Here is a 143,065-nt window from a genome sequence, read left to right as displayed (position 1 = left end):
CTGGATGAGAAGTGCCTACCTAGAGCCTCTATAAGTACAATGCTTCAACCCATCATGCTTGCTTGTATTTCAGTTTTACAAAGCTTTTAAAAGAAGTATCATCACCCTTGGAAAATGTCTGGCCCCATTTTTCCTATGAGACTGATGTGATGAGAAGTCAGTGTCTGTTCTCACATTCTTCAATTAAGAAAAACTGAAGAGACATCAGTTAAACAGAGGGTTTAAGTCTATGTTGGTAACCATATAGGACTCAGATCTAGGCCTTGGAGGAAGGTCTAGATGGGAGATAATAAGTACTTGTGAGTCTTCTAGATACAGTTGGTCAATAAAGCCCTGGTGTGTGATTTGTACTGTGCTGAGTACAAGGAACACAGACATTAGAAAGTCAATGGATATTTGTAGATTTGCCCTATTGCATTCTATGACAGGTGGTCAAATGTTTAAGAACATTCTCTTATTTCTTTTTAAGATTTTATTTATTTATTCATGAGAAACACAGAGAGAGGGAGAGGCAGAGACGGGCAGAGGGAGAAGCAAGTTCCCCATGGGGAGCCCAATGTAGGATTCAATCCTGGAACCCCAGGATCACACCCTGAGCCCAAGCCAGACACTCAACCACTGAGCCATCCAGGGGTCCCAAGGGCATTCTCTTCAAATGCTTTGTAAATTACACAGAACTATACTAATGTTAATTTTCATTTGCAGTGATAAATGACAAAAATATATTTTTACATTACATAATTCCAAAAGAGAGTTTAATGGAGGGACTTAGGGAAGATAAAGTAGGTGATGTAGGAGAGGCTTTGCCCTCTTGAACATTTAACACATGGAGAGAGCGGGATAGGCAGAGTCTTCAGAGGGGGAGTGCTCTGAGATCTGGGACCTTAAATGGCCATGCTCTCTACTCTATTACTCTTCATAAAGCCCCCCAAAGGCTAAAAGTGTTATAAGTTTCACCAAAAGTAAAGTTTACTGTTTTATTCATTTGTTTGTTGAGCAAATATTTATTGATCACTGATAACCTACCAATTAGTCTGTTAAGCACTTGTGACAAACTAGACATAACTCCTTCTCTCAGGGGCTGAAGAAATCTAGCGAAAAGATATCCTACTTTAGACGTTAGACAGGGCACAGGGAGATGCCCGCCTGCGTGGGGTGGAAGCAGGTATTTGAACAGAAGTGAGTCTGGGTCATGCAGGAGTGTGATGGTGACAGTGGGAAAGAGGAAATGGAAACGGAGAGCCAGAAGGAACAGGAAATGTAAGCACCCTTGATGGGGGAGAGGGTGGATCTGGAGACTTCTTTGAACTGTCAAAAAGTAATTTTCAGAATGAGGAAGCAAGAGTACTCCCAAAGTACAAGGAGGCAGTGGCAGAAGGTAAAAGGTAAAAGCCCAGTAATGCAAGAAAATTGGATTTTGCATTTGTTTTCTATTGCCATGGAATAAAACAGCACTGATTTAATAGCTTAGAACAGGACCCATTTACTATTTCACAGTATCTGTGTGTCAGGAATCTGGGCACAGCAAGTGTCCACTGGATACTCTGCCCCAGGTCTCCCAAGAACAATCTCAAAGTGTCCATTGGCTGTGTACTTATGGGAGGTTCTGGGGAAGAATCTGCTTCCAAGCTCATTCTGGTTGATGGCAAAATTCAGTTCCTTGCTGTTAATGGACTGAGGTCCCATTTTCCTTGCTGGCTGTCAGCTGGCAAAGCCCTCAGCAGTGAGAGGCCTCTCTGGTTTCCGCATGTAGGCCCATATCTCAGATGCACACTTATGATCTCTCTGCCTTTCCCTTCTGCTCCATCTCTTTCTGCTTCCAGCTGGAGAAAGTTCTAGACTTCTAAGGGCTCCTGTGATCAGACTGGGTTATCTTGGATAATTCAGGATGATCTTCCTATTTTAAAATCCATAATCCTAATCACGCCAGCAAAATCCTTTTTGTCATGCAATACAGTCACAGATTCTAAGGATTGGATTATGAAAATGTTTGAAAGCTATTATTCTGCCTTTTTTCAGATTTCATTCAAAGCTAAAGAGATCAGTGAGAGAACTTTGTAGAAGTCGATTTTTTTTTCTTTACTGTGAATTAAATAAAACTTGACAAATTGCTGAATTTAGGCCTGTATCCTTCCATGCTGTGACTCTGGGAGTAGGTGTTCAGCAAAAAAGCCTGAAATACTGGGGAGGATGGCATCTCACTATCTTTCTGGCCATTGTGGACTCTATCCTCACCTGGGAAGTGACAGACATGGTAAATATCATCATCATGAAGTCCACTTGTCTAGATTCTTTTTTTTTTTTAAAGATTTTATTTATTTATTCATGAGAGAGAGAGAGAGTGGGAAAAAGAGAGAGAGAGACGGAGACACAGGCAGAGGGAGAAGCAGGTTCCATGCGGGGAGCGTGATGTGGGATTTGATCCCCAGGTCTCCAGGATCACACCCAGGTCTCCAGGCTGAAGGCGGTGCTAAACCGCTGAGCCACCCGGGCTGCCTCTTTTTAGATTCTTTTTTTTTTTTTTTAAGATTTTATTTATTTATTCAAAGTCCACTTGTCTAAAGAAGGGATAAGGAGGCAGATGGTGAGTAGTGAAGAATCTGAATAGAACATGGAACTCTTCATCTAGGGGTTGTAAGTTCAAGCGCCACCTTGAGTGTAGAAATTACCTAAAGATATAAATCTTTTAAAAATTGATTTGAAAAATAAATAGAGACATTTTCTATAGAAAGAGCTAAATTTGAAGCTCAACCAGTTCCCAGCACTGTCAGTTGGTGATTTTCTTTGATTTTCCTGATACACTTTGAAAGCAATTTGAAAATTATTTACCTCCTCTTATATTTGTAAGCTGACTCCTGCAATTTTTGATTATTAAATATTGAGGAGCTATATGGTTCTATCATATAATTAGCATTAATATTTTTAAATAAAATTGTTATATTATTTCTTAGATATAGCCAATGGAACCTCATCATAATTACTATGAACCCACAGTAATCTATTAAAAATAGATGAACAAGTTCTATTTTAGCATTTAATTTTATATCTTAACTATCTTTCAATTCATATTTCCATTACCATCTCCTCTGAAATTTTATCCTCTTGTATCTTTATGCATAAAAGTTTACTCAAACCATTAAATATGTATATCTAATATTTTAAAAGGTACTTTAAAAAATTCCTCTGACCATAGATTCTAAATATTAGAAATGTATTCTGTCTTAGGTATCATTACATTATGATTAATAAATATAGACTCCAAACACCATAGATATAATAATAAGTTTTACACATTTAAATAGTAAAAAAAAAAAAAACCAAAAACTGTTGGACATGCAGCTCTTAATAAACAAATGGGTATTTAAAATAATTTATTTTCTATATTCATTAACACATATACTTGAGTACTGAAATGACACAAGACTCCATATCATTTAAAAATGTATTTTATATTTTTATAGATAAAATCACTGAGTAATCTTGTTCCATTAATAAGTAGAGGGAAGGAAAAGATAATGTCCATCAAAAGCAAAAATAATTTGTTACTTTATATAAAAAGGCTCTCCTAAGATTTACAAATAACTATTTTATCTGTGAAGTTTTTACCTAGAAACTTTAACTTCACATACTATAATGAATTGGAAAACAAAATTTTATTATTCATATCTTTACATCTTTGCTAACACATTTTTTTTCTATTTTGTAAAATGCACTTATCTTGTAGGTATTTTTGAGGTGGACACAGAGATCCAGAACCACTGTAGGGAGAGAGAACTTGTCTAGTGGTGGGTAGTGTGGTCATCCCATCATTTTGGAGTGATGCTTAACAACATTGATGAGCACCTCTTGCTGCAGATTTCCCAAATGGGTTGACCTAGGCAATGTTGAGCCTGCATCACTTTTAGCTTCTTTGTAGTCTTGTTTCTGTTCCCGCAACCTCTCCTCTATGGGTATTGATTCCAGTGAAAACTTCTTTTATCCTAGTCTTCATCTGCTTCTGGACAGCCCCACCTGTGATGACTTCAAATATAATTTTGTTGAAATCTTGGGCTTCGAATTTAGCTCTTTTTATGGATAATGTCTATATTTATTTTTCAAATAAATTTAAAAAATATCTATATCTTTAAGTAATCTCTACACTCAACATGGCACTTGAACTTACAACCCCGAGATGAAGAGGCCCATGTTCTACTGACTGAGCTAGCTAGGCTCCCCAGATGTCCATTTTTTTTTTTTTTCCAGATGTCCATTTTTAACTAAAGAGGTTAGCCAAATCAGTTTGAAAAAACTTACTTGCATTCTGTCTGAAAAAGTCTCCTTTCATTTTATATTTCAAGAAAGCACGTTAAAACATTTGTTAAGAAGTATTATTTTTTATAAGCATAGAAATAAATTACAAAACAAATTTGATTTGATGTATTAATAATTAAGATAAAATGCTGAAGTTTTAATAAAATTTTTGTATCTATTTTTATAAAGGTATGAAACAAGATAATAGGCTTTTTACCATTAATTAAATGATAATACAATAAAATATATGATCAAAAGAGATTATCTAGGAACTAACAAGTAGAAAAGAAGGTATGGTTGCTCTGCATATTCATAGATTGAGCTCTTATTTTTATCATCTGAGAATGATTAAATGTAAATTAAAAATAAAAATATATATGTTTTAAAGAACGTGATAAATATGAATTTAATGGAAAGTATATGACACTAAATTGGTCTGAACATTTTCACATTTTACTTTTTGTTAGGAGGTTAATACATATTAAACATTTTATAGGAGAAAAAATATTTTTTAAAATTTTATTTATTTATTCATGAAAGACACAGAAACAGAGGCAGAGGCACAGAGGGAGAAGCAGTCCATCATCGAAGCATTCTGTTTACATTTAAAAGACTCAGCATTATAAACTTCTGTTACTTTGGCTGTTTGAAGGAGCTTTTCATTATAGCTAATAATAAGTTCTAATCATGATGACTGAATTAGTTGAAAAGAATTGCTTATGTTTAGTTTTGTAAACCCTGAAGTTCACACAAACTTTATGGGTGACTTTAAAAAGAAAAATGATAACAACAAGTATAGCTATAATTGAGAGTGAGCACAAAAGTATTTAGAATGAGGAAAGAAGCCATAACAGCTTACAAATTTTAAAAAGCTGACATACAGCACAAAAATCACAAAACAGATATGTCATGGTATTTTTCTTAATTAACGAAATGCCTGCCATATCTTTACAATTATTTTTTCTAAATTGTTGTCTGTAAACATTTTGATGACTTCATATAATTCCAATTTCTAGTATTCTCTCTATATAGAAAATAGAAAGATAATTCAATCTTTACTTTCATTGGTCAAAATTTATTTTTTTCTCAGAATAATTGGGATGCATAAGACGTGAGTTTACTTACAGACAGATGTGCTTATAGGAATACTGTTTGATGGTTGTGATTAACAAATGCAGGCTTCCTGATAAACTTTATTTTTTAGATTCTCATCAAAAAAGAAAAAAAAAAAACCTTGTAGTTTTGATTACTATTTATGCTGTGTTTTCTTGAAAGGAGAGATTTTGCGTATTGGCCATTCATGCATAAGAACTGATTCCTGGGTTTCTCATTTTTCAAGAATGATCGTTGGAGGAGTTTTCCTTAGACCAACTCTGGCTCTGTGCAGTTCAATCCTTCCTCTTCTTTTCCCACCTAATGTGTTTCCAGGTCCATTAGGCCAAGTTCACATCATGATCTTCAGGTGGACCAGGGTGACAGATAAGTCTGTACAGAGGATGGACAAAGATTTTCTAGAAGCCATTCCACCACCAGACTGCTGGCAAAAATGTAACTGTATGCTGATGTGACTGCAAACCACATAAATACTTCCCTCTAGTGCTGAAATGAACCCATTCGCAGCCTCCGCTGTCCTTGGATAGATCCTAAAAATGTTCACAGCCCATCTAATGCTACCCCACATCAGGAGAAGCTTAACTGAAGGCAGGTTTGTATAGACATGAAAAATGACTTTACCAGATTAATTTAGTAAGTTTTACAGAAGCCCATGACTCTGTGAACACACTGCTAGTGCCACTTCCAGGGCTTCAGGAGGGTCCCTTGCCAGCGAGGATCCTTAAAGCTTAAGCTTCAGTAGCTTTAAGGTAAATCCACATCTGTTTATGTTTAAATAAATGAAAATATTTATTTTAAAGTCCAGTATTTCCCGTCTATGATTTGTGCTTTGTTCTCAAGGGGTTGCTCTCTAGGGAGATGCATTATTTCACAATAGTGGTTTTGGTGGGTTTTGTTTTGTTTCTGTTTCTGGTGAGAAGGAGGATGGGAGAACTCAAGCTGTGAAATAAGAATTGTGATTATTCCCACCATCTTACTTTATTATCCATTTATCTCAGTTCAGAATATTCTGAATCCAAAATGCCCGCGTGAAAAGAAGTTCTGCTTCTAACAGCAATGCTGTGAGTCTCTAGAAGGTTGGAAGAATTTTGGAATATTTTGATTAACCTTTGCTTTGTCCACTTTGGAGAAAAGTGTGTTTCTGTTTCCTTTTCTTTCTTTCTCTCTTTCCTTCCTTCCTTCCTTCCTTCCTTCCTTCCTTCCTTCCTTCCTTCCTTCCTTCCTATCCCTCTTTCTTCCCTTTCCCACCTTCACTCCTTCCTTTTCTCTATCCGCTTCACTGGAAGTACTAGAGTGAGGCTTTCTCAATGTGGCCTTTAGGAAAGTCCATGAGAATTTGGAAAGCAATTTTCGGAAAACTTTCAGAGTATTTGTAGACTTTGAAGAGGCTGCACCTACTTTATTTTGAATCATTTTTGCTGTGGACCAGAGATTGGGCAAGCTTTTTCTGTAAAGGGTCAGATAGCAAATATTTTAGATTTTGAGGGCCACAGGTTTCTGTTGCAACCACTCAACTCTGCCATTGTAATGTGAAAGAAGCCATAGGCAATATGTAAGTGAATAGGCATGGCTGTGTTTCATAAGGTTTTCTTTATCAAGAAAAAGAATAGTCTGGATTTGGCCTGGTCTCTGGTGTGCTGACACAGCCTTGACTGCTAACAGGTCTGATGACAAGTGGAATCATAGACCAATATTTCCAGAGAAACCACTGTAAGTTCCTCAGAATTTCAAAGCACTAACTCTTGATACCTGGAGAGCCTACAGCCTATTGGTTAGTTAGTGATTCCCAAAATAAACATCCCCTATAAGTAACTCTGCAATGTCTTGTCAGAGATAAGAACATATATGATTATTAGATAGAAAATGCTATATTCTAATTCTTTTCCAGAACATATATGATATTAGATAGAAAATATATTCTAATTCTTTTCCAGAATCTAGGTTTAACAGAGCTCAATTAGAAGAAATGTATTTAAAGAGAACTTGGCAAAGCTTGTAAAAGTTGCATGGAGTTCCAAGTCAGACGAAAAGTACTACAAATCAGCAGTGCTCACTCAATACGTTTTGTAGAGGTCATACAGGCACCATCAATATCCATTTCGTCTTGCACATGGTTTCATCACTGCCCCCCAGGACACCTATTTACCATCAAATGACAGGCAAAGGTCACTTAGAAGGTAGTCCTGGAGAATTCCCCAACCACCAAATGAGGGCTCTGTTTATTGTAACAAAAATGCATGAACTAGAATAGGATCACCATAAAAAGCCTGCTAAAGGAAGCTGAAATGGGATAATTGCAAGCACAGAAGAAGAGAGATTCTGGTAAAAATAAGAGAACCATGACAATGATGACTGTGACCCAAGAAGATCTTTATACTTTGAAATTGTGCCAGATGTCCCAGCATGGCTATGCACGGGGAAGGCCATCTGTATTCCATGGATCAGGCTGGCAGGCCACTTGAATCAGGGCTTTAATCCAACTTCAAGCCAAGGAAGCTGGATTACAAATAGCCATAGGCTCTTGGGGTGATGGGCAGAAATGGTTTATATGTTTGCCGTGGGAAGAATTATCAATTCAATTTTAACTTTTTTTCTTAGCCAACATAGGCAAATCATAATTTATTGTGAAAAATTTTCCCATCATGTTATGGGGTTTCTAATACTTAAAAGAAGTAATTTATTCTCTCTGAGATAACTGCCTACACTAGTGTTTCAGTAGTATTTCATGATCTGAAATCAGATTTCCATTGGAGTGGGTTAGCAAGAAAGGGTAGAAAAGGAGTGGCTATCTACTATGCTTTCTTTTCTTTATACGATTTTTATTTGTATGGATAGAATTTTTAAAATATTTTATTTATTTATTCATGAGAGAGAGAGAGAGAGAGAGAGGCAGAGACACAGGCAGAGGGAGAAGCAGGCTCCATGCAGGGAGCCCGATGTGGGACTCCAGGATCATGCCCTGGGCCAAAGGCGCTGCTAAACCGCTGAGCCACCCAGGGATCCCTGGTTAGAATTATTTTTAAAACAGACATAAGTGTTAATAAATCCTATTAACCAAATTAAAGAATGTACCAAACTAATATTGGTCTTCAAAATAGAAACCTTCCAATTCCATTGAAGTTTTGTTTTCTAAATCTAAACTATTAATAGTCACTGCTGAACCAAATCCTGAGGCTCTGTTCAGATCCAAGAAATAGCTAACATTTATTGAGCACTTACTATATCCCTGGTACCATTCTAAGCACATTATAGTAATTTCTGATTTAATGCTCACAGCAGCTTTATAGGTGGCTACCATTACTGTGTTCAGTTCATAGATGAATCTCAGAGAGTTATGCAACTTGCCAAAGGCCACACAGCTGGCCATGAAGAGTCAGGCTTGGAATCCAGGCAGGATAAGCCCGAAGTGTGCTGTCTTAGCCAGTATGTTCCCATTTACTATGGGTATTTTGCTTTTGAATCAATAACCTTGTAGATCCAACATCTTTAGCTGACTACACAATCCTTCTGTTCATTCAGAAATTAATTAGAAAACAAATGTTACTTGCCTTCTTCGTGTTATCATCAGATACATACGTCCTAAATCTCTCTAGCAAATAAGTAGCCAAAGAGAAATCTGAAGGACGGAGAGAAGGAGAAATGGATGGGGGTAGAGGAGTGCTGGAAAGTGAGAGAGAGACAAAGACACAAAGAGAGAGAGAGAGAGAGAACAAACTAAATTCATGTGTGTGCTAGCATGAAACCTCCCAGGGATTGTCTTTTTCCAATTAGAAGCAACTTCCACAGCTGCCAGGCCACCTCTGTTAACCTCAGCTCAACTGCTCTTTGAAACCCAGTCTTTTTTTATCCTTAATCTCCATCAAATAGTCGGTCAGCTCCCCTAACACGTACAGGACCAACTTCAGGGCTGTGTCCTGATACAGCTGCTTGCTGTTAAAAGTTACTTAAAGCAAGTTTACTCCATCATAAGTTTTACAAATGCATTTAACTTAACAAGGTTCTAAAACAGTCACAAAGTCATTCACAACAGTTATTGAGAAAGACCATCTCTGGAACAAAGAAAGGCTCTTTTTTCTTTATCCTATACCTGAGGAGAATGCCTTAGTGCTCTCATCTGCTACCTTCTGCAAGGCAGGGGTTGGGGAGAGTTTTCGAATTTTTCACCTTTATCTACCAACAGTTAGCTGGAGAATGGCCATGAAAGCTTTTGTAACTTGTTAATCTTTTCTATCTCCTTCCCTGGACTACGCTGACGCGTAGAATAGGGAAGGCCACAGAGTCTGGCACCAGAAAGCCCAGACTGGGAATGATTCTTCATTCTTGAAGCCTCATGAGACAGATGAACATTCGAATCAGAAAAAAGGAAGCCATAGTGAGTGTATGTATCTTCGTGTGTTTTAGAGTTAAATATATTCGTTTCCTACTGTTACCACAACAAATTGCCACAAACTTGGTGACTTACAGCCATAAAAATTTATTCACTCAGAGTCCTAGATGTGAGAAGTTGGAAGTTAGAGTACGCAGGGGTACCCCCCTTCCTCCCAGGGCTGGTGGGGATGGGGGAGAGTCTTTCTTGCCTCTCCTCAGCTCCTGGTGCTTGGGCACAATCCTTGGCAGTGCTTGGCTTCTGGTTTCATCACTGTGATCTCTGCTTCACCTTCATGTGGCCTTCTTTCCTCTTGTTTCTCCTTTTGTGTCATTTCTAAGGTCCCTACCATTGCATCCAGGGGCTACTCGAATCCAGGACTACATCTCCAGATCCTTACCTTAATACATTTGAAAAGACCTTTATTCTAAATGAGGTCATTTTCTGAGGTTCTGGATTTAGGACTTAAACGTCTTTTTGAAACACAGTTTGGTTTATTATAAATGTGTTCTTGTTAGTAGGTTACATTTTTCTTTCCCTGAATACTACTATTTCTAATAGTTATGGAGTTAGACTGTCCTTTCTTTTGTGAAATGACAGTAAGTGGCTGTGTTTATGTGTGTGTGTGTGTGTGTGTGTGTGTGTGTGTATCATAATTACTTTTTTTTTTCAAAATAAGAAGTTGGCAATCCAACTTCCTGTAAATGAGGTGGTCTCTGATTTTATATATTTGACTTTCAAATAATTTTCACTTTGATAAGTAATACGTGGGTACCTCTAAACTCCTTTTCAAAAACCCAAATCAGACTTTCTCATACCAAAAAAGCCAGCTAGTTATTTCAAGCAATTCCACAGTGACACTGCCTGCTAACCAGATGTCAGATATGACATTTTGTCATCTTTTTCTATATTTTGGCTTGTGAAATTATGTGAACATTTTATTGTGTGTTGATTTAACAATTTTGTTTTTGAAATAAGAAAGTGATAACATGAAAATAAGAATTGGTCTCAAACGTAATACAACCGAGACACAGGCAAAAAAATTAGGTGGGCTCATATGGTGACTTCTTAACCTCAATTGGACACATCCCAGTCTTAAGGTGAGTAGATATGAGTTAAATTTGAAGGAAAATGACAGTTAGAGACTATGTATAAGTGGTGGAAAAATAGCACCAATTTGTTATGTCTTCATTATGTTATGTCTTCAAAGAAGTCATGATGGTAGTAGGTTTATCATGCATTTGAGTACATTTATTTTCTTCCCTATAACTTCCATTTCTATTATCTGACCTGTCTTTGGACTATATTATGGTAGGAAAATAGGGGACTTTCTGTAGTTGTAGTCATAATTGTAGGAATAGGATTAGTAGTAGCAATAGCAGTTCTATATTAGTAGACATAGTTAAAAGCAATATGTTAGCAGTAAAGTAAAATAATTTTACTGTATTTATTAAATGTGATGATGCATATACTATTCTATACCTATTAAGCTCTAGACAAATGTTATTTTCTGCATTGTGTTACAGTTTTCATTTTGCAGTAAAGACTCTGTCATGCACTGGTTAAATGGGAAGTCTTATCGACCTGCTTGGCCACTTGGCTCTTATTCATAGTTTTACTTTACTAATCTAAAAGTTAAGTGCTTTAATCCAAGGTCAAGCCTCATGAAGAGGTGAACGAGAGTCAAATATAACCCACAGATAGTTAATGATTGTTTTGCTTTTGAATCTAAAATTTTCAGGCCTGACATATGGTCGTTTCCCCATCATTACCACTTCCTTATAGCTCCCTGCCGGAATGTTTGTCATGTGACCCTTGAAGCCATTTATGCTTAAAACTCTGGACAAGTGGAGAGGAAATGGTGAGCCCGGCAGGAGAAGAGCTGGAGTGAGTTTTATTTCCTTGATTAACAGAAATTGAGGACTATCTAGTGATCTACCCTGGCTTCTCCTTGCTCCAGACTCTGCCACAATGAGGTAGCCAGTGGACGACTCAAGGGGAAGACACTTTGCTAAATCTCGGGTGACTGGCGCCTGCCTGCTGAGATCCCTAACTCAACACCACACATACTCTTCTCTCCCAGGAGCCCTTTTTCATCTACTATTGCTTTTTTTCTCTCTTCAAGAAAAAATTTAATTTATTTATTTATGAGAGACACAGAAAGAGAGAGGCAGAGACATAGGCAGAGGGAGAAGCAGGCTCCATGCAGAGAGCCCAATGTGGGACTCCATCCCAGAACCCCCGGATCATACCCTGAGCTGAAGGCAGACGCTTAACCACTGAGACACCCAGGCATCCCTGTTTGTTTGTTTAAAAGATTTTATTTATTTTAGAGAGATACAGAGAGAAAGAACTCAAGTGATGGAGAGAGTAGAGAGAGAGGGAGAGAGAGAATCCCAAGCATATTCCCTGCTGAGCATGGAGCCTGAGGCAGGGCTTGATCTCACATTCCCAAGATGACCTGATCCAAAAATCAAGAATCTGACTGAGACACCCAGGCACCTCCTCTTCAAATGTTTAATTAAGTTGATTATAAGATTTTTTTTGAAGCTGGACATATAAAGGTAAATATACAAAAATTATAGATCCATCACTAAGAGACATCTAGTATAACATTTGTTTCTAAATCAAGGTTTTCTTTCTTCTTTAAAAAATTATTTATTTATTCATGAGAGACACTGAGAGAGAGGCAAAGACATAGGCAGAGGAAGACAGAAGCAGGCTCCTTGCAGGAAGGCTAATGTAATCAAGAATGACTTGATCCCCAGACCCCAGGATCATGCCCTGAGTCAAAGGCAGATGCTCAACCACTGAGCCACCCAGGTGCCCCTCAATGTTTTCTTTCCATTATATTTATATGTGAGTATTCTAAAAGACCACAATTAAGCCCAATGTAAACTAGCAAGAGTCATTCCACTAGATTTATTCCTCCTGCTGAATGACATTATTCCCTGCAGTGGAAGAGAAAGGATTTTTTTCTTTGTCCTGTTTTTACTTGTTGTTAGAAGAGGCTTTCTTTCAAACATAAACCGATTGACATATTTTTGACATATATCAATTGGAGTTTCTTTTATATAGATGTAACAAATGAATGATTTGTTACATTTTGGCCATTTAGTTATTATTATTTCTTGTGTGAGGTGATGGGGACATGACATTATATCTTAGCAAGAGTACTGGACTGAATAATAAATTTTATTGAGTAAATCCCAAAACCAACTAATAATTCTATGATAATTATATTGATATAATATTTAAGACAATGATTTACTCTTATTTCTTTTTCTTTTCCTTATTTCATTTTTACAAAGAATAAACAACCAGTGCATATATTATAGTGAATTAAAGAACCTAATCAAGACATTGGAGATAAATCATGATTTAAAATAATCTTACAAGTGTTGTTTGTAAGAGTATTAATTTTATTTTAGCTAAACTAGAACCAAAGGCTACGGATGGTTCCAGGAAGTCAGAAATTCAATGAATTATTTGGGAAATGATGCTTACCTTGGCTTATTCAAAATTTTCCCCAATTAATAGAGATTGGCTTATGTAAGTATAATTTTCAAAAAGTTAAAGAGCATGGACCATGTCTAAATAAAAAAACCCATTTAAATGATTCCTGTGAAGTTCATTTAGAATGAGCACATGTCAAAAGTTTAACTCATTAGTGAAAGAACCAAAAGAATGGCAAATATGGAGAGTATTTGAGTAGGGATTTAAATAGTGGGTCATGAAAGGCAGGCAGAAATAGTTGGCTGATTAAGTCTTGGAGGGCATGATGTTTGGCATTATCTCCTCTATAGGACTGACATTATCTGTATCTCTACAAGATGAAAACTTAAGTTAACATGTAACCCCATGTAGTCTGGATCCTAATTAATAGTTCATTTCAAATTAAATAAGAGTAAAATCCACCAGAGAATTAGGTACTCTTTAGAAATCTCTACTGACCAATGATGCAATGTGACATTAGAATATTTAGTCTTTTTTTTTTTTTGACTATTTTCAAATTTGGAATAGTTTTTTAACAGTCCCTCTCATGATCATAAATAATTTTGAAAGATTATTTTTATAATAAAAAATGTTCATCTCATTGTGTTTTTAATGGATTAATTTATTGAGGAGCAAGAGGTGCTAATTAACCATGTAAGCCTCCTTGTCAATCATCTAATTCAGAGATTCACAGGGTTGAATAACAACTAAGGCCAGAGAATTAACTTTTGCCTGGAAAATTCATAAAGATTCTCATATTGCATTTTCAATAACATCTATTATTGTTGAGTTTTGATTTTTTTTTCTTTGAATTGTTCCTGCTGGTCATCCTACACAATGGCAAGGAAAGGAAAGCAAATGCAAACCTGAAATATCCACATCCATGGTTTGTCCCTGCAGTTACTATACATTGGGAAGAATTGCTCCCTGCTCAAAAATCTACCAAATCTAAGTGGGTTCTGTCTGCCAATATAAGAGTCTATAAGACACAGAGCAGGTCTTGTCCCAGATTCCTGGAAGAACTTTGTGGGAATCAGTTCTACATATGAAATACAATTCCTGTGCCTTATTGATGGGTTTGTCATATACTATTATATTAAGATTTATCCCCAACTATGTTACTGCAAATATGGACTTGATTATAGGATCAATTTGTCCAATTATATCCTGATTAAAAAGGAGGCCAAATTCTGGCAAATAACTACATTTCTAAGAAAAGTAATGAGACTCAGGAATAGCGTCTGTGCGTATGCATGTGTGTTTTTGAATTTAGGGACCAGGGTGGAGAAGATATCATTTACAAGTTCAGGACTTCAGACATATTCAAAAAGAAGAGAAAGAGCCTCTTTTACCAACAAGAAAGGGGAACACAAAACTAATACCAAAATATTTTAAAACAAATAACTACAATTAGATTTCTCTTATCCATTCATTTTATACTGTGTGAATTAAGCTTTAATCTTTTGGATTTGGGGTAAGTAGTTAGCTTCCATGAAGTCGGCTTCTGAATGACAGACACTTCTGGAAATTCTGGGTCAATTTAGAGTTAACTCGGACAATCTCAGAGTTACCTAAGTGATGCCATCTCAAGCTTCAAAGCCTGTTCTCACGAATTGAAAAACTAATAGTTAAAAGCACCTGATAGAGTCCTTTTTACTGAGGCACTGAGACTATCCTTCTTTGTTAAAAGCCCAATTTCAAGCCTGTAGCTTATAACAAAACTTTCAAGCATCTGCTGACGAAAGGCTCAATGGCCATGGTTAATTTATTGTAGTAGCCAACAATATGAGAACAGAAGAGAGTGAAATTCTCCATTGAGTTGTAAGAATCTGATCCGTTTCTCTTTTGAAGATAAAGACATGCCAAGGGTGGCAAGGGGGTTGACACATCTATGAAATTTATGATCTCTGATATATTTACAATTATTGTATTTTACCTCCCAAATTTTCCTTTGATTTCAGAAATTCCTTCCATGCAGCTCTTATGAAAGTTGTTGGAATAATAAAGAAATACGGATACATCAACCAAATGAAGTTACTTTTAGCATCTCTCTTTATATAGAGTGAAAGAAGAAATCTGTGTGCTTACCTACCACATTCTAGTTCTATGTGCAAAAGATATTTAATATAGACATAGTTATTAAATATAGACTCTAATTTTGACAAGGCAAAATCAATGGACTTATCAAAAAATATTCTGTCTTTTGACTAAGATAGGATCACAGGTCCTGAGAACATTAGGTTGATTTCCGGCTCATCAAAGTGACAATGCAATGTTTTAAATAAACTAAACTATAAAGAAGTTAGAAGGAAACTTAACTTGTTCAAGAGTGATGAACTTTGCTCTTCCCTTTACTTTTCAGATTATAGACATAAAAGTTTGCTATAGCACAGAAAATGATTCTAGTGAGACAGAGAATCTGCTATCTGGGTAGATTAAACAGAAGGTAGAGACTAATATTTACGATGTCTTAGAGATTACTAAATACTGGAGGATCATTTGTCATTTTAACATAGAGAAAAAAATCCTAGTTTGCATCAATTTAATATTTGGCAGTAAATGATCAATAATCTATAAATATACCCATTAAAATGAGTCAACTCTGCAGAATTTTGACATTTTTCAAATGTCAAAATGACATTTTTTATGATAATTTGCAGTTTTTAGAAACCAAAACAAATAGGATTCACTGTACTCAAACCTTCTGCAACTTGCTGTAAATGCTCATTTTGTCCTTTATGATAATTTTGTATTGGAACAATCTGATACTTTAAGACAAAACTACTCTCTTAATCCTTAAAAAACAAAAATACATCCACATCTTGTATACACAGTTGTAATAATGGCAGCATTTCAGTATTCCATCTTACTTAAATTTTATCCAGGTATCTGAAGATTTTGCATTAATTAATTCAATTTAATATTGGATTAAAAGTTTAAGTTAATTAAGGATCTTGAGGATGATGTTTAATCAGATGGGCATTAAATATAAGCACTGTAAATGTAAAATATTTGTCAAGGTTATAATTTAAGCACATAATTTTAATTTTCTTAATTTTAAATATTTAATGGAAATACTATTAACTTATCTGAGCAATATGTAAATATGAGAACTCAGAGACATTCATATTTGTAGTCTTTTGATGGGAAAACCCAATCTTATAAAGTCATAAAAATCCTGTAAAATAACAAAATGCACTTGTATTATGTACATGTTGATAAGGGATAATACAATAGCTGTTTTTAAACCAATATTATAAACCAATCCAAGGATTCGTCTTGATTAAATATACTCTAAAAAAAAGCTCTGGCTTTTTTTCTATAAGAAGAATTTTCTTTTCTCTTAAAAGTTTGGTATACTTATTTTAACTTCAGCTTCCTTATTCTTTGGGATTCTGGGAGTGTTATATTCATGCAAGCACTTATCCAGAGTAGACCTCCTTGTAGATAGAGTCTTTGTTTCTCATGAACAAATAACATCTTAAAAAAAAAAAAAAAAAAAAGGCTCTTGTCTGAAGCTGTAACATTGTGTGAATCAGCAGACGCAAGTGTTCTTCCCTTCTCCACAACCTCTGCACCACCTTGGCCAGAGCCTCCGGACCTCTGCGCTTCTCTTTCCACCACACCATTGTCTCTGTTAGTGCGTTACCCACACAGTGGCCAGAGAGGGCTTTGTACACACGAAAGCCTTCTGTCCTTCCTGGTTGAAGCTGCTTGCGGGTTCCCAAAGCTCGTACAATAGCCTTCCAATATAGAAACACAGCTTTCATGCATGGTTTCTGATATCAATGTATTGGAAATGAAGATGCCCAAGGATGTTTGTGAGTAACTGGGTTATTTATACCATTACCTTACAGGTATTACATGTCTTCGCACCTCCTGACAGTGTTAAGGCGCTGGAAGGTCCACTTGAGCCATGTGGCAGTTTATACCAAGTTCCAAAGGAATAAGCTCACGCCTCCCAGTCCTAGCTGGTTTGCTCCCTGGAGAATCAAGGATCATCCCATGTGTATCTTTCCAACTTCATCCTATGGGATTGTTCTTCTTCAAAAATGCTTTGCGTTGGGATCAACGCTTTGCTTTCAAGATTTCTCATCCATTCTGGACAAGTGCTTGTAGTAGACCTCCTTTATTTTGAGAGCATTTAAATTTTAATTTGTCAATGTTCTTCAGATTAGGGTATATTTCACATTTACATGAGGAGAGGTACAGAGTCTTCTCAATTACAAACACACAGACACATAAAAGCATTCAGCTTCCATTGCACCACATCTACAAGAGGTTAGATGTACTCTAGAAACCAAAACCCACAAGTACAAATCTAAAGGGCAGTCCTGCTTTCCAGTGGTTATGCAATATTTTAAAAAAATTTTAAGAGAGAAAGAGATAATGTGTACATATGGTGGGGGGCAGGCAGAAAGAGAGAGAGAGGGAGAGAGAGAGAGAGACAGCAAATCTTAAGCAGACTCCACACCCAGTGGAGACCCCAAAGTGGGGCTTGATCTCATGACCTGACCTGAAATCAAGAGTCTGTCACTTAACTGACTGAGCCACCCAGGTACCCCTCCAATGGGTATGCAATATTTTACAATGTATTTGCTGTCAGTTCACAGATAGACAAACAGGTAGGTAAAAAATGACTGACAAAGGTATGGACAGACCAACAGACCTGACCAGGAACCAGAAACAGAAAATTAGAAGAGGGATGGGAAGGTGACAGCAAGAAACAGAATCAGCAAAGGTAAAGCCCTAGCGTCACTTGGGATTCACTTCTGCGACAGTATCTCCTCAGGTTTGAGGACCCCAAGAGGTGCTCTTCTCAGAAAATGTAATTGGCAGTTCTGTCCACTTGGACATGTCAGTGGAACATCCATTAAAACGGTCAACGTATAATTAAAAAAAATAAAAAGATGAATATTAAGTTGAGTAAATATATGCCAAAATGTATTTGACTTATTTTATCAAGTAAACCCACAGAATAGAAAAATTGATTGGAAAAAAACCTTTGAGAATCAGGGAATATGTAAGTCTATCAGGAAAAGTGTACTGAAGGTATTTGCTAAGTTAGAGGCAAAATTGTTTAATGCCTTACAGGGCATCAAAACTATATAATTTAGGATTCTCTTCTCTACCCAACCAAATTATTAGCATCTTTGTAGATAAAAATCAATAAGTTATCCTGCAACTTCACAGACTCTAGGCCCTAATCAATAGTAAATAACAGAAAAGCAAATCCCTTAGAGACATAAATAATCCTGGGTGCGCAGTTAAAGCCTATTCCAGTGTGATATTAGGAGTCAGGCAATCATCCTCTTTCCTATTTCCACGTTTTAGATAATTTTTCTTAATGCTGAACAACTAGCAGGAAAGAAGCTAGTGCCAAATGTTTCTAGGGCAGACCGGTATCTTTTGATTGTTGAGGATTGAAATTTGGGGTTGCTCTGAATTTAATATTTTGCTCATTCTCCATAGTTCATATTAAGAAGGTGGACATTTTTCTTGCACACCATACAAAATTGGATGAAGACCTGGGAGTGGGAATAATTTCATCCTCAACAATATCTTATCTTTTTATAGCAAGAACTCTAGAGAGCAATTGGAAAGCAGCCAGGGCAAATATCCCTGGCTTCCATTTCCCTTTTGCCATTGTAGCTGTTTCTAATTACCCCCCTCTGGAAATTTTGTACCAACTTCAATTCCATGCTAAAATGCTCATTACTTCCATGTAATAAAACTGGCCCAAGTGCATTTAGTTGCAGAAAATAAAGTTTCTGCCATAAACACAGATACTTTTAATACACACTGTAATGGAATGATATTTTCTTCAAAAACAACTTGGAAGTGTCTTGTTAGAAACCTCATTAATCCACACACTTACTCCTGCACCACCACACATGCATATCCACCCACATAAACCAACTAAACTTTTTTTAAAATTATGATGGCTATTTTTATTTGGTTTTATTTGTGTGTATCTTTCCACCCCCAGATTTTCCAGTGAACATCTGTCATTTGTTTAATTGGATGCAATATTAGCCAACTGCTAGGCTTTTACTCCCTGTTTCATTTTCATCTCCTTCCATTCCTGACCTGGTTTGACATATTATAGAGAAATGTCAAAAATTCCCCAGTAAAGTCCCTAAAACACCTGCAGCCTGTTTGAGCTTGATTGCACAGCAGCTGATGCTGATTGCAATGGGAGCAATGGTGGTTTTTCTCAGGCTTTCTAACTAACTCATAGAAATGAGAGCAGAAGATGACAATTGGGGCATTCTTCAATTGTCTCATGTTGTTCCCACAAATACATTTACAGGTTACACAATTCTAAAGATGAAACATTAATATTTGTGGGACAGGATGCATATCTAATGCAAGAGGTTTCCAAACAAAGGAGATTCTCTTTAATTACACTTTTCCATACCTTAAAAATGTATTCCAGCCATTGAAATGATTTTGTGACTCACTCAAAGCTTGAAATAAGTATTGAGTCAGAAAAATTGGGACTGTTTTGAAGCCCTTTAGAAACTGTAGAGTGAAGGCTTATGGGTGGACAGTTTCATGCCCAAATGACTTTAATTTTTTATGTTCTTTCCTGGGAGGGACCTTCCTCCTGTGTTACATGGCATGGATAATGTAGGAATATGTGATTCTTCTGACAAAGTCATGACATTAGTCATTTTTCTGTTTGACTATTCCATTGATTTTACACTGATACTTTTCAGATTAATGAGACCTCTATTATGAATAATGAAACGTTTTGAGGATGCCTTCAAATGTCTGTGAATTATATCTGTGGCTTAATTTTTGTCTTGTCTGAAGTGATCAGGGACTTTTTGGCTTCCCAACAAACTCAGCATGGAAACCTTTCTGAAAGCTCTGTGTGGAGGTGTTAAGCTGCCCTGAAATAGACTTCTTAGAGGAAGAAACCAGAACAGAATGTTCACATAAAAGTGCTAGGTTGGATAATAATCATATTTAGCACTTATACAGTGGTTTTCATTTCCCAAACACTTTACAAACAGCAACTAAATAAACCTTTCAACATCCCCATTAAATAGATAAATAAGGATTATTATCTTAGCATTCTGTTTGGTGGAGAAAAAAAATCTTTACTGGTTTGTAACTGCAGGAGGAGACTATTTCAGAATAATGATTCCAACTCCTGCATCTGGAAGCCAGTCTCCAGCTCTACCTGTTCCAATTTTCTTTTTGAGGGAACTGATTAATCGGTGCTAGAGTTAACCATTGTGAAAGTTCAGTCAATGCCATTTCTCTCCGGTGTTGTAAGTTCAAAGAGATACTAAGAGATGAGTGCCTGGGAAGGTTCCATTATAGTCTCAACTTGATAAAGAAAAAATGAAAAAAAAAAATCTGAAATCTGTGAAGGAAGTGAACTGCCTGGGTCTCTCTCAGTTAGCGAGTTCCCCTGGTTAGCATTAATGATGCTTTGCAAGCCACACAATTAAACCCTCACCAAGACCTGGTTGAAGACAGCATACTGCTTATATTTAGCAAGCTTCTGAGATTGCAACTCTTTCAACAGCTGGGAGTACATTTATTTCCTCTCCTATTATTTTCTCAAGGGCACAGAGAGTCATTACCTACCTATTCCAGCCTCAGGGAAGATCTTTCACATATATTTTCTGTTTGTTCCACTTTCTGCTGAAACTTTTTTTTTTCTCTGAAAAAAAGAAATTAATAGCCTCTTTGTGTTTATAGAAGGCATGTGGACATACTTTTCTGCAACTGAAGTACAATTGGTTTACAAATGTTGGTGTGACACAGATAAGCCCTCATGTACCATCTTGTGTCATTTGATGGCTTTGTTCTTAAAAACTTCAAAGTGCAAAATCAATTCTCATTTATGTTCTTCTGTTCCAAATGAAAGACTTCTTAAGATGTATGGAACAGTAGTTGAGAGTGCGGGTTCTGGCATAAGTCTGCCTCATCAACTTATTTAATCACACCAAGACTCAGTTTCTTAATGGTAAAATAGTATCATTGACAATATTTGCCTGAGTAGATTGTTTTGAGGATTAATGATACAAAGTATTTAAAGTAGGAGCACAGGGAGGGACCTATGGAAGGACTCAATAGATGTTAGAAATCACCTTTACCATCATCATCGTCACCATCATCCTCACTGTCATCAATGTTATAATTTAAGAACAGAAAATAAGATTTGTACTTAGAGAACCAGTAACTATAACCTGAAATTAATTGGAGTCTATACAATTCATCTTTGTTTTACTTGATCCCTGGAGAACTGATTCAGCCATAGTGACAATAGAATCATGGATTTCTAGAGTTTAGAAGGAACTCGAAGACACAAGGTCAAGTTAAGTAAGCTTGTAGCTAGAAAACTCAAAGAAAGCTTCGATTCATTCATATCAATAGTCGAGTAGAAGAAGGGAATGATTTCCTGAATGTCTGGAAAGTTGTAAAGCCCAGAAGCAGGGAGTGAGAAATTTCAAACAGTGGCAGCCGAGAAAACAGATGACTTACTCCCCTTAAATTTCAGAAGGTCAGGAGCCATCTGCAAGTACAAGATACTAGAAACCCAGAGGAAGATGGTCAAGCCAAGGGCACAAGCAGCCTGTGGGTAGGGCATAAGGTAGCAGTATGAAGCCTTCATCTAGATGGCTGCCCAGGAGGGACCCTGGCTCTGTGGAGAAGCCACGACACACAGTATGGACAGGAACAGCCCATAGCTGTGCTGATTAAATGAGTGATGCCCCTCTTCTCCCTTGTGGTCTACCAGAGAGCCACAAATAGGGGAAGTGGTTCACACTCAGTGAGACTCAGTGAGGTAACACAAAGCAAAGGAGCTGGGGGCCATTCAGGTTGTCCAAAGTATCCTCTTAGTAATTTTAAGAATTTTGGAATTTGAGGTTGTGGATGAAATTTATTAGGATGTAAATTTCTTAGTAAGCTAGTAGACACTTGGAAGTACAGATATTTAGGATTTTTAAAAAAAATATATTTATTTCTTCATTTGAGAGAAAGAGAGGTTGCACATGTACATGAGCCATGAGCAGGGGTAGGGGCAGAGGGAGAGGGAGAGAAATAGAGAGAAGCAGACTCCCCACTGACCATGGAACCTGATGAGGGGCTTGATTCCACAACCCCAAGATCATGACCTCAACCAAAACCAAAAGTCAGACACTCAACCGACTGAGCCACCCAGACGCCCCAGATATTTAGGTTTTATCCACTTCTTTCTTTCTTTATTTGGATGTTCCCTTCAAAAATATCTATTGAATGAAACAAATATGAGCATGAATGAGACATTTACATTACAATTCCATGTACAAAGAGTTATATATTCTGTATTATGTATTCATGGACTCAAATAAACCAAAATACATATAAGAAATGAGATAGGGGAATTTAAAATATTCTTAATATTTAGTTTTCCTTCCTTGTCATATTCCAGAGTGGTGAAACACTTATTTTTAAACTATATTACATATGTAATATAGACATACTTTCTCATTATACATGATTAAAAATGTAGAGAAGTGATTAGAATGTAGCATAAAAATTCCCTTTGAATTTTCCCATCCTCCTACCCCATGGCTGTCAATGATTCTGTGTACTCTCAATTTTCCAATGTATGCATGTGCACATAAATATATAGCTTAATTAAGATCATATTATGCAATTATTAAGGGACATACTTTGATAACAGTATGTCTTGAAGATTTTTTCATGTCAGTTTTTTTAGGTCTCCAGAGTGTTCCATAAAATGTGTGTGCAATAACTTATTTATTGGTGAGCATGCATTTTCTCCTTTCCTTCTGCTACTGAAACAAATTATACAAAGAGCATTTCCATGCACACATCTTTGGGCACATGTAAAGTAGCATTGCTGGATCATAAGCTAAATATAGTTATAATTTTGATATATATCGCCAAATTAGCTCCTAAAAGACTTCACCAATTTAAAATTCCACTCGCAGTGTTTGAGACCAGGGAGGGAGTGAATATTATTGGTATTCTGTGAAAATGTGTTTGTGAACTTGTTACCTGAAAGATATTGTAATTGGAATGCCAATTTTCTGAGCTAAAAAAATATTGTAAAGACTTACTAATGATGTTTCCCCAAAGTACTTTCAAGGTTGGTTTAGGATCTGCATTGCTATTGATGAAAGGATTTTTTGTGGAATCAATGTTATATAGGCTCCTACAATGCTTTCCTCTGTCTCTTTTAAATAAAATTTTATTATTTTATAAACATAGTTCGAATATCTTTTCATTTTCATTTTCCACCTCCTTTGAAGGGAAAACTGAGAGGGACTAGGTGAGAGTACCCATGTCATTATGGAAGCCAGAAGTAATCCCACCAAATTCCATCAAGGGTCCGACAATTTAAAGCCATGCTTGTGATTGAGCATGCCGTTCCTTTTGTGGTTTGAGGATTCTATGTAAAATGTTCAAATCAGGGATGACAACTGAGGCAGAGTGAAAGGGATATTGAAATAAGAATAGGCCATTGAAATATAGCAAATAGAAAGAAGGAGTATAGCTTATCAGTTGGATAAGGGACTCCAAGATATATGAAATAGACTCAAGAAAATGAAATTAAATATAGTTCTTCAACAATTGAAATGCAGTCTACAAGTACCACATGGCATAATTGACCTTGATATGGACCTAAACCAGTGATGGGGTAGGAGTGATAATGCCAGAATCAATGCCGGCTCATTAAGATTCCCAAAGCACCAGGAGCAATTCTCTTGTTTCCAAGAAACTGAGAGGACGAATGGAAACTGATAAAGATGATCACATGTAAAATCCAAAATAAATACAGTAATAAGAAATCCACAATGCTTATAATAACGTAAGGTCTGTTACCTACATTTTTTTCCCTGTTTAGCATTACAGGAACTCTGTAATGTGCATAAGCAGTAGTAAAGGTATATTCCATTGACAGCTGAGAAAGTTGAGATACAGAAGAGATCATCACTTAGACCAATCTTTAATCAGCAGAAGACACAACCACCTAAGTTTAGGAGTTTTGATTTCATATGCTGTGTTCTTTCCAATAGTAATACCCTACCTACTAGCCCAAAGCTAGAGTTTTGAGTCCATCAATCAGTTTAAATATTCCATAACCCTATGGCATGACCCTATTTCTTATAGAGTTGAGTAGAATATAACGTGGGTCATCTATGCTCCTCATCCATCTGGTTATTGAAGTTCAAACAGGACATTGTCAACGAGTAGTGTGCCTGGGAGATGATCTAACAGTATAGGTCATGGGAGACCTCATGGAGAAAGGGCTCCTGGAGAGAGAAAAGGCCCCATGGTGCCTGAAAACAGATGGCATGTCTCCTTTACCTCAATGGGTCGTGCTGACAGATGTGCTAAATTGTTTGATTCTGTATTTTGTCCTTGAGACTTGCCCAAATATTTTCTTTCCAGAAGCAATAATATATTGGTTTTTTCTTTGGGAAGAATGGGTATTTTATGTACCTCATCTTGTTTGTTCTGAGATTTTTAAGGATTTTTTTTATCAGGTTTTTTGAAATTCATGGTGTGTAATCTCTGACCACTTATTCTCAGCCTTTTGAAATAGACAATTTCACAGAATCCTCTTGGAAAGGAGGAGTGAATTTCTGCCTTTCTAAGTGTGATTTGTTTTAGAAATGTTGGGAACAAGGGACGCCTGGTTGCTCAGCAGTTGAATGTCTGCCTTTGGCTCAGGGTGTGATCTCAGGAGTCCCTGGATTGAGTCCCACATTGGGTTTCCCGCATGGAGCCTGCTTCTCCCTCTGCCTATGTCTCTGCCTCTCTCTCTCTCTCTCTCTCTCTATCTCTCAGGAATAGATAATTACAAAATCTTAAAAAAAAAAGAAAGAAAAAGAAATGTTGAGGATGCAAAGGGATGCCATCACTCCCTATCTATGAATACACTAATTCCTCTATGCTGTGGAAAGATGCTGAGATGACCCTATAACCTTATAGTGTGTCAGTAGAAAACTAAATCCCTAAGTGCCCTCTGCTATAAAACTGAGATTTCACTGGGTACTGTCTATGGTTCTTTTGATTCCCTTTTTCCATGTGTCCTTTTTAATCATAGTACCAAGCACTGTGTACAGCAAAGAGAACAGCTCAATAACTCTTAATGGATGAGTCTTTGTTAAAAAAAAATAATAATGTTTTAAAATAGTTTCCTTATTTTCTCCTTCCCTACCTCCTTCCCTCTCTTCCTTTTTCCTTCCTTCCTTCCTTCCTTCCTTCCTTCCTTCCTTCCTTCCTTCCTTCCTTCCTTCCTTCTTCCCTCCCTCCCTCCCTCCTAGCCTCCCTCCCTTACTCCCTGCCTCCCTCCTTCCTTCCTTCTCCCTCCCTCTCTCACTTCCCCCTCTCTCTTGCTTCCTTTTTCTTCCATAATTCTTGCTATATGCTTTCAATAAATATTTATCGAGCCCCTGCACTACACCATTTGTTTCTCCAGTTGCTGAAATTCCAGGAACTGGTGAAATATCCTAAAAGATAGCCATAATAATTGCTACTAAAATTTTACAGCTTACAAAACTCCTTTAATCATACTCTTTTATTTAATCCCCATAGGAAATATTTACATAGATATTATTAATTTCATCCAGCAAATTAAAAAAAAAAAGTGAAAATTAAGTGACATGTTCAGGGCCTCCAGGGAGTAGGAGCAAAGCCAGGGCCATTTTTAGAATGCCGGCAGTCTAAATCCAGGACTCTTCTATGTCACATTGTCTCTTCAAAGATGAAAATAGCCTGCGTTATCATCAAATCAATGTTGCCAGCAATTTTCTAGAGAGGACCACACAAGCTGTGGCTTATCAAGAAATGCATGTTGTGTCTTCTCCGTTAAACTTTTATTGAAAAGAGGACTGTATATTGTTCTCATGTGTAGAGTAGTTTAGTCATTTCAAGATCAAAGTGGTTGGTTTTCACTGTCCTTGCTGGCAGATGCCAGTTTTCCTTTCCTTTCTTGGACCACATTTACCTGGTGATCCCATCCTCTGTCCAACCACATGCCTCAGATTGACACATTTAGCTCAGAGTTCCCCCTCCAAGTTTTTAGTTTTTAATAACTTTCCTACTCATCATGCTACAATTGTTCATATAAACCACTCTTTAAAGAGTTTTCCTTTCCAGACATGCTATTCCTCTAAACTTAACTCATCCTGCAAGGGCCACAGAGTGACTCTGGCTTTGTATTGTCCTCACTGCTGAGCACACATGTACACATCCCTGCAGGGGTGAAGACAATACACACCATCTTCGTGTGTGAAAAGAAGAGGTACTATTGGTACTAATTAATTCTATATCAATAGTATTACAAAATCAAATGACCTTTTAATCTTTTCCTTTTATTTCCTCAATATTCTAGTAACTAACATCTGTAAAAAAAAAATCTTTCTGGGTTTTCCTTTATAAATCAAAGAAGGCATTTGTTTTAAAATGTGAGGCACTCTTGTTGGAATGATATAACTAGGATAACTCTATGAATTCCCATGAAAATTCAAGGTCAGCTCTTTTATCACGTGAATATATCCATCATAACCCTGCATTTTAAAGACTTTTTGCTGGTCCTCAACCCTAACCACACATTAGGATCACTCAAGGAGTTTTTTTTCTTTAAACATCAATGCCCAGTTGTCTTTTCCAGAGACTCAGATTTAACTGGTGTGAAGGGCCCAGCCGTTAATGTATTTTGAATGTCCCATGATTGCTTCCAGCAGGAGGAGGACTGTGGTGAATGAACAGCTCAGTAGATGGCAGGTCTTCTGCTGATGGTGGCCTGTCTCTACCATGAGCACCAGAATCCCACAAAACCTCTTATGTGGACCTGGGAATCTATGCGAGAAATAGCCAGGAGAGCACTTGTTTGAAATTTAAATATACCTTCCAGTGTCTCTCAAAGTGGAGGCTAAAGGCACACTCTCTCACTATCAATTCCATCGGTTGTTACTGAATCAGAGTACATCAGAGTGGTGGTGTTCTTAACATGTTATACATTTTACTTATTTGTTTGACTCTTTGTGATGTCAATGAGGGCTAGGATTTTCATCAGTTTGGCTTATAGATTTATTCCTAGAATCTAGAAGAATTCCTGGTACATAGGATCAATAACTATTTGCTGGATGAATGATGAAGTGAATAGTGATATCCAGAGGGGTTGAATAGCATTACCAGCATTGCCCATCAAATTAATAATGAGAAGGAGAAGCATAGCCTTGACAGCTGTCAGTGGGAACTGGCTTGCGTGAGCAGCTAGGTCTTGGTGTTCTGTTGCATATAAACAATTTCACAGAACACGATTATCAGGCAAGTTCACTCTGAGACCATGATGGAGTGAGACAAAAACCAGACCCTTCCATAATCACATTTAAGCACAGACAAAACATATACACTATGCAAAGCATAAAAGTGTCCAAACATGTCCTCTCCTAGCTAGCAGTTGTCACTGCTGTGCTGAACCTTGCAGTGTTAGTTATGCTCCTCAAGATACCTGTATCATAAGAGTTCTATGGCTGTGATAACAAATTGCCACAAACTGGGTGGCTGAAACAAAAGAAATTTATTGTTTCACATTTCTCAAGACCAGAAGTTTGAAATCAAGGTGTTGTCAGGGCCATGTTCTAAAGTCCACAAAGAACACTTCCTTGTTTCTTCCAGCTTCTGGGTACTAATGACACTCCCTGTCTTCTGACTGACTTACTCAAGTCTCTTCCTCCATATCATATTGCCTTCTCCTATTACATTTGTGGTCAAATCCCCCTCTGCTTTACTCTTTCTAGCATACTCAGGATAGCATTAAGCCTCAGCTGTATAACGCAGGATATTGTTTGGATCTTAAGATCCTTAACTGAATCACATCTGCAAAGATTTTGCTTGTTTATTTATTTTTAAATAAAAAGTAACATTCCCAGGCTCCAGGGATTGGTACCTTGTGGCCTTTGGGGAAGGATGTTGTTTAGCTAATGTCTACTAAATGTTCTACTAAACTTCTATGTCGGACCCAAATTGAGCAAAGCACTTCTTCCTTGAACCCCTTCACCCCCACCCAAAGCTACCTACCCCAAACCAAAATTCTGCAACAAACTCCTCTTAGCTTATTTTTAATGACATATCTCATGGTTTCCCTGGTGATTTGAACTCCCTTGTTACAACAAGTAATAAAACCAGTTTTATGTGACACAGATGGGCTCCTCCTGGTTGTCCCTGGCTCATGGGTATGACCACAACTTGTCTTGCTTATACCTATCTGATACTAGACCTCAGGATTTCAATTGTCCCAAGGTTTCCTTTTTCCCTAAAATATCTTGTTATCAGTGAGAGATCTAAATCAGTGATTTCTATAAGGCACAGGAGGTTATCAGTTCTTTAAAAATCTTTGAAATTTATGTACAATTGCAAAATATTTTAAGGCATTTTATTCTCTTAAAGAAGTGTAAAGAATCACCCTGATTTTTTGCTATTAGATATAATTTAAGTTGTCACTACACCCTTAGCTCAGAAGTATAAAATATTAAACTATTTTTAAACTTATTCTGGAAGTTAAATATATTTTTAAATGTATTGCGTTGGATAAGGGGCAGAGGTTATCATTCTAAATGACACTTTGTATGAAGTTACATATTATTTCTGGTACCTGTGGTTTTTTCTTTCAAAATATTGTCACCTGAAGTGACCTCTCAGTAAAGGTTTTTGCAAACTAGAAATCTCTGATGTGTGTATGTTAAATTCGATTATAGAAATATACCTTAAAGAAAAGGCACAGGTACAAATATTTAAAAACAGTGCATCAGTATGAAAGTGGAGATAATGGTACATGAAAAGAACAGCCCTGACAAAAATTATGTTCAGTCAACTATACAGTTGTATAGTGTATGAAAGGGAGAGCAGCAACAGATTATAGCAGGGACTAGACTCAGAAGTCCCCTTTTCTCAGTCATTACATATTAGAAGTAAACAATGATTTGGGGATAGTGTAGGTAGCTTCTCTGCTTTTCTCCATGATGGAGTGGTAGTGTTCTTTACCAGCTTTCTCTTGCCATATCGTTTGTGGAGTCCTTGCCTTAAAAATAATTAGAGATAACCAGTGTCATGAATATATCCTGTAGACACCTGAATCTATGACTTAAATTATTAGCATTCAGAGAACTTAAATTCTTTAAATATTGTTATCAAAATCTACACCAAAGTGTTTGTCCATTAGGACATGAACTATGAAAGATAAGAAGCATGTGTATTTGTGGTTGGCTAGAAATCGTGCTAGACTCATAGCAGAGATATGAGTGCACACAAAACCTAGCATTCACTGAACTCTTCAAGTATCAAAGTCCTCCATTCAGACTTCCAGGTAGAACTACCTATGGGATTTTTAAACCATATGAATGGTTAGGCATTTTCCAGAACAGTTTACTCTGAGTCACCAGTGAGGAGGACTAGATATTGAGGTTAGGATACTGAGCTTCTCATCACATCTCTGCCTAAAAGTGTGTGCTGCATAAGAGGAAATATTGAGCTGTTTAAACCCAGATCCATTGTACTTTATGGTAGACAAACTAAAAGAATAGTGGGAAGCAGCCAGCTGGTCTGACATTTAGGGGGAACTGATCACCTTGACTGCTAAATATACACTTTTGCTTAAATATGAGATAAAAAGAGTAAAAAGAAAGTGCTGCCATGTTTTCAAATACAGTAAAGGGAGGAAAAAAAGGTATGAGGAGAAAAGAGGGTCTCTAAAAATGCTGATGATAAGCAGCTAGAAGGATGATATCCTTTTAATACTCAGCTAGCAGATCCATTGCCCAGGGTTTTTGACAGTGCCAGCTGTCCAAGAGAACACTTTCTATGGAGAATACAGAAAACTAGTTGGGAGATGCCACATGATCCAGAGAAGTGAAACTTCAGAGTGAGGAAGAAGTCTCAGACCAGACTACAGTGCCAAACCACAGGGAAAGAATATAGTCAGGGGGAAAAGGAAAGGAAACACATTCCTTGTTCAGAATGGACAGTAAAAATGATGGTAAACTAACACATCACCTAGGCTCCACGATGAGAGAGAAGGATGAGAACTGACAACTTATTTATGGAGCTCCCTAGCAAGCTAGAAACCATACTACTGAAGTGGATACTTGTGGTGGACCAAAAGGGCTTTCCCTTAGTTAATCCAGCGCTTCAACAGGCAAGTGGTGGGGAAATATTGTAGAAGTCAAGGAAATGTAAAGAAGCAAGTCAGAATTGCAGAGGCATATCAAGGAGTGGAGACTCTTCTTAAAATTTGAATAATGGGACACTATTTGGGAAATCACGTGTGTGTGTGTGTGTGTGTGTGTGTGTGTGTGTGAGAGAGAGAGAGAGAGAGAGAGAGAGAGAGAGAGAGAGAGGAATTAAACTTACATTGCTTCTAGCAGTGTCTCAGTTTGAGATGAGGCCCCAATGAACATATTAAGGGGCACAGATATAATCCAGGCTGTGATAGAAGCCATGTAATTAGATTGCTTGGGGAAATCAGGTTAGCCTGAGCCATCCATAGGGTTGACTCAGTCAGGAAGAATTAGAAAACAAGGTATTGAAAAATACATGAAGAGCAGAAAGTAATCCTAGATTCAGAGAGAAAATTTCTTGAGCAGGATACCTCAGAGATAGCAATATTATTACATAAGCCCAGGAACCTCTACCACCCATATATCAAAACGAAGATTAGCACAAGATACCTCAGGACACAAGCTCCTGGAATGTACTGATTTGCTGAATTTTACTTAGGGAGCTGAAGCCTTTTAAATTAGTAAGGACATACCCAGAAAATTGCCCATACAAAATCCAAAAGATGCACTGAGATTCAAAATATAGGCAGTCAGAAATAGCATTTAGTGATACTGGGACCCATGGGATGATTTCTCTGGTAGGTACAAAGTTCTTTAAAGTTGTGTAAAGGAGTAGAAAAATAAAACCAGATATTTTGGTGAAACAGTAAAACAGCAGGGACTAGCATGGTACATGAAACCTAAGAGAACTAAGGTTAAATTGGAAAGAACTAGTAGTTGGTTAGGGATTTTGAAGTGGCATCCCATAAGCTGAATTCGTAATCAAGTGAATATTTTTTGGGGGGGATACTTTTTGAATTGGATAAAAACAAATTGATTACCTATATAATCATGCAAGAGGCTAAAGAGAAGGCTTTCTTCAAAGCCTGGAACTAACATCCTGAAGCTCATACACAAAAGAGAAGTGGAAATCTCCAAAAACATAAATAGGAAGAGAAATAGTAAGTTTAAGAAAATAGGTGCAAGACTTGTACACTGCAAACTACACAACTTTGCTGTGAGAAATTAAAGATTTTTTTTTTTTTTTAAGATTCTACTCATTTACTTGACACAGAGATAGAGAGAAAAGAGAACACAATCAGGGGGAACTGCAGGCAAAGGGAGAGGAAGAAGCAGGCTCCCAGCTCAGCGAGGCTTGACTGCAGGACCCTGGGCTCATGACTTGAGCTGAAGGCAGACTCCATACCCACTGCACCGAGAAATTAAAGATCTAAATAAATGGAGATACATACCATGTGCATGATTGGAAGACTATGTTAAGATGTCAGTTTTTCTCTAATTGATCCATAAAAAAGTTGAAATTCCAGGAGTTTTTCTTTTTTTAGTAGAAATTAATGAAGTGATTCTCAATTTGATGCGGAGATGCAAAGAACCTACATTAGCAAAACAATTTTTTTTTAAACTTCTACAAAAATGGGATGGCTTTTCCTACCTAATTTGAAGATCTATCTTAAAGCAACAATTTTTTTAAAAAGCAACAATTTAAAAACCTTTGAGTAAACAGAGATATAAGAATTCCCAACAAGCATGTGGAAAGATATTTGACATTGTTAATCATCCAGGAAATGCAAATTAAATACCAATTAGCATGACAGAAATTTAAAAAGACTAACAATACCCAGAGTTGGCAGGGATATGGAGCAACTGGAACAACATTGCTGGTAGGAATGTAAAATAAGACAACCTCTTTGGAAAACATTCTGGAAGTTTCTTATAAATTTAAACACACACCTTTCATATAACTCAGCAATTCCATTCCTAAGTATTTACGTAAGAGAAATAAAAACTTAAAATTACACAACTCCATGACCAAGAGTTTTATAGCATATAAACTATCCCCAGACTAGAAGTGACTTGAGTGTCCATGGTGAATGGATAAACAAATCAGATATATCCATACAATGGATGCTAATTGCTAATAAATTGGAAATGCACTACTGATAACAGCAGCCACATAGATGAATCTGGAAAACATAAAGCTCAGCAAAAGATAAAATAGTATATACTGTTGTATACCATTTGTATGAAATCTTAAAACAGATAAAATGGATCTATATTGGCACAAATCAAATGAGTGGGGAGCGTATGAAGTAATTGCAAAGGGAAGCAAGGTAACTCTTGGAGTTTACAAAAATGTTCTATGTTTTCATTGTGATGGTGCTTAATTGTCAAAATTCATCAACCTTTGCACCTAAGATGGGTGCAGTATACTCTGTATAAACTCTGCCTCCGTGGGTTTCATAGAGATAATATTGAATCTACAGATTAATTTGGGGAGTATTGCCATGTCAATAATATTAAATCTTTCAATTTATGGGGCACTTGACTGGCTCAGTCAGTTAAGGGTCCGCCTTTGGCTCAGGTCATGACCCCTGAGTTAAGGGTCCGCCTTTAGCTCAGGTTATGACCCCTGAGTCCTGGGATGGAGCCTCACATTGGGCTTCCTGCTCAGTGGACAGCCTGTTTCTCCCTCTCAACCACTTGTGTTCTCTCGCACATTATCTCTCTCTCTCTCTCTTTCTCTCACTCTTTCTCTCTCTCTCAAATAAATAAATGAAATATTAAAAAAAATCTTTCAGTTATGAGCCTGAGATATCTTTCTATTTATTTAGACCTTTAATTTTTTTCAACAAACTTTTACAGTTTTAGATGTACAAATCTTGGACTTCTATTATTAAATGTATTCCTAAGTATTTTATCTTTTTTAAAAAAACAACTATAAAAACCCAGTAAACTTGATTTGAAAAGAAAAAAAAAAGATGATGATCTCAATTTATGAGATGAAAATATTTCTAAGATAGACGTTGACTAAAGATGTAGGGGTATAGGAAGATTATATCTGTGTGTGCCTACTTATGAGTGTGTGTGAGTGTATGTGAATGTATTTGCAAAGGGGACACACAAATTCTGGCTTACAAAAGGCAGTGTCCTTACTACCAGTCAGGAGTTAATCGGGAGGGTCACACTTTTAGCTATAACATTAAAAAGTCCTAGGTAAGAAAAAGACCAGTCAACCAGTACAATATAAATGTTTTATATAATCATAAAATAAACAAAACCCAAGTTGAAGAAAAATCTTTCTCTCAAAATTGAATGCAGAGTAAAAAAAAAAAAAAAGGGAATCTAATTATGTATTCAATTGGTTCCTCAACCAGAAACAAAGAATTCTTTCCATGAACAGATGCAGTTTATTCTAATTTTTAAAATATCACAAATTGGTATTGAGTACCATCCAGCATTTTACTGTTTTAGCAGCTGTAACATTTTTGAAGATTTTTAAAAGAGTCATGAGTTGATTTTTTTAACTGTCAAGTCTTGCTGAATCAAGGAAGGTGAATTTGATACTTTTTTTTTTTTTTTGTCCTTCAAGAATTAACTAAATTTTCTGGGACAGGGATAATGAAAAAAGCAACACCTGGCTTTGAACTCTGTAGATATATTTTCCACATAAGATACTTTGGCTTTTACAGTGTTTCTTTCTCTCTAGAATAGTGATATTAATGGGAAACTGAGAGCACACCTATCTCATCTTGCAATAGAAGCCCTATATAATATCCTTGATCATGTTCTGTACATAACTACAGATCATGCAAACTGTAGATAGTTCTTTTTATTCCCCTTAACATTTGCCAACCCAGAGCTTCATCTTTTTATTTCCAAAGAGACTTAGCTCTCCATTGAGTGATTGAATTCTCTCCACAGGTTTTCTAGGGACCATCACAATAACTGTATGCCCATTTAGACTTGTTTAAGAATTGTTTTTGTTCTCACAGTAGGTATGGCAGAGAGAGAAGAACCATTATAAGTGACTTTATAGAGAATTTTATGTATCTAGTGGGATATAGTTTAAGGAAAACAGAGCTGAAAACAAAGCTTAAAATATCCTTGGGAATGATTGTGTTAATAATAATGATTGTGGTGTTGCTTTGAAAATATTATTTATGTAGAATGATGAAAATTATCAACTTAAATATTTGGTATAAAAGGAAATAGATGTGAACATAAGATTCATAATTGGAACCTCATTGTCTTTTTCATCTGTGTTTCTGTTTTTATTTCCTGCTGTTTCTTTTGTTGTTGTTGCTTTGGTTACATTATTTGATCTCCTTGTATGTCCAGTTATTTTTGATTGACTGTAAAGCATTTAATATAATATAAAATGTTATAGATGTAATCTAAGCTTGATATGTATGTGTGTGTATATGTGTGTGTGTGTACTTATATATCACATATATTTACATATTTATAGGTTTTCTATTTTATTTTATTTACAGGTTTTCTATTTGTTCTCTGTGGTCAAGTTTACATAATCTATTTCCAGAAGACAAATTACACCTTTGTAATGTTTTTCACTGGAACACTGATAAGGAATTTAGAGATAATCTTCTTTCACTCAGCAAGAAATACAATATACTTTTGCCTGAATACTCTGGGTTACATCCACAGTCTGATTATGTTGATAAGATGTAAGGCTCACTATGCTCTTCCAGGACATTTATGACGTTTTATATTGATGACATTCTGGTTAAAGGGAAGAAATATGAGAAGGCGTGGTAGCCAGCCTCCAAAATTACCCTTAACGAACTCCTTATGTTGAGGCTCCTGTCTGGTCCCCTTCCATATTGAATCAGTTCTCACCTATGTGACCAATACAATGCAGTAGAAGAACAGTGGTGTGACTTCCAAGAACAAGTCATAAAGGTGTTGATCTCTGGGTTTGTTTGCTTTGAGGGAAGCAGCTGCTGTGTTATGAAGACACTCAAGGAACACTGAGAGGTGCATATGATATGGAACAAACTTGCCGACATTCATATTCCCACCATGTGAGTGACACTTTGGAAGTCCTCTAGTCCCAGTAAGTCTTAGTGGCTGTAAACCAGAGCTGCCCAACCAAGCCATTCCTGAGTTCCTGATATACAGAGATGGTAGGAAATAATAAGTGACTATAGTTCCTTTTAGTCATTAAGTTTTGCAGTAAGAAGGAGGAAGTGGAGGTAAGGGAAGAAGAAGGGGGGAAAGAAAGCCAAAATAAGTGCCTGGTTTGCAGGAATTTTCAGTTATGGGAAAAAAACACATTCCCCATTTGGGGATATCACTTGTACCAATTTACAAGGTAATATAAAAAAGAGGTAAGTATTTTTTTTAAGGTGGCCAAATGAGTCCAACTAAATAAGAATAACAATATAACAGACCATACTTTTGGTATCAGTTTCAGCAGAACTTTAATTCACTTTAGAAGTGTTAGTCATTAGAGACTTTGCATTGGTTTTATAGGTGGCCTCTACATGATCAAGTATGGCAATCAATGGGATTTATATACAAATTCCAGGTGAAACAAACCAATTAAACACTCCTAACCAAACAACTGTTTCCAAAATAATTGGGCATCATTGAAACGAAGGCCTAATACAACATGTACCTATGGTCACATGAATAGAACTTCCAATAGCAAGATGGGAATAGCAGAGTTAAAATTCTGAACTATTTAAAGAGGTTGCTCAGACTTTGCCTCAATCAAATGAAATACAATTGTACCTCCAGAAAGGACACAAACTCAGGATGGGTCAACATTACTCGAGGGGACAACCGACAAACCACTGGTTCCTCTCCTGTTTAAGCAGCATAGTTTACACCATAAAGTAAAGCTTTAAGGAGATCCTCTGGTTAATTCAGACATCCCTGAGATAATTTACAAAATGAACACAAAAACTCTGGCTTACAGAATGCAACATTCTTACAACAGTAAGGGGGTGAATTAGGAAGCCCCTGCTTTTAGCCTAATCCTGGAAAATCCTACGTAAAGACAGAACTAGGCCAGTTAGTACAATATCCTTGAATTCCAGGCACTCTGGATGGTCGTAGCAAGCAGAGATATTTAATTTCTCATAAGTTTATAGTTTTCCAGATTTTGCATGATGGCTAAGAGATTGTCTATATGGTCAAGTCTTTGGAAAAAGTTTCTAATTAATAGAAAAACAGTCTTGGAGGAAGCATTAAGGTGCTAAGTAATTCATCAATATCAATTTAAATATGTGGTCTATCAAAATTGTGGAAAAACTTCCAAAAGAACAAATGGAGCAGGTGCATTTGCTGGAGGCATAAAACCTATTTAAAATTGCCTGGGATGGGCGCGATCCTGGAGACCTGGGATCGAATCCCACGTCGGGCTCCCGGTGCATGGAGCCTGCTTCTCCTTCTGCCTATGTCTCTGCCTCTCTCTCTCTCTCCCTCTCTCTCTCTGTGACTATCATAAATAAAAAAATAAAATAAAAAAAAATTAAAAAATTGCCTGGGATAATTCGAGATAGTGTCCAATAAGGCCCTTTTTCAGATGCGTGAGGAAGAAAACAGGATATGTCTGGTTTTTCAGGAATTTTTCTTCAAAGTGAGTGAAAGTCAAGAAAGAGGATGTCACTTGTGAATGTGAAATTTTAGAAATACAGTTGTAAAGAGTCCAGATTGATAATTGAATAAATCTGAAGATTAAGTTCCTAGATGGTTGATTCTTGGGAAACAGTGATGGGTGGCTTATATAGGACCTTTATCAAAAGCAGGAAAATCTGTGTTCTCACTGTCACTGTCAACGAGAGAAGGGAGCTGCACTTGTGGCTGTGCAGATCAGCAGAGCTTCAACTGTGGCTGATCAAAATACAATCAGCAGAGCTGGAAAAAACTGTGTACAAGATACAAAACATCTGACATTGGAATTCAGGTATGCGAAATTACTGTAGGGCAAAAATTATGCTGGAATGGGCAAGTGACATGGGTAGACTGTGGATTTTTCAGATCCCATATGAAGTAGCCTGGATGTCAGAAAAGTAGAATAACCTATTAAAAAGGAGTTAAAAAAATACCTAGATCCAGAATTTAACAGGAAGTGGGCAACATGCTTCAATTCCATGTTAGAGATTCAAATAAAAAAGTCATCAAAAGGGTACCATCTACTGCCACAAATAATGATGCCCATAGCAGTGGTCAAAGAACATTAACCACACATGTATAGAGTAAAAATTTCACTAAAGGCCAAAAGACCTATAAAGTTGCAAAGAAAAATGATTTTGTCTCCAGCCAATATATCCCAATAGAATTTCTCCAAGCTACAGATAAAGTATTTTGAAGAATTAATCTTCCAACAATAAAATTAACTGGCCCAGGAAAGTAAGACTTTTTGAGATATCTTCAATACTGTCCATTAGAGCAAGAACAACCAGAGGAACTCTCTAACTCTGTTGGCACATGGCGTGCAAACTCAATCTTTTTTCCAAGGAAACTGAAGTTGGAGGTGGAAACAGGACTAATATGTACAACTAGACTAGACAATTTTCACATGATGAAGATTAACAAGCCAAGGATAAATGGATGTTAAGATTGAATGGATGAAATTGACATTGCCTTTTGGAATAATTTGGGTGCTACCTTGGAGCATGGTTGTGATATTAATAGTTATATTAATATATGTTGTATATTAATATAGTGATATTAATTGCTGACAACCTTCATGACCCATTGGGAGATTCTCCTTTATTTGTGATGAATGAGTCTAAGGAAAGAATGACTGTGTGGGCTCTATTCCTGTGTTTGTGGGTACTTCAGGATGGTTGCTTTTCCTGTGGCTGCTTATGTTAACAGGTGGTCTTTTTTTTTTTTTTTTTAATGTAACAGGTGTTGAAGTTGTGCACAGAAATACCTCCTGTGTGCTATGGTGACCCAGATCCACTTTAATGACATTGGAACCCTAATTCTTCCCATCTTCATCAACAAATAAACCACACACAGCATCAATAACCCAGGTATTTGTATATGCACGAGAGCTAGTTGTCTTTTTATACCGGACAAAATCCAGTATGTTAGAGAAGTACAGAAGAGGCTGTGTTCTGAAGGGTGTCAAAGACACTCCAGTAATTAGTTCCTTATGAAAAACAAGTCTCATCTCATAACACAGTGTAATCATTTGATGCTTTTTTCAGGAAGCAAAATATCATTTGCTTCTGACATTAATTGGTCAGCCAATTTCATACATTTTGCAATCCTAAGGTTTGCTCTGTTTGAGATGTTAGCCCTGTTTCAAAACAATCAATCAGGAGTTCACTTTTTTATTGTATTTGGAATGACCAGGACCTTTAACAATTCAGAAGTGAAAATTACCTCATGATTTAAGAGAAATGCTAAAGAAAACTCACAGCTCCATCACTGTTTTTAAAACTGTCTTTATTATGAAAATAGACAATAAAATGGAAACTACCTTGTGTTTGTATTAAGGGGATTTCAGAAGCAGATATGTTAAAACTCCACCTCATTTTAGTAAAAATGTGATGTCCTATACTCAGTTTATTTATTCATTTTTATTTATCTAACAAATAATCCCTTCTGAACTAGACTAGCACCCTTCTAGTCACTAGGAATGATGTAAGGCAGAGGAAGACAAGAGTCCTTGACCTCAAGGAAGTTACTTTCTAGTAAGTAGGAAAGACAGACAATACACATATATATAGTCATGTGAAATGCATGATCCTTAAGTGTTAAGTGCTAGAGATGATGAATTGGGGATGGAAATTTGAGATAACTGGCCCCAGAAGGCCTCCTTGAGGAAAAGATTGAACAAAGATAGGAAGAAAATAGTTTTTTTTTTATATATAGCAGAATCAGATTCAGAAACATGTCCTCTAGATACTCCTAGTAGAATCCTGAAAGACAATAGTCCCTTTTAACCCCAGTCCCTACTTTGATACTGCCACTTGTAATGAGAATAAATTCAAAAGACAAAAGTAAAACACTACCATTTTGATGTCACTCAACATGGATGTGAAAGTCATTCTGGAAAGTAGAAGGAAATGTTAATCCCTAGGCATACCTGTTTGTTCACCAGACAAAAATTTTACTGGACTACATTAAGGATATATGATCTTGGGGACTGACTCAGCATAAAGGCCTCATTCTGCATTAAAACACATACGTGGATGGGATTGCTTCAGCTAAGATTTGCAGTTATATAATTTTAGTTCAGGAACAAAGTAATGGGTCTTTCATTTCATTTACAGGTCTCTGAGTCTCCTAGCAATCAAAGACGTAATCAGACATCTAATCCACATTTTATAGGCGGTGTTTAATGGCATCATGACATGTGCATAGTGGGGTGGACTATGATGTTCTCGAGACTTCCTAGAAATCCCAGTGCCCTGGGAAGTTCCATACTTGGTATCCAGGGTACCAGCAATAGAGATTTGTTGACTTATAGAGAATTTGTAATAATTTTCTTACACTCACTTCCAGCCTATCACATCACAGTCTGTCTCAAGTGTTATGTTAGTTTAAGAAGGGGAATCATATTATTTAGGTTTTCAACAACAACAGCAAAATGACAAGAGCCTTCCAAAAAAGAGAGAAATTATCAATTTTAGGGCAATTTTATAACAGATCATCCTACAGTTTTATGGGGATGGTTTCTTGGCAGGTATGCTGTATCACTGGTGCTCATACTTTAATGAATATTATTTTTGAGGCCATACAGAAGAGCATGAATTGGTTGGTCCAGATGTTCAGGGAAGACACTATGAGTGATAGAACAAGTTGGAGCTGCATATTAGGATTAGACTGTTATAAATATGTGGGAATTAAAAAAATATGTGGGAATTGATCCAATATCCAATAAATGATATAACTGAAAGTTTGAAGACACAGCTTGGGGATACGATGGCAGAAAGGAGGCATTAAATGAGCTGAGTACATTGTTACACTGGGCCGTATGGGATTTGGTAAGAAAAGTGACTGGAGAATATAGATATTAGGAGGATTTCAATAACAACATGAGACAAATAAGAGAAGTGATCAAACATAATTGTTTTCTCAGAAAGTTATCACAAAACAGACACAGTGAGACAGTGTTAATTGGAGATGTGCAGTCAGACTTCAGGAAACTGAATATTGAAATCTAAGTTTTGAGTTAATTAAAAAAAATATGAACTGGACAGTTTTCCTGCCTTTCTTATGGGTGCTATATTTCTGGGTAACTGAGTAGCTCTTGTCAAGAAGGGAAGCTCACATTCTGGTTGAAGGGGGGAAACATTATGTTACCATAAAAAAATTAGGCTGCCGTTACTTTTATCCAGCAATAAATCTTACCTCCGGTACTAGTGGGATGATTATATATTTATTCCAGGTATTGTGCAACATAAGATATAGAACATCACCCTTCACATGTTCATATTAAAAATATTTATCATCTATCTAAGTAAGTTTCTATATTTTTCTATCATTTCTAGGAATAACAGAGGATACAGGAACAAGCTCTCAATATCCCCACTTCCCTGGTATTCATATCTTGTTTCATATCCCTTTGAATGTGGCCTGGGCTTAGTGACTCACTTCTGATGAATAGAAATCAACAGTGGTGATGGGCTGTCACTTCTGAGGCTGGGCTACAGAAACAGCCTAGCTTCGTTATTTCTTGCCCTTGATTGTTCACTCTTTCACTCTCTCTGATGGAAATACCTGCTATGTGGTGAGTTGCCCTGGAAAGAAACCTACACAAGGAATTGAGGGCAATCCCCTGCCAATAGTCACCCAGGACCTGAGCCCAACATGGGAGTGAACTTGGAAGAAGATCTTCCCTCAGACCAGCCTTGACTTAACTGAAGTCCCTGCTGATAATTTTATTGATTACTCTGATAATGCTGAATCACAAGCAAAACAACTGCAAGGTAATAAATGTTTTTTGTTTGTTTGTTTCAGATGCTAAGTTTTAGGATAATTTGTTACACAGCAACAGATAACTATCACATAAAGCAAATAGCACCATGAGGAAGCATTTAGGCCAATTTGGAAGGTGGGTATTCTTCATCAAAGCAGAGTGTTGTCATCACAGGGACTGTTGAATATTGGAAGAAACATGAAATGTAATTTCTATTTGTGTCTTGTTTTGCACACAGTTGAGGCAAAAGACATTCCTGGGACTCTCAGAAAAATCTGACTATTGATTGGGTATTGAAGTATATTGAGGAATATATTCAATATACTTATTGATTGGGTATTGAAGTATATTAAGGAATCAGTAATCATGTTAGGATACTATTATTTTGGCTCTGTAAGAAGATATTATTAGAAATACGTATAAGTATTTAAAAGTGAAATATTTCTGTATAGGACTTTATACGTCAGTATAACAGGTGGAATGCATGTGGTTGCATTTCCGTTTATTTGATTCTCCTTCTTGGAGGTGATCTGTTAGCATTTAAAGCATCCTAATTATGAATCTTCATTTATGTGGGAGCCACAAATATTCTTATAGAATTCTACAGAAGAAGGCTTATATTTAACTAAGGGGTACTTAAAAATAATTTTATTTATGAAGTAAAGTGATATGAAAGATGGGGCTTTGACTAGGACATCGTTGCAGTTCACAGTCCCTGCATGAAAATGAAGTACAGGTATGCAAGTGGCTCAGCTGCAACGTATCCTCAGAACAGCACTAGGATCCAGACCCCCATGGTTCGAATGGCCTTCTGTTCAGCTGGACCCAACAACAGAGGGTCTGTTGATTACTTTTCTAGTGGACACATCATAGCATCTGTCTTGGAGTGCAATTTTCATTCCAGGTGCTTGCTTTTCAGAATGTCTGAAGCTGGAGAACGGGAATTTCTCAAACTTATAATGAAAAGTCTTTTTGACAGTTTGGGAGCCTGTTTTCTAATAAGTGTCATTTGGCAGAATCCGGTCAAAAACCTCTTTTTACTGAAATATACCCCCTGGTAGCCAGGGTCTGGAAGAGGAGATATGTGGTTTTCGCCTTGCTGTAATTGCTAGAAGATAACCAATTGTGAAAAGCAACATGTGTCACTATCTGCCCCATATTGGGCTCTCTCTTCTGCTGGGAAAAGTCTACTTGCCCAGCTTGCAGAACGTGGCAGGGCCTTATCACTTGCTATAGCACATGAAATGAATGGGAATTGAAGTGTCACTTCCATGCAGAAGCTTTCAGAGCCAGTGAGTGATTCACATGACATTTTTTTCCTCCTCCTCTTCAAGCTTGGAAGCATGTGATACAGCAGATGTTTCTATCTGTCTTGGGTCAGTACCCGGCATTTGGTACTCAATAAACATGTGATGAATGAATAAATGGATTTAGAAATGCATAGACTTAGTTAACTTCAACTATTTTCCCACCAACAGGTTATGTTTTAGGCTGCCCGACTAGAAAGAATAATCAATAATTTAAAATAGGACGAAATAATATGGCACTCTCTAGGAAGGGAAGCAAAGCATAGAGCGCCTCTATGGTCCGTGCTAGCATTTTTCTAGGAAGAATTAAAGGGGCAATTTTAAGCGCCCCACATGATTGAGTTATCGCTGAGATGCGAAATGTCACCACTTGCTCTAGTAGTTCCTGGAGAATAGTTTCTAGAAGTAATAGTTTTTGTAGTCATCCTGGAGTTTCAGTTCATGGCCTGTTTCCTACTTGGTAAACTTCTGGTTAGACGACTTGTTCCCCAATCTTTGTTCCTAGGCCCTTTTTTTGCGAGTTACATGAAACCCACCATGACACTCTGGAACGAACCAGCAGTAAACTGGTCTGTGATGCAGCACCTCCTGGCGGTGGTCTGGAGGACAGCTGATCCCACTGACCCCGGGGCAGAAATGGAAAGGCTTCCTCCTGCCTAGTAGACTTCTGTGAGTGCACACGGCAGGTTCTGGCCACCTCCTGCTCCCTCTTTAGCTGACAGTAGAATGAAAGCAGGCCAACTGCATGACCGCTTGAAATTTATTTTTGCCCTTACATTCCAAACACTTTACTAGCCTGTGTCAGAAGAAGGTAGCTATCCAATAAAAATTTATGCATCTTTGCACCGTGTAGAATTGTTGCCAGACAGACTCTATATTTTCCCAGACTCCTGTTCAGCCAAGGTAGGGCCATATGACTGGTCCATGCCAGTAGAGGATGAATGAAAGTGATGTGTGTCCCTTCTGGGCTGAAGAGAGTAATAAGGAGTCAGTTGATGATTTGCAGATACTGGGATGTTCTAGGAAGCCATGTGTTTGAGATGGCAGTGTCTTCTTCAGCCTGGGTCTTTGAACAACTCCTCAACTGCACGGAGTATACAAAGCCAACACTACGCTTATCAATGATGAATATTCATGTTTGCCTGTGACAGCAGAAATTAGCCATCATGCTGGCTAAATGGGATTGGGAGGGGGATTGTCTGTTCTAGCAACTGTTCCCTTTACTTTAATACAGCACAGTCTACTACTTATGTCACCAGCATAAAATACTCAGTCTCAAAGAGTCCTTTAAACCAGCGACTTGATTGTTCATATAGCCAGCCTTGGGTTGACTAGTAGACAAAATGTTTTGTTGGAGTCATTTGGACTAGTATTTGAATTTGACCTTTCCTAATTCTTTACTCTGAAGCTGTGCTAGTTAGGGTAGGTAATTCTAGTTTCTATGATAAATGACCCCAAATCTCAGTGATTTAACTCCAAAAAAAAAGAAGAGAGGGGAATTTTCTCAGGAAAGTATAACTAACTTTAAGCTAAAGCCAATAACTATCATTTCCCCTAAATCTTTAAAAATGATAAAAACTAATTTTCAAAATCTCTTAAAATTCTAATCTTATTAGATTAATAATAAACTACACAATAGAATGGCATCAGATTGCCCTATGGATCTTAGCCTGACAGTTTGTTTCCTCTTAGAACGCTTTGGCAAAGGCTGTTTGCAGTTACCATTATCTTGAACATCTGAAACACAGTTTATTTACTTGTTTATTTGTTTTCTTGCTTATTTTATGACTTCTGCCTGTCTCAGAGGGGCACCTTGAAGTCTTTTCTGTCAATGTGGAAAAAAAGGAACAGAGAAGGAGATAGAAGTTTTGAAAAGATTCTACAGTCACATGCGAGACAAGTCCTAAAACGACACATACTAAACATGAGCAGGGCTTTTGCTGGTACTACCTGGGTAGAACAAACTCCAAAAGCAGATATCCAAAAGTTACATTAGCCTATTTTACCAATGAGAAGGGATCACACGAAAGGGGTAATGTTAACAACAGTCATCGTCGATTATTTTTGCTACCCACTTTGTGCATTTCCTTACTTACCGCCCCCCCCCCCCACTAACTGCTTCGTATGACTCCAATATCTCATGTAAATGGCAAGCAAACTAAGCAGTTAACTCTTTTGCTGGGATCATATCACTAGTAAGTAGCAAAGGTTGATTGTATCTTCAGTTCTTTCTCCAGAGCCCATGCCCTTGACTGACAATATTGTTGGAAATTAGCTGATCTGGGCAAGAAGGGTAAAGGGCAGTTAATTAGGAATTGCATCTTTTACCCACTATGCCATCTGCAGCTGCATCCTTGGTGTCAAACCTAGGTTAAACTAAGATGGACAAATGCCTAAGCTTCAAACATTTCCTCAACCCTATTTCAAAAATGGCAGATATGGAATGAATGACAAAGCCTATCTTATCTCACAAACTCTTCTTTAACATGTATAGCATGAAAATACATAAAATAGCTCTGTTTCTACTTGGAGCAGTTTACACCACTTTTCTTTTCTTTCTTTTTTTTAAGATTCTATTTATTTATTCATGAGAGACACAGAGAAAGAGAGAGAGGCAGAGACACAGGCAGAAGGAGAAGCAGGGCTCTATGCAGGGAGCCCAACTGTGACTCTCCCGGGTCTCCAGGGTCAGGCCCTGGGCTGAAGGCAGCGCTAAACCGCCAAGCCACCCGGGGTTCCCCTACACCATGTTTCAAGTATTGTCTGCTCCAGGTAATTTATGGAATCTCCAAAACTGAGCTCATCGGCTCTTGAAGAAATGGTGGGTTTTGAAGGTGTTCATACTTAGGAGTTTTGTTGTTGTTTAGACACTAAGCTAATGGTGCTAGGTAGGGTTAAATCACACAAAAGATCAACTAAATAAATTTAAGATCTGATTGGCTTTATTAAATGATTCATGAATCTGACAGTATCCCATCTAGCAAATAGAAAGGAGCTGCATAGAGCTATGGAAAAGGAAAGGGTTTTTTATAGGCAAAGAGGAGTGAAAAAAAAAGAAAATTATTAGCACAGAATGCATTGTTTTAGGAAAGGCCACCTTTCCAAGGGGAATGGAAGAGGTCTATCAGCAAATTTTCTAGTGCTGACCAGGAAATGCCATGTTGACTAGTTAAATTCCTTGGTGGTGGTGGTGGTGGTGGTGGTGAAGGGGGTTGAAACTGAAGTTAGGTTAGATATTAAGTCTTGGTTTGCTAATGTGGGGCCATAACATTAGTGACTCCATTTTAAGTCTATGGTCTTTTTTTTTTTTTTAACGGTAGTGTCTCATTTCATTTGCAATATGCTGCACATGTTACTTCTTTTATATTCTTCATTTTAAGGTTAAAAAAATCTGCTCATCTGTCTATAATCACATTTAACCCCTTTGCTAGCCTACATAAAAAATAAGCATTGCTTTTAAAAAGGTAGACTTCCGTGGACCTATAACTTTTAGTTCCTTTTAAAGCCTATCGTAGTACACATAATCATCTAGTTTAAGAAAGTGAGGAAGATCTCCTCTCATGATGAAGTAACCCTTGGGAACTTGTGAGGTATGTTAAACTAGGAACATACAAATTTTTTCAAAGAACTAGATGGGAATGGATAGAAAACAATTTTATTCTATGAAAAAGTATATAATTGGTTCAAATTTTGTCAGAGAGAAGGAGAATCTTCTGACTTTAGAGCCTTTAGACAAAATTGATAATTCATTGAGAATTTTTTTTTTTTTAAATTATGATAGTCACAGAGAGAGAGAGAGAGAGGCAGAGACATAGGCAGAGGGAGAAGCAGGCTCCATGCACCGGGAGCCCGATGTGAGATTCGATCCCGGGTCTCCAGGATCGCGCCCTGGGCCAAAGGCAGGCGCCAAACCGCTGCGCCACCCAGGGATCCCCATTGAGAATTCTTGAAAAATAGTTTTCAAGAGTGGCTGTACCATTTCACATTCCCACCAACAGTGTAAGAGGGTTCACTTTTCTCCACATCCTCTCCAACATTTGTGGTTTCCTGCCTTGTTAAATTTTCCCCATTCTCACTGGTGTGCGGTGGTATCTCATTGTGGTTTTAATTTGATTTTTTATAATTGAGGAACCCAAAGTAAGTGGAATTAAGAAATACGTCAAATTGCCTGTAAGAAGCAGAATTGGAATTGAACTTTATATCTCTTTGTCTCCAAGCCCAGCCATTGAAGCGCTGTTCTATACAAAGTAGCTTCATCTTTTAGGTTCAAAGTGTATCTGGAATTGTTTTGGTTTATTTGTTGTTTGTTCTTCGCTTTTTTCTGTATGAGAAATATTTCCAAGGACCTTTCTTTCTTTCTTTTTAAAAAATATTTTATTTATTTATTCATGATAGACACACAGAGAGAGGCAGAAACACAGGCAGAGGGAGAAGCAGGCTCCTCACAGGGAGCCTGATGTGGGACTCGATCCCAGGATCCTGGGATCACAACCTGAGCGAAAGACAGACGATCAGCTGCTGAGCCACCCAGGCGCCCCTTCCGAGGACCTTTCATCTCCTTTCTGCTCTTTGTTTCTCTCCACCCTCCCAAAAATAATTTTCAAAGAGAACGAGAAAGGAAAAGTATAACTTACATTTGATCACGATGAAGTTTCTTTTCATTTATTCAGTTTGATTTCTTGGGTCATGCTGTATCAATCATTTGCATTTTATTTTCAAGTAAGGAAAACCAAGTTTGTAACTACATGTTTGCATTCATCCGAGGACCTGGAAGAGGGCTTGTCCCAGACTGTTGGTGAATTTCTTCTACCAAGGTTTTTCTCACTTTGATGAGAAGAATATATGTAAATTCAACTCTATGAGTCTCTGCAATTAAGTGGTTGTCTTAATGTCTACACAATACTGCTAAGCCTATAACTGAAAACTAGTCATATAAAATATGGGGAAAAATTTAAAAGTTCATTGAACACAATTCCTCAGGACATGAAATTATAATTATAAATAAATGGAATTAAAACATTAAAATGTATTTTCCCCTGAGAAAGGAGACTTGATAAATGAGAGTTTTACATATCAGTGGGTTTTGTTAGAAAATTTGAATTGCTGGAATGACATTCAGCTTTTTCTCCCCCCAAATATGAAATGAAAACTGATATATTGAAATTTCTCTATTACTCTAGCCACTGACCTGTCAAAAATATTATGGGTTGGTTTACCTTGGAAATTGGCATTAATAGGAAAATGACATGAAACTTGCTGCCCAAATGCTACTATTTCCAGAATTGTAAAAGTTGCATAGACGTTTATTTCAATTTCTCATTTAGAGTGGCATGGGAGAGTGGATCGAAATCAAATGCAACCTCTGAAATGGAAATGCACTCATGCTGATTGGTTCTGGGAGAGGTGTGTGAATACAGGAGTGCCCATTTCAAGCCTAAATTATTTCCGTGGCTTAATTCTGGTTTGAGCTTCAGGTCTGATTGGAGATATACTCTTAATAAGGGAATGCTTCAGGTGACCTTCAGACTTTCTCAAATAACCATCACAATAAAAGTCAGAATTGCACAATTATTACATCTTCTAGTTTCCTAGCCCTTCTGCAGCCTCATATTCAATTAGTAAAGGCCAGTGGGCACTCAAAAGCCATAGCATTTTTCTTTTAGCAAATGAAAGAACAGAGAAGAAGAAAAAGGAGGAGAAAGAGAAAGAAAGAAAGAAAGAAAGAAAGAAAGAAAGAAGAAGAAAGAAAGAAAGAAAGAAAGAAAGAAAGAAAGAAAGAAAGAAAGAGAGAAGAAAGATAGGAAGAAAGAAAGATAGGAAGAAGGAAGGAAGAAAAAGAAGAAAGAATGATCAAAAGAAAAGAGTATGAAAAAAAGGTCAATTTTCATTTTACAAATAAACAAAGAGTACTCTCCCTTTTATGAAGGACTCTTGTGTCTTTTATTCCAGTTTTCACATGAATTCTCCCAATATCCTCATGAAGTTGATGATAACATTAATATTTATAGAGGGTCCTTATTTTTACAACTAAAAATATTATGATGTACATTGTTTTTTAATGAGAGAGAAAGAGAGAGAGAGAGAATGCAGGGGGAGAGGGGCAGAGGGAGAGAGAGAATGAGAGAGAGAGAGAGAGAATCGTAAGCTGGTTCCACACTCAGCATGGAAGCCAGTCTCCGGGCTTGATCCCATGACCCTGAGATCATGACCATCGCTGAAATTGAGAGTCAGATGCTCAACAGATCGAGCCACCCAGGTGCCCCAATGTACATTGTTTTTTTCAATGAGTTTTAACAAGTAGTGGTAATAAGCCAATTTTCCAGGAAAGGAAACAGTTCTTCAGAAGAAACAAGACTTACATAAGTACGTGTCCCCCGTTGTGCAATGGGGAAAATATAGTGATGGGATTGAATGAAGGTCTTCTGATTCCTCATGTCCTGGGGGATGAGAAGGTGTTTCCATGTTACATGCAAATCATGCCTCTTGGTGTATAAAATACTCCTGTGGACACTGTCCTTTTGGGGCCTACCACCAGCCTGGTGATTTTCATGTCTTCAGGTGTTCCTGAAATACTGCCCTTTAGTCCTCAATTCTGAATGTCCATGCCACCTTCAGTCCACACCACACAGGTTCTATATCATTATTTGAGATACTTACTCAGATTTATCCTTCCCCAGAATGGCTCCTCTGGCTTTGTCATGTCCCTTCTAGTAGGCTGCGCTGTCAGACATCCAAAGTGTATCTCACACCTCTGCCTTCTCCCCTGGTAGAGAGGAAAGGGGGAGCAACATAATCCATACAAAAATATGTGTGCTTTAGTCCACATGCCAACAATGTGGCATGTTAGCTTACTGAAATCAAGTCACTTTATCTTAGGACAAAAGCTTTAAATACTTTCAAAGGAAGAAAAATTGTGAAGGTTTCCCCACTATTATTCCAAAGGTACTAGTAGTGTTCATAGCATCATGTCCTAATTATTTTAAATACCATAACTGAAAATACCTACTAAAGGGTAATCCAGGCTAATGAAAACGCAACATAAATGTCTAACAGAAATGAAGGCTGTTCTAAAATGCAAACAATGCCATTTCCAGCACAATTTAATCAGAATATAATTTATATTAGTATTTGCAGTGAAATGCTGGATTTTAGTATCTCTTTGTTGTCACTGCTCAATCTCTAGGAGTATAGGAACATGTGTCTACCCACGTGTTTAAATAGCATCTTAATATATTTTAAGTAAAAAAATTAAGATTAAAGAAAATAACATCTTACGTGGATTTCTTTGATCCACCCTGTTTACCTCTGAGCAAACACAGATTGCTGTTGATGTTCATCAGACTCTACCCAGCAGACAGGTTCACTCAAGAGGCACTCCCCTTGGCTTCCCATCCATGCCCCCCTTTTCTCTTGAATTTGGGGTTCCTCTTCATCACACAAAGGGTACATTCTTAGAGGGCAACACTTGCATTTCTCACTTCCACGTTTTTATTATCTATTTCTTTTTGAACACTACCTTCAGTCATGCCTCTCCCAATAACAAGCAGACAAGATTGAAGATTCCCCTCAGCCCACCTCTATCTCAGGGGTTCAAAAAGGAGCAAAGGGTTTATATGTCTTTATGACCTTTATGAACAACACAAATTCAAGGAAAAAAATTGTAAGATCCGCTCATTGAGATGACCCAGCTCTGAGCTGCTAACTATACCAGAGACTCTCCAGATTAAAGCGGGCTGATACACATGCATGTAAGTAGCTGTGCATGTGGGTGTGCATGTGTGCAGGCATGCAGACGTGCATATATGCATTATATGCATATTTAAATTTTCAGGATTGATAAAACCAAGTAATAGCTTGACCTTTCATGATGTCACAAAATTGATATTAGATCGATGCATTAATAAAAAAAACGCACTAACGCTCTGAACCACAGCTAGAAGGACACAGACAAACATTTTATCTGACATGGGATCAAAGAAACCCCCAAAAGCAACAGATGAAATGACACGTGGCCTATTTGTCAATATAATTTTTTTCAGCACAGAAGGGATATTATAAACAATTACCAACTAGAAACTTGGACAATGATTTGGGCTAAAGAATATGTCTAAAATGAATAAATGGGCCCATTTTTACAAGTTGGGCCCATTATAGGAGGCAGGAGTGGAACACAAAAGTTGGACAACCATGATCCTCCCAGGAAGAAGGCAGTGGATTCTGTTCCCAAAATAAAATAGGGAACTATACCTATTAGCCTCCTTCTATTTTTAAAGGTCATTTACAATCTTCCGGCAGGTATGACTTTCATTTGCAGACGAGGAAAACTAAGGGTCAGAGAGGCCAGCTGGCATCCCCTGAGTAGGAGACCCCACAGCCCTCATTCTTTCTGTCACCTGGTCCTGCCTAGGGATCCATCACTGCCTCAATTGTACCGGTGGCATTTTATTTGTAATAAATCTAACCGTGCTCCAGCAAACATTTTATTGCTTTTAGAAAGTTCTGTCTCTTCAGTTATTTTTGTCGATAGAAGTGTAGGCAGGATAGACTCCCAACTGCTATTTTCCATCAACTTTTTGGGTCCTTTTGGTGAACAAATCAGTTCAACAAGCCAGCTGGCAGAATGGAGCCCCTACCAGGTTCATTCTTGTCTGTAAGCATGGGCCACCCAGATGCATGTATGGAGTTATTTTTAACAACTCAGATTTGGGGGCAGTAGAAAGAAGGGTCAGAGTGGTCTTCCCTCAAGTGAGGTCACCTCACTGCTGACCCATTCCACAGAACCCAGACTTTCTGCTCCTTCTAGGAAATGTAACCAGGATTACAAAACCCCCTGGCCTAAGAGATGAGAAACTCGAGGTTTTTGTATTGCTACAAGACTCTCATTTTACAGATGAGGATCTGAGGCCATGATTAGGAGGAAACCACAGGAACAGGATTTGTTTGGAGGTAGGACGCTATGCAACAACTGCCTGGGGGGGTCGTACTTCCCTGACGGCTGGACAGTCTTCTGGGGGCCTCAGAATCTCCTGAAAGCTTGAAAAAGTGCAGATTTCTACAAGTCTTAACTCCTAGAGAGTTTAAGCCCATATCATTGTCTAAGTTTCTGGTTGATATTTGTTTATAATATCCTTTATGTGCTGAAAATAATATACCAACCAATAGGCCACATGTGATTTCATCTGTTGCTTTTGGGGGTTTTTTGATCCCGTGTCAGATAAAATATTTATCTGTGTCCTCCTAGCTGTGGTTCAGAGCATTAGTTTTACTTTTTCCTTTTTTCTTTTTCTTTTCTTTTTTTTAAGATTTTATTTATTTATCCATGAAAGACACAGAGAGAGAGAGAGAGAGTCAGAGACACAGGCAGAGGGAGAAGCAGGCTCCATGGAGGGAGCCTGATGTGGGACTCAATGCCAGGTCTCCAGAATCATGCCCTGGGCTGAAGGTGGCGCTAAACCGCTGAGCCACCTGGGCTGTTCAGTTTTTTGTTTTTGTTTGTTTGTTTGTTTTCATTAACACATCATCTAATATCAATTTTGTGACATCATGAAAGGTCGGGCAATTCCTTTTTTTTTTTAAGATTTAAAAAAAAAATTATTCATGAGAGACACAGAGAAAGAGAGGCGGAGACATAGGCAGAGGGAGAAGTGGGTTCTCTGTGGGAACCTGATGTGGGACTCCCCCAGGACACTGGGATCATGACCTGAGCCGAAGGCAGATGCTCAAACATTGAGTCACCCAGGTGCCCCATTACTTGGTTTTATCAATTCTGAAAATTTAAATATGCATATAATGCATATATGCACATTTGCATGCCTGCACACATATGCACACCCACACGCAGAGCTACTTACATGCATGTGTATCTCCGCTTTAACCTGGAGAGTTTCTGGTATTACTTAGCAGCCCAGAGTTGGGTCATCTCAATGAGTGGATCTTACAATTTTTTCCTTGAATTTGTGTTGTTTATAAAGGTCACAAAGACATATAAACCCTTTGCTTCTTTCTGTACCCCTGAGATAGAGGTGGGCTGAGGGGAATCTTCAATCTTGTCTGCTTGTTATTGGGAGAGGCATGACTGAAGGTAGTGTTCAGAAAGAAACAGACAATAAAAACGTGGAAGTGAAAAATGAGAGTGTTTCCCTCCAGGAATGTACCCTTTGGGTGATGAGGAGGAACCCCAAATTCAAAAGCAAAGTGGGGCACAGGAAGGCTTCAAAAGGGTGCCATTTGAGTAAGGCTGTCTGCTGGGTAGAGTCTGAAGAACATCAACAGCAGCCTGTGTTTGCTCAGAGGTGTGAACAGAATGGATTAAAGAAATCCATGTAAGATGTTATTTTTTAATTTTAATTTTTTAAATTCAAAAATATTAAGATGTTAAACATGTGGATATATGCTCCTATGCTCCTAGAGGTTGAATATTTCAAGCACAATTTAATCAGAACATAATTTATATTAGTATTTGCAGTGAAAAGCTGGATTTTAGCATCTCTTTGTTGGCACTGCTCAATCTCTAGGTGTCTTGGGATCTGTTTTGAAAATACCCTAAACAAAACCAAAACAAATCTCCACGTGACTGATTGCTTGCACATGGTGAACTGAGTTCTCTGGATAACATAGCTCATTTGCCTAAAAATCGTGACCAGAACCAGCATTTGCCCACTTGGGCCCTTACCTTGAAGTCCTCCAGGAGGAAATGATGCATTGGACTCTGGTCCACCTGAGACAGCCCAAGGGGTGAGAAACTGGTCTACATCAGGGTTAGGGACCTAGAAGCTGAGAGCTTGGAGCCTCCTGCTGGCTGCATGGCTTTGTGTGCTCAAAAACGTTGCGCCCTGGTCTCCTCATCTGTAATATACTGCAGGCAATAATAGTACCTTGATCAGATTATTGTTATGAGGGTTAGCTTTTTTTTTATAAACTACAACACTACTTAGCATATTGTAGGTACTACAGGAGTACAAAGAATTCCAGATTGTTCAATCCTCAACTGTCCTAATACAAGTCTCCTTTCTCTGCATTTCACTTAAAACATTTTTCTCTGTATCTGACACCAAGAATGTGTAGTGGCTAACTAAAGGCTTCATTCTTTCTCAAAAGGAATAAGACTGCTTTCTCCTTCTTTATTTATGTGGATCTTGGTCCAGACAGGTTTGTGACCTGCTTTGTCTCATCTCCATTAAGCAGATGAACACGGAGGTACAGCAACACTTGCTTCATCCTATTACATTGCATCCATTAAGCCAAGGCCACATTAGTGCCCAGATGTCCCCACTCACCGGTTGGAGACTTTCTGCTGTCTTATTAAGGCCAGCTTCATGATGCACTGGGAGCCTGAATCAACCGAATGCAACCACATCAGAAGTTCTGAACACAGGAGGTCCTTAATACCCTTGTCCCAATTTAATAAGACACTAAGGCTCAGAGAGGATTTGGCTGCATTTTTGAAGAGCCCCAAATGTTTTCTCATTGATTCTCCATCAGTGACACACATAAAGCCTCCCAAAAACGTGAGCTGGTAGGCTGAGCCCACCCCACGGGCAGACAGCTGTGTGCATCTTGCATTGTACTTCACTGAGCTGTGAGGGTTGTTTGGATGCAATCCACTCACATAGATTCAATGAGAAGAAATTAAAACTCAAAAATAAAATCAATACTTATCTCTTTGTGCCTACTCAGTGACTGTAGACTCTGGCTTTCATGGGTAATAGATTCAGGCACCACTGCTACAGAATGCTGAAATGTATGGACTTCTCCATAGTCACTAATTAATAGTGTGCACACACAGAAAAATAACCAGGCGGAACACTTAGAAATGAAATTATTGCCAAAGCACTGACTACATAGTTTTTAAGTGGTCAGTCAAGTGAATAAAATGAATAATTGAATACGCTTTACAAGCAGGCAGTAAGGACAAGCAACCCAACAGGTTTTTATTTCTCTCTGAAGAACCCACATCTTATAGGGGGGTCTGGATTGATTTCACTCTTCGTTACTCGCCACAGCCTTTTTGTAGTTGTGTTTTCTCTGTGAGGGCTCAGAACAGCCCTTGCATCATTGAGCACAATCTCAAGGACGTTTTGGGGAGTCCTTTGCAGTAGCTGAAGACTTCATTTTGGTCTGGGAACCTGCATACAAGACAAAAAGAGTATAGGTTTAGCCTTAATCGAGGTTGCAACTTATCTCAGCCCTCCCTCTGCGTGATGCCAAATAATATCCATGGAGAAATTTTCTTAGAAAATGCATGTCAGTTGGACCCTCGTTGATGTCGGAGTCTAATTCTTGAGAGTATTTTGCTCCACATCTGCAAATCTGGGGAAAAAAAAATGATTCTGACTGGATGAACGGGAACTGAAATTATATTGCATCTTGACACCAGATTTATCTTTGATTTTCTTTTGTCTTTCTCTTTCCTCTCTTGGCAACCTTTTCTTGTAAAGATCTAGGTAATAAGTATTTTAGGCTTTACAAACTATCCAGTCTCAGTTTCAACTACTCAACTGTGCCACTTGGTGGTTGGAAGGGAAGGGAGCCATAGAAGATCCATAAACAAATGGGGGAGGCTGTGCTCCAGAAACTTCATTTACAAAAACATGTTGTGGGCTGCATTCGGCCCCTGGACTACAGTGTGCTGACCCCTGACCTACCTGCACCACAGCCTTGGTGGTGCATCAGCAAAGGCTTGGAACAGTTGACATCTCAGGGTTAGCACAGACGTGGGGACCTGGGGAGGAAGATGGAGAGTGAGCCAACTTTTCTTTTTTCCTTGTAGGACTCACTTTTCTCCAATGGCGGGGAATTCAGCTTCAGTGCTGTAGGCCTTGTGGTGCCCAAGGGGAGGCACTAGAGAGTTATTTTGCAAGGCTTTCATCTGAAATGTGAAGTCTTTTCCCAGTTGAAGGTCTAGAGAGGAACCCCCAGGGGAGAGAATTGAGACCAGAGCTCACAAACCCCATTGTTTCAATGGTGTTGTATCTCTTTTACCTCCCTTAAAGTTTGCAATCATTAACCTCAAGACCCTACACTTGGGGAGAAAAAGATTTAGTTGGCTAACTGATTTTTGTCCCTACTCAAAGGAGAGAGACGGAAGAGGAGGAGAAGGATTGATATTCCCCAGGCAGAACAAGAACAGAAGAAAATATTTTCTTCAGATGATGATCCAAGGATGTGGTGAGCCCAGATGTGAGGGTAGTTGAGAAAGCGTGCCAGGGGCCTCGGCTGAATGCCTTTGGACTGCGCAGGTTTGCCAGACCCCAGGGCTAATTAGGACCAGGCAGAAAGAAGCTCAGCATTCCACAGCCTGGCTAGGCCCCTTAAGGTAATGCTTCTTTGAAGTCTGAGAATATCTCATTGTTTATTCAAGCTTCAGCTCTCAGCTTTCTCCAAAGGGATTTGAAGGAGCTTAAACATTAATCAAAATACAAACTGAGACTATTAGTAATGAATTTAAAGCCAAACCTATCCAGATAAGTAAAATTGGAGTCGATGTGGCTAGAGGTGGGAGATAAGCTGATTGCTTCATTAAGTACCAAATTTGGCACAAGTGTAAGACTCTTACCTGGGATGTCTCTAGGGAAGGACAGAACGCAGCAAATGCATCCACTGCAAGATGCCCAGCCAAATCACAGGCTTGACTACCCCCTCCCTGGGGAGTGTTTTTTTATTTTAGGGAGGATTTGACTTCAATAATCATCACTTTCAGGGGCTGGTGATGATGGGAAAACCAGACATGACCCCTGATGGTGATTATGGAAGAGGAGGGGCAATCTTAATTCACTTGCATTAATGCTAGCAATTTGGGACAGATGGATATGTGCCTGCGTGAGCCTTAGCACCTCCTTTTTCACCCAGAACCAGCAATTGAAGCAGACTATCTTGTCTCCTGAGGGCTGTCTCCCTTAATCAGTGCCTGCCCAAATGGCCACATACCCGTTCTACCTCCTTTCTTCCTCTACTCCACTTTGACCCTGTATAATAGGTGAGGCACTTAGCTTTTCCCACTCCATTGCAGGGATAGGTAAGCAGATCCTAGAGCAGCATTATGTAAGACAGAAGAAAAACTGTGCTAAAATGTGTGTGTGTGTGTGTGTGTGTGTGTGTGTGAGAGTGAGTGTGTTGTGTTGAATGTCTGCAGATATTTCTAAACTGTGGGGCTAGGTTTGGGTAATTTCTCACAACAGTTTTTCCTGTATTGTAGCCTCCAGTGGAAATTTGATGGGTCTGGCAAATATATTCAAGAATGCTATATCTGAGATAGGAGGGAGCTCATTCTTTGATGCTGGCCAGATCACAAGAGTGAGCCAGGTTTTTAGATTGTTATAAATGGCAACTCTGACTTGTTTGTTACCAAATCACAAAAGAATAGTCACAGGATCAAGGATACATGTGAGAGATTGAACTCTGAAATGTCTCAGAAGACTTTAGAAAAAGTCAGCTCTGTGGTCTGCTGTGTGGCCACTCCCTCCATCCTTAACTCTCCAACCGGATGGCTTAAATTTAGTTTGACTGGTGCATCTCTGAGCCCACTGGGGTGTTTGGCTGATGTGGCCTGGGTTCCATCTACCTTGGATTCTAGGCTGAAGATTAAGGTCAGGTTCTCTTGTTCTTTAGTAACTAAGTGGTGACATGGGAAGTTTCTCCCATGGTGAAAGCAAAAGGGCAAGAAAATAAAGCTGATCCAGCACATACATTTCACACCTCTATCCATTTCAGTTTTACTGACTTCTTATTATCGAAAACAGTCACGTGGCCAATCCAATGTTGGGGCCAGGAGAACACATTCTGTCATGGCAACAATATGGATGAATTATAAAAGGATGGATAAACAAGGAAGTGAAAGACTGGAACCAATGATTCAGGCCATCACAGAGGCATACCTGCAAGGCTGGGTTCTGTAGCCCAGGTGGTGTGAGCAAACTGTCTGGTCAGAAAAGCCCCAAACTAGAGACCAATAGTTCTCTATAAAGTTTTAGGCCAGTAGATGAAGTAAGGTAAGAAATTGGGTCACCATGTAAGGATCTACCCTACTGTCATATAAAAAATGGTCTTATTATAGTACATTTACATCCTTTCACTTAGAAAAAAAAGCCTTATTTATCTATTTCAGAGACAGAGAAAGAATGAGTGGGAGGAGCAGAGGGAGAGGGAGAGAGAATCTTAAGTAGACTCAGTGCTCAGTGCAGAGCCACACACAAAGCTCTGTCCCATGACCCTGAGATCAGGACCTGAGACAAAAGAATCAGACACTTAACCAATTGCACCACTCAGGTGCCCCCATCCTTCCACGTTATATTTTTAATTGAGTCTTTGGGGTTACCTGAGGTTTCAGTATATTCGTGAGTTCTGAGGTCTTCCACATGCATGTATTTATTCAAAATCTTTATTTCTCTCCAGCATGTTTTGCTCCACAAAGCTAAGGAGCAGGGATTTTTTTTCCTAATAATTAAATAAATATGTATCTTTATATATATATATATATATATATATATATATTTTTTTTTTTTTTTTTTTGCTGTGTCAATATCTTATTCACCTCTTTGTTTGGACTTTCCGGGTGCTCATGGAAAGATCTGACACTAATTGCTGTAGCCTTTCTCAGCCATGACTATCTTATTAGAATTCCTCTTTTGTCTTTGTGACGTTTGTGTTGGACTAGATGGTTTTTAGTTTTACTATGATAACTTTCTTGGGAGGCTGCCTTGATCTGTTTTTAAAAGTAAATGAGCAAAGAAGGAAGGAAGAGAAGAAAGGAAAGGAAAATGTATTTTAAAAAAGAAAGAAAAAGAAAGAAGGAAGGAAAGAGAAAATGGACTCAAACATAATTCTGATACCATCGAGATGGGGCATATTTTTTGTTTCTTAATATTAATGTGTACTGACACCAAGCAAGAATAACTCAGTTCCTGGAAGATATTTGTTCTTGGAAGGTAATACTATCAACCAACTAAAACAGCTTGCTTATCAAGGCTAATACCTAGCTTGTCAAAACTTGCTTCCAGACTTTCACATTCTTAATCCCACCAATCCAAAGGTATGATGCCATAAGTTCTCCCTCACCTTAAAATCACCCAGTCTGAGGCTTTTATAAAATCTTCTTTTCTTTTTCCCCTTTCACTTTATCAAGGTGGTGTTTTTCCTTATTGCAACATATCTCTAGTTTTGATTAGTCAATAGCTCTGAGGTCTTTAAGTAATTCATTTCTCAACAGAAAAAAAATGTCATTATTTGTAAAACCAGCCAGTGTATTGAATATTTATATACCCATATAAGCAACAGAACACACTCCAGAAAAACTTAAAATTCTACCAGTTTCAAGTCTGTCAAACACTTTAGTCATCTCTGGTTTTTGATAAAAACAGAAAAAAAAATATAACTACTAAAATTTAATTAAAATATGTGTCATTAAGAAAAGTTATTCTGGGGCAGCCCAGGTGGCTCAGTGGTTTAGCTCTGCCTTCAGCCCAAGGTGTGTGGTCCTGGAGACCTGGGATTGAGTCCCACGTCAGGCTCTCTGCATGGAATGAAGCCTGCTTCTCCCTCTGTCTCTATCTCTCTGTCTCTCTCTGTCTCTCGTGAATAAATAAATTAAATCTTAAAAAAAAAGGTACTCTGTTATATCTATATAACTAGCTACTCAGTTTGAAATATTTTGACCTACAAAATTATGATTAATAAATCCTAAGTGAAGGTTTCTTCTTTAACGCTTTTAGCCAGAGCAAGGAATCAGCTATATATGTGACTGACTTCCTTCTTCCCTCCAAGGGGGGAGATATTCCATAAGCTTACATCCATAAGCTACACTCTTATCTAATGCCTGTTTACACCCATTTGTCCCCATGCACTGAATTCAGCAGTAGAGCCTGCGGCAGGCTACATGACTAATTATCTGAATTCCCTGACCCTGTTTGGGCTAGAAAGATTACCAATGTATTGATATCTGCATACCATCACTGTATTTGGGAAGAGGGTGGCTTTAGGTAGGACTACAGCCAGGTGAGCTAGTGAGCAAGTGACTAGAATATCCAAGGCCTCTCACCCTCTTTTTTCAACTTTACTTTTCAGAGGCATGGCATGGTTGATTCTAACCTTGGTTTTTGGTTTAAAAATGGCTCTACATTGCTATTTCCTAAATTAATATTCCACATTTATCATTTCAACACGGTGTGCTGTGAGAGATCCTTCCTGCATATGCTCATTATTAATGATGGTTTTGTGTGCAGTTTCCATCTTCCCATCAATCTAATGTCCAACTGTCAAGGGTCTGTCATGGCTTCCAAATGTTTAACCCTATTGTGATGTTTGGAACCAACTGACTTGGAAAAATGTCCCTAAAGAAAATTAAAGTGCTCCAATTTTAAAATGGAGAAAGAATTAAAGTCTACAGACCCAAATATATAATAATTTTTGTCATTAATGCATTTTTTTAAAAAAAGTAGTAGCAAGCCATCGCTACTCAAGATAATGCTTGGATACTGAAAGTCTCTTTAAAAATTAATAATTAGTGAAGAGTGTGAAGGAGAGTGGGAGATAGAGGCATAATTCACAGGGATGAAAGGCAAAGCATAAGGAATAGAGTCAATGATATTGTAATAGTATTGTGTGGTGACAGATGGTAGCTATACTTGTCTGGAGCATACCATAATGTATAAACTTGTTAAATCAGGGATCCCTGGTGGCGCAGAGGTTTGGCGCCTGCCTTTGGCCCAGGGCGTGATCCTGGAGACCCGGGATCGAATCCCACGTCGGGCTCCCTGCATGGAGCCTGCTTCTCCCTCTGCCTGTGTCTCTGCCTCTCTCTCTCTGTGTGACTATCATAAATAAATAAATAAATAAATAAATAAATAAATAAATCTTAAAAAAAATAAATAATAAACTTGTTAAATCATTAAGTGACACACCCAAAACTAATGGACCATTGTGTGTCAACTATACTAAAAAAAAATAATAATAATTAAAATTCAGTGGGCAGCAGAGGGAAAGGTTTACCACTTGATCTTAAGGGAAAAACAACACAGATTCCTCTTTTATAATAAAAGCCCATTATTCAATAAGGAAGTCTCTGTGCCTAGCACCGGGAAGGTTATTAGGATGTTCCATTCTCTCAATGTTCCTGCCATTTCTATAACAGAAAAAATATCAGAAGCAACTTTATGGAGAACATGGGTTGAATGATTTTATGGTCAAGATAGAGTTCGCCATCCACCCTCCAAACAAATATGAAGAGTGGAAATGGGGGTGCCTCAGTGGTTCAGTTATTTAAGTGTCTCTTTTTTTTTAAGACTTTATTTGTTAACGAGAGAAATGGAGAGAGAGATAGAGGCGGAGACATAGGCTGAGAGAGAAACAGGCTCCATGCAGGGAGCCCGATGTGGGACTCGATCCTGGGACCCCAGGATCACGCCCAGAGCCAAAGGCAGAAGCTCAACCCCTGAGCCACCCAGGCTTCCCAAGTGTCTGACTCTTGATTTCTGCTCAGGTTGTGACCTCAGAGTCATATGGTTGAGCCCCACATAAGGCTCTGTGCTCAGCGGAGAGTCTCTTGTCCTTCCCCCTCCTCCTCCACTCCTCCTGTCACTTACACACTCCTCCTGCACTCAATCTCTCATTCTCTAAAATAAATAAATAAAATCTTAAAAAAATAAAAAGAGCAGAGATGAATCTAATTGGTCCTATTTCCACCCTCCGTCCTCTGAATGGTTCATATCATAAACACTACTGGATACTCACTGCAAAGCATGGATGAAATTATACACATTATACAAATTATACAAATATGGATAATACGAAGTCATTGCCCTCAAAGTGTAAATGAGTTAATAGAGGGGAAAAAGCATGGATCTGCAAGATATTGAATAGTTGGCTGTAAAAAATTCCACTAATTTTTTACAGTATAGTGTGCAGAATTAGGCAGTGGCCTCGAGGGGGTCATCCAAATGGTATAGGGAAGCTGAGAAGTCAGAGGGAAAAAAAAAGATCAAGGACTGGGAAAATTTATGGATCATTCAAGAACTATGTGTTCATAGATGACTTTATTATCTCATTTTGGGTGGTATCAATCATCAGAACATCCATGTATTTTATTGGTGGTTATATTTGTGTACTGTGGCTACCAGTGCCTTCACTTTTCTTCCATTAGTTCCCTATATCCACTGGTGTCTGTGCATAGAATATTCTGCCTTTAGTAGACCGTGATCTTTTTCATGGCAACAGTAATGTCAGCAATGAGTCTCAGATGCTTTGTGAAGCTAAAAGGGGAGAGCTGGACCACCAAAGAAGCAGAATGGGAGGGTCTTTAGGAAGTGATTAAGCCAGCAGGGTGGGAAAGTCTTCAAGGAGGGATCTCTGGCCCAAGAGCCAGCTCTCCCCCATAATGATGTTCTTTCCTCTGTATCATCTCCATCAGCCCTTCAACATATTTCTATATCAAAGTCTGCACAAACAATACAACTTTAAATGTGCACTAACGTGCTTTCCATTTCCCTGATATGATGTGTTATGTGTGTTCAATTTTTTGGAATGAATTTAAGTTGAAGCTTTTATTAGCTATTTTATAGAAATCCTTAGTGGACCTTATAGCTGTTATTTCTGTGCAATAAACAGACGAACACATAGAAGACAGCAGAGCTCACAAGTCATTTCAAGGGGAGAATAAAGCAGGAGGCTGGTTCATTCAACAACATCATTTAACTTGCTTGTATTTAATAAAAGTGTGTGTGTGTGTGTGTGTGTGTGTGTGAGAGAGAGAGAGAGAGAAAGCATGCATACATTTGACCATGAGAAGTGGAGATTGTCAGTGTGTAGTGCAGTTGTGATACCGGCGTACTTGCTGTAGTACTTTGCGAGTACTGCCCTAACAAAGTAGTACAGAATGGGTGCTTTAAAAACAACAGAAATTATGTCAGCTTCCATACTTCCATGAAAAATTCTTAAAAATGTATTTAAAAAAATCCAAACCCAGAAATTTATTATCTCACGGTTGTGAGGTCTATAAGTCAGGCATCTAGATGCCAGGAGATCCATGCTGACAGCTCTACGGGATGATCTTTGCTTACCTTTTCCAGCTTTGGGCACTTGCCTGTAAGCCTTAGCATTCCTTGGATTGTACATGCATCACTCCAGCCACATGACCATCTTTGCCCTGCATATCTTCACATTGCCCCCCTCACAGTGTGACTGTGCCTCTGTCCCAATTTTCCTTTTTGTAACAGCAGTCAGATTAGATTGGAGTCCACTCTAATGACCTCATTTCTACTCAGTTGTGTTTCCTAAAGACCATTATTCCAAATAAGGCCACATTCTGAGGTGTTGTTGGTTGGGATTTTAGCATTTCTTCCTTGGGGGATGCAGTTTACCCCATAATGCTTGCATATTGCCCTTTAAAAAGAAGTCTAGTCCAGAGATTAACTCCCACGTTCTGCTGGTTTTACCATTCATAGTCATTTCTTTAAAGCCAAGTGGTCTCTACATTCACATTATTTCTGTTTTATTTCTCTGTTGGCTGGCTATAACAAGTCATATTTTGAGAAAGGTAATATGTGGTGGGATTATAGCCACATTCTTTTCTTGTTTGAATTTTGTAATTTTCCACAGAAAAGACAGATTATTTTGAGGAATAAATTAGGACGTCGGTGTGATATCCACCAAAATCACAGCAGAAGAAATTTTTCCTTCCAAACAGAAAACAGCCCTGAGGAAGCAGCAATAGAATTTTCTTTCATGTGATGAAATGATTGATTTTCCATTAGGTTAAGTGACGAGACCAAGGTTACATATTTAAAGTCAGGGACAGAAAGAAAACCCAAATGATCAACATAGATGAAGCAAATGCCATTGCTTGCAGCCTATATATTCAGTTCAATGCTAAGATTCAGGCTCACTTTTAGAAGCTTGTTTCAATACGACACTCAAAAGTCCTGAGTTTAGAAGTCAAGCCCTCCTCCATCCCCACTCTCATTGATCAAAGACTCTTCCACTGTCCTTGCTGATACTGTGTGCTTTCCATGCTAAAAAACAAAACCAAAAACAGTACAGTCTTCTTATCAGGATCAAGAAATTGGAGTATCAAAACAGTTTGAGAATATTGCTGCTCTAACATAAAGAATATTTTTTGGCAGATTTTTGCCTGGGGTTTCCATTAAAACTGGGAGAATTGAGTGAATGCATGTGAATTATATTTGGGTGTGACGTGGAGATATCAGAAGCAAAATGGAAACCCCTACATTTGGGTCACCCTCAAGCTATTTATCTGATTTTAGAAATGCCACTGAGTGTCAGTTTCTTACTAGGTAACATCAAGGAAAAAAATAATCATCCTTAATTAATAGTGTTGGTGTCATGACAATAACTTGACATCCAGCAAGCATTCCATAAATGTTTATGTGTTCATTCATGTTTCTGGAAATACCCCAAGAAATAATTATTTCATCTTCATGCTTCACTATGTAGATGGTTTAATATAGCTCTCAGAGAGAGCTATGTTAGATTTCAGTTCTGATAATTATTAGCTCTGTGAGTTTTCCTAATCTTTTGGTTCCTTCCTGCCTGAAAAAAAAAAGAAAGGGCATAATAATAATAATAATCCCTACCTTGCAAGGATATTGTGAGGGTTACATGCAATAATCCATAGAAGGCGCTTCATGTGCAATCCTAGCCTTTATTGAGTCTTTCATTTGTGACAATTACTAATGTCATTATTATTATTTACTAATAGCACTATACTTAAGACTTGATTACATACATTTTTATTTTATTTAAGGCATTAGTTCTCAAAAATGTAAATGATTCTAGTCATTTTCTTTTAGAAATTATTTCTCTTGGAATCATTAGCAAAAGATGAAAAGTGGTTTCTCAAGAAGTTTTGTGATTAAAACCCCAAATCCCTTCTGATTAGTTTGAGAAAATCTAAATGTGGTTAAACATGACCTTGCTTTCATTATCCACCTTACTTAATTTATATTATTAGGTGTTGAACAGAAATTGACTGAAGAATGGATTGTCTAACAAATAAACAATGTGGAAGGTTATATGTCCTGTATATTACTACTCTTGATTTGAGGTATATCTTTTTGGATTTCTATACTCAAAATTCTCATCACCTCTATTTTTCATCTTTAAAATGATAATGATAAAAAATGATGATGATAATTACTACTATTATTGTAAGATATTTAATGCTATTCATGATAATGAAAATGTTTACAAGCTATAAACATGTAACACCTAGTTGCCTATAAACTAACTACCAAAAATAGATATCTCCCGGAGTAGAAGGATATCACAAGGGGGATAGAGAAGTAAAAAAAAATTAAGAGAAGAAAAAAAAGGATGTGTATATATACAGGACATTTTATGTTTCAAACACAGTGCTTATGTGGGGCTGTAAAATATGTGCTTATTTAGTCTTCATAACAAATTGAGTGTTTAATTACTAACATCCGTGGCCTAGGAAAAGTGTAGCACAAAGAAGGGAAAACCACTGAAGGTTACATGCTGGTCCATAGAGACTTGAGTTCTGACTACCTTTTTCAAGATGGCAGACTGACTGCAAAAGTACATACTGTTTCACTTTCCTGATGTCCCAAATGCAAATTAAAAATACAATAGTTATTGTGCTATTTTTTTAAAGATTTTATATATTTATTGATGAGAGACACAGAGAGAAAGAGGCAGGAAGAGGGAGGAGATGCAGGCTCCATGCAGAGAGCCCGATGTGGGACTCAATCCCAGGACTCAGGGATCATGCCCTGGGCCAAAGACAGACGCTCAACCGCTGAGCCACCCGAGTGTCCCTAGATACTGTTTTTTTCTTATATTGCTTGGCAAATGTGTATGTTTAGATGGTAAATATGTATGTTTAGATGGGCAATTTGGCAATCTTTATTAGAATTAAAATATGTAAGCTGTTTGATCCAATAACCTTATCTTTAAGAATATCTATTTTAAAAATAATATTTATGAGTATACATTTATTTTGCCATAACAAATTTCAGTTTGTCTGACTCAGTTGTCTCTACTTTTCCTATAAACTATGTTGTTTATCCTTTTGATTATGGTCTCCCCTGTGTCTCTCCATAAGTCCTATGAATGAACTATTTGAGCTTAGTAGTGAACCAATTATAATATAATTTTCTCCATTTTTTAAAGATTTATTTATTTATTTGGGAGAGAGAGATTGTCGCTGGGAGGAGCAGAGAGAAAAAGAGAGAATCTCAAGTTGACTCCCCACTGAGTGTGGAGCCTCACTCAGGGCTCAATTCTATGACCCTGAGATCATGACCTGAGCCAAAACCAAGAGTCAGACACTTAACCAACTGAGTCACCCAGGTGGCCCATAACTTTCTCCATTTTTATCAAAGAAGGGAAATCTTACTGATTATCCAGGGATCTTGCAAATTTAATTATCCCTTCAGGTCCTTTTGTCTACCTGAGGCAATAATATAGTTTGCTCCTAAGTTAACTGCACTTTGAATCCTTGGACTTGGACTCATGGACTCTCAAATTATGGCTGACAGATTTAGAAAATAAAAACAGAGGATGCCAGTTGAATTTGAATTTCAGATTAATACTAAGTAATTTTTTAGTGCACCTTCCCTGCACTATTTGTGACATATGTTTTAAACATGTATTTATTTGTTTTTATTTGAAATTCCAATTTAACCAGTCATTCTGTATTTTATATGGAAACTTTATCAAATACATATCAGGGTTGGTAGTGTCAGTGATAATGATTACCTCATCCAGAAATGTCAGCAAAAGCAAACTTGGGTATATCACTTCTCTGAAAATCCCTACCTTTACTTAACCAAAAGGTCGTATTACTTCCTAGTTCTTTTAAGACATCATAAACTACAGAATACATCTCAAGTCTCATTGTGTCCCGTCCTTGAAGCCATCCTTGTGGTGGTTGGGAAGGTTGTCTATATTTATCTATAAAGAGATGGAGTGAGCAGTATTATTATTGGGTGCTTCACTCTTTGTTGCATGTGCACTTGATAGGCTAAAAGTCTAAGTCTTGCTTTGGTCTTCTGCCTTCTACATTAAAACTCTATTTTTAAGGAGGAGATGCAAACCCTTGTGGAAAGAAGGACCTTCACACGTCATAAATAAAAGTGTGTTATGAAGGGTTCTTGCTTGCACTCAACCACAATCTCCACCTTAGATACAAGATGATTTCCTGAAAGGTTACTGGGCATTCATGGAACTGACAGACCAGACTTGGGAATGGAAAGCATCCAGTGACTCTCGATATGCAAAGAACTGAGGATCAGGAAGTACTGCAGAGTCTTGTATCTAAAATATCCTGATTGGATTCCACAGCCATTCCTACCTCCGCCGGCCCTGTGGATGACGCTGAACACTGTGCCTTGCAACAGAAAGTCAGGATTCAAATGCTCCCATAAGACTGCCCACTTAGCCAGGATTAGATCACATTCCCACTCCCAACCTGTACAAGGAAGAGGAGTGAAAGGTTCTGAACTTGTCAGCTTCCTAAACTGGAATTGTCATCTCTCGTGTTTGTAGAGGATACGGTGAGAGTATTCTGTGATAGAAATCAGACCAGGAAAATGGATGCTCAGTGGCAAAAAACTCAACAGTTGGCCACCAAATATTGAAGCATATAAGTTCCCTCAATTGATTTCCAATTTTCTTATCAATCAGAGGTAACCCCCTGCAGATGGAGGAAGCAATCACAGCCTTGAGAAAACAAGCACTATTTCTAGCCTGGAGAAGTCATCCTTAATATTAGAATTCGCTCTCTTTGGTTTATTCGTTGCCTTAAAAAACTTAACCTCCCTTCCATCTCCTCGCTAAAAGCACCGTTTCAATCAATTGGGGGCTGAAACTATTCAAAGCTTGTGTGTGTTATCTCAGTCTGAGCTTTTCTGAGTAACGGCTTTCTGCCTTTTTTCTATAAATTTATAATCATGATCACTTAGATGAGGAATTTGTAACTTGGAATGCATGAGTTATAAGGAGTCAGAAAAATCCCTATAATTTATCACATTTTTTTTCAGTAAGATTGTGGCTGCATATTCCTATAGAAAGGATTCACAGTTCCAAAAATGTATATTCTCAAAGGGGTCTATTAAGGAAAACAGGGTTCAATGATATAAGTGAAACCAGGAATATTAAATGACTTCACCAGTTTTGAAGAACTTGTTAGTAGAAGAATCAAGGCACCCAGTTCCCAATTATTTCATTTTTGTGCCAGTTATGCATGTGTTTTTAAAAGCAAAAGACAAGCTACATCTTTTACCAAATATGTGCTTCATTCTGGCCATCCCAGAATGACACTTTTAGTTTAACCTCACTCTCCATGTTCTGGTGATCCTGACAGAGAACCACCTGGCCCAGCAGATAACTGGGGCCAACCATTCCCCAAATGCACTCTATATGGAGAGAATCTCACACATATCCTTTCTAATGGGTTCATAGCAGGTTGACTGAAATGCTTCAAGGATTTAATGACTTTTATCTTTTGAAAAACTTGTAGATTTAAAACATTACTCAAAATATACCTTGAAGTCTAATTAGCAGTGACTTTAACAGGGATTCTCTAGAAAATAAAACCGGAGGCAAGGCCTAATGGGATAATGCTTTATTAAGGAAATGAAAATAGAGGGCAGTGAGGTTTAAAAGGAAAAGAAGGGAGCAAAATAAAGATGTCAGGTACTGCAAAGTGATGGGTTATCAAGTTGGCTACTACTTGGTGACAAGCCATGATGAAACATAGCAGGTCCTTCAGCAGATGCACTTGCTGTCAGATGGAATGTCTCCAACTAGACTGCATGTACAAACCATGGGATAGTCTATGGGAGAGAGAAAATGAGGTACTGTATTTGCCCAGATCTGTCCTATCTCCTGCATCTCATGGATCAAAGGATACCCTAGGAGGAGTTACTGCCCCTCACTGTCATCTGGCCCCTTCAGCAGCTGTTCTCAGATGCCATACCTATGCCCTATAAAGAAACTTTCTTTTAGGTGTAAAGGTGATAGGAGGGAACCAAATATGTGGTGTTGGCTGAGTCTTGGCCATGCAACACAGGCCAACAGGAGGTCAGGGCACTCTCATGGCAAGGCTAGAAGACTCATCCAGGCAGAGAAGTGGCTGAGTAAGTCCAGAAAGTGGTCAGGGCCAAGGGAATCTAAGGAGGCGTACATAGTTTTTGTTGAATACAAGCAGAGTTTGAAGGTTTATTTCAGCTGTGAACTGCCTGTGGGATGTTGGGGGAAAATATTTATTCCCTCTGGGTCTCAGAATCTTCTCAGAATGATTGAAGTCTAAATTTTTAAGATTGCATACACCAACAGTGAAACACTTTGAATTTTGGATTTATTCTCCACAATAAACAAGTTCCAGGGTGGCTCTGGGGGCAATATCTACTCAAATCTCTGCCGGATTAGACATTTTTCTTTAATCCTGAATATCTTCCAGCTCATTATTAATGGTATGTTTTCACAACTCCAATATATAGTAAAGCAGAGAAAAGCACTAACAGAACTACAACAGTTGAAAACAATATGAATACAGCTATTTCAGTTCATCAAAATATTCTATTCAGTTAAATAATTAAAATTATTAATTTTTAGAGTACGTACATAGCAATCAGGTACTGTTGTATGGATTTTGATGTGCTAGCAGAAATTGACCTCCCTGTGACTTGACATAATACATTCATACCAAAGAGGATTGGGGCATGACATGGCTGATTTTTACAAAGGTGATTGTTCTTACTTTTTGGTTTTGTTAAATACACATATTTATTGCAAATTCAAACTGGGGAAGGGTCTTCTACGTTAAATTGTCTCCATTCCTCTCATGGAGGAAAAAGTTTAAAGTGAAACATAGGTGAAAAGGGAGTGCCTCTTTCCTTCCTTCCTTCCTTCCTTCCTTCCTTCCTTCCTTCCTTCCTTCCTTCTTCTTTCTTCTTTCTTTTTTTAGATTTATTTATTTGAGAGAGAGGGAGAGAGAGAATTCCAAGCAGGCCCCCTGCTGAGTGTGGAGCTTGATGTGGGGCCAGATCCCAATATCCTGAGATCATGACCTGAGCCAAAACCAAGAGTCATATGCTTGACCACTGCACAACCCAGGAGCCCCAGGAATGCCTGTTTGCAATAGATTCTTGCACATAACTGATTTCTCATGAGTTTGGGGGAACACAGCCTGCAGAACTGTGTTACTTCTGTTTTTCACTTTCCCATTGCTAGCCTCTTTCACAGACGTATTTCCCTTTAATTGGGCTTCGTCTGTTGCTATATACCTGTCAGGTCTCAAATGTTGTCCCATAATTCTTGGATACCGATTAAATGGTCACCAATTCATCATTATCTCAGGGGCAATTTAAAGCCTTACAAGTTGGATTTTCACTCACATAGACCTGGGGGAAGGGGATTGTTTATAATGAAGGGTCTCCCTCAGAGAGGCTGTACAATATTATGGTAAAGGGCATAGGCTCTGGAGCCAGGGGAAGTCTAATCCATTCATTCACTCATTTATTCAACAAATATTGAGTTGCTACTATATTCTAGGCACTATTCTAGGTACTGGTATGTAACAAAAAAAAATGCCCTATTTATTTACCTTTGCAATGGAGGAGTTAGCAAAAACAAGGTACATGAATAAATTATATACTATTTTAGATTGTGTTAAGTGCTAAGGAGGAAAAAAAGTGTAAATGAGAGGTAGGTTGAAATTTTAGAGAAGCTTAGGGATATCTCACAGAGAAGATATTTGATCAGGAGGAGACATATATACTATGTTGCCTAAAGTTTATATAGTATTTTTGCAAAATTTACAATTATGTATTTCCATGGGATCTCTTTGCTGGGGCCTCAGCCAACTTTCGTTGGGGAGCCTTATTAAAGAGGGGGATCCTAAGCTTTATTGACTTCATGGTAAATGCACACCTGCATCTAACACTTATGCCCTGGATGATTTTTGTCAAGCAACTTAATCTAGGAGGTTTTCCCAACTGCAAAATGGAGATGATAGAAGAATTGGTCTATTTTATTGGACTATTAAAACTTCGGACAAGATAATGAACTTAAAACATTTATTATTGTGTTAAGCACATGATCAATGCCAAATTCCTAAAATTTTAAACATACTATTACATGTTCTGTTGGTTTTGCTCACTTGCTTATTTTATTTGCATGTCAAGGTTATTTGAGTTCCCCATCATTTTTTTTTTTTTAAAGCAACATGCTGGTTAGATTAAAACATCTTGGTTTAACTTAACTTTTTAACATGCTTAAGACTGGGAAGGAAGAAAGAGATGACATCAATTGGACACCTACCTTTCCTAAGTATTTTGTATGTATGTATTTATTTAAACTCCTAACAAGCTGTAAGCATGTGAGGTATACATTATTAGACTCATCTTTTATATAGAGACATAGAAGAAGCTTAGAAAGATTAAGCAAATTATCCAAAGTCACTCACTTTATAGGGAAAAGTGGGATACAGTCACAGATATGTGAATTCAAAACTTTTTACATCCATGAAGTCTGAATGAATAAAGATCTTCTTCAGAAATGAATTATTCATAAAGTGAAGGTAGCATTCTTATCACTCAGTCTTGACCTTAAGGAAATTAATTACCAACACAAGGCATGATATTTACATATTTGTACCTGGCCCATTAAGGACTCCAGAGCCAGAGGAAATTGGCAAAGATAAGGCAGGAGCTGAATTTGATTTTCAGCCTGAATTATTGTTAGTAGTTTTAATAAGTACAAATAAGCTAAGAGCACTTGCTGAAGAACACTTAGGAAAGAAAGCCATATAATGCCACCCAAGGCCCTTTACAAAATCACTATGCTTCCTGAGTCAACTCATCAGTCTGACAGATTTCCCCCAAGGGCAGGTGCCTGCAAACCTGGTGACAAGACTCTACTCACAAGATCAGCCTGCCCATTGCAAAAAGAGCTTCCTATAGCAGCTGGTCGAATTCTCTTAATTCCCACTGGGGATCCATCTGTTTTCTAATCACTAATGCCAGCCTTGTCCTGTGGGAGCCACTAGAGCTGGCAGTGACCTTGCTGAATATACCTGGCCCTGATCTTACTAATGCAGTGATTAGGCTTGACGTGGAAAGTTGCTCTACTGAAGTTGAGCTGGAGAGCACAAGTACAAAATAAGCATTTCTGACATGGATATTGTGACCACACTTTTGTCTGTCTGGCAAAGATGTCAGCTCATCTGAATTGGGGCCAAAGTGTAAGAGAGTATTTGGCTGAGTTTTGGGTGGGGCACAGGGTGGTAGCTGGCAATTACTAAGATACTGGTTTTATAAACTAACAAAAATATTTTTTTCAATAAGATTATGAAAAAAAAATAACTTTTTAAAACTCAACTCATCCCATAATTTGCCTTTATGACTTCCTATCTCTCAAACCCCCACAGCTAACCTAGAACCTGAAATAAATGAATTAAAACAAATTTAACCGTGTGGGAATATAATTATTAGAAAGATCATGAACTCTATCAATAAATGTCCATGTACTTAAGTAGATGGAAGAGGTCACTTACAAAAACTTGTTTTTAAATACAGGGACAAAATTAGAATCATTCAATACATTGCCAGCAGGGAGAAGTGAAAATTGTGATTTCTCTAGTCAAAAGAAGGAGAAACAAAGAAAATCTAAAAGGCAAACTATAGGCTTTGTAAAGTAGACCTACATATATCAAGCTATCTTTGTTTATCATCATATTAAAACATAAAATAATTTATGTTAATAATAATCATCGTGAGTCATTAGTAAGAACTTTGAATATAGATTCAGGTTTGTGGGGATAAGAAAATGATATATTGTATTATAAAAATACTTCAGTTAAAAAAAAAAAGGGAAATATCATTGGTTAATTAGAAAACATTCTGTGGCTACCCAAAGAACCTATTTTTCCTCCAGAAAGTATGGGTTGACTGGTAATGAGCATAAACTGTGGAGTCAGCATGTAGAGGTGTGAATCCCAGCTCACAGAGCTATGGAATATTGAGTAATGGTGGACATTATTATTGTTGTTACTACCTTTTGAGGGATCCATGTGTTTATATAAATAGGAATTGCCCATTTATAGAGGTGGAGGCGAGAGGAGTTTACCTAGGGAAAGAGATAATCACACTAAAAAAAAAAAAAAAAAAAAGGCAAAGCAATCTGTTTTGGTTTTACCAATTATAAAATGAGAACAAAAATGTCCTTACAATATTGAAATAATCAAACAGGTATTATTTCGTGTGTAGTAAAGGCACGGCCTGCTAATTCCTATCTTCTCCCCATTTCCTCTAGTGCTCTGGTTATTGGGATTATTTCATTCAAATCCTGACTCTTTGGTAGACAATGGCAGTGCCCTCTCCCTTTCAGTCTAGTGATCACAAGTTGGCATACCCTGACCTGTTTTCATGATTCTACTGGAACAGCTTTTTTGATTATCTTTTTCAGGGGGAGGAACGAGGGGTTTGTCTTGTTTGTTTGTTTTCATGCAATATCCCACCACTTGTGTTGGTCCACAGCTGTCAGCTAATCAATTCTAGATTCCACTCCTTTGCCCTGATATGTCTTTTGGGTAAATGACATGCTTAGAACATTAATAATGGACACATAAGTATTTGAGTTGGGGAAAATTAGCCTGCCATTTACCATTTAAAGCAAACCCGATCTGGCAGTAGTGCCTGGTGGTTGAGAGGTTGGGATACTGGCCAGTTAACTAAAATTTAATTCAGAAAATGATCAATTTATAAAGTGACCAATTAACCAAATGAGAGATGTTCTCCAATGTTTGATTTCATTGGGGTTTTGCTGCTGCCAAGGCTTTTTTTCAGACTAGCATGGTTGCCTTTTCCAATGTGCATAATTTTACTTAGGAATGGATGAGCTAACTCTTAATGCTGTCCACCCTCTTGCAGATTTACACCCGGCCCAAAAGCTGTGTCTCCACACTAGTCCTAAACATACACCTCCTTTGTTTGTGAGTTTTGGCCAATTTATCATACCTTGAGTTAATATTTGCCAAACTGGCCTTCAGTGAATTAGGTTTTGATCCAAGAATTGGAATTTGACATTGACTTCTGGGTTCTGTTCTCTTTTCCCCACTTGCCAGCAGGGTAACCTTGGCAAGTCAACATTCCTGACCTTCAATCTTCACATCCATAAAATGGAAATTATGAAAGTATCTTTACATAAGGTTGTGTGGGTCAATGAAATAACCCACACCATGGGTTGAACACAGTGAAATATATATTAAGGGCTAAAACAGTATAAATTATTATCTTGTAAGTTTCAGATCACCATGACTGGCTCTTTGGGAACAAAGGAGGGCATGGGAGTTAGACTCATTTTTTGTGTGTGTGCCTGTTGTGTGCAGGATATTGTGTTTAGAGTTATAAGTACATTACCTCACATAGTTTTTAAAAAATACTTAGCATGATACAGCAACAAAAATAAGAAAGCTCAGTCTAAGTCTACAAAATTGGTCAAGCTTTCACAGATAATTCATGTAGAAGCTTAGATTGGAACCCATGTTTATCTGACACCAAAGTTCCATTAATACGATATGCTCTGACTACCATGTATCAGCTCTTATTTGTTTGGTTTTAAATAGTAAACCTGCCCCCTGCCTCCTACCAATTATCTCTCTTTTTTTTTTTAAGATTTTATTTATTTATTTGACTGAGATATAGAAAGAGAGAGCACAAGAAGAGGAGGGGCAGAGGGAGAGGAAGAAGCAGACTCCCTGCTGAGCAGGGAGCCTAACATACTGACACAGAGCTTGATCCCAGGAACCTGGAATCACGGCCTACACTGAAGACTGACACTTAACTGACTGAGCCACGCGGGTGCCCCTATCTTTGATTTTTAAAACACTGAACCAGGTGCCTGGGTGGCTTAGTGGGCTAAATGTCTGCTTTTTGGCTCAGTGCATGATCTCAAGGTGGGCGGGGAGGAGGTCCTGGAGTCTAACCTCACCAGGTGTCCTGGGATGGAGCCCCATGCTCCTAGTTGGGCTCCCTGCTCAGTAGGGAGTCTGCTTCTCCCTCTGACCCTCCCCCTGCTCATATGCTCTCTCCCTCTCTCTCTCTCTCTCTCTCTCTCACACACACACACACACACACAGGCAAATAGATAAATAAATAATAAATAATCTTAAATAAATAAAATAAATAATAAAACACTGATGTCTATTTTTTTTTAAATTTTTATTTATTTATGATAGTCACACAGAGAGAGCGAGAGAGGCAGAGACACAGGCCGAGGGAGAAACAGGCTCCATGCACCGGGAGCCCGATGTGGGATTCGATCCCGGGTCTCCAGGATCGCGCCCTGGGCCAAAGGCAGGCGCTAAACCGCTGCGCCACCCAGGGATCCCAAAACACTGATGTCTATTGACCACATAATGATTTCTTAAATCAGGGTAAGTATAACAAGTGATGTGAATATTTAATGCTTTGATTATTCCTTCCTTATAATCTCTGAAAATCTGTTATTAATATGATAGTACTTTGGGGTTAAATAAATACATACTTGGATAAAAGTATCATTCATGGATTTGTATGTGCATACTGAAAGGAAGGTGCATGGGTAGGGGATATACTATGATAACAGAGACAACTGGAAAGATGACGTTGGTGGCATCATCCCATAGTTGTAGGGGGTGATCATTGATAGTTTGTGGGGGCCTTTCACATACATTTATCTAATTAAATCATTTGAGGATGAAAGAGGAGACAATATTAGCCTCATTTTAGAGATGAGCAAACTACATCTCCAAGAGGTTAAGTGATTTAACCAAGGTCATATATTTATTTAGTACATCATAGAGCTGAGAACAGAGCTTAGATCTTCTCAGGGCAATTTTGTAACACTGGAAATAAATGAGATTAAGTGCTAAGGAGAAAGATTGCTCTTATAGGTGTCTCCCAATATCAATCCTCTCCTTTTCTCTTAAAGAGAGAACTTCCTTTGCCAAAGCACACGACCTTTTAGAATAGTGAAAATATCATCCTGCCTCCACTCAGCTGTGATCAATTAGTTTCTGAGAGCCTTCCTTATAATGTAGCTGACCCTCACCCAGCCTTGCTCCTCATTTCCTTGTCCTTTTCTATTCTTTCTGAAACAGAAATGTGATGATGACAGTATCTCCATCTTGGGTCATGCCCTTGAAGGTCACATTCTAGGGGTGGTTAAAGAGAACACCTGAGTTCCAGACAATTGGTGAGGCTCCACACCAGACCCAGACTTCCCAATTCTAAATTTCTCTGTGAGAAAACAAACAACAACAACAAAAAAGCCCCACAAAAGTCTTTGATCAAATTTATGCTGCCATTGTGTTGGTGACTCAAATGTAACTGAATCCTACTCTAGGCAATTTAGCACCTACTGGAGATTTTGTTCCTGAGGTAACAAAATTTGAATCTGAAGATCAGAGTGGCTGGCCAAACAGGATCAAGACCAGATGGCTAACTGGACTTCCTTGGTAAAGAAGCACATTCAGATAACTTACCAAATTCAGGGGTGCCTGAGAGCCATCAAACCTGGGCCTGTGTGAAGGCACTGTGGTCAAATGTTGGTCAAGTATGTATGTTTCTCACTCTGGGGAGATACTTGGAGATTCATAAAGACATACCCATATTAACCATAGGACCCTTTTTCCATAGGATGCTATGGCTCTACCTATGTTGGGTAAAGAAGCTATAGAGAAAATTAGAGAGGTTTGGGGAAAATTCATTGTCCATTAGTTTTTGTTTCCTTCTTATTCCCAAGTTGCTTATCTCATTTAAAGAGGGCTTTAATATCAGGCATATTGGTCCTGTAGGTTCTACAATGATACTGAGCTTTGATTCCATGTCATCTCTGAAACAACTTTCTGAAGTGACTTAGTCATAGAGTATGTACTGTCAGGAAACGTCACCTGTCCCCTACTTACACCAGTCACACAGCCACGCAGATACACAGGAGGTATCTTTTTCTTGTACTTAGTAGTGTGCAAAACTATAGCGTACATGCTATCTCAGTCATTCCACATCTCCAGTCATTAATTTTTTTTTTATTTTTATAAATGTTTAAATTTTAGAATAGTTTTAGATTTATAAACAATTTTTGTAGTTCCCATATACCCCAGACGCAGTTTCTCCTATCATTAATTATCACCATAACTGAGAATACTTACTGAACTTTGTCATAATTAACAAACTACTATTGATTAATTTTGCTTACTGTCCTTTATCTGTTCCAGAACCCCATCCAGAATACCACATTATATTTAGTTATTGAGTCTCTTTAGGCTTCTCTTGGCTGTAACAATTTCTCAGACTATCTTTGTTTCTAATGTCCTTAACAGTTTTGAGAGATGCTGATGAAGTATTTTATAGAATGTTCTTCGATTGGGATTTGCTTGATTTTTTTCATGATTAGACTGGGATGATGGGTTTTGAGAAAGATGACCACAGCAAGATGCCATTCTCTTTACATCATAACAAGGGAACAGGATTTATCACTGATGGTATTACCTTAATCACCTGGCTAGCTAGCCCTTGTCATGTTTCTCCATTGTAAAGTTACTCAGACATTGATTTTTAATGATTAATTTTATAAATTCCTCAAATAAACTGAAGTACACTTACATAAATATGTGCAGTATGTGCAGTACAATAGGACAAAAGTAGGCAAGGCAAGTAGGTGGAATGAGAATATGAGGACAAGGAAGTAAGATGAAGCAGAGGCAAAGTAAGTGTACAGAAATGCCCACCAGAACATGCTGTACCATCACTAGAGATAGATTGCAAATTAGCTCTAAATTTCTTTGGAGCCAAAGCACAGAAATGGAAATACGATGTGTTAGGAGACTTGTTTTTGTTCATAAGTTTTGTCTTTGTGCTTGCCTGCCAAAATTTCTTATATTGGTCCTATAAGAAGGATGATACGATGTAGTGGCCCACATTTTAACATATTTCTATCTATCTATCATCTATCTATCTATCTATCTATCTATCTATCTATCTATCATCTATCTATCTATCATCTATCTATATATTATTTATTTAACTTCCTATCTAAATTCTTTCCTATAATTTAAATGTATAATAACTAAGCAGAATTCAATATACAAAATTGAGTCCACTCCTGTAGCTCTTTAAATTTGGCTTATCAAATGTGAAAATTTATGATGCTTTTATTAGAGAGAGGAAAAAAACAAAACAAGACAAAATCAGAGAAGGAGACAAACCATAAGAAACTCTTAATCATAGGAAACAAACCAAGGGTCACTGGAGAGGAGAGGATTGGGGGGTAGGGTAACTGGGTGATGAACAGCAAGGAAGGTGTGTGATGTAATGAGCACTGGGTATTATGTGACACTGATGAATCACTGACCTTTACCTCTGAAACCAAGAATACATGATATGTTAATTAATCTAATTTAAATACAATCTAAAAATAAAAAAAATAAAATTAAAAATAAAATTAAAAATGTTAATTAATGATGGTTAGAATTTAGAAATCAATAAATGTTAGCTCTTATTACTATATTTCAAAGCAAGGAAGTATTAGCATTTAAATAAAAAATACAGACGCTATTATCTTTGCTTTTATTTTTAGCTATTAAAGAGTAATATGTATACATTGAAAAAATAGACTGCTTATGTTTCAGAAAATGCACATCAATATCATTCCTTATAATGAAATTTGATAATAATTACTGAAGTTGAGGTTGTATTTTCTTGTGACACAAAACCAAAAATATAAAGTGAAGATATTTCTATGATGCTATGGCATTCTCAAAAGGAAGAGAGAGCTTATACTATCTTATGAAAAATAGTGAACTTCACTAAAACACCTGGCCATGGGAGTATTTTACAGAAAGGGATACAATCTTAGAAAGGTACATTAATATACTCAACGTTTGGTAGTCGATAAAAGGCACGGTTAGGGGCACGTGGTGGCTCAGTGGTTGAGCATCAGCCTTTGGCACAGGTCGTAATCCCAGGGTCCTGGCAGCCTGCAGGAAGCCTGCTTCTCCCTCTGCCTATGTCTCTGCTTCTCTCTCTCTGGGTCTTTCATGAATACATAAATAAAATCTTAAAAAAAGGCAAGGTAGGACTCAAAAATAGATTGTCTTCAGAATTCTGATTGGGGGATGTTTGTATATCAGATCAGGTCAGCAGATATTATCCTGCAAATTATTTCAGTGGTGGATATCTCAGCCACAGCAGCTATATACCTTCCTTTTAGGTTGCTTCCTAAAGGTAGCATGGCTTCAGAGCCCACGTTTTTAGTCAATTCAATGTAATTTGAATCTGTGACCCACATTACTAACCATTCTCTCCATAGAACTCAGTATAGTGGTTGGCCTAGAATGAGTACTCACGACATTTATGTTTTATCATTGTCATTATCATTGCTATTTATATTGCAGGTGCTCAAAACAAGTGTTGACTGACTACATTAATAAATGAATAGTGAATGAATGAATGAATGAATGAATGAATGATGAATTCAAACTTTAACATTCCCCAGCACTGTGATATTCAGACAAATGAGAAAAATAATACCCAATGATCCATTTGTGTGGAAGATTGTTGAGATTGGATATGAAGGCATGTGGTACCTCAGTTAACATGTAATAAGGCTTGTAAGGACTAGAACAAACTAACCATCTCATTACATAAGCTTCCTGTAGTTGAGATACTATCTTTCTTTATCTCTGTGATTAATCCATTAGCTTTTTAAACATACATTTGCAAGGGCTAGAAAAGAAAACTGTAAGGGGCATTCCAATTTCAGAATTATTTAAATATGAAAAAAACCACCCTGGTTCAACACAAACCAGTATGGCATTTTTATTTATGAATTATTAAGTTGAATTTTAAGCCTTATATGAGCTGAGATGCTACAAAGCAATTTTCTCAGGGACAAATTATCCTTGAACAAACAGACCTTGTGGTTTTATCTCTGAGGTGAAAAACTTAATTTCTGCTCTCCAGAGAAGTAGCAGTGCCCTTAAGACCTTGCACAGTTGTCAGCCCATCCCTGCCTACAGCATCCAGCACAAGAGGCACAGACATGGAGAGCCTCTGAAGCTTCTTATGACAATCACTCCCAAGGGCATATACCCACAACATGGTCTATTTGTGCTAAGCGTATGCAAAAGTCAGTGCCAAATCTGCAGTTTGCTTAATGATGGAATAAAGACCACTTAAATTAATGGATATTTGAAATCCATTCTTCCAATACAATTATTGGAGCAAGAGATGTTAATTATTCCCATTACTTTGCTCCAAACCTCCCAACAGGCTGCTCCTTTGACTCCTGAATGCAACTATCTGCTTTGTTCCTGAGTGAACTTAATTCATCAGGTGGGTCTGTTTCCAAGCTCTTAGCGCCTCACATATAACACTTCAATTAAATTGAGAAGAGTAATTACTTAAAGTGACAAACAGAAGAATGCTAATTAACTAAAAAGTTCATTTCAGGGCACTTAAACTAGAGTAGTGCAAAGTAAAGAGGTCATGATTTAATGTATTTGCTTGACTTCCTTTTGTAAAATACTGTTCTTCATTATAATAATGCCAAAAGAGCAAAAGTGTGTTGCATTAACAAAGAATTAATGACTCTTGGTTACTGAGGAGATCTGATTTCTGTGCTTTTTATTCACAAAGTATATAAGATTCATGATAGAGGATAAAGTTAATAATCTCAGATTTTCACCTTGTTATAAATATTTCAAGTATATCTTAATGTTACTAATGTTCAGGCTTGAAGATCAAGCTGACCACATTGAAAAATTCCCTCAAATCTAACTGGTTAAAACTGAATTATATAACTATTTAGAAAATTTTCATTAAGGTTTGATATTTGGTGCGAATGTATAGCCTTAGGAATAAAGCTGCTATAAACATCTGTATGTGGGTTTTCGCATGGACATAAATTCTCAAAGCCTTTGAATAAACACTGAGGAGTGCAATAGCAGGTTGATTTTTGTTAAGAGTATGTTTAGCTTTAGAAAAAAACCAGCATTTTGCCTTCCAAAGAGACTATATCATTTTGCATTTCCACCAGCAATGTATGATAGCTCCTGTTGCCCCACGTACTTGCAGGCATTTAATGTTGTCTGCATTCTAGATTTTGGTCATTCTAATGGATGTGTAGTGGTACCTTGTTGTTGTTTTAATTTGCACTTTCCTGATGACATATGACATAGAACATTTTTTTCATATGCTTATTTGGCATTTGTATATCTCCTTTGGTAAAGTGTCTGTTAAGGTCTTTGGTCCATTTTTAAATTGTGTTTCTTTTCTTGTTGAGTTTTAAGCAGTTCTTGTTTAACAGTTCTTTATCAGATATGTCTTTTGCAAATATCTTCTCTCAGTCTATGCTTTGTCTTCCCATTATTTTGTCATTCTATTTCACAGAATGAAATATTTTAAAATTTGTATAACTTAACAATGATTTCTGTCATGGAGTGTGCCTTTGGTATTGTATCTAAAAGTCATCACCATACCGAAGGTCATTTAGGGTTTTTTCTCATTTTATTTTCTGGTTTTGTAGTTTTGAATTTTCCATTTAGGTCCATGGTCTTCTTTGAGTTAAGTTTTGTGAAAAGTGTAAGGTCTATGTCTTAATTAAGTTCTTTTTTTTTTTTTGTTTTTGTTTTTGTTTTTTTTTTTTTTGGGGGGGGGGTTTGGGTTTTGGGTTTGTGTGTGTGTGTGTTTTTTTTTTTTTTTTGGTTTGGTTTGGTTTTTTTGCATGTGGATGTTCAGTTGTTCTGGCACCATTTGTGGAAAAGATTGTCATTGTTTGTTGTATTGCCTTTGTTACTTTGTCAAAGATCAGTTGAATATATTTACATGGCTTTGTTTCTGGGCTCTGCATTCTATTCTATTGGTTTTTCTATCCTTTTGCCTATAACACACTGTCTTGATTACCCCAGCTGAATGTAAGTCATGAAATCAAATAGTGTTAGAAAGGAACTTTCTTTTCCTTTAATATTATTTTGGTTAATCTGCTCTTTTTTTTCTTCATATAAGTTTTAGAATTATTTTATTGATATTCACAAAAGAATTTTCTGGGATTTTGATTGGGATTACAAAGAATCTATAGATCAAGTTTGGATGAATTGCAATCTTGACAATAGTCAATCTTCCTATCCATGAACATGGAATATCTCTCCATTTATTTGGTTCTTCTTTAATTTTGTTTATCAGAATTTTGTAATTTGCTTTATGTATGTTGTTGGATTTATATCTAAGTATTTAATCTTTTTTGGGTGCTAATGTAAATGATACTGCTTTTAATTACAAATTCCCCTGGTTCATTGCTGATATAATAAGGAACTGATTGACTTTGGTATATTAACCTTGTACCTTGCAACCTTGCCTTAATTACTTATTAGTTCTAGGAGTTTTTTTGTTGATTATTTTGGATTTTCTATGTAGAAAATCAGTCATCTGTGAAGAAAGACAATTTTATTTCTTCCTTTCCAATATCTATATCTTTTTCCTGTCCCTGTCTTATTTCATTAGCTAGAATTTCCACGATGAAGTTGAAAAGGAGATGTAAGAGCAGACATCTTTGCCTATACATGATCTCAATAACAAAGCTTCAAGATTATCTCCATTAAGTATGATGTTAGCTGTAGGATTATTTGGCAGGTATTTGTTATCAGGTTGAAAAAAATCCCAGCCATTAGTTCACTGAGAGTTTTTATAATAAATGGGTGTCCAATCATTTTTCTGCATCTATTGATATGGTTGTGTGATTTTTTTTTTATCCTACTGATAAAATGGATTGAATTAATTGATTTTTTAATGTTGAACCAGCCTTATATACCTGGGATAAATCACACTTGGTCATGGTGTATAATTCTTGTTTTTAAAGATTATTTATTTATTTCAAAGGGAGGGGGCGGGGAGAAACAGAGGGAAAAGCAGATTCCCCGCTGAATGGGGAGCCTGATGCAGGGTTTGATCCCAGCACCCTGAAATCATGACCTGAACCAAAGATAGACCCTCAACCTACTGAGCCACCCAGGTGCCCCTATAATTTTTATATATAATTTAAATTCAATTAACCAACATATAGTACATCATTAGTTTCAGATGTAGAGTTCAGTAATTCATAATTCTTTTTATACATTGTTAGTGTCCACTTGCTGATGTTTTAATGAGGGCTTTTGTATTTATATTCATTCTGGTGTGTAGTTTTGTTTTCTTATAATATCTTTGTCTGGTTTTGTTGTTAAGACAATGCTGGTTGCATTGAATGAGTTCTCTTTGCTTCTATCCTCTAATACATATTGAAAAAATTGGTGTAATTCTTTAAAGGTTTGGTATAATTCACTAGAGAATTTACCTACGCCTGCTGCTTTTTGTTTGGGGAGATTATTAATTATTGAATCAATTTCTTAAGAAAGATATAGCCCTATTCATATCAACTATTTATTTTTGTGTGAGTTTTAGCAGCTTGTGTCTTTCAAAGAATTGGTTCATTTCATCTAGCTTTTAAATTTATGGGTATAGACTTGTTTATAGTATTTTAAAATTATTTATTTAATGTAGAATACAGAATCTGTAGTGATGTTCCCCATTTCATTTTGGATATTAGCAACATACTTTTGGTTTTGTTTTCTCTATTGATTTCCTGGTTTAAATTTCACTGATTTCTGCTCTAATTCTTATTTCTCTTCTTCTTCTTACACTGAGAAGAATTTTTTCAAAGAATTTACTATTCTTTTTCTAGTTTCCTACAGTGGAAACTCAGATTATTGATTTTAGATATTTCTTCTTTTGTAATATTTCAATGTTATAATTTTCCCTTGAAGTACTTTTGCTGTACTACACAAATTTTCATAAGTTTTGTTTTCATTTTCTTTTACTTCAAACTATTATAAAATTCCTCTTGAATTCTATTCTTTTTTCTCATGTGTTACAGATGTGTTATTTATCTCCATGTATTTAGAGATTTTTCTGTTTTTCTTTATGTTGCTGATTTCTTTATTCATTCTATTGTAACATATACTTTATTTTTCATTTATTTCAGTATTTTCACACTAACATATAAGTATCAAGATGATTAGAGTAGAACAACAGAGTAAATTAGAGGTTGAATCAATTAAAGCCAGAAAGTTTAGTTAAATGACATGCTTTTGATTTCAAAAAATAAATCGAGATTCTATTTCCATAAAAAGCATGGTGCTTGGCACTAAGATAGTTGCCCAACAATATTTTTTGACTGAAGCAAAGAATAATTTTTTAGAGAATCATAGCATAGGAGTGAAAAGACTTTAGAATATGTTACAGAATGGAAAAAAAAAACTTTTAGATATATATGTTTGCAGTATTAGATGGAGTATGTTCTGTTGGAATGGTAGGAGGTCCAAGTGATTGTTTCTATTATCGTTACCAGCCACCGACTATTGTTGACAATATAAGAAGCTAAATCTGAACAGTGCCTCCCTTTCCCCACAACTCCATCCTAGCACTCTCTCCATGAGTATTATAGGTTAATTTGTGTGCCCTCCCCTCAATTCATATGTTGAAATCTTAACCTTTAGTACCTCAAAACGTGACTATATTTGGAGATAGAGCCAACAGGTGATTAAATTAAGATGAAGTTTTGTTTTGTTTGTTTTAGGCTGGGTGCTTATCCAGCAGCCCTAGAAAACTAATACAATCAATTACCCTTCTCTCATTTCTGACTATTCTGCTTTCCTGTCCACTTACGGATTTTCCCCAACTTATACATTTGGTTTTTTACTCTACCCTAAAAATAAAACAATTGTGCATAAATATGTACATATAAAACATGACCCGCTCCTTAACTTTGTACCCTTCCCTAACTATCACCCTATCTTTTTCTGACCCTTCTTAATCAAATGTTTGTCTGACAGACTACACTTGATGTCCTCATTTACCCAATCCTGATTTGTCTACAATGCTTTGCAGTCATGATTGTGGCTATACCACTTCCTTAAAATCACACAAAGGCAAGTAGTGACTCTAAATGACAAATTCAATAAACAATTCTTAGTTTTCATCTTACATGACTTTTATACAAACTTTGGTTTGTTTATTTTTCTCTAGATCCTGAAACTCTCTCTCTTTTGGTTTTCATAATACTATTCTTTTCTAGTTCACTTTTACCTCTTGCCACTTTTTCCTGGTTTCCTTTTTCTGGTGGCCTTCTGCCACACTTTAAAATGCTGGTATTACCTAAGGTTTTATCTTGAGTTTTCTTCTCTCCAGACCTTACAATATATCTCTGGGTGATCTTGCCCTTTCCTTTAATTTTACAACTATTTTTACCTTGAAAAGAACAATCTACATAGCTGTAGGCCAAGACTGTTCCTGAACTTCTCACTGTCTTCTACATTTCATCCTTTCTTTCTGGCCATTTAAAAAATATTTAAGAAAAGCACAGATTTCCTTCCCCAAGCCCATTTTTCTTGAATCTTGTCATACTGCAATGGGCTTATGACCCAGCCTGGATATCGGACCTACTTCTTTTTCTTCAGGCAAATGTAAATAATATTTTTCTGACCATGAGTGATAAAAAAATGACAAAAGCAATAATTCTAGTCACCTTCCATATAAATAAAGGAACACAAAATAATGCTTTACAAAAAGTTGCCACTGCTTAGACCAGGGTCAAGGAGTGACATCCCAGTAATTCAACCAACCATATGGGTTTAGCAACTTTCTCCTCTCATGCCTGCATAGTGCCTCTTCAGACTGAACGTATAGCTTGCAGAAGGGATTAGAGGCTGTGGCCTTGCTGGCCAAATAGTGTGAATAGAATTTCCTGCTTTGGTGACTTCAAAAGAAAAAAAAAAAAAAATTTGTCAACTTATTTTTCTAGTTTTTATAGAATTCGGAGCTCTTACGCAAAGTGATAGTACACATTTGGACAGGGTTTAGGATAGGTGTTTATGGTCAATTCTTCGGCTGCTAGTGAATGGAAAGAGTTTGTTATTAGCTAAGGAGTAGATTTCAGATGATCCTAGGAAGTGTGTAAAAATCTAAGACTTACTCCTGGGAATAAGAAAAGTGAGAAAAATTTAGAACACGTACACATACACACAAGCTCACAAAAGAGGCAGTCATGTCAATCAATCATGTCCCCCAATTTTCTGGGATCATACAGCTATGGAAATGTTGGGAAACCAGACTGCATGTTAGCCAGGAGAGAGTTTTGGAGAGAAATAACCTATTCTGGGTCTTAATTTTTCCAATTGACAGTTTCTCATAACAAGGTACTTACTATGAGGTGAAATCAATGGATGTCTGCAAATCAGAACAAAAGATGCATGTGTGAAGACAGAGATTGCTTCATTTACTGTCATTACATTTTTCACAATCAACATAGATGGATCCTGATCTTTCCCTTCAATTTTCTTCTTCCAAATGGATTTCCTTCTTGTGGAAATCTACTTCTCTATTACCTCAGGTACCCATGCTGGAAGCCTAGAATTCAAACTCAACATCTTTCTCTCCTTTATCCCCACATGCTGAGTCTAACTTCTAAATATCTCTTGAATTTGTATTCTTTTCTTCATTCTCACTACTTGAGTTATGGTTCTCATCGTATCTCTCTAGTGAACTATCTTCCTCCAATCTCTCCCCTTTGATCAGCCCTCTAGGAGCCACCAGAATACTGATTTAAATATTTAATTACTATTATGGAGCTTTTGCTTTATTTAAAAGATTTTCATGGCCAATAAAATAAAATAAAATAAAATAAAATAAAATAAAATAAGGCAAACGATAAAATAGTTGACTGGACAATTTTAAATACTCTTCCATTGTAGTGTTTGGAAATACACATCCTTGTTGGGAACAAGAAAATGACAACATAACCATAAGGTAATCATGGGTTCCCTACAGTGCCTTACTTCAGCTCATATAGTCACACATATATCCTTCTCTTTGGGTTTTTCATACCTCTACAGAAACCTTGTGAGACATTAGAATGTAATGTTATCATCAAGTTATTAAACAAGAATCTGTAATTCTTATGTGGGAGGCATTGTGCTGGACCCTATTGGGCATATGTGCATCTGTCTAAAATGGTTCCAGTCTAAAAGAGCCATATTCTGGTAGAACTTGAGTCATCTCCACCCCTTATTTGCAATAATAACAGTATTCTTGTGATATTTCAAAGAGGTATCATAGAGCTATGCATTAACAATGCCTCCCCTGTTTTTAGAATATGTCCATAATGCATTCCTCCTACAAGAGTGGGAGGTTTTGATGTGCTTATTATATAACTGAAAGGATTATGCAAGTTTTCTTTGTTAAATGGACTGTTGTTTTTTTTTAAGTCAAATATTTTTTAATCCCTTGCTTGGTATCTAAGTATCTATGAGCATTTAAGTAATATACTAGGCAATCCCTCATATCTAGCATATAATAGATCTAGAATTGTATAATTAGTTAATAAATACTGCACCTAGATCTTTGGGAGTAACTATCTTTTTCTAGATTTCTAAATATATTTTGTGTGAAGGGAGTACATACCTTGAAGCCTAGCATTCTACAAACCAATGAAGCTGAAAAAAAATATTAGTTGCAATTAATGATATTCAGTTCTATACAGAAAATCACGTGTGTGTGGATACATATTGTGTATGTATGTATATACATATACATGTGCTTGTGTGTATAAATGTATATATATCATCTTTGGGAGAAATTTTGTGTCTTAAAATATGTTTTCATCTGCTCTGCATGGAGCAAATTTGTTAGTGAACCTCTTCTGTAGGAGAATCATTCAGCATGGCTGCATTTTGTGCTTTTTCTAGAAAGGCCACCTCTGTGCTTTCAGATAGGCCAGCTAATAGCGTGGTAGTTATTATGTCTGTAATTTACTTTAGAACATTTTAACGTGGAAAGTGTTATAAAATGTGTGTGTACTGGTTTCAATCTACACCCTGAGGTTAGTCAGCTGTCCTTATGCAGCATTCATATCCCATGAAAGGCCCTCTCTCCTGTTAATGAGAATGGATGTACTCAGAAGCAGCGACTCTGATGGAGCTTTTTGGAACTCCTTTACTGGATCCCTAGAGACTTTAATAATCAGTACAATGAATGTTGAAAGAGGTCACATAATTGAAATTAGCTGTATTAAAAATATGTTGATTGTCAAAAATATCTTAGAGAAATTTCTGCTTTGCATTAACAGGGAAGGTATAAAATCTAGTAGACCTTTTGCCCTTTGTCCTTGAAAATGGTCCCTTGGCCTTAACCCCTGAATAGTCCTGTGTCCTACCAAAGGTGTGGAAGAGTCTTAGTTGCCTGACTCTGAGAATGGTTTAGCTTATTCTGGTATTGTGATTCTTGGGCAATTTGGGGAACTATAGAGACAAGAGATCTGGGACTCCATGGAGTTTACAAAAGTAATAGGTACAGGTTATATAGAGAGGTAACTAACCTATAATTATTGGCAACTACTAAAGTCCACCAAATGGGGCCTGATAGATGTGTGTGACCAAATTGGCTTAAAATAGCTCATGATAAATTCTTTTCAGGGACAGTTATGTGACATTCTTTCAATAGCATGCTTGGCCCAATTAATATTTGTTAAATACTTAATTAAATAATAGTTCAAACTAAATTAAAATCAATCATATACAGATATACGCAGATGTCAACAATTGAAATAGAATCTTCTTAGTTCATTTTAGCTCAGAAAATGTCAGAGAGATATTCTTTTGGTATGACTAAGTGGAAATCGTACCTCAATGGACATTTGTGAAGTTGACCCCTAAGAGGACTCATGTGAAACAGTGAAGGGAAAGAAAATTGAATTTTGAGTCAAGTCTAAGTTCTTATGCAGGTTGTATCTCTGAAAAGCTGGATGGCAATGAGAATGTTATTGAAACTTGCTGGCTTTTAATTTACTGTTCTGTAAAACTAGTCTTACTGATTGACTCATTCATTTTTTTTCCTCATTTTCGTAAATTTCATCATTGATTTGATAATTCATAATAATATTAATAATGGTAAACACTATTCACCAGGCACTTGTTTTAAATATCTTCTATTCCTTAACATATTTAATCGTTAAAGCGATCTATGAAGCACATACTTTTATTATCCCAAGAGGATACTGAGGCATAGAGACAGAAAGTAGATTTTCTAAGGACTGTGAAATGACTGATGCCAGTTTAGACATGCATATCTCTTAGGTTGTTTTTGGTAAATCACAGTAGTGGCCAAAAATTTGGAGTACTGAAAATTACCTACTTTTCGAGCCTCCTGCTACTTTGTAATGAAAATAAGTCATTACAGGCTGAGTTATGTTCCTCAAAACTCCTATGTTGATGTTCTAACTCCTAGTACATCAGTAAGTGACTGTATTTTGAGATAGGAACTTTAAAGAGGTACTTTAGTTAAAATGGGGTCAATAGGATGGGGTCCTAATCCAATCTAACCAGTGTCCTTATAAAAAAGGGAAATTTGGACACAGACTTGCACAAAAAGAAAATGATGTAAGAACACAATAAAAGACAGGCATCTACATACAAGCCAAAGAGAGAAGCTTCAGAAGAATCCAAACCTGCCAACACGTGATTTCAGATTTCTGGACTCCACAGTTGTGAGAAAATACATTCCTGTAACCCACTCAGTCTGTGAATACTTTGTTAGGGCAGCCCTCTCCAATGAAGGCACAAGTCTAAGATCAAATGTTGATACACATATGTCACATATTAATTCAACAATTATTCACATGCACTAAAAAAAAGTCAATTCATAGGATCTGTTCTGTTGACTAAAAGATATCTCAACTCTCTGTCCTTCTGCATGATCCAATTCTGACTTTGCAGGAAAGGTTTCCTGAAGCAGATTCCAAGAGCCCACGCATATAGCTCACAATTCCAGAGTTTGTTGCTGGACACCAGACAGTTGAGGGATTCAGCCTAATGTGCTATTTCTAAGTGTGCAAGTTGCACTAGACTTCAGTATCTTGACAATCAAGAGTAAGGAGTATTCCTAAATTACTTTAGACAGTTCAACTATCTTATATGCATTTAATTCCACCAAGGAATTATTGATTGACATGCCATTATTTTTGATAATTTTAAAAAGTTATATATTTTGACCATCAGTAGAGTAATCAGCAAATCATCAGGTATAGGGATGTTTGTAGTGGTACCAGGAATGTGTCTTTTCTGAAGGATAGCTGGCTGCCTTCTGGACTGTGCATTCACATATTGGCTGATCATTTCTCAAATGCACTTTTGAGGGTAGCACCTGGGCACTGTACTAACTTAAGTGACATGCATGTGTTATCTCAATGTACAGACTGGTATATTCTAAAGTAAATGGCAAGTATCATGTTCTCAAGTCTCTCTCGCAAGCAAGAAACAAAGTTGGGACTGGAACTCAAGAAGTCAGGCTGTGCTCCAAACTATTGGCACATTAAGCATTTGTTATGGATGATTATTCACAACCGATGCAGCAAGTTACAAACATTATTCGATTTAACCCTACAAGAAAATTGTGATAGAAGTCTTATAGACGGAGGCACAGGGAGTATTTTCTCCCTGAGAGTAGACAGTATTGAAAGTGAAGAGGCAAGGCTATCTTGTGTGCAATTAGGACAGTCCCACAGGACCTTCTGCTCTGCAGTTGCCATCTTGAACCCCGTCATAATTTTCTATTTGAAGTTCTATTTTGTAAATTTAGTCTGATGGGACAATGCAGGGGGCTTGGAACTTGTGTTCATATGTGATTCCCCATCCTGCCTCCTCGTCACCTCTCTAGGATTGGATTTCAGCTTTCTGTTTCCCTTCTCCCCAACCCAATAGTCCCTGGAGTCTTGGCCCGCTAGCAGGGCTCTGGGCATTGGTACTGGGGAGGGTCAGGATTGGGTGTGTGTCAGTAGTGCTGAACTGTGGAGCCGAGATATCTGTAAGATTCTGCAGTCATTCGGGGAGCGGCCTCACATCTGAGGTAGTGCAGCATTAAATAGATCTATCCCATAGATCTATTAGAGAATGAAAAACAGGGATCCCTGGGTGGCGCAGCAGTTTGGCGCCTGCCTTTGGCCCAGGGCACGATCCTGGAGACCCGGGATCGAATCCCACGTTGGGCTCCCGGTGCATGGAGCCTGCTTCTCCCTCTGCCTATGTCTCTCTCTCTCTCTGTGTGTGACTATCATAAATAAATAAAAATTAAAAAAAAAAACAAAAAAAAAACCCAAAAAACAGAGAGACCACTGAAAAAAGGAACAGCTTTTTTCCCCCTGTGTTTTGATCAAAGAATGAAAAAATTTTCATTTTTATTTTGGATTGGATCCTGAAAATTATGTAGCTGGTTCTGTAAAGAGGAATGAAATCAGGTGTTCTAAAAGCAAGGTCAATATTTTTCTCTGGTATCTTATGCTGTAAAATTGTCCAACAAAGAAAAAGTAGATATAGTGTTTACTCAGGTCCTATTGCCCCATTTGGAAAAGGAAAAAAAAAAAAAAGGGTAGACCAGAGCAGGTTGTAAGGTTACTGCTCAAATACAACATCTAGGCAAGAGAATGAACTACAGGACAAAGGAAATGCTTGGTTGTTGTTAACAGAACTAATAAACTTTGAAAGGTTTTAAAATGTGAAAACATCAAATATTTTGAAAGTAGGAGCAGAATAATTTTGTTTTTAGAAATTAAATTGGGAAAGAAAGAGGGTCAGTGGTTTAGAGCCATTTTTATTCATTAATTTAATATATAATCATGGAAAATCTATGATATGGAGGTTTTTTTTTAAGATTTTGTTTATTGATTCATGAGAGACACAGAGAGAGGCAGAGACATAGGCAGAGGGAGAAGCAGGCTCCATGCTGGGAGCCCGACGTGGGACTCGATTCCGGATCTCCAGGACCGCGCCCCGGGCCAAAGGCAGGCGCTAAACCACTGAGCCACCCAGGGATCCCCTGATATGGAGTTTTAAAAAGACTTATTTGAGTCTTACTTTGACTTTGAGCATCCAGTGAGAAAAGAGCATGACTGGAATTAAGGTATCATCTGTATCTATAGTAACTTCTGGGCACTGTAAGCAGCAGAAGCTAATGGTGGATGGCAGGTCCATTCATTCAACAAACACTAATTATTTTGTGCCAGTCCTTTTCAAACTAATCACACTGACAGAGGGGGAAAATTTTGCCCTGTGACTTTGCATGGAGGGCAGTCTCAGAGATAAAGAATTAAAATTCAAGTGCTGAGATGGAGACACATTGCCTTCTAGAGAAATAAAGGAGACAATGGCTAACTGCTTGAGGGTTATGAGTTAACAGGTTAAGAAGCAACCAGATCTTTAAGCAGCTGGAAGCTGCAGGTGTCTGAGGGGGAAAAATGAGCACAAGATAGAAAAGCAGCTGAGGGCTTTGCTAGGGTTGTCTGGTGCCCAGTGATTAGTTCCTGATCTGTGAGCATGTCATTTATTCCTGATTGATGGAACTTTCATGCTCTCTTAGTGTGGGTTCTAAGGTAAGCAGCTGGACCTGGCAATGGGGAATCTTCAGAAGTGTTTTAAGAAAAAGAGTGATGTGACTATAATATCCAGTGACTATAATTTAGAAAGACTTAAAGTATTAGAGGATCAGAGAGAGAGAGAACCCAGGAGGGACTATCACAAGAGTCAGCACAAAGGATAATGAGGTCTAATGCTGGCGGTGGCTTTCTACTCAAAGAAGGACTTTATGTGAAAGATCCTTAGCCATCATGGCAGCTTTGCTCCTCAATAAAATATCAACTTCATCAATAGTGGCTTTACTCCATAATTGTATAGCACATTATTCTTTCCTAAGTTTCCTAAGTTAACCATTATCATTGTTATTGAATCCAGGGGATGAGTCTGAGGTCATGTAGTCTGTTGTGGGTCAGAACCCTAGACCTCCTGATTTTTATGAGGCTTTCCAACCTAACACTTCACATTTTGTAGATATTCTAACAATCTGTGCACTCTGTACTCTTTCGCATTCTGTGTATATATTAAAAGCTTAATATATTTCCATACAACCTTCCCCAATTTCTCCAAAGCCCATGTCTAAGGAAGCATTTGGCAATTCCAGCTTTTAGTTTCAGTAATAAAAGTTCAGAGATATGAAGATGCATTCCAAAGGTCATGGACTGGACACTTAACTGGATTTTAAATCAAGGTTGGAATTTGTCCTCATTGTAGCTGTGGTAACTTTTCCATAGGTGAAACTTTTATTTTATTTCCTTTCTGGCTGAATGGAATTTCTCAAGACCCTATTTTAACTTGATCAGTATTTTGAGCACTCTTAGTCTGTATGAACTCAGAAATAGTGCAAGCCTACAAAGGGAAAATAACATTGCCCAAAGTAGTTCTGTTTGTGAGCAAAACTCAGAGCTGTGTGGAAAGAAGATTGAGATTGAGCCACAAATACTTGTTCAGAATCTAAATTGTCTTCCCTATAACATCAGCTTAAATGCATTTGGACAAGTTAAATGGTTCTCCATTTTTTTCTTCCTTAAGGAAGTTCATTTCTTTATGTAGTTATCAGAAGGCACTGCACACTGAATTACTGCACTCCTCACTCTGCCAATTGTTGGTGTGTATAATGATGCACCTGTTAGTCAAGAAATCCCCAAGAAAGAAACTGTTCAGCAAAGCTCAGACAGACGGAGGGCCTTCAGAATACTCTCGCTGAATTATGCAAGATTTTCTGGTTTATGGTCATTAAAGGCAGTGATAAAGCAGCTGTTGCCGAGAAGGATGTTGTCAAATATCAGTGCAAAGAATAGTGATGATTACCCAAAGCCATTCACCCATTGCAGGGAGCTTTGTGCTAGTATTTCTCTTATAAATCCTTCTTTTGATAAGATTACCATTTGCCTGGCTAAATATTTGCTCCAGGCATCACCTTGACGTTCAGGGTCTAAAACTAGATAAATGTGCAATATGTGTCTATGCTACTCTGTTTTTTTTTTTTTTTTTTTTTTTTTTCATGGAGTTTCAGAAGGAAAGGCCGGAAAGAAATGCTGCAATAGCAGGGTTGACTTTTCAATTTGAAAAAAAAAAAATGGAATTAAGCTGCTTCACATATAGGACTCTATTCCCCTTTTATTTACTCAACTTAACAAACTTAAATGGTTTTGAACTGGTTCACATGAGATGGAAGAAAAAATTGGAAAAAAAAATTATTGAAAAGATGTCCATCTTTTCTATTTCAATAATGACACTAGCCTCGGATTTCAAAGATTATTTGTGTTGTCCAATGTATGAGTATTGAAAGAAGGAAACAAATAAGATTGCATTGAGAGATACATTGCCCAGCTGTGAGGCATGCCTGGAACTAGGGGACACCGCAGGGACAGGGTGATGTGCTCAATAAATAATGACTAAGAGCGATAATGATGGAGCAAATATTTGAACACCTCTGAGGTGAGAGCCATACAGAGAGGTGAATGTTTATTGATGCAAAAAAAGAAAAATCAAATCCAAAGAATAGGTTTTAGCACCATAGAAAACTTGGTGGGGAGATGGAGAGGAGACTAAATATGATAGCCTCAGAGAGTGATCATCACCTCTAACAGATGCCAAGTAATGGATTTGACTAATCTTTTTTAGGGGGTCAAATGGAGTTTTAATTTTGTCCTTAAGAACATTCATGAAATATGTCATATAAGGAGATAATTCAAAAATATTCTAGAGAGAAATTTGACCATGAACAATTTGTCTTTTCAGATATAAAGGATTTTCCATTGTCAACAGAGTCTAACTTCAGATTCATGCTTAGAGAAACACAGATTTTCATGGCAATTGAAAAGTAAGTTTTAGCAAGTAATTTAATAGGTAATATTTTTTATTTGTTAAAATGTAGAACCCTAGAGACATCTTAAAAGGAACCTTGCTTGAATATTTATAGCATTTTAAAAGAAGGAACTGTCTGCAGTTTTGTGACAATTATTTAGTGCCTATTTATAAGTAAGACCATCCCATTTCTCAAATGGCTTAGTCTAATTATATGAGGGTAAAGGAAGACATATAAAACACCTACCTATTGGTATCAGAGGATCTCTATAGAATATCTGGATTCTTTCAACATTTTTATATGTTTCTGCTTCCTAGACAGTAAATTAGGTCTTATGAAATGATGTTCCTCTATTGGTTATCATCTACCTGGTATAGGTACTTCATAAATATTTTTATATGGACAAGATGAAGAATATGAGTTAAGAAAAGGGGGCATTTCTTGGTGGAGCAGTAGTGCAAATGCAGGGCCAGAATCCTACCTCTAGAGCATGATGGGAAATACAGGAAGGAAAGAAAGGGCTTTGAATGAAAATCATGTCCTTCAAAGGTGCTTGTGTCTTGGTGATCATTGAAAATTCAGTTTTGCACTGCCATTTTCTGAAATTCAGAAAAACAAAGGGACTGTAAACATATGGCAGGCTTGTTTAGGGGTAAAACCTGATCTGATTCCACTGGTTCTTTAGGTTTTTAGATTTACTCCATCTCCTGTAAATTTTTCTAAGTTTTTCGGTAAAAATGTTAATGTGTTTGATTACTAGTGCTATACCAATCCCCAGCAGGGGGGTGTTATTAAAATACACTGTAGGTACCTTATTACATTTCTAAAATATGACAAATGTTTAGTGTGTGAACATATCCTAATTCTGAGGGCTTAAGAGAAGGAATTATGGACATAAGGAAGTTCACAAAGGGACTAAGATAACAAGTAGACTTGCAGAGTTAGCCAAGTGACTTACTCAGGTCAAGCAACTCTTCCATTGTAAACCCAAGATTTAAATTCAAGTCTTTCTGACTTTAACTTTGTGATTCTTCCTTCCCTCCAAAGAATTATAGTAGCAGAAGAGAAAGAAGTAAACAAATTTATGGTTATATGCTTAATATTTGCCAGGCATTGCTCAAATTAAATTTATTCATTTAATCCTTTATATAATCTTATGATGTAGGTATTATTTTTATCCTAATTTTATATATGAGCAAAAATCCAGGGAAATCAAGCAACTTGCAAATGTCCACAAGGTTCCTAAGTCACAGAGCTGGAATTATGAGCCCAGATAGTCTGTCTTTATGCCCGTAGCCATAACCACCATATATACCCTTAAGATAAGAATTATGTCTAGGATACCTGAGTATAAAAGCAGGTAATGTCAAGCTCCTTGACACAAATGCAGAGAAGAGAACATATGAAAACAACAGGATGAGGAATGGACAGAAATTCTTGTTTAATCACAAGTTGGATGAGACCTCAATTAAATCCCTAAAAAATAAAGTCTTAGTGATTAAAGCCCAGTGAAAACTGTCTGGATTAGAGACATACAGATATAGCTTTGAAAAGTTTGAAGTTATCTGTTTTGCATAATTGGTTCATACTTTATCAAGAGAATGAATTAGTTATTCTCATGTTCTTTGTTTCCAAAAGCTCATATTAAAAGTTTCGATGAGATATTATTCTGAAAGTGCTTTGGTGAACCATCAAACACTACATAAGTAGAGATAACTATACTAAGATATTCATGGAAATGTCTCTTTTAGTCTAGATTCTCCAGAAAGGAGAGCCTGAGGGCAAGTGTTTTTTTTTTTCTACTGACTTTTTGACTAAGGAACATAATCTTAGGGAGCGATAGCGAGGGACATAGAGAGTGAGGCAAGGAAGGAGAGAGGGGCAATTAGAGAACCTGGATGGTTGCTGATTCTTAAGGATCATTGTCTAAAAAGTCACTTCTGGGGATCCCTGGGTGGCGCAGCGGTTTGGCGCCTGCCTTTGGCCCGGGGCGCGATCCTGGAGACCCGGGATCGAATCCCACGTCGGGCTCCCTGCATGGAGCCTGCTTCTCCCTCTGCCTGTGTCTCAGCCTCTCTCTCTCTCTGTGACTATCATAAATAAATAAATAAAATCTTAAAAAAAAAAAAAGTCACTTCTCAGTTTAATGGAACAGGTGAAGGAAAGGCATAACCTCTTGTTCCTATCTTCCACTGGTCAAAGTTTCATCCCACTGGACATAGTCTGTACCACTTTCAAGTTGAGGTGGTGCAGGTGTCAATAGGATCTTGCTTGCTGGTACCCACTCTTTGGCATCAGTAGGGAAGTTAGAGGGGTTGGGGCTATTTATGTAGCCTGAACAGGAGGTGACGTGAGGTCAAGTTGTACTTTCCTGACAAGAGTTGGAACTCATATAGAGTAGGGCCCCTAGCAGTAGTTGGAACAACAAATGAACAAGAGGGACAAAACCTGAAGTGATTGGTGCATAAGAAGAGTCTGATTCATGGTCTACTTGGTTACCATTACATTTTAAGTGATGCATTCTAGACTATGACCTACAGAATTACACAGTATAAACTGTTAGGCCATGTGTCTGTACATATAATAGAAGAGGAATTTTGAGTAGGAGAATATTATCTGTTCTCTTTCAAATGAGTATCTTTTTAACTGATTAAATATGATTTTGACTTTAGGTAATATTATTTTTTCTCCTAAAGTAACATGAGCTAATAATGCTTTTATTTATAAACTCTATAGATAAATTATTTTCAAAAATGGGTCGCATTGGATAATCTTTTATTCTTTATCTTCGTTTTTTTCTCATAATTTGTCCATTTCCTTGTAATTTATGAAATGACTATAATAAACAAAGAAAAATGTACTTTGAGAGGTAAACAACATGGATGGCTACTTATTGGTACCTTTATATTTTAGTGCCCTGGCATATCAGATGATATCTTATAGCAGGGATTATTTATTTCCCTTGGGTTTTAATTTCTCTTACTCTGATTTGGCTATTTGTCACCCTACCAAGGGCATTGGAATTGAAGAATGAGGGTCATTGGAGTGCCTGAAAATAAATCTTTAAAATATACTTTCGTTTTCTTCCAACAGAAATCAAGAAGTGTGATGAGCCCTACAGTGTCACAGAGAGCATTAACCATGTTGGGAAGCCTCCGTGGGCTCATGTTGCTTGGCTTTCCCCAGAAGTGGTAGTAAATAGACCGATTCATCTAGATAGAATGGACAGAAGCTCATAGGGGAAACCGAATTACGCTTGCAAAGGCCCACGTGACATGCTTGCTACTAGAAAGAGCCAACTAAATTGAATGTTAGAAGGGTGGTAAACCCAGGAGGTGTGTTGTGACCTAACGAATTTCCTCAATGGCTGTTGTGAATTGCTCTGGAAGATTCCAGAGTTGAGGTTTGTTTGTTTGTTTTTCCTTAACTCTGGACAACATGATATACAGAGCAGCATGCTAGGGCAGCAATTGAAGGGTGATTCTTTTTTTTTTAAGATTTTATTTATTTATTTGACACAGAGAGATAGCAGAAGCAGAGGGAGCAGCAGAAGGAGAGGGAAAAGCAGGCTTCTTACTAAGCAGGGAGCTTGATGTGAGGCTGGATCCCTGGGATCATGACCTGATCCAAAGGCAGGTGCTTCATTAACTGAGCCACCCAGGGCCCCGAGAACTCTGATTCTATAAAATGAGCCAAAAGCAGACCCTTAACCATCACCCAGGTACCCTCCACTAAAAGTTTTTTTTAAACTAACCAATCCCAAATCTACTTACCTTGCTTCCCCTATTCTAGTTCCTTCCCACAGAAACCACGATAAAGTCTCTCATGCAATTTTCTTTCTACTCCCTCTGTGTCCCAGCAGACCTCTATGCCTCCCCTCGGGGCCCTGCATGACACAGTATGCCTCTTCTCTTGGGAATCTATGAGTATAACAAACTATGTTTTCAAGGGCAATTGTCTCTTGATCTGTTGGCCTTTCCATACTTACATAATAATAAAACATATTTTAACATGATAGAGACTGAACCCCTTACTTATTTTGAATTTCTAGCCCTTACTCTCGTAGAAAATGCCACATATATATATGAAATATGAATCTTGATGGTAATTTAGTACTATGTTACTGGAATCTGCTTCATTTCTATTAGTTATTAAAGAACAGTGCATAAGATATCTTGTTTGACAATAAAATTTTTGGATTTTTTCCTAAACTATAGTTTTCCAACATTGTATTTTGTAATAATACTTATTCTCTAGGTGAAAACATATTCTCTAGTAAAGAACTAGTTTTTCTTAGTTTGAATGCTCTTAAGAGCTCCATGCTTTGACAAGAAATGTGGTTGTGAACAAAATGTACTTTATCGCTGACACGTCTTTCTAAATACTGTTCATCATGGTTGTACCTAAATATAATTAAATATAATTTAAACTGTCTTGGGATCTGACATAGTTATGGGTGATTTACATGTAGAAATATTTTAAGAGATGAAAAGAAGCAAGGACACTCTATTTTGGACTTTCGGATTGGCAACACTCACATCTCTGTTGGTCACACCTGCCATATGTTGGCTTCTCTTTTCTTCCAACTGTTTTCCTCCTGAAGAATGACTTTGAGGCAGGAAACTTCACTTCCCACTTCTGGATCTGAGAAATGCTTGTGTTTGCATATCAAGTAGTTTGCTTTTTCCTGAAGCATCTCAATTCTGTGTTTTGGCCTCACTGTGTTTTCTTAGGGTAGGTGAAATATTCATCATCTGACCCATTCTCCCAAGTACCAAAAAGCAGGTCTCTTTGTTCCTGAGGAAGGTTCACATGGGTGAGGAGGAGGATTCAGGTTGCTTTGGAAACCAAAATGAAACTCCTACAATCATACTGTTGGCAAAACGTGAGCTCTACAGCTCATACCCAACAAAATGAACCTTATTTCTCTAGGGCCAGACTTAGCGTAGAGTTAAGTATTGGGTAAGGCAGCTAGAAGTAAGGAAGAGACAGTCAGTGGAGTTGCTCTTCTTTTGCTTATTTTTTGAGCCCAAACATTGTAGATGACCTAATTTTTCCCAAAGTTAAAGACTAAACTTTAATTACAGATTAAGCTACTGTTTTCTGAGCTCCTCAAAAGGATTCTCCTTGACCTTCTCCATCTTCAGTACACTTGTCATGTTCCCATGCTTCTGGCTTCTTTTTGGACTCCTTCTGCTTGATACTTGTCAACAAGTATAAAGTAATTCCCCTAAAATTTTAGCTACTGTAAGTAAAGATGAAAATTTTGGGAGCCAGAAGCAATAATAAAAATGCAAGTCATAACTTTTATATATAATGTTGAAATAATGCATAAAGTTCATGGGAACAAGAGCCTGCAAATGAATTACAGTGTTTTGAGTCTTCCTACCCAAGGGTTCTGTTAGGGGTCCTGAATAGTTAATACTGCCCCTATTTGGGCCTCAGTATACCATCTCTAGATAATATGCATCTGTTGGCTTAGGTAACTACATATAGTAGGGTTAATTTAATCTAGATCTTAACCAAAATACCTACCAGAGTCCAGATGGGTGTATTATGGCACAGTGTCCAATCAGTTCACTATGTGGAAAGAGCGCAGGAAAACTAGCCAAGAAAAGAAGTTCAAAATAGGAAAAAAAAAAAAAAAAAGTTTGGTTGAAGACACAAAATGCCCTGAGATATTGAAATTTGGAGTCAGATATATTTTTTTAAGAGAGAGAGAGAGAGAGACTCTTAAGCAGGCTCTATACCAAAGCATGGAGCTGGATCTCACAACCCTGAGACCATGACCTGAGTGGAAATCAAGAGTAGGGTGCTTCACTGACTGACCCAGCCAGGTGCCCCTGGAGGCAGAGATTTTTATTTTTAAAAAAAGTTAATTCATCCTCATCATGGGCCAGTATTGACTTATCCGGAACATTTGTCTATCTCATACTGAGTTATTTGTTGTTAGTGGTAGGAAAAGGGAGATAATTAAATCCATAAGAGCAAATATAAACTATATATTAGAAGCTTGAAAACAACCAAATTTAAAAAATATGTGGTTAAGAATGGGTCCTGATCCCAAGACAGGCTTGCCAACTGGACTGTCCTGCCTTCTTCTCATTTGTTTCAGTGAGATTCACGTTGTTTGGACTTTGCCCTGCTGGCTGAAAACTGTTTTTCATTTTTTTTCTTTTTCCCCACCCAGGCCTGGCTTATGACAGAGATTGCTAAATGCTAATAATATTAATTTTCCTCCTTTTACTTTTTTTTTTCCCTGCAGGCAACCCTCCATTTTCTTTAAAGGGACAGTGAGCCCAGCTAAAAGAATACATTTCTCAGATTCTCTTTCAACAATTTTGTCCATGTGACTAAGAGTCTTGTTGATGAAATCTAAGTGGAAGCCTCTTGGTCCTTCTTGGAAGGCCACCAGACCTAAGAAGGGTATTCCTTTATACTCTCTACCTTCTATTTTCCTGCTGACTGGATTCCAAATGCAATGGCTGGAGTCTCTGCAGCCATTGTGGACTATGAGGTAATTTGGATAACAGAAAGCATGGGTGTAGAAGTGGAAAACTGTAAGAAGTCTAAGCCCTTAAGGGACTCTGTGGAGCCACCAAAACAGCCTTGGACTTCCTCTCTCAGAATGCTCTGACATGAGAGACTAAAGTCTTGCCTGTTTAAAGTGTTGCAAAAAGGTCTCTATTGCTACAGGCTGAAAGCAGCATCTAACTAATATAAACCCTGCCTTCTAATTTCTTTGTCTTTGTTGCCTAGAAGTGTACATTGACTTCAAAAAATAGCCTTAAAGTCATAGCTCCTTTCTTCTCCCTATTATCCATTTCCCACAGGGACTGACCTGTCCCAAACCTCTTCTCTGAAGTGATACAAATAGGATATATAGTTGATGAGGGGATCCCTGGGTGGCTCAGTGGTTTAGCGCCTGCCTTTGACCCAGGGTGTGATCCTGGAGTCCTGGGATCGAGTCCCACGTTCGGCTCCCTGCATGGAGCCTGCTTCTCCCTCTGCCTGTGTCTCTGCCTCTCTCTCTGTGTGTCTCTCATGAATAAATAAATAAAATCTTAAAAAAAAAAAAAGGATACATAGTTGACTTTTCTAGTGCTTAGAAATGCATGCTGTGCCCTCCTTAGAATCTTTGCTTTCTCCCCTATGTGGCAGTATTTTCAGATGCTCTTCATACAACTTTTTTTAATCATGCTTCATATTCTAATTGAGCTGACAATCTGAAAAAAAACAAAAGAAAAAAAAAGAAACAAAAAACCCCAAACAAAACAAAAAGCAATTTTTAAGACTAACCATGAGAAGCAACTAAAAGTACAGTCCTTAAAAGCACAGCTTTTATTCAGATAGACCTGGATTTGATTTTGAGTTTTTCAGGCAGTGTGAAGGAATTATGCTCCATAAACTTTCCAAGTCTCAGATCTTCACCTCTACAATGTGGGCCACTCTTGTTGCACTTGGAGAGTGGTGATGAAAACTTGACTGAGTTAATGATTGTAGAGCTCCAAGAGAGTACCTGGCACTTCAATGCACTCAGTACATCAGGACTGTTATTATTATTATTATTATTATTATTATTATGTGTACTGGTGATAATATTGCCAATAAAGAAGTCTAATTAGTGATTCAGCTAAGATCGTCCATAAAATGATGATTCATGGGTAGAAAAGTCTTAAGAAATGGAGCAAACAGAATGTGAACATTTTCTTACAAGCATACCTTTTGAAAAGTTAGAGAAATTGAAATTCAAGCTCAAGTTAGAACCTAAGAGTCATAGACATTCCTCCATTTTGCTTTTCCGATATGCACAGTTTCAGATTGATTTATATAAGGTGAGAAGAGAAATGGTCTTGAAAAACTTATAAAAGACAACAAAGCAACAAAGAGATCAATAGACTTAGAGAGATCGAGGATGATTAAAAGGGCATAGAAATGTAGCTGAAATGATGTGAACCTGAATTACTGAGGAGAAAAGAGAACATTATGGTTTTGTTTGACTTATTAAAATGAAATGAAGCTAGAGGGAGGGGCTCAGCTGCACCACCTCAACCTCCAGCGGATATAACAAAAATCTTAACTCTATCAAAAAGGATGAGTAAATCAAATAGAGATAGGTGGTCTAAGATGGCTTTAAAATCAAATAGCCAACATTCCAAAGGAAAGAAATAGAAAAGATTTCTCAAAATTACTTTTAAAACCTGCTGAAGGGCACCTAGGTGGCTCAGTTGGTTAAGTGTCTACCTTCAGCTCAGGTCATGATCATTGTTGGGGGGAGGGGGCGGTCCCTGCTCAGTGGGGAGCCTGCTTCTCCTTCTCCCTCTGCTCTTCCCCCTATTTGTGCTCTCTCTCTCCCAAATAAATAAATAAATAAATAATCTTTAATTAAAAAAAAAAAACCTACTAAAGATACACTTAAATGAGTACATCTTAAGTATTATAACCAGAGTAATTTCAGAAAGGAAGGCTTCTATTTCCAAAACTGCTGGAGGCATTTTGGGTTCCCGGGTCTATCCTGATTTGGGATGTCATTATCATGACATGTCCAATGCTCAACTCATTTCCATCCCTTCTTTATTTTCTCGTGATAATGGATCTGGGGATTCCCAGAGAAAAGGATCACAGTTTGAACATCCGAGATAATAAGGATCTGAGAAGTGCTTTCCAGGGAGGTGTGGCTTCTGTTCAAGCCATTCCAGGTTCTCCTACACTAGCAACCACCATGATTATGACTGGCAAATATCTTGGCAGAGTTTGGCAGAGAGGTATTTGTTTTGCTTTGCTTTTGTTTTGGAAAGAACATTTCATTGGTAGCATTGTATACTTCTGTTTGAAGACATAGGTTGTCTCATTTCTTTTTTTGTTATGTTAAGATTCCCTGATGCTGGGCAGCCCTGGTGGCTCAGCGGTTCAGCGCCTCCTTAGACCCGGGGAGTGATCCTGGAGTCCCAGGATCGAGTCCCACGTCGGACTCCCTGCCTGGAGCCTGCTTCTCTCCTCTGCCTGTGTCTCTGCCTCTCTCTCTCTCTCTCTCTGTATGTCTCTCATTAATAAATAAATAAAATCTTAAAAAAAGAGAGAGAGAGAGATTACCTGATGCTTAGGCCTAAATTCATTAGCCCATGAGGGTGCACAAAATAGTAATATTCTCATCCTTTCATTTCTTCTTTATCTATTAACTGGAACATTTCTATAGAGAGACACTGTTTCATCAATTATGGAGTACACTGTGGTTCTTTCAAATAGGATAGGCAAGAGAAATGCTTGGTATTTTTAAATTTCCTACTTTTCAAAACAAGGGCTCCCCCCCCCCACCATTGTATCTTTTGCCCATTTTTTTATTGGCATACTATCTTTTTCTTCCTGATTTTTAGAAATTTTTATATATTAAGATATCATCCCTTTGATGTAAGATGCAAATAATTTTTACTTGCTTTGTCACTTATCTTTCATCATGCACTTAAAAAATATAGTAAAAAGCGTTTATTTTTTTCTTTTATTTCTTCTGGAACTGAAGTCATAGTTAGGAAACCTTCCCTCTTCCCAGAGCATAAAGAAATTCACTCACATTTTATTTTAGTGTTTGCATAGCTTTTTTTCTTCTTTCTCAATTTAAATCTCTGAGCCATTTGAAATTTATTTGGATATACTTTGTGCGGGAGTATCAAATTTTTTCCTATTTAAATAACAATGTCTCAAGCACATTTATTTTTAAAGTCTATGTGATGGCATTTTACAAAGTCTCAGCAATATTTCGCTAATTATATAAATTGATGAACTGAATCATCCCTGTTTGCTACCTCAAATTCTCTTATCCTGCTTAAATTGAATTCATATAAATAAAGGATAAATTGGACAAATCAGTTGGAAGAGCATTATCTTGAATCGTTAGCTAAACAAGCTTTCTCTAAAAAAGAATTTAAAAAATTTAAATGCTAGGAAACATCGAACTACACTGTCTTATTTCTTTTTCATAGGATCTCTGTAATTGTTTTTATTTGCTTCACTTTATATATATGAAGAAGCTGGGTCTCATTGAAACTTCCCCAATGTCACACTGCGTTAGAGCTGGGCCATTTGAACTCCAATAATGGTACCTTGACAGTTGTTGGGGCAGTGTTTATTTATTCACCATTTTTTGATCTAACATCAACAAGAAACATTGCTCTGAGGATTCTATCCCAATTTTGGGTGTCATTAGCGTGAGAAAATAAAGAAGGGATGGATATAAGTTTAGCATTGGACACTTTGAATGTGATGTTCTTGTGGAACAACCATGCAAAGAAAACCCACCGGGGCCTAGCACAAGGCTTATGGAACATATGGTTAGCATGGTTTATTTTTCTGAATTTCCATCATGCCACTTAACAGTTTTAAAATTTGTCTTTATATAATGAACATTAGATGAATCGTGGTAACTAAATGTACACAATACTCCAAAAAAGTAATTTTTAGCATTGTCTGTATTATATGCTTCTTACAGTCTAGACTCCCATCAATTGGCAAAGGTTGCCAATGCTTATGAGAGAGGAGGAGGGAGGGAGACACCAATTAAGGGCAAGATAATGTTTCAGGTTTAAGTTACTTTTGAGTGAATAGATTAATTGGGTTGTTTATACAACCAGTTTAAAGATTATATTTTCTATTAAGGTTTCTTTAGACTTATAGTTGTGTGCAGAAAGAAATTTCTATTCATTATTACATGGGTAGTTAGGAGGAACCCCCACTTTACATGCATTCTTTGGGGGTCCTTCTGGTTTCTAGTGTCATGGAGTTGTTCAGGCTTGATTTCTAGTTTTTCTGTACTTTGCCCACTCTGGTACTATTGGTAAAATATTATCATTTGGAGTATCCCATTGGACAGTAATGAAATCTTTGGTTTCCACCTTATTTTTAACTTTGGGATGTTCCTGGATATGGCAGTCATGAATGCACATCTCTTAAGGTTACTGGTTCTTTTAGGATCTCTATGGAGGCCTGGTGAATCTTCGCTGCTTTCTCTGCACCACCAGAGAATATCTAAGACTCTGGGAGGCTTTCCTCTGGGACAGTCATGGGTTCATCTTCTTCAAATAGTTCAATCTCTTACAGAACCATGCTGAAAAATTCCCAGAGATATAACTGAAAAACACCCTCATCATTTGGATTCCCTCTCAACTTACTTGAGGTTTTTAATCTTCCCAAAGATCCCCCCACTTCCTCACCTACCATACACCCACACCATCTTCCAACCACATCCAGTCTAGAACAGGGCTCAAAGAGATGAGGGAACTAGAGACCAGAAAAACCCTTACAACATCTTGAAACTATTATCTTTCCTCAAGACTCTGGCCTCCACCCCCACCAAAAAAGCTTCTACTTTCCCTTCCTGAACAGTGAGAACCACTGGTTTGCAGCTTTCTCCCTTCTTCACTGGCTGGCTTTGTTTGGGAGATACAATCCGCCCCTTCCTCATGTTACTAACTTATTACTAAACTCATGGTTTCATAATAGTGATGCCTGCATGCATAAAATAAAACAAAGGAGGAGTGCCTGGCTGGCTCAGTCAGTTAAGCGTCTGATTCCAGTTCAAGTCATGATCCCAGGGTCCTAGGATCAAGCCTTGCATTGGGCTCCCTGCTAATGGGAGTCTATTTCTCCCACTCCCCTGCATATAGTGTCTCTGTCTTGCTCACTCACTCTTTCTCATAAATAAGTAAGTAAATAAATAAATAAATAAATAAATAAAATCTTAAAAAAATAAAACAAACGCAAAAAAAAGTGATAGATAAATAGGTAATAGCATGAGATATATAATAATTGATAGATACATAGATAAAGATGGATAAATCACAAGATAGATAAATAGGTAAAGATAGATAAATCACCAAGTATTTTAAAGAGTATTATCCCCACTATATAGCTGAAGTACTCAAATATTTAGAATAAGGTCAGAAAAAATTGAAAAACAAATCTAAAGGTCAGGAGGAAAAAGAGGGAGTAATAACGTAGACAAATAATTGGAGACCAGAGAAATGAGAGGGAAACCAGAAAGCAATGGTGTCCTAGAATACAGGGAATTAAGTATTGGAGAAGAGGGAAATGACAAATACCATTAAATGTTTCAGAAGGTCTAGCTCCCTTGCAGCCTTCCGCTTGCGTAGGAAAGTAAAGTGGGTTAAATGTGTCTGCTTCCTAGAACATCTGGGCTTAGAAGCCGAATTAAGAGGTGATCTTACTATGCCATAGCACTGTGTATGTTCCAAAAAAATCCCAACTAGACCTCAGGAGATATGGTTTTAGTTCAAACTTTTTACACTAACTGTGTGGACTTGGGAAACCCCTTGGTCTATTGGTGCTTCCTTTGTCCAAAGAGAGGATTGGTGTGATGGTTTCTCAATATTTTGGTTCTGAAAACCTGCAAATCTAAAGTGACACATTTCTCAAGGGCTCCTGGAAGAAAAATGCTGTTGTCGCAGTACCAGATTGTTTGCTCATCCTTTTCTTCTTTATTTCCTAAATTAAGGACACTTCTATTGCTAGTAAAAGCCAAATGACAAAAGTATTTATAGAATGCCAACTATACACTTGGAAGCACACTAGTTGTTTTATAAAGTCGATTCCATTTGTAGGTCTATGAGTCCTGATATTTTTGGCACACAGATTTAATTTAAGAGCAAGAAAATTAATTAGAAAACTCATTGTGACCAAGTTCTCATATGTATGCTCAGGCATACATCAGGTCCAAACACAGGAAGGTAGCATTTTCTAACAGTTTCTTGTTTGTATTGTTCCTTTTGGATTTTTTTTTCTCATCTATCTATCACCTTCAATATGATGGTTTGGGTATTTTTTTCTTTAGCCTGTGGGTTTTATATCCAAATAAATTCATTTTGAAAGGAAATCTTCCTTCATGATATTAATATACACCCATCCTACTTTCCATAAGGGCAACAGAGCTGAAACAGGTGAAATACACATATTAACATACAAAATATGCTAGAAATATTATCAAAGTACAGTAATGTAATTAAACTCCAGCTAGATTCTACTCACCTGCCCTCTTTTCATTTGCAAAAGGGTTGAGTGCTGAGCCTAGTTTTAAGGAGAATTCTGGTAAGCCAGTTTAGAGGCAATCCCTCTGACCTTGGTAGCCAGTCAAGCTTCTCTTTCCCCACATCAACTGAGTTCCTCTTAATGATTTTCTACTCTTTCCTTTCACCCTGCCATTAGCTACAAATCCCCAGCTGTCTCAGCTATATTCCAATGTGAGTTCAATCTTTTTCCCCTATTGCAATAATCTTGAATAAAATTGTTCTTGCTTGTTTTTTTTTTTTTAAAGGTAAGTGTTGGAGAAGTGTTTTAGAATAGCACCAGCTGAGATTTTCTTCCTAATGTAGTGGAAAGGATTACAAAAGGTAAAATACACTATGTTGCATGTTACCTGACGCCTTGTTCACAGACCACTGAGTACCACCTGTTCTAACAGTGGGACATATCCCACCCGTGTTGGGCTGTTTATGCACCACCCCCTGTCTACTCCTGTGGTGGTGAATTCCCAGCCCCTCCTGACTTGTCTTCAGAGGCTACCAATGGCAGAAACCTTGTCTGAGGCTGAAGGCTGAACTAGCTGGACCTGCAGTAGCTGTGCTTTCCTAGTGCCTGCCACGAGGGAGTGGGTCATACTGTTAGGAACTCTGAGAGTTAACACCCATTGGGAAGACTTTGAACATTGAGAGGTAGCTGCCAAGAAAGGGGGAGGAGGAAGGAAGGAAGAAAGGGAGAGAGAGGAAGAGAAGAAGAAAAGAAGAAGAAGAAGAAGAAGAAGAAGAAGAAGAAGAAGAAGAAGAAGAAGAAGAAGAAGAAGAAGAAGAAGAAAGGAGGAGGAGAAAGAGAAAGGAAGGAAGGAAGGAAGGAAGGAAGGAAAGTCACCAGATATATAGAGGAAGTTCTGAGGCACCTCTCTGGAGTCATCTTACAGAACCAAATAACCAGTCATAGTTGTTTTCTATTGGAAGGCTGGGGCCACTTTGATAAGGGGCCACCTGTACTTGCTTTTCCTCTTTCCTGATCTCATCTTACTCTCCTTTCTCCCCACTCTGGCTGTCTTGGGTTTGCATCTCTCAATAAAGGGTTTACCCATTGATCTTTATCTCAGCATTATTTTTCTGGATTATTTCCCATTCTTAGGGGCCCAAAGAGCCATCACATGGTTATGGGAAAATTAATGTACAATTGGTGTTACCAGGATTTCACAAGTCAGTATCACTTGGTCAATACAGTGAAGAGGAAAGTAGTGCAATTTCCACTGCAGGTCATTTATGATCACTACATGCTCCTGCATCTCTATGTTCCACAGTGAGTTCTATAAGAGAAAAGGATCTCTCTGTCTTCACATCCATATGACCAAAGGTTGGCACAGGACCTGGTACACAGAGATATTTGTTGCATGAATGAACCGTCAGAGTTGTCTACCTGCAGGGGTAGATCACTCCATTCTACTCGTACTACCTGTTGATGGGTTCTCTTTACCATGGTGTTGTTTGTCTCTAGGAGGTGATTCCTAGACCACCAGGACGGCTCATCCACACTTCCCCAGCAGGGCTTTGACTCACTCTCCTCTGTTTTCAACTGGGTTGTTTTTGGAGCTGAAGGATGAGGTTGGAAAGATCTACCCATTTGTGTTTCTCTCTAAGAGACATTGATCTTTTCCTTTTAATCTGAGTCCTGCCCAACTACATCCCTTTAAATTTCTACAAGCAGACTTGGTTCAAGAATCACGTTTGCCTTCCCTACACTTCAAATTTCAGTGTTGAACTTGTTGTAGGACACCAGCCTTACACAACATTTTTACAATATTTCAAATGCAAACCCAAGTTTTCAGATGATTTATAATGCTATTTGTTTGTCAAGGTAATAGAATTCCAAATGCTTAGATAATTTTAACGTTTTAGCAATTTACAGGAACTGTGGCCAGAATTTATATCTTTGTATAGAAATAAAAATTGCAGGCATTATAAACCATTATGAAGCTCTGCCAGATTACTTTTTTCTAAAAATATTGTTTGTCCAATGCATGGTCCCAAATGATTTCCCTCCTTGTAAAAGATAACATTCATTCCAAGATATAAAAATGGAGACCTTTTAACATGCCAGGCATTTTGCTAGAAGCTAGGAATACAAAGGTAGACGAATCAGTCCTTGCCTTCATCTAGCTTTTATTCTAGTAAGGGAAGTAGACTTGAAAGAATACGTTTGATATAATGAAAGCAAGCTTTCTGTCATCAGTTGGGCCTGGGTGTTGTGGGAGTGCATGAATTAAAAAGTTAAATGGTAGAGGAAGATAGAAGTTCCTGGAGGATGACAAGATTATGAGGTAGCCAGGTGGAAAACAGGATAGGTTGAACATACACAGGGAGAACATGAACAAAGGCCCAGAGGAATGAAATAGCATGATGATGGAAAAACAGCTATTATTTGCTATGGCTAAAGTGTAAAGACCAAAGAATGGAGAGGTATGAGAAATGCAGAAGTTTGTTTACCATGGAAGAACTTGCATTTGAGGATAAGCAGTGTAGGTATTATCTTGAAAGATATGGCTGAAATTGTCTAAGTGTAGATTATGGTAAAAGATAAAGTAGAACGGTGAGCAGAGACTATACCATGGGCCTCTTTTTTGTGCCCTAAATATTGAACTTAGTCCTCTCAGAAGTAGTCATCCATTGAAAGTTTTGAAGTACACAAACATGGCAGATGTTTATGTTTTTAGACAGATGACTCTGGCCACCCAAAAGAGGATTGGTTGGAGGAAAAAAAGAGCCAAAACATAATACCAGTTAGAAGGCTATTTTTAAAAGTCATGTGAAATAATTTGATTATGGTAAGGATTTTAAAAATAAAACATTGTTACATGAAAATCTTCACATGTATTCTTTATTTGGGAGGTAAAAAGTGTACTTGTACATAATTCACATTATTCAGTCTTCTGCTTATAAAATAGATCATCGTTCCTCATTCCTCTGTTCCAATATGCCTCATCCCTGATTGTTCCTGAAAAATTCTGCAATAAACTATTTGTTTTTTATTAAATAAAATTTAAGATTAGGGTTCTTTTGCATGAGATTAAATTTATATGTATTTGGGGGATATTTTTGGAGAGAACATTATTTACAGTGTCACAGTTTATACTGATTGTTTTAAACCATAGCTCCAATCTGTGATTTCTCAGAGTATTTTGGAACCCAACCAGTTTTCTGGTATTATAGAATTTGCAGTGTAATCTATTTTTCAAATATTAAAATTCTCTCTCTTGTTTTGTAATTAAGAACATTTCAGATAGTGTCAAAAATTAACAATGCCTTTTCATAGAATTCAACAAAACATTTCAAATTTTAAATTGCTAAATTTATTTCAGTTTCTATGACTTCTGCCATTTAGAAACAGATACAAGGAAAAGAAAAGGGTTTGTCATTTGAGTTTTGTCCTTGAGATGATTACTTCAATTCCTCATAGTGCTTGCAAGACAAAATCTAACATTCCTGAAATAGCATTGTTTTCAAGTATTACCTTGCCTTCCTGTATAGTTTATGACATCAGTATTTGGGGATTGTGTGGCCTCCTTGCAGAGACTAACTTACTGCCCAGCTCAAAACTGTGTATAGCAATAGAGTGCCAGGCTTGCCAATACTAATACTTAGGCATCGATGAAATTTGGTAAGAAAAGAAAAATCATCTTCGGTGCCTGTTATTGCATTTTCTGGAAAGATCTCTTGCAATTTATATTAAGTCAGAAGTAAAGGTTTCTGAAAATATCCTATTGACCTACTTTGAGTAAAGGAATCTAAAAATATGACAAAATCTTTGTCAGTCAGATGTATGTTCACAGTTGAAATCATGGAGCTTTTGTAAACAATCTAAATTGCTGAAGAATAGATTTTCTCAAGATTTTCCAAGGCATATCATTGCAATTATAACCAGGAAAAAATTGTAAAACTTCTGTATTTAGAAGTTGGCTTTCGGGATCCCTGGGTGGTGCAGCGGTTTAGCGCCTGCCTTTGGCCCAGGGCGCGATCCTGGAGACCCGGGATCGAATCCCACGTCAGGCTCCCGGTGCATGGAGCCTGCTTCTCCCTCTGCCTGTGTCTCTGCCTCTCTCTCTCTCTCTGTGACTATCATAAATAAATAAAAATTTAAAAAAAAAACTTAACATAAAAAAAAAAGAAGTTGGCTTTCATTTTTAATTGTTGTAATAGCCAAAATTCTTTTTAAGATAAGGGGCAGTAATTATTGTTTACTTCTTATAGGAATGTCCCAACTCTTTCAAAAGATGGCACATATTTTTATCATGGTGGAGAAACCAGGAACCAAACATGGCAAGTGAAAGGAAATATACTAAAGGAACAGCTCCCCAAATTTTACGTTATGGGAAGGAAAATGAATTTTGTTGTTTAAATTTTCCTTGTTCATAATGAGAATTCCTATGTCAAAAGGAATTGCTAACCACAAACAAACAAAACAAAACAAAACATAACCTTTCCAAGGGAAATTTTTGCATTAAGTCACAAATCAATGTCTATGATGTTTAATTTGGAATGTTTGCTTTGTTCAGCCAGTATGGCTGATCACTGAAGCATGAGCATAAGATTGATGCCTCATTCGACTTGTGATTCCCATTGCATCCTAGGAGATACTGGTTATGCTATTCTAATTCTGATGAGAGAGCAGATGCTATGTCATGGATATTTCTACAAGTCTGCATAGCTTTAGCTTTATTCTAAATTTGGGAAAAACCATTCCAAGTCATAGATAACAAGTATAATGAAATGAATACAAAAAATAATAAATGGGCATTTATTATATTTACAAGTCCAGAAACCATTGTTTCAACATTTTCCTCCACCATGGCACATGTTAAAATTATTTCATGTGACATATTCCTAAGTTTTCATAATTATAAATCTAATTCATAAACTATAAGAGTTCTAGAACATTTCTGACAGTTACCCATGTTCAACCCACTACTATGAAAGCCAGTATTTCCTGACTCATACGAAAACTGTTTATGCATAAAGCATAGAAAAACAAGACCATCAAAACAGATGCTGAGTCCCTGCTGAGATTCTCCATGGTTGGGCAGTGAGTAGGAAAAATGCAAGGTTTATTATTAGTAATTTGTCACTGAGAATGGTTGCAACAACAACTCACATAATTAGTACATAATTTACCTCAAATGTAACTCTCTTGCTTTTCCATAATGGAGAGAGAGGGAATTGCATACTACCAGGGAAAGGTCAGGGGCAGTTGGGGAACAATTATGAAACAGAAGTCATGAATTTACCTTTATGTAGTGATACCAGAACCCAGACCTTTTCAAGAGAGAAAATAGGGGCATCATGGTGGCACAGTTGGTTAAGCATCCAACTCTTGGTTTCAGGTCAAGTCGGGATTTTAGGGTCATGGGGTCATGCCCCACATCAAGTCCTTATTGGGATTCATGCTCAGTCTGGATTCTACTGTGTATTTTCTCTCCCCCTCTCTCTGCCCCTCCTATTCAGGCTCTCTCTCTCTCTCTCTCTCTCTCTCTATCTCTATCTATCTCTATCTCTATGTTTATCTCTATCTCTATCTCTATATCTCTCTCTCTTTTAAATAAGTAAATTAAATAAATAAATAAATAGATTTTTTTTTTTTTTAAGAGAGAGAGAGAGCAAATAAAGCCCTACCATTCATTACCCTGTGCAGGTCATTGATGAGCCACGTCACCCACAATCATGTGGATATAACTTGAGAATACATTAGATTAAGGTTTTCTTTTCAATCTGCTCATAGCTGAACACCTCATATGAGACTAGGCCCTGTGTGAGCTGAATAGCACCTTGAAAAGCTATTCTGTTACAGCTTTTAAGAAGAGACTAACAAATACAGTAAAATTAAGAGAAAGTATAGTGTGCTTAAAGTATCAAGTGCATCGTCCTGCCAGTAGCAAAAGGCCATCAGAAGTGTGGAAGGATAAATGCAGGTCCAAAGAATTGTAGGAACTGGAATTGTAGCTTTCCTTATTAAGATTTAGAAGGAGGAGTAGGATTTGGTGGATTGAGAGGTTATGATGGAGAACATCACAAGAAAATCTAGAAGTAGTTTTTATAAAAGCAGAAAGGTTGGAATGAGACAGAATTTGGGGAATAGTGAGGCACCTGATTACCTGAAGCAATGGCTTTGGGTGGAAGATGGGCCTCCAAACCGGTGCAGCAGATTTCAAAAAATAGTTTTATTTTGGAAAAAATATCTTAGAAGCATTCTATCTCTGTATCTCTGTCTTGCTGTCTTCTATCATCTATCTATCTATCCATCTATCATCTACCTATCATCACCCCATCTATCATCTATCTTCTATTTATCATCTATCTGTATTACCTGTCTTCTATCCGTCTATTCCTCTACCTATCATATAACTGACTTTATTAATATTTTAAGTTTAATCACAGAAAGAAAAAATTCAAGATATAAATAAGATAAAAAGGCAACAACCTATGAAGTGTCCCCAAGAACAAACATTTGTAATTTTTTCACTTACAAATGCAGAGTCACTCACTTCTGAGATTATGCAGTTAGCCATTCCCAGCCACAGATGTAAAAGCCCAGGAGGAAGTTGGGTGAAAATAAAAGCCCCAATGACATACATGAGTTCCAGTGAGAACCACAGGGTAAAAGCCTGCAGAAAAGAAGCCCAAATACAAATCCCATGAGGTTGAAAGGCTTGCAGTCTAAGTTGTGTTCTAAGAAACATCCCAGGAGGGCATACCATGTGAAAACCAATCCCAGGAAATAATCACCAGACATGGAAATTCCTGCAGATTAATTGGGCAAATTCATGCCAATGAGTGAAGTTATTGCCTTTGCCAACTTTGAAGCAAATGATTAATGAGGAGTTTCATGTATATTCTTTAAAGGTTCCCATTCTATCATTAACAAGGAAAGAGAAACGGATTGAAGAGCTTTTAACTACCAGCCCAGTGAGAAGAATTCCAGGTGTTAATATGATGTAGAATCTTAACATTGCTTAATTCAGTCCACCAAATCAAAGCCAGAAATAAAGTCCCAAAGAAATATTGACTATGAAGCCTTCATGAGTAAAAGGTGGCATTTCAGAGAGGTTGGGTTTTCAAATGGTGCTCTCTGGCAGATCTGTTGGCACACCAAAATGGTAATGTGAGGGTCCATGGGAGTAGGGGCTAAAACTCTCCCTTAGTGAATCAGAGAAATAAGCTCTCTGACTCAGACATCAGGAGGAAAACATTTACCTGCAATATTTTCCTTCTCAAGGAGTTCCAACTCGTCAGCAACTCTGAATCAGAACTGGGAGGGGAGGGAACCCCACTCTGTGGTCAAATGGAGCCATGGGGTAATTTCAGTTCATCCTGAGGTTGGTATTGACTAGAGAGTTAGGTCACCCCTCTCTGTTTATGTTTCCTTTTTTCACCATCCTTTTTTGGTTTAGACAAAAAAAGATTTCAAACCTTGAATATAATGGCTTGATAAATGAAACATCCTAATCTGTGTGCATGCATGTGTGTGTGTGTGTGTGTGTGTGTGTGTAATATTAAAAATCATCATGAAAGTCACCATTGGATTTTTTTTTCTTTAGTTTCATCTGGTCGTTTTCTGCTGGAGATAAGTGAAGCTATAGAAAGCCTCGTGCTTGAAAGATCACTATCAAGCTGTGAGTCTGGGAGCTCTCTGTCCAGAATCATTTATTCTCTGTAGGCCTTAATGACAAACACAGTCCCCTGAGCATTCTCTGAAGCTACTGCTGTGCATGATGGTTAATTTTATGTGTCAGCTTGACAACACCACAGTGCCTAGATTTTTGCTCACAATATAATTTTTGGTCCCTGTGAAGATATTTTTTGGATGAGATTACTGTTTTTATCAGTAGACTTTGAGTAAAGCAGGTTTTCTTCCATGACATAGGTGGACCTCATCTAATCAGTTGAAGGCTCCAAGATAAAGACTGACTGTCCCTGAGAACAAGGGAATTCTGTCTACAGATGGCCTCTGGATTCAAGCTACAATGTCAATTCTTTCCTGGCTCTCGAGGCTGCTGGCCTGCCCTGCAGATTTCACACTTGCCAGACTCCACAACTGCATGAACCAATTTCTTAAAATAAATCTGTTTCTGTCTTTCTCTTTCTTTCTATTTACACACATCCTATTGGTTCCATTTCTCTGGAGAAGCCTGACTTGTGCACTGAGGAAGAACAAACAATAGTATATGCTTGCGGTTGGGGGAGGGAGGGCTGGAGGCAGGGTCAGGTTTTGTTCTTGTCTCTCAATAGTCCAAGTACACCAATTTTCAAACTGTAGTGGGATCATTTCAAACACATAGAAGCAGGGTAAAAAGTGATTTCCTGGGCCCTACAACTGAAGGTTCTGCTAAATACGTCTGACATGGGGCCTTGGGAAACCTGTCTTCTGTACCAAACACACTGAAGTGTTTCCAATGCTCTTGTTTCATACAATTTAGTTAGAAACAGTGGCCATGGGAGTCTCACTTAAGAGTGGTGTTATAGTCGGAATGTTTGCATCCTCCCCAGATTCATATATTGAAATCTTAATCCCCAAGATGATGCATTAGGAGATGGGGAGTTTTGGAGGCCATTTGGTTGTGAGGATGGGGCCTTCACGAATGGAATGGGATTAGTGTCTTGTAAAAGAGGCCCTGCCATGGTCCCTATTACCGTCCACTACATGTGAACACAGTGAGAAGTGGGTAATCTGTAATTCAGAACCTGACCCCTCCTGCATTTGGACTTCTAGTGTCTGGAACTGTAAGAAATAAATTTCTGATGTTATAAGCCACCTAGTGTGCCCATGGTATTATGTTATAGCAGCTCAAATGGACTGAGATGATAGTGTAAGAAATTATATATTATTGGAGAAAGGCTTTTGGAACAATAAAGGATTTTTCTGAAGTTTGAGGGTAGTGATGGGACAATAGCATGGATCGTTTTTTCTCTCCTAGATTCTAATTCATACATTTTTAAGGCAAGAAAAAATTTACTGAAGGATACATAAATAAGATTGTGAACTCCTTGGCATTTGTAGAAACAAGTTGCACATTTAATTTGCATGGATTATTTACATCATCATCCAGGACAATTTCTCCCACAATTTAGAAATGCTTTCTAAATCATCCATGGAAGGTGAACCACACAGCTTCAGCCTGAGCACTTCTAATAGGAAAATACTGATCACCCCACAAGCAGAGTTCATGTTATATATTTTCTCTGGAATTATCACTCACTAACTTGCCAAATATCTATCAGGCATGGAATATATATATATATATATATATATATATATATATATATATTTGAAATATATATATGTATTTGAAATATATATGTATTTGAAATATATATATATGTATATTTGAAATCTCAGGCATTGTGGAAGACATGAGGAAATAAGAATAAAACAGTTCTCATTCTTATGGAGTTCATCACTAATTAAAAATATAAAGCACTTTACACAAACACATATGAATCACAATAGAATTCTTAAAAGTAAGGCTTCAAATGTGCCAATTCTTTTGAAGTGGCAAACATACTTAATTAAGGGGTAAGATATCTACTAGCATACATTTTGAGATAAGACAGGTCAGGATTATTTGTTGTGGTTGACTTGGTTGAGTGACTTACTTCTTTAACCTTGGAAAATGGGGATAATCATAGTCTCTTCCTCACAGAGAGATTAAGGATTAATCAAGGTAATAATGTCTGAAAAGCACTCATGCAATGTCTAAAATATATTGAATGCTTCATAAATAACTACCAAAAATTCATGAACACATTGTAATTTCCAAGTGTTATGGAAAGAAAAGAAAATAACATTTATTGAGAGTTTACTATATTCCATGCACCATATACAAGGCATTTCACATACATTCTATAATCAAAATAGAGGTTCAATTTATACTGCCCTTTAAAACTTTTGAAATAGTTGCCCTTTTTTTCTAGATTGAGAAGGAAGTCAAACACAATAGGTTTGCTAACAGATTTTCACAAATACACTGAAACATACTGAAGGGTTTTTAACCTACCACAATTATTTTATCATACAGAATAAAATGGTGATGCCCTTAAATCCATTCTTAAAGCCTTGATTTCCTGAGTGTCAGTATAGCAAGAAATAGTGAACTACCCCCAGGCTGTTATGAAGCATTGTGAGTTGTCTTTCCCAGAAACAGGCTAACTTTGCCCTGGACCATCTGCCCCTCCAAGTACTACTAGTAGCCAAAATATCACAAATCTGTGTGCACAATGCAAGTAAAGTACAGAGCCATGGAACTGAGTAATGTGATGCTAACCGAGCTAAAAAATTCCAACCTACACTTGCTACATTAGAGAAACCATCTGTTTGTTAATTTAAATTCCCAGCCAGAGACACGATTCCTTACCTAATAAATATTAATTGGAGCCTGCCAGATTCAAAGCAAGAGTTGTCCCTGTGTTTGCATTTTGGTTATTTGATTCATAGCCCAAAGAAAATCTCTTGATTCTGTGCATTATTATATCACTCTAATTCTACATTCATTCATGTAATCATCTAATCATTTAAATATCTATGCAATAAATAATACCAATCACTCACTCTGTCTAAAGCAGAGTGTGGTGTAATAGTGAAAAATGGTGCTGCTCCTCGGAGAGCAGCACTCACTGTTACATAAACAGCAATAAACCTCTGATATTCATTTGCATGTGGAATGAGATTCTATTTTCTTAAAAAGTGGAACAAAACCAGATTAAGTAGCTCAAGGTCAAATCTCTAAGGTACCTTTGGTCCTACTTTTCCTTGTGTGCACAAAATCTACTAACATCTGTTTTGATGCCTAGTGAGTGATACAGAAGAAAACTTGAGGAAATGTTCTGATTCTGCATTCATTTATTTATTCATCAAATAATTACTGTTTTCTAAGGGCCAGTCACTCTGCCGGGCACCAAATATGTGGGAGTGAATACAAGACCCAATCACTGGACTTTTAAAGTTAACAGCCTATTAGGACAGATGGAAAATAAGCAAGGAGAGAAGTAAATGCATGTAAGTATTTAATGGGTATTTTGAGGAAATAAGATGCTATGATAGAGAAGAAATAACCTACATTAGCTAGAGACAGGTCAGAGGATTCCTGTCTCAGGAGGTGACATGTAAGCTTAACCGTTAAAAGTAGAAAGAAGTTGGTGTGAGGGGGTGGCTGAGGGAGTTGTGTAAGGGGAGGGATGAAAACTGTGAGTATCTAGGGGTGCAGGGCAGGGGTAGGGGGTGGATATGAGATTAAGCAAGAGTGAAGAGCAGGTGTGAAGCCAGGATGGAAATTAACAAGCTCTGAAATGCATTGCTGTTTATCTTCCTTTCAACATGGTCACATTTGTCTATGACTGTGCAACTTCCAATAAATGAGTATATTTTATGTTAACTACAAAGTGATGAAGGCTTTCTGGGCAACCATGTCTTAAGTACTCCTGTCAGTATCATTGGTCTCAGTAGAGACTTCCTTTTCCAGGTCACCTGCTCTAAAAAAGGAGTGAATGGTACATCTGTAGGATGCGGCTTTGGTTTAGAGTTTGCTTTATAATTCTTTATTGAAGCATTATTCTTGGCTTCACTTCAGAAGGGAGCATTATTCTTTTTTGCTCCAAGGCCACTGACAATGTTCTCGTAAGGTCAGAGCCAGCGTAATGGAATTCTATCCTGAAGCAACAAAACACAGAGTTTGCATTTGTATTTCAGGCCTCTCACAACTGACTTTGGCCCAAAGCTGTCCATGCTCTTTATTAGCCAGCAACCTGCTCTCTGGGTCTCTAACCTCCTGGAGAGCACATCTTAGCTGAGCTGACTGCTCTTTCTTCCCATTTGTGCCATGCCTGTTTGCTAATCACTGCAGGCCTGGTGTTCAGTACTTTGCCCTTTTCTCCAGAAAATGGATTCCATCAAACAGAGAGAACTGGCGGTTGCTTCCTGACACCCCACAATCCCGCCCCTTATTCTGATGGCTGGAATTTGGTTCATGGTTTCCAGAGGCTATGATGATCAACACTTTTGTTTCCTTAATGACGTCATGGACTTAACCCAGAAAGTTCTGCACTACAGTCTGATAGATTCATGCCTACATATATTGTTGCATAAGCAAATCTTCCCTTTCCCGAAACATCATCTCCTGCATAGTGAAATTCTGGCCACCTCTCCTATAAAGCTTTCTGGAATGTCTCAGCTCACAGTGTTTTCTCCTAACATTGAACGCCCATAGCTCTTTTCAGAGCTGACATTCACTTGGTGTGAATAGATATTTTAAAAAATGACCCCCAATTAGACCATAAATGCTAAGAATATAAGACTATCTATCCCCACTCTGTCTTGCTCAGCATCCTCTTGCGTAGAGTAGATGCTAAATGGGAGACCTAGCCCCACTACGCTGATGTAAAAATCATGCCATTTTCTAAAACTAAACTTATCTGCAGTATTTATTGCAACTGAATCAGTTCTGTGAAAAGATCATGGGGTTTTTGGTTCCGACAGACCTGATTGGAAAATACTAGCTCTGCTTATTAGCTAGGTCATTTTGAGAAAGGCGTCTGTGTGAATGTCCCTGGGCATCTGGAATCCTTTCTAATTTGGGAAGAATATTCAATTCTGAGAGCCCATGTGAGAATCAGGGAACTTCTTTCCATTGGAGAGCTGAAGGAAAGCAAATACTTTCTTTCTCTCTCCTCCTGTCCAACAGGCAAGACATGGATTATCAGACACTCTCATCTACAACTTTGAGCTTCCTATGAGTGCCACCACCAAGATGAAGGAAAAGTCAACGATGAATTCATTGCATAATGTCAAATAGCAGCTGTGTTGATTGTCCAGAGCTAAGGGACACAAGAGTTGAGCAAAGTGTTGAGCAGAGGGGTACCCCCTGTTCTGTGGGAACTCTGGGACCTCTGTCTAGACTCTCTTGAGTTTTGTCCATTTTCTAGTGTAACTTCTCCAACTTTCTTGCCAATTACTTTGCTGGTTAAGTTAACCAGAGCTGGCTTCCTGCACTGGCAATTGACCAATATAATCATGATATCTACTTAGAAAAATGAGATGATACTCTCTACCTACTTCCTTTCTATATAAATTAAAGTTTTTTTATTTTTTTTATTTTTTTTAAAGTTTTTTTTAAATAAAATATATAGTAGGCACCTGTAAATAGGAACAAATCAATACTTAATAAATATTTTTAAAAAATACCTTTGGTTTTGTTATGATTTGCCAGTTTCTACATCCTTACTCAAAATAACTACTCTCCATGCACCAAACTGCTATTTTAGGAGTTCGCAGATCATTTTTTAAATCTGTTGAATCATTTCTTTAAAATGCTTCAATCAGTCCTGCCCACAGTTGGTGGGAGCCAGCTTGATTTATGGGAGCTGCTTGGCTGCACCTGCTGCTGGACCATCTCCACGTACCTCCCCAGCCCTGAGGGGCCAGGGAGCTCCACTTCCATGCCATTGTTGTCACTGTCCTGTCTCTGATTATCCATCATAGCCGAGAAGTGACGCTAATGAAACCATTAAACCTGCGCGAGGTGACAATGGCAGGAAATCCATATCCAAGATTCTCGATGTCTTCCCAACTCCCTCATATGACAGTAATCCATCTTTCCTCTCAGTGCCCACACTGCTATCTCTATGCCATTCAGGGTTCACGGAGAACCTCCTCTTTTGGATTTTAGTCATTTTAGGTTCGTTTCTTATCTTTTTTTTTCTTTTTTCCAATGGAGATGTAATCTCCTTAATGTTGGGTATATGGCTGTATCATATTGTAAAGTATACAATACATAATCACAGTGACTAGTAGACATCATTGGCTGAATACGTTAATGACTGCTTATGAATTAATATGATTAGAAATTATAGAGGATTATGCTGAAATATTGCTGAAGTGCTCAGCATATTCTCCATTTTATTCCTCTTAATAATGGATTGTCTAGAAATCTAGATATGTCTCTTCCATAAACCAATAAATTAGAAAATTAAATGAAAATTTCAAATCCTTACAAAAATGTAACATGAAAATTGAATTAAGAAGAAAAGACATATCTGAATATTTCTATAACCAAAAAATATTGATGAATAATCTAAACCTATCCATGAAGAAAACATCATGCCCAGATTAGTTTTAGCAAGAATTCTGATGTCATTGTTTATAGATGATATTGTCTATGTAGAAAAATGCCCTATAAAGATGAAAAATAAGACATAGTTTAGAATAATGCCTGAGTACTAGGCAGTATGAAAAATAAAATGCATCTCTATACACCAGCAACAAATATGTAGAAAATCTTTGAGGAATAGTCTAATAACAAAAACAATTAAAATATCTAATGAAACTTTTAACAGAAGATGTCTCATTGCAGAAAATTAACTGAAAAAGCTTAAAGATGACCTAAACAATTGAGATAAAACCATGATCATGCATAAATATGAACTCACAAAATTCCACTTGTCATCTCCCCCAATTGTTTTATGAATTTCATGCAATCCCAATGACAATACAATGATAGCTTTTGAGGACAAACTGATTCTAAAAGTTATATAAAAAGGCAAACGCCGAAAATAGTCAGGACTCTCTAAAGAATAAGATCACTCAATGTTTAGATAAATGGATTTCCTATGGCTGCATTCATGGATATAATCCCAGATAAGTAAGTGTGACTTATTCCCTGGGTATATTGCAGGGAATAAGTGAAGGCACATATAAGAATATAAAAGTATCAATAATAATTTAAAAACACATAATAATATTTGGTAATGGGAGTAAATCAATAGAGGCTGATTGAATACAGTGGATCAACTAAAACAGTGGTTTCTGTAATAATTTTGGGATTTGGAAGAAAAGAGACTTCTCCTGGGACTCTTGGGTGGCTCAGTCTATTGAGCATCTGACTTGGCTCAGGTCACAATCCCAGGGTCTTGGGATGGATCCCCGCATCAGGCTCTGTGCTCAGTGGGGAGTCTGTTGGAGGACTCTCTCCCTCCCCCTGTTTGCATATTTGCACTCTCTCACTCTCAAATAAATAAATTAATGAATTAATTAAAAAGAAAGAAAGAAGGCTTTTTCTGCAGGCCCTTTTCCATGTTCTGTCTCTCAGTGGTCAAAGATTTCTCTATACAGCATTAACTCTACACATATTTGTTGTATTTCCTGGTTCTTCTGGGCAACTTCTGGGGACTCCAGATCCCACAACAACAGTGATAGAAACCACATCATGAGCCACAGTTTGGGATGAAATAACAAGCTAACAATCATCCCCACCTGTTTGATATAGTGGTCATCACCCAGGCTTGATGAGGCAAGCCAGTGTGTAAGCACGGTTGCAAAGGTATCCCGAAGTACTAAGAACTGGCAAAGATGGCAACTTCTACATAATGATGGAGGGATTAAGATATAGTGTAATTACCTTTCAAAATAATTTTTCACTATCTTGCAAAGTTGAACATTTGTATATCTGTGTGTATATCCCTTGACCCTGTATAAGTGTAGAAACACTTATTGTTCTTGAGCATCTAGAATCATGTCAAAGATTGTACATAGAAGGATTTTTTCATGAAAGGCAAATAATGTAAATAATTCCTGAGGAATGGGGAGAAAGTTCAATGTATTAACATAAAAGAAAGAGAGAACAGATGATTTATAGGTTTGTACAGCTTCATAGATAAAAATTATAATTATAATGAAGGAAATTGGCAGTTCTTAGAAGATTGCATATAATATGATAACGATTTGCTAAATCCCAAAGCTTGTCATGGGATGTATATGGAAACACTGTGAATATAGAATAAGTGAATGACAGGTTCTGGATAGTCTTCACTTCTCAAGAAGATAAAAAGAGAAGAGGTGTGGAAGTAGCATTTAGGTAGCTTCACATGAAGGTGATTGGTAACATTTTAATCCTACAGAAGAGTGTGCTTCTATGGTGTTCAGTTAATCACTGTACCTTAACACTGACAAATATATGTATTTACTTTTCTGGAAGACACTGAAGAGGACCTCTTATGGACAGGCAAATGGGCTCCTGGCTGGGTCTCTCCATTCCTCTCTGCCCCCTTCCCAGTGTAGATTGCTAAGGCAGTCTATTAATCTGGGAACCACACTTTGAAAAGCACTGCTGTGATAATAGGTCTCACATAATTTGAGATGGTAACTTAGTCTATGCAATAATGTGATTCCATGCCTTCAGTGTTTTCTATTCCAGGAAAGAGTGCAAACATCATTCAAATTGCGTAAGTGAAAAACATGGATCCCATTCATGACTCCACTCTCACCCTCCCCACCTCTCCTCTGTTATATCATTAACTCCTCTAATTTAGAGCTACTTATTATCTATGGAATCTATTTTTCTCCATCCTCAGTCTTACTATTCCAGACAAAATAACCAATGTATTTAATCCTTTGGATTATTGAAACATAACTGCTCTCCATCTTCTTCCAGCCCCTAAACACTTTCTCCAAAACAATGTAGCAGGTGTCATTTTCCCAAAACACAAATCTAATCATGTTGCTCTTACTGACAGAGTTCCTCATTGGCCTCAGGATAAAGTGCAAATTCCTCAGAGTGTACCATCCATCCTTGCTCATTTATCTGGCCCTTATGCACTCTCAGGACTCACTTGGCAATACTACTGTTTTATTACTGCCAGATATCTTAAACTTTTGACCATCCCCATGTTTATTGTTTGCCAGTGCTGCACTTCCTAGAATGCCCTTCTACAATTTCTTGACTGGTTTATCCCTGCTTCTTAGAACAATACAACTTATGTTCACATCATAATGGGGGCCTGTTTAGAATGATGACATATGTCTCCTGTTGGTCCCATGCGACTTGCACTTAGTCTTATCATGTACTTACTGCTGGATTTGGATCTTAGAAGCCCCAAGCACTAAAAAAAATATACATCCACTCACCCCCATCACATGTAATTCAAAAACTGAAAATGATGCTGAATCATACGATAAGTGTATGAAAATCAAATAGACTGTTAATCCTTCCAGGTATGACTATGTGCTGCTTATGTTCTAACACCAGCTACACAACTTAAAAAAATAATGTGCCTATATTTCTATGACTTTATGAAAACTGGTCTTTTACTGACCAGTTTTTATTCACTGCTATATGTATTTATTTTGATGTTTTGAAATTGCTTTGTTAACTAGACCTTCAGTGTCTGTCCCAGAAAAGCTGACAAATAATACATATTTGTTAATGGGAGGGAGGAATAAATGAGTCAACAAATGGCCAAAAACTGTCATTCTTTTTGCCCTACTGCTAATTATAAAGTGGCCTCTCACATTTTTCGATTTGGCCTTACCCTTCTCAACTATATACTTTGTTTATCAGAACCCAGCCATTTTATCAGAACACAGACATCAAACTAAATGAGTAGACAATTCTTCCATGACTGCTTTTTAAATAGTCTTGTAAGAAGCCTCCTAAGTGGTGTTTATTTCAGCCATTAACTCAAAAGTGACTTCTAGTTCTCCAAAATTAACAAAAAGTCATCAGAGATTAAAACATCAGATGACACAGATACCTCATCTTTTCATTTTATTTTCCAAATAGACAATCTAAAGCTATTATTTTTCAATTTACTATAGAAATTATTTATCTGCTGATGTATAAGTTTTTTTCGTTTTTTTTTTTTGTTTTTTTTTTTGTTTTTTTTTTGTTTTTGTTTTTTGCAAATGTAGCAGCTTAAAAAGCTTAAAGGAACATTTTTTAAAAAATCTCACAGTTTCTGTGAGTCAGGAATCAGGGCACCTAATGGTTTGGGATTAAGGTCTGTCATTGGAAAGCAATCAAGGTGTCAACTAAGTTTTTGGTCAGCCGGGACCTAACTGGGTTTGGAGGATCCATTTATGAGCCCACTTATATGGTTATCGAAAGAAGGCTTTGGTTCCTTGACATGTGAGCCTCTCCATAAGACTTCTCATGAAATAGCTTGCCCCAGATGAGTAACGTGAAAGAAAATAAGAAGGAAAGGTGAGAAAGAGAGAGAAAGAAGAGACAGGAGTCATAGTGTTCTTTAACTTCATTTTAGAAGTGGCATGCCATCAGCCATATTCCATTGGTCACACAGACCTGGCTTTGACACAAAGTGGGAGGAAACCATGAAAAGGTGTGAAGACCAGTATGTGGGGTTGTTGAGGATGATTGTGGAGATGGCACAGGAAGAATTTTGAGCAAGGATTTAGCATGATGTGACTTATGTCCAAGAGATCATTCTGGTTTCTTTTGGAAAAATAAGATGTAGAAGATCAAGATTGGAAACATGTAGATCAGGTAAAAGGCTCTTGATATTGAGGAAATAGATAATAAATTGTTGCTTGAACCAGGGTTGTAAAAGTAATGGTATTAATAAATCATCAAGCTTCATGTATATTTTGAAAGTGTGACCTGAAAACTTTGCTGATGACTTCGCATTGACATGTGAAGTGAGTAGAGGATTTAAGGACAATGGTAGAATTTGGCTGAAGAAGCTAAATAACATTTATTCAACATTTATTAAAAAGGGAAAGACCAGTAGAGGGACCAATCTGGAGCAGGAGGAGGAAAAGAAGAATTCTGGTTGAAATACATTAAGTTTAATACGTCTATTAAATATCCAAGTAGAGACAACAGGCTGTTGACTTTACAAGTTCAGTTTTCAGAGAAGAGGTTGAGGTTATAAATACAAAAATGGGAGTCATAGGACAAAAAAATGGGAGTCATAATATTATAAACACGATCATCACAGTAAACATGGTATGTAAGAACATGAAGTAGATGAGATAATCTAGACAATGATTGTAGAGAGAAAAAAGACAAAGTTTAAATACTGACTTCTTGGAAATACCTATATTTGGAGATGAGAAAGAAGGGAAGGATATGATGATGTAGAAGACTATCAGGGGACAGTGATGTCCTGGAATTCGAGAGAAGATACAGTCCCTAGAAGCAAGATGGTAAGTCATTTGCATGGGCCATGTAAGATACGAATGAGAATTGACCACTAGATTTGGCAATGTAGAGGCCATTGCTGACAGTGTAGAGCAGTTTCAGTGGGGCAAAAACCAAACTGTATGCTTTTCAGAGAGATTGGTAAGAAAGGAAGAGGAAGAAGGCATTTAGTGAAAATAATAAGGAAGAAAAGCATTGGGGTTGTAGGTGAAGAATGATGGGTAGGCAGGGAAGACTATTTAAAGATTGAAGACAATTGTAGCATATTTGAATCCCAGTTATAACCAACCAGCTAAGGCTGGAACCGATGAGGATAAGGTACAGTAAAATGTACCTGTAGGGAAAAACAAAATCCAGTCACAAATGTAAAATGAGAGCAGTTAGCAATGTTATTTGTTTTTCCACAACCAAATCCAAATGTTGTCTTTTGACTCCACAAGCTATATACAGGTTTCTATTTCTGTTCCTTTCCTGACAACATTCCTTGTATTTGGAATGAACTTCCTCTCTTTTTTACCTGAAAAAGCATCTGTTCTTCAAGACCCAACTCAAAACATATCCCTTCTGAAAAATGAGCCTTATATGAGGCTGAGTAGTGGTTCCCCAAATAGATTTACATCTTAATCTCCAGAAACCAGAAATGTTATCTGATGTGGCGAAACAAATTTTGCAGAAGTGATTGAGTTAGGATCCTACCTTAATCCTTAAATTAAGAATCTGGAGATGGGCAGGTTATTCAAATGGGCCAAATGTAATCAAAATGGTTCTGGTGAGAGAGATGCAGAGGGAATCAGAGAAGAAGGGGATGGAATAATGGAAACAGAGATTGGAGTCACATGATTTGAAGAGTGAGAAAGAGGCCACACACCAAAGAATTTGGGCCAACTTGAGGAGCTGAAAGGCAGGAAAACAGTCTTCTTTTAGAGCCCGTGGAAAGAACCAGCCTGCCAATATCTTGGCTGTAGGTGGTGAAATGGACTTCAGATTTCTGAGCATCAGAATCATAAAAGAATAAATCTGGGTTGACTTTACTAAATCTGTGGTAATTTGTCCCAGCAGTGATGGGAAAATAATGAAGACCTCCTCTCAATAGCTCTTCCTTCATCTGGCTTCTTCATTTTCCTCCCTCGTGTGGAATTTATGTCACAGCAGTTTTACTGACTTGCAATTGATATACCATAAAATTACGTATTTAAGTGTAGGATCAATGATTTTTAGTAAATTTACCAAATTGTGCAGCGATCACTATATATCAGTTTTAGACTGTTCCTGTCACTCCAGCATGATCCTTCATGGCTGTGTTCAAGTAATCCTAACTCCTGGCCTCAGCTCCACACAACCATCAATCAACTTTTTGCCTTCATTGGCCTTTTCTGGACATTTCACGTACAAGCAATCCTAGATTATGTGGTCTTTTGTGTCTGGCTTTTTTCAACTACCATGATATTTTTAAGGTTCTTTCATGTGATAGTACCTATCATGACTTTATTCCTTTTTATCTTTGAATATTATCCCACTGGGTGGATATTCCACATTTAAAATTGGTAGACATTTGGTTTGCTCATATAATACTGGAATATCCATTCCTTCCTACAATATTTTGTACCTACCGCTTTGTGACAAATTATACTTGAGAACAGGGAAGGAAGTCTGTCTGATTCACTTTTCTATGCCACAGCCTATACCTACATCTGGAAAATTGTAGGTGTTCAATGAGCATCTCTTGCCACTGTGTATCGTTTCCATGACTCATTCTACTAGTTCTGTTAGAGCATCATAATGTCAGTCCATCTAACTTCTAAATAGGCAGCATTTCTATCTCTAGCTTTCCATTTTTCTAATGCCGCAGGGCAAAGGACAAGAGGCTTTACAGAGTTAAGGTGTAGATAGAGGCTTTGGAAAAGAAGCAGTTACTTGAACAAAAAAGCTACCATTGCTATGTCCTTTTGCCAGTCTACATTATGGATCTATGTAAGGAAGAATAACAACGAACACATAAAATAAAGGGAAACCCCTCAACCTCAAGAGCCCCAAGCATCTAAGGAAAGAAAAAGAAAAATCCTCTTGAGGTAAATTAAATTCCTTTGGATGTTTCCAACATTCAGCTTTGAGTCCCAGTGATCATCAGATAATACTGGCCTTCAGTGAATACCTCGTTTTATTTTTTTTAAGATTTTATTTATTTATTTCTTCATGAGAGACACACACACACAGAGGCAGAGACACAGGCAGAGGGAGAAGCAGGCTCCATGCAGGGAGCTTGACGTGGGATTCCATCCTGGGTCTCCAGGATCACACCCTGGGCTGAAGGCGGCGCTAAACTCCTGAGCCACTCGGGCTGCCTGAATACCTCGTTTTAAGGATTTCTCTTTCACAGCATTTTAGTAATCACTCATGCTGCTATGAAAATCGGATAATGGCCTACAATACATTCCAAAATGAAAAAGAATGCAAGAGGAAATAAAGCCAGAAAACCCACAACACGCAGGCATCATCAATTCAGGCTCACTCAGGCTTCGCAGGTGGAATCAGTCTTAATTCAAAGGGCCCTCTCCTCGGAGATTGATGCAAGTGATACTTTTCTTTGTGGCCTTTCAGGGCTTTTCATTCCACACAATCATAGCATATACCAAGTTTGAAAGCTGAGCTTTCGGAAATATGTAACAGGACATTGAAATGAGAAAAGGGAAAGAGGCCGAAAGACATTTTATTGAAAAGCATTTTGTAGAGCTTAGCTTAAAATTGGACACTTGCCTTTGATGGGTTTGCTTTTAAAATAGGAAATTGATTTTCAGTTAACCAACTGAAAGAAAAATGCACTCCCCACACTCTTGCGCTTAATTCTGCAGGCAGACCTTCCTTCCTTCCTTCCTAGTAAAGGAATTTGAATACTTTGCAAATAGAAAGTACATAGGGTTTAGGCATGTTGCGTCCTGAACAGTTCAGTCTAAATTTATGTTGCTGAACCTTCTGTTTTCCCCAGGACTAGAAAAAGAATACTTCCATAGAGGCGGGATGCAGTTCAGAAAAAAAAAAAAAAATTTGCAAGGCAGCTCTTTGAAATGTGACAATGTGTAATAAGTGAATTACATTCTAGTATATAAAATATGACACGTGTGAATTAATTACTGATACTAACTTGATTTACATTAAATTGCCAGTGATTTGTCATTTTAAATTATCTATGGAAAAATTATATTGGTTTATGATCCATTTCAAATGAGGAACTTTAAGTAGACGATAGTGTTGTGGAGTAGAATTACCCCAGGGATGTTTGGTTGTTTTCCTTGTTCTGCCACTATCAGCTCTATGATCACAAGGACAGTGTCTTTCTTTTTAATTTTCTCAGTGTTCTAGCATAGTGCATAATACATATTAGGCCCTCAAAGAATACTTGCTGAGTGAGTGATGGAATGAACAGTACATGTTAGTGGATATTTGATTTCACAAGGCTTTTGCTTATGAATCAGTAAAATTAAAAACATTAAAACAATGTAGGTTCTATGCACTTGAAAGTGCCATCTAACTCCCAAAATCATAAAATGTAGAAAGGGATGTCAATTTATTCAGTGAGCTTCTAATGACATTCAAATAAAGGATCATCTTGTCTCTACTTAAATATCACAAGTTACAGAAGACTCCTAACCCTCTGAGGAAGCCAACACCATATTTGATTGGCTTTCATTTTTAAAAATACTTCACCTTATATTCAGCTCAAGTATAGTTGTCTATCATACACCGCTACTGGGGTAATATAGGTGGTAAGGGCATTGAATACAACTCTTTCTGTTGTGTTGGGATCTTAGCAAAGACTCTAAGAGCCAAGAATGGAAGAGTTGGTGCAAGGTAAACCCATATCCTAACATAAGGTTATCTGGACCACGTATTCGGGACTTGCTATGGAGCTGGCCCCAAACAGTTCCTTCCACTTTAGACCACCATCCATAACCTGGCAATATAAGCAAATGCTAGTAATATAAGGGATGAAAAGACTGGATAATTCTTCACTAGCAATTAATGATATATCTCAAGAGTGATTCAAGTAACTTTCTTTTTTTTTAATATTTTTTAAATTTATTTATGACAGTCACAGAGAGAGAGAGAGAGAGAGAGAGAGAGAGGCAGAGACACAGGCAGAGGGAGAAGCAGGCTCCATGCACCAGGAGCCTGACGTGGGATTCGATCCGGGGTCTCCAGGATCACGCCCTGGGCCAAAGGCAGGCGCCAAACCGCTGCGCCACCCAGGGATCCCAGTAACTTTCTTTTTTTAAAAAAATATTTTATTTATTTATTCATGAGAGACAGAGAGAGAGAGGCAGAGACACAGGCAGAGGAAGAAGGAGGTTCCATGCAGGAAGCCCAATGTGAGACTCGATCTCGGGATCTCGGGACCACACCCTGAGCCAAAGGCGGATGCTCAACTGCTGAGCCACCTAGGCATCCCTAAGTTACTTTCTTTAACAACCCATTTTCTCAACAAGGCACATGCTCCAGTCAACTGGGGGTTACTAAGACCTATGTGTTTAGACTAGAATTTCTTGAAATAATCCTCAGACCTCTAGGCAGGAAGTGTTGTTTATCTCCAGATGGTATTCAAGGAGCTCAAGAGAGGGTCCTACAAAATGTGTGATCAAGTTTTGAGGGGGCTGCACTATCTGTTTTTTTTTTTTTCCTGGTATGAGTGAGAAGCACCACAAAGCTGTTTATAACAGCACCGAAAGACACTGGTGGTTAGAGCCAACAGTTACTGGTGACACATCAATAATAGGAACAGTGAAACAAACAAATAAATGAAAGAAGGAAATCCTATTGTTTCCCCTTTGTCCTAGCTTTTATTTTTCCTCTAATGATTTCACCTTGCAGAATGTAAAAGTCAGCCAATTAGCAAGGATGTCTGGCTTATACAGTTTACAGAAATTTGGCCTTAGTTTTACAAAGGAGAGTCAAGAAAGGTGAATTTGGTCATGAGAGAAGGTAATAAGTACGTAAACCAGCACCATCTACTCTTTTGGCTGTTCAGCAAACTTCCACATCATCCCATATGTATTTGACTCTTCTCATGACAAACTAAAAAGTACTTCCTCTGCCTAAGAAGATGCAACTCTCTTTGGACAATTGGAGATGCTCTTGCCTTCTCTCTAAATGGGGTAGGAACAAAAATCACAAAGTGAGGTCCATTTCGCTTTTAATTCAGCTACAAAAATCACTTGAGTGCTCTTTAACCTAAACATTAAATTATATAGATGATTACTACCAACCAATTGTATATAAAATAATAAGCAAAAAAGCTAAAAAAGGGAAAATTAGTGTATTACGTATGTTAATCAACAAGAGCCATCCTCCTCATTTTCTGTGACAATTATAGTGAGCATATGTGTATAGTTAATATAATCTTAATATTTGTATTCTTTTTGTAGCTAATCATGAAACTGTAATTTCGTTTTTTTCATAAGAAAATTCTACTAAACACCCCCACTAACTGCTGACATAAATTACAAGCCCAAATTGTTCCCTGTGCTTCTGATCAACTAGCTGTAGATCGGAAGTTTCCAGGAGCCCCTCTGTGTATTTGAATTAATTTGATAAAGCGCCTCACAGAACTCAGAGAAACACTTTATTTACTAGATTACTGGTTATTACTGATTCTTTAAAAAGGATATAATTTAGGAGCAGCCAGATGGAAGACATGCAGAGGACGAAGATGCAGATGGGAAGGGACAAGGAGCTTCATGCCCTCTCTGGGTGAGCCACTCTCATTGCATCTGCACATGTCCAACCACCCAGAAGCTTTCCAAAACTTGTCCTATGGAATTTTATGGAGGCTTCATTACACAGGCATGACTGATTGAAGATCTGGGCGTTGGCAACTGATTCAACCTCCAGCCCCTCTTCCATTCCTAGAGGTTAAGGAGATGGGACTGCAAATTCCAACCTTCTAATCACATGGTTAGTTCTCCTGGCAACCAGCCCCATCTTTAAGTGTTTCCAAAAGTCACCTCATTTACATAAACTCAGGTGTGGTTGAAAATGATTTTTAATTCATATCAAGACATCTTAGGGGCACCTGGGAGGTTCAGTCAGTTAAGTGTTGGCCCTCTGCTCAGGTCATGATCCCACTCCTGGAATCAATCCCCAAATCAGGCTCCCTGTTCAGCAGGAGTCTGCTTCTCCCTCTCCTTCTGCCCCCCAACATTCCATCCCACCATGTGCACATGCCCCCCCTTGCTCTCTATCTCAAATAAATCAATAAAATATTTTTTTAAAGACCTTGATAGCTTTTATCATTTAGGCAATTCCAAGGATTTTAGCCAGGAATAGGGTAAAAGAACAAATATATATTTCTTATTCTAAATCTCAAAATCACAATTATTGAGTATGAGAAGGAGAAGCAACTTCTACTTCCATCCTTTGGTTCCTCTACTTACGTACTGAGGCTATGAGAAAAAAACCCCACCATTATATCAATAGCTTATTTAGCCTATAAAATATAATGCAAAAATTTCAGGGTCTTTTATTTGAGTCTGTTTGTACTGCATTTGAGTCTTCCGTAGGCCATTTTACCATGTGTCAGGTCAGCTGCTTCTGAGTGATGAGGTCTGTGCATGATAATATAAGTAAATTCTGTGGGGGTGAGCCCACTGCCATGCTTCCTTACTGATTTGAGTTCCTCTGTCAAAAGTAATATTGTAGGAGATTTTGTGATGATGAGTAAAATGTTCTACAAGTCTACAGGATGGCAGAAAGATTGTGGGCAAGGCAGGCAATGAAAATCCAGAATACATGTCTACTATAGTAAAGGGAAGTTGTTGTGGTCTCCATGATGAAAGAAGCCAGCAGTTAGTTTGCCATATGGGGGCTGGCTTGTCCCACATGAGGAATGACATCATCTGGGAGCCTTCAATATTGGTGTCGGTTGTGGTCAAGTTAGTCATTCACTGCAGCCAGTTGTAAAATTAACCTCGATAAGGAAAAGTCAGAGTTTTGGATCCTGTTACATCCTTATTCATTTACTGGAATATCGTGGGCATGTTTCCCTATGTCTTTCTATGAAAAATAACTCATTGAAAATATTTTTTATGAACATTTAATTTGTTTTCTATGACATGTTTTCTTTGTAACTAAAGTGTGACATCCATTTGATTAAGCTACAAGCTTGAGTCCCCGGCGAATGACTTTTATCTTTGAATTAAATATAAAACAGTCTCTTTTAGAGTCTGGGTTTCTAGAAAAACAATAGTATTGGTAGTTTTAATTATCCGCTGCAGTGTGCCTTTACCTCTGACAATTTTATTCACTTATATTGAATTGGGTTTGCAATTTTTATTCTGTTTTGCCCCTTTCATTAGAAACAACATGACTGAGGTTTAACTAAAGTAGCTTCGGGCTGTACAAGGCAAAGTTGAATTGACTTTGCACAGCTTGGCTTCTTCAAGTCTTTGGATAATTAGCTATGAACAGCTAGTCCCTGGGGCTTGTGGTCCATCAGGCTATTTTTAAAGGTACTCCTGTGTCAAAGGAAAACACCATGGGGCACACCCCATGCATTGCCTTCCGCCATTTTGTGTTTCCTCAGGCTTTTAATAACCTCTAAATTCATCTTCTATAGAAATACTTCCTAAAGAAACTTCTATCCACTACCTATGTCGTTGTGTGTTCCTTACATGTAACTAATTTAGGATCTTTGTACAATATTTACTGGATATATTTTTTCCTCCATTGTTGCTATTGTTATGTTTATTTTGCCTCTCCTGCCACTCCTCCTGATGCTGGATTTTTTTTTACCCATTTGGTTTTTACTGTTAGGTGAGCTCTCAAGTTCAGCATTTTGACTAGATAAAAATGATATGAAGCGAAGACGTCTAGCTTCAAAATCAGTCACTTCACAATGTAGGTCCTCATTTACATTATATCAGATGGCTATAAACTTGTCAAAAGAAATAATCTTTTAATGATAAACTGTCATATGTTAGCCTTTTTAATATGGGATGGTATAATTTTTGAAATGGGGCCCATCAGGAATTTGTCACAGCCATCTTATAACTATTCATATAATTCATAAGCTTCACTGTTGTCACTCATGTTGGACTTTTATATTTATCTTCTTACCCGTTGTCCTCCTTAATGCCTTGCACATTTTTTTTCATAATTGGTATTCATTCAACACTTGTCAAATATACAGTAAATTAAACACATTTTTTAAACTTCCACTTAACTAAAAGAAAATAGATTAGTAAACTTTACCTTCTTCTCAACAGATTTTCCAAACTTGCAAAGCAAGCAAGCCAACAAACACAATCTCCTTTGAATGCATACTTCCTACATAAGGACAACAGAACAAGACATTGTCAGGACAATTCCTAGAAGAAATTTTATCTGGAAACAAAGAGGGCATGCTATCTGGTGCTAATTTAGTAGCACAAAAGAAAATCCAAATGGAAAGGAAGAGTCTGCCCAGATTTTGAAATCTTTAGGATATTTGCCTATGAGATATTGATATGATTTAGAGAGAGGATCTCACCTAGGCAGGCTTTGAGGAGCCTTGTCTTCCTGACACAATAGGAAATAGATACTGGGCCAATGTGGTCTGATAAAGATGTCAAGGAGAAGACTTAGAAGACAACTGACATAAGTTTCCATCTTAGAACTTATGACTGTAATCAAAACTACTTTTGCAATCTAATCCCCTCTTCCACTGCCAGCAGCTGGCAGGTGGACTGGAAGTCAGATAAAAGTTTTTCTGATAACAAAAAAATATAAGGCTATACCATGCATTTTCATATTGATTTTATTTAATTGAGCATTTTATCATACCCTGCTGTATTTTCTTTTGCTGTCTTATTTTATCAATAAAACTACAAGTTGATTGAATACACTGAACTTGGTTTATACATCTTTTGATTGCTTCTTCTCTCTCCACTTCCAACTTCTAAATTATTAGGAACTGGTCTGAATTGTTAATAAGGGATAAAAATGCATTTCAGTTCATTTTCTCCCATCTAAGAGCTCCTTAAGGGGAGATGTTATGTTTTATTCATCTTTGTATCTCTAGGGTCTATCATAAGCCTAGTGTACATTAGGTACTCAACACATATTCTTTGAATGAAAGGGAAAATTAAAAAAGTGGATAGATGGTATACACATGGATGAACAAATACATCTAAAATTAGTACTATTTTGGATTGTCAAAGACAGTAACAAAAAAAACTTTTATGGTAGAGGGCCTGGCCTTCCAGGACCCTGCAATGTCAAATTTGAATCTGGCTCCCCTTTGCTGTCTGCCTTGAATGAAGATGATTGATGATGGGATGTGTCTCTATAAACACATGCTTATACAATTGGCCTTGGTCTGTTGGGATTAGAGAAGAGTAGGAAGGATTCAGGATTATTTTTCTTTAAACAAAAGAGAGACTGGATGTAGATAAATAGAGAAAGACATGTCCATGCATAAATAGAAAGTGTGGGATAGGCTAAGAGCTATCTTTTCTGTGACAGCTGAAATTTGGGCAGCTGAAAAAGTAGTGGGGGGCTTTATAATCAGCATCGGCTGCCATAGCATTGATCTCTGTAGCTTTGTTGCTGTCATTTGGAATTTTTGTGCTAAATCACAGAGATCCCTTCAATGTATAAGACTGTCTATAAGACTGGCTACCAATGAATGTCCTGGTCACACCAATGACAGTAACCAAATTCACTGATTTCTATGCCATATTTGAAGACATTGTGCTCATCTTTTCAAGGCTTAAAAAAATTCTGATATTTTGTTACTCCTGGCCAGGTGGCCATGTTAATAAGACCAGAACATCAGCAGTGGTTTTGGCTGCTTAGCCATACTAGGTGGAATGCTCAGAGCTGCCCGAGATTTTGGAAAATCTACAACTTCCATTCTAACTTTGGTAGGCCGATATGTGGTGTTCAATGGATACATCCAGAAAAATTTACGCCAGTGGGCAGTGCTATAAAATGCCTGTGACAATAATTTTAGTGCATACCACCTATTTTCAGTTTTTCCTCATTTATTTTCCTTCTATTTATATAGAGTTGTAATCTCCAACATGCAGCACTGGCCTCCCACATTATTTATTGTTTTAATATAGGGGACAATTACATATAATTAGCTGGATGACACTACTTGTTTGTTGGTGAAATTTGCTATGAATGCATTTGCTTCTTCAGGGAGTAGCTTTCTATTTCCTGCACTACTGCTCCTGTGCTGTTTAGAGAGACCTATCTTTTTTTTTTCTTCCTTATTTATTGCTTCATTGGTCCGAGGCAGGAAGAAAGCATATGAAAATCAGGACACAGCCTGTGAATAACTATCACAGGAGGCGGAGAAAGAATTGCATACCAATTAGAAAACACACAAATAGGCACAGGGAAAGCTTTCAACAGCATGTTCATTTGTGGGTGAAGAAATTCAGGTACATTTGTTGGCTCCTTATGACATTTTATGGAAACCATTGTTTCATGCCATGGAAGAGGTGATTGGTTTCGTATCTTATTTCTCCACCTTGGTGTGTTCTGCATAATTTGATTTTCCAGATGGCTAGAGGTCACCACCTTGTTATGAAACCTTAAAATAATTAGCATTTTCCAAAAAGTTGACTTTCTAAATGATATTAGTCTTTCTTCTACCTTTTAAAATAGTTCACAAAACATAACCTACTGTGAGTTTCCCTGAAGCATGATTTTAAACCAGGCTATATGCCCATAGGGTAGATTCTTGGACCCATTGGAGCTTGAATAATTGGGATAAATGATCCAATATTTCTGAAGTCCTGTCCAAGTGGCAGGCTCTGCCTATAAGGAAATCTCTTTTAAAAAGTCGGATAGAGTGTGCCTTGGATTATCTTAAGCCAGTAGACTGTGTTGGGCTATAGCTGTCCATCTCATCATTCTACCTATGCAAGTGTGCGATCTCATTTATGATAATCTCTTTCAAGGGCTTATCTTGGTCCCCTACCTTATTTCCTTCCATCCCATAATTCTACCTCTTTGGCCTCCTTTAACCTATAGCTCCTTTAGATTGTGGTTATATTTATCCTAGGCCTCTTGGTCTGACTTCCTGACCAGTATACTTTAGATGAGATTATCCCAATTGCTTATACCAATTGTTCATAATTAGGATATGATGGCTTACTCTTCATTCCATTTAACATTGGCAACCACATAGTTTTTATTTTTTTAAGTTTTTAAAATTTTTAAAAAGATTTATTCATTACTCATGAGAGACACACAGAGAGAGGGAGAGAGAGAGAGAGACAGAGACAGAGACATAGGCAGAAGAAGAAGGCTCCTCACAGGAACTGCATGTAGGACTCGATCCCAGATCCCAGAATCACAACCAAAGGCAGACACTCCACTGCTGAGCCATCCAGGTGTCCCTGCAACCACAGAGTTTTTAAAAAGATCACAAAGGCTTTCTGTTTAATTAAATTGACTATGCTACTTTCTCCTTTTCCCCTTTAGTGCAAATTGAATGCTATTGACTGCTGCCACTCTTAGGATCATAGAATATCATATATGAAACAGAAGAAGTCAAGGAAATGATATAATCTAACACTTTCATTTTAGTCAGAGAAAATGGAGCTCAGGAAAGCAGGGTGGTTGATTCAGAGATTCAACTAGCAACCGGGATAAGATCCCATAGTTCCTAATTCACGTCAATATTCTTTTCATGTTCTATTATTTTTAAAGCTTTTGTCCCCTAATTTCTGTATCCTACTTCTTACTTTTATACCTCTGCTTTGTTTCCTTTTAACTTCTCTTCTGAGATCCACCATTCTTAGTCACTGTTGTCCTCCAAGAATCCAAATAGATAGTCACAATATACTCATGTATCTGAGAACCACTCACAAGCAGAGAATCTACTATGCAGGCTTTGATCTTAACAAATTCCAAATCTGATTTTCCACTTAGCATCATCACAAAATCACTTCTCATAAGATCTTTTAATTTCTTTTTATTTTGTGATCACAGATGGTGCACCTTTCCTTTGGCCAGAAGTCTTAAACTCTATGTCTAGGAAGGAACATGGGTGGCAGAGGACATGTCTTCAGTTCTCATGAGAAAACAACTCAAATTTCCTGTACTATTAGTGGGAATCCACACTGTTTCTTAGCACCAGTTATTAAGAACAGCCCTTTTCTCAAAGCTAGGGCATAGCAAAATATTCAATAATGCATTTTCTGTGCCTCTGAATATCAGTCTGAAAACAGAAAGAAGTTAAACACTTTGTTCAATCATTTATTAAAATGAAAGTAGCATCCTGGGGCTATGGGAACATGGGGAGCCATTGCCATGTTCGATTTATTTTTAGCTGTTGTCAATTGTACATGAAAAAGACCCTAGTGTGCAGTCCCTTCCTGCTGACATTTCCACTAGGTAATTTACCTTTTGCTCCACTCTTTCTGGAAAACCCTCCAGTTATTTTGTGAGATAAACAATAGGTGCCTTTGCTTCAGTGAACTTTTGCTTGAGCTTAATGACCTGCTCTGGCTAGATGCAGTCTCTTCACTCCTGTAAAAAAGAAAATGTTATCACTAACACCCCTTTGCTTAGCAATTGCTTCTTAGTGCTCAGTTTATTTTAGCTCTGGGGTAATACTCTACATTGGCTTCTCCAATTTTTCCCTTTCAGTGGATCACAGATTTCCACATCTGAAAGGTTGTAGTAGAAGTCGGCATAGCATCATGGATGAGCGCAAGGGGTACAGAGCAAAACAGTCTACATTTCAGTTGAAGCTTCACCTTATGCTAGATTTATGATCATGAACCAGTAACTTATCTGACCTAGCACTCATTTTTCTCTACCTGAAAATCAGGAAAATAATTAATTATTCAACTTATGTTATATGAATTAGAATGGAAAATTCAATGAGATAATCCAAGTAAAAGAGTTGGTGTAGTACTAATATCTAGTAAATACTGAATCTGTTAAAGATATTATTAATAAATATTAGTGATTTTAATCATTATTATAAGTAGTACAATGCTCTGGTTTGTGGATTCTGCAGAAGCTAAGGCTAGCAACCTCAGTCATTTTACAAAGCCTTTACTGTGTGAAGTTGAAGGAGAAAAGAGCTGGAATTTGGGCTGGCGTGCATGGATGAATATATAGTGTGTATTTAATTTTTTTCACTTATGTATAGTACACACCTAAATATCAAACAAGTCATGAGTATATAGCTCAATTGATTATCACAAAGTAAACATACCTCTATGACAACTATCCATATCAAGGACTAGAATGTTATCAGCATTCGGGAGGTCCTTCATGTCCCCACCTAACAATTAACTACTCTGTCTTCCCTAAAAGTCATCTTTGTCCCAAATTCTCACAGCATGTATTATATTTGTGTTCCTTTGAACTGTATACAAACTGGAACTGTGCATAATACACAATATATTGTTCTAACTTTACTCATAATTGTGAGATTCATCAATGCTGTTATGTGAGGCAGTAGCTTAATTTCATTGCTTTACGGTATTCCTTGGTGTCATTTATTCAATATAATGCTGATGGACATTTGGGCTTTTCCCAGGATTCAGCTATTTCATATAGCGTCCTTTAACTCACAAACTAACAAACTAACACCACAGTTTTATGGGAGCAGAGAGAAGACACAAGAATTCTGGGCCAGAGACAAAGGATTTAATGACCCACAGCACAGCAAGCAGCAAGAACTTCATGCTTGTGTCAGTTTCTCATGTGCCCAGTCTGATGGGGCAACAGAGAGGAACACTAGCGAATGGTGATCAGCAATGGATATATGAGGAAATGGAGGAATCTCAAGCTCAGGAAACTCAATTTGTTTGTTTATTTATTTATTTATTTTAAAATTTTTATTTATTTATGATAGTCACACACAGAGAGAGAGACAGAGAGGCAGAGACATAGGCAGAGGGAGAAGCAGGCCCCATGCACCGGGAGCCTGATGTGGGATTCGATCCCGGGTCTCCAGGATCGTACCCTGGGCTAAAGGCAGGCGCTAAACCGCTGCACCACCCAGGGATCCCTATTTATTTATTTAATTTATGAAGCCCAACATGGGGCTTGAACTCATGACCCTGAGTCAAGACCTGAGATTAGATCAAGAGTTGGGTGCTCAACTGACTGAGCCACCCAGGTGCCCAAGGAAATTCAAAATCTTTTAAAATGGGCTACAAGAAAATCTACTCCTTGTACTAAAGGGAGACATAATACTTATTATATTGGACAGTAAATGAATATTCCCCCTTAATCTTGAGCGAGACAGTGTCTTTCTTTTCCAAGGTTGTTTCCAATACAATCATCCTTAAAAAGATCATCCACAACAAAGGGCTGTTTGGGCTCTGTCTGAAAAACTTACAGAGCTGCAAGACACACATGGAAATTTGTCTCCCCAAAATATCCACACCTCTTCTCTTGACTGCTTTTGCATCCAGCAAACCTTTTCATGAGTATATTACTGTCAGCCACTCTAATTATAACCTGGCCAACAGAGGTTGGCAACAAATCCATTCAATTTGTCTCATACAGTGTTTAATTAAGGCTACCATCAACAGCGTTCCAAGCAGCAGGATGAGGCCAATCTGTAGTATCCACCTCAACCATGCCACCTGGGGTCTGAGACTGACCCAGGCCGCTAAACAAAGCCCCAAACCCATCAGTCTACCTTATAAAGTCAGAAGACCTCTCCCTTAAATTTTTGTCTTGACTCTTCTGCTTGATCTGAGGCATTAATTAAGGTACAATAGGACGTATTAGCAATTACAAAGACTACACCTTGACCTGCCAAGAGGAAGTCTAGGACCATTCTGTCAACTATAGCAACCTTGGCCAGCGACATCAAGCTCATCTAAATACCTTCAAGGGCTGGGGTGGTTTCATGAATGACTTCATATAAAATTAAGAACAGATTCTATACCATCTTTTCTAACTGGAAGGCTCTCATTATAGAAAAAATTACTCAGAGAGTACTTATAAATAAAAAGTCTATTGAAAATTAGATATAAAGCATGTTTTAAAAATCAATTTATTGAAAGTTCTTCCTCCAGCCTTTGTGCATGAACATGATTTTGCTTCTGTCCAACATGAAAAGTACACATTTGTGTAAATGCATTCATATTGATATCATTTTATGTGTATATAATTAACCTGGATAGGTTGAGCTCCTTTTTTGATTTTTCTAGCTCTTCTCACGTTGTGGGCTTGATGAATAGGACAGCGCTCACAATAATGTGGAGTAAATTAAAAACATGAAAAATGCCAAACATACTCACTTATTTCTAGCTTTCTCATTTTGCAGAGCAAGCAAGCTAATTGTTGGCATTGCCTAGAGGCAGCTTGGGAAGCCCCAAAGATAGGTTGAATGTAAAAGCTATTTTATCACTGTGATTTAGGGGCTTGAGTTTGAAAAAGGCAATATTTAAAATAATTGGCAAAGCAGAAGAGACATAAGCATAAGTCATAGGTATATAAAGACAAAATCTGAGGTAATATTTAAAATAAACATACTTAAGATAAACATCTGAGGGATGCCTGGGTGGCTCCCTTCAGCCCAGAGTGTGATCCTAGAGACCCAGGATTGAGTCCTGCATCGGACTCCCTGATGGGAGCCTGCTTTTCCCTCTGTCTGTGTCTCTGCCTCTCTCTCTGTGTCTCTCATGAATAAATAAATAAAATCTTAAAAAAAAAAGATAAACATTTGGTTACTTTGCACCAAGTAACAAAGAATTTTAGGGTCTGTGGCTTTTTTTCAGAAGTGATTTATTAAAAAATATACAGAGATATGCAAAAAAATCACTAAAATTCAACAGGCTCTCCTGATGTAAATGCTTGTTATCCAGGCAAACTATACTGAAGACACACATTTTTTTTTTTAAACAACTGTTTTAACAGAAAGTAAACCAAGTTCCAGTTTTACTCCTTTTTATACAACTGATATAAAACTTTTTTCTGTTTCAGCAAGCCAGTTCTACATCTCATGAATAAAGCCATAAACACTGAGCTAACTTTATAAAATTTTACACATTTTAGTGCTTCTTTCAAACTCATTATTTGCAAGTATTTTAAATCAAGGCAAATAAACATCACTACTCTTCGAGTCTTCTACAATTTAACTATGCTGTTCATTATCTCTTTTTTTCACCTACTGCCACAAAGAAGCAATTTTACTTTAAGACACAATTATACTCTTTTCCTCAATAAGATATCCACTTTATGTTCATTCATATATTTTTGGCAACTACTGTACAGAGCACAGTTCTATTCAGATGGAATAGCTGCAACTTCTAACCAAAATAATTAGCTTCTGTTCCCTCACAGCACAGAAAAAGCTGGGAGGCAGGTCAATGACCACTCTGTCATGTTTGAGCACTGGCTGGAGCAGCAGAGCTCCAGGAGAGACTATTTGTGATTCATGAACACACGTATTTCCATTCAGTCATGCACATTTGTTTTACATTTCTTAAAATGGCAAATATGAACATGCATACCATTCTGACCCAGTGTTGTCCATCCATTCTTCCCGAACTTACCTGACAGCCGCTTTAGAGTGTATAAAAATAGGAGGCAAGGGTGTATATGGATTAAAACTGTACCAGGAACAAAGTGTTTTTGTCAAAGCTGAGATAATGCAAGGGATTGAGTCAATCATTCTAATCTATAGCATTATAAGAATGAATCCACATATATATATATATATATATGTATTAAAGATTGTATTTATTCATGAGAGACACAGAGA

At 37.5% G+C, this 143,065-nt stretch overlaps 2 long non-coding RNA genes across 2 annotated transcripts; one reads left to right on the top strand and one right to left on the bottom strand.

Annotated features, from left to right (window-relative positions):
* Positions 1 to 34,865: 34,865 nt before the first annotated feature.
* Positions 34,866 to 41,276, top strand: LOC112657641 (uncharacterized). Its single transcript, XR_003135195.3, has 3 exons — positions 34,866 to 35,408; positions 38,248 to 38,375; positions 40,845 to 41,276. It is a non-coding gene; the product is annotated as an uncharacterized LOC112657641 (long non-coding RNA).
* Positions 41,277 to 54,484: 13,208 nt separating this feature from the next.
* Positions 54,485 to 114,072, bottom strand: LOC112657410 (uncharacterized). Its single transcript, XR_003134985.3, has 2 exons — positions 113,884 to 114,072; positions 54,485 to 54,704 (listed from the first exon to the last, which is right to left on the bottom strand). It is a non-coding gene; the product is annotated as an uncharacterized LOC112657410 (long non-coding RNA).
* Positions 114,073 to 143,065: the final 28,993 nt, after the last annotated feature.

Source organism: Canis lupus, chromosome 8 (genome assembly GCF_003254725.2).
Source record: "Canis lupus dingo isolate Sandy chromosome 8, ASM325472v2, whole genome shotgun sequence".
In the NCBI taxonomy this organism is placed as follows: domain Eukaryota; kingdom Metazoa; phylum Chordata; class Mammalia; order Carnivora; family Canidae; genus Canis; species Canis lupus.
Note: the sequence above shows the minus strand (reverse complement) of the source record. Positions and strands in the feature narration are given on the sequence as shown.